The sequence below is a fragment of the Macaca fascicularis genome, chromosome 11, assembly GCF_037993035.2.
Source record: "Macaca fascicularis isolate 582-1 chromosome 11, T2T-MFA8v1.1".
NCBI lineage: Eukaryota > Metazoa > Chordata > Mammalia > Primates > Cercopithecidae > Macaca > Macaca fascicularis.
In genome coordinates, this window is record NC_088385.1 from 14260845 (window position 1) to 14379556 (window position 118712).

The window sequence follows — 118712 nt, forward strand, 5'->3', positions numbered from 1 at the left end:
CAGTCCTTCCCCAAAAAACACACTGTCATGACTCCTCTAACATCAGAGTAGAACTTAAAATTGTGTAGCACAACTCCTCCTACTGAATTCATCTCTTTATTTTTACCTTTGCATATAAATTTAGGAATCAGTTTGTCTATATAGACAGAATATCCTGTGCTGAGATTTTGGTGGATTTGCTTTAAAGGAATAGATCAATTTTGGAAGAATTAAAATTTTTACTACATTGAGTCTTCCCATCCATGAATATATCTCTTCATTTGTTTGGGCTTTCTTTGATTTTGTTTATTGCATTTTTGGTTTTCAGAATACAGATTCTTATATACCTAAAAATTTCATTTTTCAGAGGTATTATAAATGGAATTTTTGCAAAATTTTAAATTTCCAGTTATTTATCACTAGCATATAAATATTGAATTTAGTTTCATATGTTGACTTTGTATTATTTCTGGGTTTTCTTCCCCCCAAGGAAGTCACTTTTCTACACAAGGAAGTCACTCTGGCTCTCTCTCTCCATGGTTGTCTACACAGTGCCTGCCCTTCCAGTAGCAGGAAATTCCCTCATCTAGAACTCAACCTTGGGCCTTAAGAGTGTGTGGTGGGGGGTGTGCAAGCATCCGCCCAACAATGTGGAGATGTGGCAGAAACCCATTTACCTGTTACGTTGATATCTGGCTTCACAAAGAAATGTTTCATTGCTTTGTCATAAAAATAAATTAATGAATTACGTTAAAACTAAAAGTGGCTTCACAAAGAAGCTGTGTAAGCATCTGCCCATTGGACTTCCTTCAGTGCACCATCCCTCTCACCAGGCTGTGGGGAGGAAAGGGAGCTGGGGCTGGGGAGGCAGCAGGAAGAGGAAGATGTGCTTAGGGACAGAGAAAGGTGCCCCATCCCTGACAGTTGTAGGACACTTCTTTCCCTCATATCTTTCCCTACAAATTCCTAAAATTGTGGCTGCTGAAGAACCTGGACTTGGGTGACTGAGGGCTGCCCTGTGAGTGAGGTTAGGGCTTTCCCATCTGCCTTTGCACAGGAGCCTGTGTCACATGGCACCTGGGCAGCACAAGGGGAGGAACATCAGTAGACGGGGGACAGGGTGGCACACACACTCACATCCCGCGAGGTAGGCTGATACGGCTGGAAAAACACCAACAGATGAAAAGCGCCCTTTTCTCATTTTCCCACAGTAAATCCTTGAGACGTCAGCTGCTCCACACACTGGTCACTGTGGGTAGTGAGCTGAACACATTCTTCCATGAAATAGGAAAATACACAGAGGGAGTCATAATATGCCCCTTGTTTGCCTGCCTTCACCCTCCCCAGTCCTCTCTGTGCTGGTATTTACCCCAGAGCCTGGTCTTCTTTAAAAAACAAAATTAGCCCAGCCTCTGTGAGCAACTATTGGACTCCCCTGGGGCTTTAAAGAGGTCTTCTCAGGCCCCTGATTTCTGTGTTCCCTGACACCTGCCTCATCAGCAGGAGCGCATAAGCAACTGCCTACAAGCATCCTATAATCACTCAGTAGGTGAACAGCAGGGCTAAAAGGGACCCCAGTGGGCATCTACTCTATGGTTTCTAGGCCTTGACTCAATAAGACATAGATCTGACACATCCTCATCATGTACAGACGCACCTAATGAAATGAAACTTCATGCCCTTTATTTACCTTAGGTGCATGTATTGCACCCTGGTGAGTCCTACTCTACTTTAGTCTCTTCTATTTTTTTAAAAAAATCAATTCACAATTCACAATCCCTACTGGTTCAGCCTGCAGTCCAAGAAGCACTATTGCACTCCAACCCCATTTTCCAGACAAGACCATGGTCTCGCTGATCCATGGTGCCACCCCACACCTGTGAGGGTGACTTCACACCTGTTCCTGGCACAGTACAGAGACTGGGAATATTTACAGGTGTGCAGGAAGGCTGTTTGTGCAAAGACCACACGTGTTTATGCCTGCAAGCCTTATTCTCATTCTCAGCCAGGTAAGGCCTCCCTATTATATTTTTTTCTTTTGCATATCACCCCCACTCTTGCAGAGCACACTTCTGTTTGTTTGATCTTGTGCGTGGTACCCATTAAGGTCACCCTGTTCTCAACCTTCTCTGAAGCCTGTACCCCTCAGGGTTGTACCATTCTGGGGGAGATTAGTGAGAAACTGTCTGTATTATCTTCCTCTTCTGAGACCCTTCTGGTTTCCTAGTTTGTGGGATCTCCCTGAGGATAGAAAGCAGGTTCTTCATGACACAGCAGAGTCCCTGAGAGTACCAAGAACTCCAGAAGGATGAAAATATGTTAAATATAGGCTTTTCTGATTTCTAAGGTAGGTGGTCATGTATTAATTTGTACTCTCTAATAATCAATGTAGAGAACAGCATCTCATAAGGAATATCAGATTATTTATCTTGGTTTTATGGTGGCTATGTTTCATTGAGTTAGAAAAGTAGTTCTGTCACCCCCACCGCCCCATTTTCTGGCGGGGACACAAAGGCACAGGAAGGTTGAGTGATCTGTCAAGAGTCACTGGTTGGGATATTTCCATGTTTTTCCTTACTCGCTAGATTCTTCTCTCTATGCCAGAGGAAAAGGAGGCATCTCTGCTAATCCTCCCACCAGTTCCCAAGAAGAAAGCACTGGGACCCCTGGAAGCCACATGCTGTGCTGGCCTGGTTGCTGTTCCCCACACTCCCCAGGGAGAGGGGCCTGGTGCCCCCTCTCACCACCTCCAGCCACACCTCTCCTGTCTTCAAAAGCCTACAAGGCTAGTCCTTTCTCACTCTAAAGTCCTTTCAGAAAAGCTTCTGAAACTGTGTGTCTCAAACTGCTGTGAATGCCACCCACAGTCATAAAGATGTTTCACAAAGAGATCCCCTAGATACATAGAGATATTGGCAATTAAGCAAGTCTTGCACAACACAGTACTTACCTTTGTAAAATTTGATGCACTCTGATGGTTTCTATTTTGATACGCTATGCTATGCTATCCTATGCTATGCTATTCTTTTAAGGGCCCATTATAACTGACCAAGTGGATGTCACAACTTTCTAATGAATCTAGATCTGTAGCTAAAATACTTCAAAAAATTCCAGCAAGGACAAAAACTCAGGCCTAGATTTGCCACCAGTGCCCTCTTCTGGGCAGTTTTATTATAAGTACTGTCTTGAAACATTGTTTAACTGTCAACATCTGTATGTGTGCACTGAGTCTCACCAGAAAATAGATTTATGTCTGTTGGTTACAGCCTAAAAGATTTAAGAGGCAATGTTTAGAAGTGCTCCTGGTGAAAAGGCCAAACAAAAAAGGGCTCTGTGTGTGTGTGTGTGTGTGTGTGTGTGTGTGTGTGTGTATAAGAGAGACACACACAGAGAGAGAGAGAAAGAGAGAGAGAGAGAGAGAGAGAGAGAGAGATGGGCTGTACAGATTTTTCTCTGTGATCTCCTCTCCTCCTGCAAATCAGCCGGAGGTGGGATCTCAGAGACCTGGCCCTGCCTCCCCAAACCCATTCCCACACTGAGGCCAACCTGGGAAGAGGGCAACAGAGCTCATATCTCTGTGGGGAGGAGGCTGGGCTCAATGCAGGCCTGTGTCATTGTTCATCTTCACTTCATAGGTTTTGTCCTGAGACCCCTCCTGCTGACACACCATGGTTGTCTGGATCTCCCAGGAAAAGCACCACAATGTTCAAGATGGAGAAAATCATCAGGAACTGCCAACCCTCCCCCGCTTTGCTCAGCACACATGCACACATTACTCATGCACACACACACGTACATGCATGCACAAATATGTACACATACACACATGTGAACATGCATGCAATTTCTGTGGCTTCATCCTCCTGTGATGGCCGATTAAACCATGGAGCCATGGAAGTGTTAAGATTAGGGAAAGAGTTCCATGTGGGAGAAGACATCTGCTGTTGGATCCAAGGAGATCTGAGTCCTGACCCCAAGGCACTTATCCTCTGGCCCAAGTCACTTAGCCCACCCCATTCCTCAGTTTCCCTTTCTATGAAATTTGTATTACATATGCCCTGCCTAACTCAGAGGCAACAGAAGAGACATTGCTATGAGGGTGGAAACAGCCAGCTTTGACCGAAGAGTCCTAGGCTGTGCCAGATAGGGCAGGGTGGACCCATGAGAAGACTGTCCCCCATCTGCCCCCAGCTGTGACAGCTAGGCCTTTGAAAATTTGGCACATCTCAGATGTTCCTGTCATCCTATCTTGATGGTGTCCTTGATTCTGACACCTGCTCCCTGGATTAAAGACACAGAGGGGAAACCTCACCTAGAGGATTTTGCTCTCCTGAGAAGAGGGCAATGAGCCTGAATCCTTGCTGAGTCTAAATCCCTACTGAGCTCCACACCCTTCCACACTAAGATGTGCCTTTCCCACTGGGACAGGGTCTTCTGGTCACTGGGTCATGTCTTCTTTAGCTCTGGGCCATGAGCTCTTCCTTTTCCTATCTGTGCTCAGCTCAGTGCCTCCCTCTGTCTTGCTTCCTATAGACCCTGCATGCCTGACACACTTTATCCTCAGACCCCTGAGGGCATCAGGGAAAGATCCTAGTCCATCCTGTCAGTGCCAAGAGCTGGATCAGTGCCCCTGGCTTTGAGGATCTCAGGCAGGGTAAGGGCAGTTCTCTCTCGGGGATGCCTGCAGATCGCCACCTGCCCCGCAGTGGGAAGGAAAGATGAGAGGTGGGAGCTCCAGGTGGATTGGGAGGGGAGGGAAGTAGAGTGGGCTTTGGAGAGGCACGGGGAGATGAACTGGAGATGCAGAGTGTCACCAGGCAATAGCATTTCTGGGGACCACTGGGCACAGGATGTGCTGGCCTATCCATAGCACAAGCAATGCCGGTACCTGAGCTGTCCTTAACTTTGAGCTGCAACACGGAGGACAAGGCCCAAGAGCAGCAATGTGGGCTACGCTTTTCTTCATCAAGCTGAATCCTGGCACCCTGTGTGCTGTTTGTTCCAACTGCAGTGGGCAGAGAGGGAACCAACACTTCATGAGCACTGACTGCATGCTGGGCACTGCCGGGTGCTTTGCGTGTGTTTTGCTTCACAAAGAGATGCATCTGTGGGGACAAGGAAATCCCCTGGGGTCTCCTCCCCCAGCTCCTCTAAACATCCCTCTCCTCTTATGTCATAGAGAACAAAGCTTCACAGGAAAATGCCCTTAGAGACTGGGGAATAAATTCGCCCTGAGCTGCTAAAGATGGATATGGAGCCCTCCTCGAGCAGAGGCTTTGATGAGGCCAGCAGGGAAGAAGGCGGTGCGGGGATGGAGTCAAGACCTCTCTGGAATGAGGGTCTCCCGACCTACTTTCAGGCAAGGCAAGTCAGAGAATTCCTTTCTGACCATGCTTCAGGGGAGAAAGGGTCAGAGAGTGACCTTCCTGCTCCTGTTGTTTTCTGATTTCCTCTCGTGTAAAATATTCAGCAGGCCAAGCGGCCACACGTTGGGGTAATGTGTTCTGGACCCCGACACTATCCTCCTACCTCTCTGACCATTTCCTCTCTCTTCCTTTGTGGACTTCTCTCCCAGGCATCCATTCCCGTCCATCATGGCGACCCTGCCAGGGAGGGTCGGAGGAGGAAGCCAGGGATCTGGGGTGATCTGAGGGTGGCCTGAGAGGACAGAATGAGACGGAGGGGGCAGGGTTAAAGGGCCAACTACATTAGGTTGATTCACATGAAATTGCTGATATTTGGTCATTTCTTACCTACAAAAATCATAAGTTCATCTGGTTCAAACTACAACTTCAAAACTTGCTTCAGTAGGGTTCATGTTTAACTGGACTTACAGCCAGGCACTTGGGAACTCAAGGCACTTACAGGAAGGTGACTGGAAACCTTGCAGCAAGGCTCCTCTGTGCACCTTGCAGCATCACAGTCACAGAAGGAAGCACTTGCTTCACTTAGGAATCAGGGAACTCATGTGAAATCCCATCTAGCCACAAAGTCACTCTTTTCCAGTTGAAAAGTATGTAGCTGGCTTATCATAAAACTCCTCACTACTTCAGGAAGACAGAGAAAGTACAGCACATTTCTGCATCTCTGAGACTGGGAAGCCTGCTCTGGGTGATCTTGCAGAGCAGGCCCTGCAGTTACATTGTTGTGTGGATCTGCACAGCAGGCTGTAAGGCAGAGTCACAGCTAGAGCTTTAGAAATAGAGTTAGTAAAGACATGGTTCTTCAAAGATATGCCCAGAAAATTCTCTGCAAAAACAAAAGGCTTGTTATAAGGAAGCCTCCACTGCAGGGCAGCGGATGAGCGGCTTACCATCTGTGGATCTTAGTCAAGTCAATCTCTCTGAGCCTCAGTTTCCTCATCTATAAATGGAGATGATAATACCTACCTCTTACGGTCGTGCATTAGCTTGCCTGGGCTTCCATACCGAATACCACAGACTGGGTGGCTTAAACAATGGAAATGCATTTTCTCGTAGTTCTGGAGGCTGGAAGTCTGAGATTGAAGTGCCGTCAGCGTTGGTTTCCGGGGAGGGCTCTCTTCCTGGCTTGTTGATGGCTGCCTTCTTGCTCAGGTGGCCTCTTCTTTGTACACATGCAGAGAAAGAGATCTCTTGTGTCTCTTCCCCTTCTTATAAAGACTCCAGTCCGATCAGATTAAGGTCCCACGCTTACAACCTTATTTAACCTTTATACCTCCTTATGGGCCCTATCTTCAAATAGTCATATTAGGAATTAGGGCTTCCATACATGAATTTTGGGGGGACACAATTCAACTCATAACAGACTTTTTTGAGGCTCACGGGGCATAGATTGTACTCTGAAAATGGTAGCTTTTTGGATGTGGGTCATCCAGAAGGTCTAGCAGGTTGCAGCAAATCAGGCTGATGAAGAAAGATGTGACCATACCAAGACCAAGATATCCCCAGATCCTTGGAGAAGAACGGAACGTGAACACCAGACCCCACTCAACAGCATCAATATTTTGCTGCACCTCTACTTATCCTATAATTCACTGGTTATATAAATATAATTTATATATATAAATGCACTGGTTGTATAAACATAACTATATTTAAATTATATTTATATGTAAATTATATATCAACACATGTTTATGTAATTATATATAAATACATATATTTATATATATATTCACTGGTTATATAAATATAATTAACTGTTTGTTATAAAAAGCATGTGGCTTTCTTTCCTCGATGCCACCTTTTCTCTCACTTCCTGGGCTCAGTAACCCCCCAGCTGTGCCTTATCTCCTTCCCTGTTATCCAATGAGCTCAGGCCTCTGTCCTTGATGGCTTGGCTGTGAACAGTCACTTCCTGTCTGAACTTTTGCCTTCATGCAGTCCAATGCACTCACACCACAGACAGGCTGTTCGTGTACAGTGCAGACCAGATCCTGTCACTTCCCTACTTGAAATGTTTCAGTGACTTCCTACTATTTTAAGATAAGCCCAAGATGTTAACAGCTTCACAGGGCTGGCCTCATCTGCTCTGGCTCCTGCGTGTGCCTCAACCTGGGTGGCTGCACCCCCAAATTTAGTCCTCTGACTCAGATGCCTCTGGTCTCTGCCATCTGCTCTGCCCTCTCCTGCCTGCTCCCACAACCTTGTCCAAACTGACTTTTCAGAGCCCAGATACCAAGTCACACAACTTTTCTGGGGCCTTTTATTTTTTGGGAGGTGGGCAGGCTCCAGCCCATGTGCTCGTGGAGACCCTGTTTCTCCAGTCCTGACAGTTACCTCACCATATTGAGTCTCTCTTCCTTTTAAGCTCTGAGCTCCAGGAGGCAGCTGCCTGTGTCTGCAGTCTTGTTTATTGTGGCTACTGGCAATGTGTCTGCCCCACAGCAAAGCTCAGGAAGTATTGGTTGAATCAATTATCTTTTATGAATCATTTTTAATATTTCTGCATACATGTTCACAGAAGACTTATTCACAATAGACCAAAGGTGGGAACAACCCAAGTGTTCGCTGAGGAATGAATGGATATGCAATGTGGTCTATCCATACAATGGCATATTATCCAGGCTTAAAAGGGAATGACGTTGTGACACACACTGCTACATGGATGAACCTTGAGGACATCATGCAAAGTGAAATAAGCCAGACACGAAAGGACACATATTGCATGATCCCACTTCTAAGCATTACCTAGAGTCATCCATTTCGTAGGGATACAGAATGCAACAATGTTTGCCAGGGCTGGAGGAGGAAGGAATGACGAGTTCATGTTTAATGGGTACAGAATTTCAGGTTGGGAAGATGAGAAGGATCTGTGAAAGAATGGTGGTGACAGTTGCCCAACAATGTGACTGTGCTCGATGCCACCAAACTGTATGCTGAAGATGACTAAGACGGTAAATTTTATGTTTTGCATTCTTTCCACACTTAAAAAAAGAAACTTCAAATACTTCAGGGGGAGGAGCAGAGAGAGAAGTATGTCAAATTTTTCTTTCCCTGGAAGAAGCCATTTAAATATAAGTTAATAAACAGCTTATTTAAAGACCAAAAACATGTGAACTGAAGCAATCAGACTACTATCCTTCTAACTGGTAGATATGATGATGTGGAAATGTTAAGTTTATTTATGAAAAATGAATCATATCATTTTGAAAGCTTAGGAGAGAGTAGGTCAAGGCTGACTGGCAGGCAAGACAATGTCATGTGTGGGGAAGTGGACCGCAGGCAGCCAGAGCAGATGTGCTTACCAGGAAATGAGAAATTGAACATGGAAAAGAGGGCAGGATAAGGGGAAACATCTATTTAAAACTTTGGTTTATCATCTATGAAGGACAGACAGAATAAATGATTCTAGGCAAGATTCAGTGGCTCACGCCTGTAATCCCAGCACTTTGGGAGGCCAAGGCAGGCAGATCACCTGAGGTCAGGAGTTCAAGACCAGCCTGGCCAACATGGCGAAACCCCATCTCTACTGAAAATACAAAAATTAGCTGGGCGTGGTGGCGGAAGCCCATAATCCCAGCTGCTCAGGAGGCCGAAACGGAGAATCGCTTGAACCTGGGAGGTGGAGGTTGCAGTGAGCTGAGATTGTGCCATTACACTTCAGCCTGAGTGACAAGAGTGAAACTCCATCTCAAAAAAATAAAATAATTAAAATAAAATAAAATAAAAAATAAATGATTCTCCTCTGCTTTCCAGGACATCCTCTGTTCCAAATTTAAGAGTTTAAACAACAAGGTGGGAACATCACTGTGGCCATTCCAGGCCACTTGAGGACAGGTTCTGAAGGAAGGCAGAAGGCTTGTATCTGGCCAGCTGTGGGTGATCCCTGCATGTCCTGGTGTTGGATGAGGCAGACAGACTTCTGGACATGAGATTTGAGGCAAGCGTAAATACCATCCTGGAGTTTTTGCCAAAGCAGAGGAGAACAGGCCTTTTCTCTGCCACTCAGAAGCCGGAATTGGAGAACTTGGGGAGAGTGGGCCTCCGGAACCCTGTCCAGTCTCAGTGAAGGAGAAGGGTGTGGCAACCAGCAGTGACCAGACCACTCTCGCCTGGATAACTACTACATAGTATGCAAGGCACATGAGAAATTTAACCAGCTGCTACATTTTCTTCACAGTCATAAGCAAGAGCAACACCTGGTCTTCTTCAGCACCTGCACCTGTGTGGAATACTACAGGAAGGCTCTGGAGGTGCTGATGAAGAGTGTGAAGATTGTGTGCATTCATGGGAAGATGAAATACGATCTTCATGGGGTTCCGCAAATTGCAAAGTGGGATTTTAGTGTGCACTGATGTGGTGGCCCAGGAATCAATATTCCTGAAGTAAATTGGGTTTTGCAGTACAATCGCCCCAACAATGCAAGTGCCTTTGTGCAGGGCTGTGGCCACACAGCCCGCATTAGCTACAGAGGCAGAGCTCTGGTGTTCCTCCTGCCCATGGAAGAGTCATACATCAATTTCCTTGCAATTAACCAGAAACGCCCCCTGGCGGAGATGAACTCTAGAAAAACACAGCTGACCTTCTGCCAAAATTCAAGTCCATGATCCTGGCAGAAAGAGCTATGTTTGAAAAGGGCATGAAAGCTTTTATGTCCTATGTCCCGGTTTATGCAAAGCAGGAGTGCAACCTGATTTTCAGATTAAATAATCTTGATTTTGCAAGTCTTGCTCGAGGTTTTTCCCTGCTGAAAATGCCCAAGATGTCAGAATTGAGAGGAAAGCAGTTTCCAGATTTTGTGCCTGTGGACATTAATACAGACGCTATCTCACTTAAAGATAAAATTAGAGAAAAGCAGAGGCAGAAATTACTGGAGCAACAAAGAAAAGAGAAAAACAGAAAATGAAGGGAGAAGAAAATTCATTTAAAAAATAAAGCTTGGTCAAAGCAGAAGGCCAAAAAAGAAAAAGAAAAACATGAATGAGATAACGAAAAGGGAAGCGTGTTCTGATACAAAGATGAGGACATGGAAGAACTTCTCAATGATTCCGGGCTCTTGAAAAATATTTTTAAAGGCAAAATTACTGAAGAATTTGAGAAGGACTTATTGACAAGTGGCAAAAGAACAATCAAGACAGCTGATTTAGTGTCTCAGATTTGGAAGATGACTGCTGATACCAGGGTCACAGATAAATCCATAAGCACATAGCTGTTTCCTAACTTGGTGGATGGTTCCTGTTTGCTTTTACTGCAAATCAAAACTTCAGGAGACATCCAAAAAGAATCACATCTCTGAAAGCTCTCCTTTCAGACTAGGGAGAAATGAAGGATTTCACACTCGTGAATATTTGACTAAAAACATTCCAGTCTTAAAGTAGTCTAACAGAAGAAAACATAAAATTGAGTGTAAATAATAGATTTCAATATTTATTTATTATGATGGGTTATATATGTGTGTGTGTGTGAGAGCTCATTTTTTCTAATGCTATTTTGTAGTTATTTGCAAACATTAAGATACTGAAGTATACTTGGTTTTAGATTTTTAAAAGCCCCTTAGTACTTTTAGGCACCTGACCTCCCTGAGTGTTCCTGGCCCTGGACTTCAGTTATCCTTCAATGCCCTGTGGAGATGGCTAATGTGCTAGAGTTATTCTACGTTAAGAATAGTCCTGGCCGGACGCAGTGGCTTATGCCTGTAATCCCAGCATTTGAGAGGCTAAGGCAGGCAAATCACAAGGTCAAGAGATAGAGATTATCCTGACCAACGTGGTGAAACCGCATCCCTACTAAAAATACAAAAATCAGCTGGGCATGGTGGCACGAGTCTGTAGTCCCAGCTACTCGGGAGGCTGAGGCAGGAGAATTGCTTGAACCTGGGAGGTGGACATTGCAGTGAGCCGAGATTGTGCCACTGCACTCAGCCTGGTGACAAAGCGAGACTCCGTCTCACACACAAAAAAAGAATAGCTCCAGTATTGTTTTATTGGTGAACAGCTGAAAAACAGAGGAATTAAGTCATATTCTGGGAGACAGAATTCTAATTTTTATGCCTTCTGTTGAATAAACTGTATCCTTCTAAAAAACAGAAACAATAAGCATTTGGATAGTTAATATAATTGAACAAATAAATACATATGTGCATATATATTTATAATATACTTTTGAAGACAATATTTTTAAAATACAGTTACCCTGTTTTTTTAATAAGACAGTTTGGTTTGGTAAAAATGGATAATTTTAAAATGTGTCCAAGTATTAAGGGCTCATTTACTCATCTTTCTCTATTTTTTACTAAGAAATTTTTATAAAAACAGGGGAACACATTTGAAGTATTTTCTCTTCTTTGTGACCCTGCCTTTAGAAATAGATGTTAATGAACTGTGAAATGGACACAAGTGGGCAAAAGAATGAGTTGAAATGGACATGTGAGTGTAAACTGGGCATAAATGGAAAAAGGGATGAGTCTAATGGTTTCATTTCCAAATTCATTACCTGGGAACTATTGGATTGATGGATTTGTCTTTAGAATGAAGTAAATAAAAACCCAAATTGTTGGATTGTTTAAAAATAGCATTCAGTCATTAATAAAAGAATTTTAAAGTTGAGGAATGGTGAAATATAATTCTAAATTATACGAAGTAAAATGTCTTTCTAACATGTTCGACAATTCCTTTAATAATATCAGTTTTTGAGCACAAGTGGTATTTGAGCAATAAAAAATGCACAGTATAAAGCACAGGTCACATAGAGTGTGACATTCCAGCTGAACAGCTGAATAACCTATTTAACTTAACTTAAAAATGTCTAATTTTCATAAATAAGCCAACTTATGCTGAATGGTTTGGTAATCCTTTTAATTGGGCTTTTTAATGATTTAGGAATATAAAAATGTTTAATTCATGCCATCTTAGTTGTCACATTAAATTTATGTAATTGGTAGAAAATGTAAAAATATGTTTTTAAAATGCCTTTTAAATGCTTGTTGTTGGCAATAATTTTTTTTTAACTGGAGTCTCACTCTGTTGCCTAGGCTGGAGTGCAATGGTCTTGGTTCACTGCAACCTCTGCCTCCCGGTTTCAAGTGAGTCTCCTGCCTCAGCCTCCCAAGTAGCTGGGATTACAGGCGCGCGCCACCACGCCTGGCTAATTTTTGTATTTTTAGTACAGAAGGGTTTTCACCATGTTAGTCAGGCTGGTCTCAAACTCCTGACCTCAGGTGATCCACCTGCCTCGACCTTCCAAAGGCAATAAATTTTAATCAACTATTTTTCTACTTTATTTCTGCAGTGAGGCAACAATATTTGAAAGTGGTTATACTTCTAATCTCAAATATATCTTTGTGAAGAGCCACATGGAGGAAAGGAATTAATAGTCAAAATATAACACAAGACTCCAACCTTGAGAAGGTGATCCTGGCATAGTGCATGGTACTGTCAAAATCATAACTTTCTTCCAGAGAGTTTACTTCTCCAGGATCCCTCTTCATAAAATTGTACTCTTCACCTAAGATTGAGAGATAAATAGAATCTTGGAAGCCTTTTCACTGACAGAAAAGAGAACAGAAAAGTCCTTTCTACACCTGTATCTGTTGTGAAATGACTGATTTTCTTGCTGGTTGTATTTACAAACTTAACACCCAGGCACATGCAAAAAGCATATGTCTTAACTCTACTATCATATTGAAATGCAATATTGAATAGGACCAATGCATTAATTTATTCAAAAAAATAGACTACCAAAAGCATAATTTGAGCCTTTTTTTATATGTATACTCTTTTACAACCTCATAATATTTATTTCTTTAAAATTTTACTGCTTTTTTTGGTACTGTATAAATGATTATAAAAAGTTATGTTTTTATCTAATGAATTTCCCACTTTTATGACTAGACTTGCCAGGTGTCACAAAAATTATCTTCCTACTTGGTTTAAATCCTTTCTATAAGCAATATGAAAAGATATAAAAACAATATTAGTATAAACACAACTCTGCAGGCTTTGGCTATGTGACTTCATCACTCAAGATTAAACAACAGGCCGGGCGCGGTGGCTCAAGCCTGTAATCCCAGCACTTTGGGAGGCCGAGACGGGCGGATCACGAGGTCAGGAGATCGAGACCATCCTGGCTAACACAGTGAAACCCCGTCTCTACTAAAAATACAAAAAATTAGCCGGGCGTGGTGGCGGCGCCTGTAGTCCCAGCTACACGGGAGGCTGAGGCAGGAGAATGGCGAGAACCCGGGAGGCGGAGCTTGCAGTGAGCTGAGATCCGGCCACTGCACTCCAGCCTGGGCGATAGAGCGAGACTCCGCCTCAAAAAAAAAAAAAAAAAGAAAAGAAAAAAAAAAAGAAAAAGATTAAACAACAGCAGCAAAGTCTCTCTTTTTTTTTTTTTTTTTTTTTTTTTTAAGACAAAGTCTCCTCTCTGTAACCCAAGCTGAAGTGCGGTGGAATGATCTTGGTTCACTGCAGTCTCCCAACCTCCAGGGCTCAAGGGATCCTTCCACCTCAGCCTTCTAAGTAACTGGGACTACAAGCCAGCGTCACCAGGCCCAGTTCATTTTTGGTTTTGTTTTGTTTTGTTTGTAGAGACGGGGTTTCATCTCTACTTTCATTTAAAAATGAAACTAGGTTCTCCTTGATGAAAAAGAGCTTCTACTTTGAGATGAAGAACATACTTCAGAACTTTTTTTTTTATGTCCACATCTGTTATTTTAACTTCTGAACATCTTTTTTTTTTTTTTTTTTTTTTTTTTTTTTTGAGACAGAATCTCGCTCTGTGCCCAGGCTGGAGTGCAGCGGCACGATCTCGGCTCACTGCAACCTCCACCTCCCGGGTTCACGCCATTCTCCTGCCTCAGCCTCCCGAGTAGCTGGGACTATAGGAGCCCACCACCACGCCCGGCTTTTTTTTTTTTTTTTTTTTTTTTTTTTTTTTTTTGTATTTTTAGTAAAGACGGGGTTTCACCGCGTTAGCCAGGATGGTCTCCATCTCCTGACCTCGTGATCCACCTGCCTCGGCCTCTCAAAGTGCTGGGATTACAGGCGTGAGCCACCGTTCTCGGCCACATCTTCATTTTTAATAGATGTTTCCAACTATTTCTTTGTATCTATATTATAGCATTCTTTCTTGAAATCTGAAAAGAACACAGACTTAAATATGTAGGTCTACATCAATGGTTTCAGAAACAAAGATTTTCTTCACATAGAGTTTAAGTGTCAGTGACTCATTTTTACAATTTAAACAGCCAAAGATAGTGCACGTCATAAGATTTGTGTAACTTAAAAAGCTTTGAAACATCAAAATATAAAGATGTGCTATTGGAATTCCAATGTTATGTTTGGAGCTTAAAATGGAACTACTATGCCATACATCTATCTAGGTTTTTATTCCAAGTGCCATATTTTAATAATACATAAAAAGAACAATAAAGAAACTGAGAGATGCCACAGATTATAATGTCTCTGCTTACATGTGATATTCATTTGAACATTAAGGAGGAGAAATCAATCAGGAGTTACAAACTAAAGTGTTTTAGTCCCTCTTTGAATGAATTCACATAAATAATTTTAAATTAACTAACCAGACCTTATGGTAAAATACGTACTCCACCATTTCTGACGTGTCTGTGTCATAACTGCTTTTCAGAAAGACCTTGCCTTCCCTTCAACCCCTCATAGAGGCAACTGGTAAAGCTCCTGTCCTGATAAGGAATATTAAGTACAATACAGCATATCCAATTCTAAGGACAGATTTTCAAAAAGATACAGACCTATTTTCACAGGTGGTAACCCATAAGGTTTCAATTTACAGCATAATATAAGAATAGATTCTCTAACTAAAGCAACATACTCCATAAAAATTTCTGAAACTAAAACATCAAGCAACAGCAATAGATTCCATTGCATATAACTGAGAACACATACACGACATGCTATTTTTTGTTTGTTAAAAAAACATGGCCACATGTAGTCCAAATAAAAGAAAATTAGACTTATTTCATGAAAGAAGCAAAGAGAAACAGAGATGCATAGCACCAAGGGAAACCATATTTACCCATTTAAAAATGGCAGACTCTTTCTTGAAAGCATATTCTAATGTGGATTACAGTAATCCAATCTTTACACTGATCAGGTTCCTATCATAATCACCTATTTTGCCTATAAACATAAAGCTAAGGTTTGTGCTTGTTAGGCATCACCCTTGAATAACACTTGATCTTGTTTCTTAGTGAGGGCAAATCACACTCTTGTTGAAGATGCATCTCCAACATGAACACTTCCACACTGGAATTGCTCTGCTATAGTACTTCCAATTACTCAAGAAACCTTACTCACTAAATTGTTTTCTCTATTGGCCTGAATGTTTAATCAAAAAATATTAAAAGCCATAGTTTACTTAGCACTGTTTTATGATTATGTATTTATTTATATGATTTTTACACTTTTTCCTTGTTTTAGGTACATATTTATGTTGAACCAGAATTATCTTTCTAAGAGTAAGAACCATTTTTGAAAGTTACATCCGGCCGGGCGCGGTGGCTCAAGCCTGTAATCCCAGCACTTTGGGAGGCCGAGACGGGTGGATCACGAGGTCAGGATATCGAGACCATCCTGGCTAACACGGTGAAACCCCGTCTCTACTAAAATATGCAAAAAATTAGCCGGGTGAGGTGGCGGGCGCCTGTAGTCCCAGCTACTCGGGAGGCTGAGGCAGGAGAATGGCGTAAACCCGGGAGGCGGAGCTTGCAGTGAGCTGAGATCCGGCCACTGCACTCCAGCCCAGGCGACAGAGCGAGACTCCCTTTCAAAAAAAAAAAAGAAAGAAAGAAAGTTACATCCTTTTTAATTTTTTTTGTCCTCATAATAAAATGTTTAGCAAATAGAGGAAACTAAAAAAACTGTGGTTAACAGCAAGCTTCTTCTCATTTATGTGGTAGTTGAATTAATTTTGAGAATTATTTCTCTTTATTTCCCTCCCAATGATGTAAAATATAAGATGAACCTTGACAGTTGGCTCAGGCATTGGAGTCTTCTCCATAGAGGTGTATAAATTTTCTTCACTTGTTTTTGATATCTAATTCTACAGATTACCTCACCATTCTTGATACGATTTCTTGAAATGAAATTATTCCACTGATTTTTCCCTTACCTCACAATACCTTCTTAGTCTTTTGGGGGATACTTTATCAAATGTTGCTTAAATACTGTTTTTATCCATTTTCTGGACTTTTTTCCTTCTCCCTCCAGTTTTCCCCTAGATGGTGAAAACCACACCAAATATTTGTCTTTAGATACATCCTAAAGACCAGATTCCCTTTTTTTTTTTTTTTTTTTTGGTCTACAGAAAGAGGATCATACAAAGCCTTCCCAAACTCAAGGATATGCTTAATGAAACCATTATTTGTCTTTCTCTTCCTCAAAGCACACTGTTTTATCACCATTTCAATATATCAAATATCTGCTGTTATGGTATCAATGTGCATCTTGTTTCCTAAAATAAAACTTTGGAAGATTTCCCCTCCCATGTGATGTTCCTCTAAACATTTTTGAGAGACTTTGCCTTCTTCTTCCCCTTGACCTGTACTGCCCTAACTGAGAAGCTAGTCACCTCTCCTAACTACTTAGCCTTCTAATAGGTTACTTCGACTTCAGGCACATCCCAGGCACACCCCACCCCCCACCACCGCTAATGATTCCTACAGCTGACTGCAAAAATGAGTTCTCTCATTTTACAATCTGAACTTTCCTTGCTTATAATCCTTCCATTATTTCTCAGTAGCTAAAGAATAAAATCTCAATTTCCCATACTTAGAGAAAACTTTCTGTGATCTAGTCTCCCCAGGTAATTACCAACTAATCTCCTACTTGTAACTTACCCACAGCCACCATGGACTGACAAAAATGATTCCATTTCTGTAATTGTAGCTTTGCTTGTGATGTTTTTGTAGCCTAGAAATTTCACCACTCTTCTGTCCGGCATTTCTCCTTTACTTCTAAACTTCAGTTCCTTTGTAACATCTCCCTTGACTCACCAAGGCACATTTTATCATGCCTTGCTTGGACCCTATGGTATTCTCATCACACAACCATTGTCACTTTTTTCACTCACTTGCAGTCATTTGTATACATGCATACATACCACACTAAGCTATGTGTTTTTACGATAGTATCTTCAACACCTAATATCACCTCAATTAATAATTGGCACTAAGTGAGTGGTGAGCAAGTACAGAGGTCAGTGTTGTTGATTACAGAAGAGTCTAAGGAATTCAATGTTTGTAAAACTGGCCATTAATAAGAATAAAAACACATTTTTACTTTGTTTATGCTTAAAGCACATGCTTAAAACACCTTACAAGAAAATTCCAAAAAAACAAGATTTTTTGGCAATTGAAATGTACAGATCTTTATGAGTATAAAAGTTCATTGGATAAAAATCTTTACAAGGAGGCTGTTATCAAACATCAACTACCAAAGAAAATTAGATTTTAATTAAAATTACTTTTAAATTACCGACAGCATTCTTAATAAATTATCTTTATTGCAGTCAATTTTAAGAGGACAATCTCAAAAAAAATCGAGGCTATCCCAGAAATAACTAATTTCACTGGAATTTTTTCCAGAAACTGTATTGGGTATAACACAGATTTCCATAGAAGCAGCATGTTTCATGGCAAACCCTGGGCCCTGTCTTAAGCTGAATAACATAAATTATAGAACTAAGTACAAAAATGCTTAAGTAAAAAGGAACATTTAATAACATTAATTTATGGTTTGGTAGCCCCATTCTTGGAAAGCACAGAAGTTTAGAAATGAAACAGCTTAATCTTTAAAAAGAAAGCAAGCCTAAAATGTGAATGAAATCATTCAGCCTCTAGGAAAAAAATTAAAGTATAAAATCATCATGAGGAATTTTTAATTCCACAAAATGTTGATTCTACCATATCAAAAATATGTTTACATACTCTACCGTATGTTCATTCTACCATATCAAAAATTGTTTACATTTTTCTGTAAACAATGTAAGAAGTTATATAGTAAGGCATGTAAATGCAATTCAAAAAGATCCAGTCAGCCTTAATCCCAACACATCCTATACCTGTCACCTGGCCGGGTGTTTTCTCTTATGCTGGTTACATGGCTATCTCGATCTGGTCATGTGCGTTCATGCCAAATGCCTATCTCATGGCCCAGTGCCTGAGCAACATTTCCAGATTATCACAGTTCCTGCCACCAGAGGCTGCCTGATGTTCCTTTCCCCACCCACCTACATAGGAGCAGCCTCAGGAATTAAATAGAAAGTGGAGATGGTGGTGGAAAGGTGAAGCTGGATGACTTACAATATGGCGAAATGTTTGTACAGAATTGTGATGAACCATAAAGTCCAACACAGTCAGAGGCAGAACAGCTTTTTATTAACATGTGTGGCTAATTTCTAGTATCCTTTCAAACTTATGTATAACAAAATTTCCAAATAATGAGTTCAAATGCTTTTGTAATTAACTATACTTTAGAAAATTTGCCTTAAATCATTTTAGAAGTATTTAGAAGACACATCAGAAAATAAAATACTTATCATGACGATGATTTTTCTTTTTTTTTTTTTTTTTTTTGAAATGGAGTCTCACACTGTCTCTCAGGCTGGCCTACAGTGGCGCCATCTCGGCTCACTGCAAACTCCACCTCCCGGGTTCAAGCGATTCTCCTGCCTCAGTCTCCTGAGTAGCTGGGACTACAGGCACCAGCCACCACGTCTGGCTAATTTTTGTATTTTTAGTAGAGACGGGGTTTCACCGTGTTGTCCAGAATGGTCTCGATCTCCTGACCTCGTGATCCACCCACCTTGGCCTCCCAAAGTGCTGGGATTACAGGCATAAGCCACTGCGCCCGGCCCGTGAAGATGATTAATGTTCTATTATACATATAGTTAAGTTGAAGACATCAATACACATTTATTTCTAATATAATTTTATCCTCACGATTCATGTTAATAACTTAGGTAGCTACTTTGTAAGTGTGGTTATCTGGCAGTAATTCAGTATTATTTCAGTATTAAATACAAAAATAAAGTAAGTTTATTTTTCCTCTTTGAGAAAAACAGAATTAAACTTATATATGAAAGGTGTTAGTTAATCAATAAAGGATTTTCCTACTCATGGAAGAGTTGTCTTTTATAAAAGAAGAAAACTTTTAAAAGAAATTAATTGAAAAAATATTTTTGACCAAGTGCAGTGGCTCATGCCTGCAATCCCATGCAGCTGTTTGGGAAGCTGAGGCAGGAGGGTTGCTCAAGATCAGGAGTTTGAGACCAGCCCGGGCAACATAGCAAGACCCACCTCTACGAATTTTTTTTTTTTAATTAGCTGGGCATGGTGACGCACGCTTGTACTCTTAGCTACTTGGAAGATTGAGGTGGAAGGATCACTTGAGTCTAGGAAATTGGGGCTTTAGTGACGTAGGATCATGCCAGTGCCCTCCAGCCTGGGCAGCAGATCTAGATGCTGTCTCTAAAAAGGACCAAAAAAAGAAAATTATTTTCAAAAGGCAAATTATCTAAGGTTAATGGTTTACTGGTGCTAGACACTGAACGTTTATATCCCCACAAAATTTGTATGTTGAAATTCAACCCCCAAGGTAATGGTATTTGAAGGTGGAGCCTTTAAAAGTGATTAAGTCAAGAGGGTTCTGCCTTTACACAGGGACCAGTGCCTTTATAATAGAGACCCCAGAGAATGCCCTTGACCCCTTCTAACACGTGAGAATATAGCAAGAACACACCTCACATCTGTGTGTGCACCAGAGTGGGCCCTCACCAGACACCAAATCTGCAGCACCCCCAGCCTCCGGAACTGTGAGAAACAAATGTTTGTTGTTTAAAAGCCACCTAGTCTATGATATTCTGTTATCACTACTTGAACAGGCTAAGACAACTGGTAAAGAAAAATAGACAACAGTAGTAGTGCAAGGAATGAAGAGATTGATGTGGCTTGTGTCCAAGAGTCAGTCTAATAATTACGTTTTTTTATTTCACCTCCTGAGAGAGTCTTCTGGCCTGTCAAACAGAATGTGAAATATCCAGGGAATATCTTTCTGCAAATTTTCATCAATTGATTGATATTTCTACATATCCGATGATGTTTTTCTATACAAAATATAGAAGTTCCATCTCGTCACTGTATGTGTGTGCACATATGCGTGTGTGTGACAGTTCAGAATATTCTTGGACACACCTGGAAAAGGCTAAGCACACATGGCACCCACTTTAAATAAACTTTAAGTGGCAACACATTATGGTAGCTACAATTATAAATAAAATTATACTTAAACCTTTAATAATTAGGGCTTAAATTAAAATAGCTGATCAATAGGACAGCAATAGAGGGCACTAAATAATTGGTCTTGAAAAGCTGGGAATCATCTTATACCAAACATTGCCAAACATCTTTTCTGACTTATTAAATTGAAACAGAAAATTGTCTTAAATTAATTGCCCAAATGATTAAAAGGAATTTCACTATTTCAATTTCTGGGGTAAGTGTAACAGCCCTTTTGATTTTCCACAAATATAAATCCTTTTCTCCCACCCTTTTTTCATTTTCAAATTGTTTCTATAGGCTGTAATTGTAACCCATACTATACCAGTTAAATGAATTAATTTGTTCTCATTATTTATAAATCAATCAATAGATTTATAGATTTATAGATCTATTTATTTGTAAATCAATAGATTTATAAACTATAAATTAATAGATTTACAAATTATAAATCTATTGAGAGCAATTAATTCAGTTTAATAAATCAGTAATGGAAAGATTAAAGAGGTAACTGCTTTGGAGAGATAAGCCAGTAAACTGTGTTTTTGCCCCCAGGTAGTTTTTCTTTTCCAAATAACATGTTTTAATACATATATAGATACTTATTACATACTCAGTTATTGCATACACAAAAAAGTATTAGATGCCAGAAAAACACAAAAGTGGCCAATTTTGGAGAGATTTAACCTGACATACTTGCTACCTTAAAGCAATAGTGATGAAATGGAAATACCCGATGATTGTATAATTACCCACATTGAGTCATTCTTGCTGTTTTATTCACAGAACAAAATACTTTACAAGTCAAAATGTAGGAGACAGCAAAGCAATGTGGTCAATTTATTTCATCTAAATCAGTCTTTTTGGCATAATTGCACCAATATGGGGTTTGGTGCAATAGGATGGGGTTTCACAATGGAAAGGAAAAATAGACTTCTCATTGCCTTATTCATGGAGCTATTATTATTATTTGTTTGCCCTGTGAAGGAACAAAAAATGTAGTGTTTTGATCCCTGACTAATTAAAGGTCTTGGAGACGGATTAACTCTAAACTCTCAAACAAAACACTAAATATATGCTTAGACAAATATTAGTCATGGAACAACAGGATAATGTTTAATTTATAAAAATGTGACTTAAACATGTCCAAATATTATCTTAGTTTCTATTGTCATCTAGGTTTGATGCCATTCTTTTATATATGGCTCTTGGATTTTTGTGTCTAATTTGTGTGCCACTTTTAAAGTTTGGCCATCATAAGGTCAACCTGAACTCCCAAGAAAAACTTTCCCCATGTGTAGAAAAGCCTCGAATCTCTTTAAGTCATGGAGGGTAATCGGATAAATCTGAATCTGCCGTTCCCTACTTTTGCCTTGGGCTGGTAGAGCAAAAGCCTCGAATCTCTTTAAGTCATGGAGGGTAATCGGATAAATCCGAATCTGCCGTTCCCTACTTTTGCCTTGGGCTGGTAGAGCAAAACACCTTTTTAAATAAGTTTAGAAAACATATTCCTTTCGATTAATAATGTTTATGGCTTGGCATGGTAGTTCAAGTCCCTCTAACAATCCTGTTGACATTTTGGCTGTGATTGGTTATATCGAATCTAAGATCAATGTGGGGATAGTTAACATCTTTACTAAACTAAATTTTCTAATCTGACAACATGATACATCTTGTTCATTTAGGCATTGTGGTTTTCGTGCAGACCTCCAGCACACATTTTGTTAGATTTATTCCTTGGTATTTGATTTCTGTTTTCGATGGTTTTGCATATGGTATCATTTTAAATTTTTAAATGTATGTTTGTTCCAACTGTACAACAATGCAATTGTTATTTCTATATTGGCCTTATATCCAACTTTGCTAAAATTATTTATTAATTCTAAAAACTTATCCTTTGGGTTTTCTATATATACCGTCAGCATCTACAAATAATGACAGTTTTAGTTCTTTGTCTTTGTATTTTAACTTGCTGGTTAAAAAGACTGAATTAATGAACATTAGAAAGTTTTCTCTCAATGAATACAATGACCTCAGATCAATCCCCCACATGCCTTATTACTGTTATTCTCATGTAATGTTTTATTTCCACTTGTATTATAGAGCCAGAGGTTTTTAATTATAAAGAAGTTCGACTTACCAATTTTTCCCTTTATGGATTGTACTTTTCTGTTAGGTCTAACTAAAAACTCGTTACCCCGCCCTAGACCCCAGATATTCTTTTCTGGGTTTTTTTTCTAAAATTTTTACAGTTTTACATTTTACATTTGAGTCTATGACCCATCTCAAGTTAATAAGGCACGAGATTTAGGTGAAGATTTATTTTTTTTCCTATGGATATCAAATTGCTCTTACCATTATTGAAATGGCTTCCATCAAATTGCATTTGTACCTTTGTCAAAAAATAAGTTGAGCATATTTATATCAGTCTATTTCTGGGTTCTCTATCCTGTTCCATTGATCTACACGTCTGCCTCTCCATCAATACCACACAGCTTTGATTACTGTAGCGATTTTTTTTTTTTTTTTTTTTTTTTTTTTTTTTTTTTTTTTTGAGACGGAGTCTCGCTCTATCGCCCAGGCTGGAGTGCAATGGCTGGATCTTAGCTCACTGCAAGCTCCACCTCCCGGGTTTACGCCATTCTCCTGCCTCAGCCTCCGGAGTAGCTGGGACTACAGGCGCCCGCCACATCGCCCGGCTAGTTTTTTGTATTTTTTTTAGTAGAGACGGGGTTTCAACGTGTTAGCCAGGATGGTCTCGATCTCCTGACCTCGTGATCTGCCCATCTCGGCCTCCCAAAGTGCTGGGATTACAGGCTTGAGCCACCGCGCCCGGCATGTAGCGATTTATTAAGCCATCATATTGGATAGAGTATTGCTTCTTACTTTATTTTTGTTTGTTAAATTATTTCAGTTATTCTAGGGCCTGTGACTTTCACATAAATTTTACAATAAGCTTGCTTTTGTCTATAAAAAATCTATAAATCAATTTGGAGAGAACGGATATCTTCACTACGGAAGTTTTCCCATTCATGAACACAGCACATTTGTTTTCATCTTTGATTTCTTCATAAGCATTTGTAATTTTCAGCATACCGGTCCTGTACACATTTTAAGTCTATATTATTTCATTTTCTTTGGTGAGATTGTAAATGGTATAGAATTTTAACTTTTGGTTTCCACTTGTTCATTGTTAGTATATAAATTATGTGACTGATTTTTTCTGTGTGTTGATCTACGTCCTGAGACATTGTTGAACTCACTTCTTGGTTCTGGATTTTCTTTTTTTTCTTTTTGGAGATTCTTTAGAATTTTCTAGGTAGATAATCATATTATCTTCACGCAGGGATTGGCTATTTCTTCCTTTTCAATTGAATTTTTTTTCTTTTCTTATCACAGTGGCTAGAACGTCCAGTGCTATGTAAATAAGGTTGCTAAGAGTGGACATCTCTACCTTGTTCCTAATATTAGAGGGAAAATGGTCTTTCACTCTGAAGTATGATCTTAGCTGTGTGCCTTTAAGATGCTCTTTACGAAGTTGATGCAGTTCCCTTGTATTTCTAACATTCTTAGAGTTAAAAAATTATTGAGAATGGTATTGGATTTTGTCAAATTTTTTTCCTGCATCAATTGATGGGATCATGTGAGTTTTCTTCTTTAGATTGTTGGTATGCTTGATTATGTTACATATCCGGAATAAATCCCACTGGGTAATGTTGTTGGAAGTGATTTGCTAATAATCAGTAGAGGATATTCATGTCAAAGTTTATAAGAGATATTCACCTGTGGTTTCCTTTTAGTATAGTGGCTATGTTTGACTTTATATACTAATACTGTCCCTCATAAAATGAGATGGGAAGTGTTTCCTCTTCTATTTTTTGGAAGAGATTGTTTAAAATTGGAGTTATTCCTTCTTTAACTGCTTAGAAGAATTTCCCCGTGAGACTAACTGGGCATGAGGATTCTTGTTCAAGAGATTTTACATTACAAATTTCAATTTCAGTTTTGTTAAGGGTTGTAGGATTTTGTTAATAGTTGTAATTTACCAACATCTAAAGAAGAAAACTCACATGATCACATCGATTTATGCAGTAAAAGCATTTGACAAAATCCAAATCCTTGTCAAATCTTTGGTTGTATTTGCTTTTCATGGGATCCGTCCTCATTGGGGACATGATTCCCCATTTCTGAGGGGTGCATTCAGCTCTGTGCATGTCCCTTTCAGCACTGCTTCCGGTGCATCCCACATATTTTGATAAGTTGTATGTTCACTTTCATTCTGTTCTATGCATTCTTAAACTTTATTTTGAGATTGTCCTTGGTTCATTTATTCCAAATTGTTGAGTTTATGAGCAGAAAGTTGGACATAGTACTCTTTTAGTATCTTTTTCAATAGCTGCCGGATTTTTTGTAATTTTACTGTTTCATTCCTTTTATTGGTGATGTGTGTTTGTCTTTTTATCCATAGAAGTCTTGCTGGAAGATTATCAATTTTACTGAAGTTTTTTGAAGAACCAGATTTTAAATTTATTAGTGTCCTCTATTGCTTTCATTTTCAATTTCATTGATTGCCGCTCTTATCTTTATTTCTTTCCTTCTCTTTGATTTGGGTTTATTTTGTTGTTGGTTTTTTTTTTTCTAGTTTCTTATATTACTGATTTGAGACTTTTCCTCATTTCTAATGTAAGCATTTAGTGTCATAAGTTTCCTTTTCAGCATCGCTTTAGCTGCATCTCACATATTATGGTAAGTTATGTTTCCACTTTCATTAAGTTCTATGTATGTTCTAATTTTACTTTGAGACTTCTTTGACCCATGGGTTATTTATAATTGGGTTGGTTGATTTGCACACATTTAGAGATTTCCCTGTTGTCTTTATGTTATTGATGTCAGGTTTGATTACCTTCTGGTTAGAGAAGACAATCTACATGATATCTATTACTTCATTTAGTTGTGGTTTGTTTTATGACCCTGGAGATTTTATATTTTGTTGACCTGTTTCATGGACACTTGTAAACCATGTGTATGCTGCTGTTGGGTGGAACATTCTGCAGAGATCAGCCAGGTCTTGTTGATTGCCAGCGCTGTTCAGGTCTACTATATCCTTGTTAACATTCTGTCTAGTATTTCTAACAGTTGCTGAGAGGGAGGTGTTGGAGTCTCCAACCATAATTGTGGATGTATCTATGTCTTCTTTCACCCCTATCAGTTTTTGCTTCATATTTTTTGGAGCACTGTTTTTGATGCACACACATTTAGAATTGTTATGACTTTCTGGTGGATTGAGTCTTTCATCACTACGTAATGTTGGTTTTTGTCTCTACTAAGTCTCTTTGCTCTGAAGTCTATTTTATTGGAAAATGTAGCCACTCCTAACTACTTTCTTTAAATTAATTTTTCATGGTAATTTTTTTCATCCTTTTACTTTCAACCTACCTAGGTTACTGAATCTGAAATGAGCTTCTTGTACTCAATATATAGTTGAGGTGTGAGTGTGTGTGTCTCTGTGTGTGCTTTAATCTACTCCTCCTATCTCTCTCTTTGTGTTTGTTTATTTAGAATATTTACATTTAAGGTAATCATCAACATGTTCGAGCTTAAGCCTCCCATTTTGTCATTTGTTTTCTGCTTGTTTCCTTGTGTTTTCATTCTGGTTTCTCTGTTCTTGTCTTGCTTTGTGTTACTTGAGTAAACTTCAGCACTTAATTTTGCTTTATTGATAATCTTTTTGAGTGTGTTTCTTTACACAGTTTTTATTTTGATTGCACTGGATATTTCAAGCGTACATATTTAACTTATTGCAGTCTGGTGGTATCAATGTTTTGCTATTTTAAGTGAAATGTAGAAATCTTTCTTCCATTTAGTTCTCTTTATCTTCCATGATTTTATATATTATTGTCTTGAGCATCAGATAATGTTATAATTTTGGCTTTGACCTCCAAATATTTTTATAAACTTCGTGAGAAAAAGGATGTCCTACCCTTTGTAGCCATATACCTACTTTCTTTGTGGTTCTTTCTTTCTTTCTCTCTCTCTCGTTCTTTTCTTTCTTTCTTTCTGATGCTCCATGATTCCTTCTTTTATAATTTCCTGCTTTCTAAACATCCTCCTTTAGACCATTTTTAAGGACAAGTCTGGAGCTGACAGATTCTTTTAACTTTCCTTCATCTAGCAATGTCTTTATTTCCCCTCCATTTTGAAGGATAGTTTCACCAGACTTAGAATTAGAGTTGATAGTTCTTCCTCTTAGTGCCTGAAAAATGTCATATCAATTCCTTCTGAACTTATCATAATGATAAGATAAATAAATATTTTATAAGAGATCATATCACCCACAGTTTCAAATAAGAAATCCACCATCATTTAAATAACATTTATAGGTAAGGTGTCATTTCTTTCTGGCTGTTTTCTTTGTCTTTAGCTTTAGCAAGTTTAATTATGATCTGTCTTGATTATTTTATATGTACACATATATGTGACCTGTTGGTTCTGTTTCTCCAGAGAACCCTGTCTAATACATACACTATGAGCCTAGAATATTTTGTTTTGCCAGAAACCGCAGAAATGCCTGAAAACTGATCAGGGTGAAAGAAAACACCCAGAATCCAGCTTGAAGAGGCCCCCACTGGCTAAATCCCATATAATCTAGGCATGAAAATGTGCAATGATAGGATTACAACACAGCGGATACAATAGAACACATGCTGTCACAGAGTTAGTATAAGTAACAAAATGAATGAATGAACATTTTTCCTTACAAGTAGTGGTGTAGACTTAGAAAACCACATTTTATAGCCACCATTGTAACAAGTGATTCAGGCAAAAACATCAATGGACGAACAAACCATTAGATGGAAGCTAACTGAGGAATAGGTTCTTTATATGAATTGCTTTTTAATTTTAAAAAGGAAAAACATACCTTTATAATGGAAAAATCTTAGATACACTCCCTTGAAACTGGCTCAAGGTTGATTACAAGAGTAACAAGACAAGCCAGCACCGTGATGATGCCCTGCGGAGGATACACCACCGTTCCTGCCAGAAATGCCCAACCCAAATCTGGTCATGAAGGAACAGCAAACTCAAATAACACACATTTTACAAAACCGTAGCTTGCTTCAACGATGTCAAAAAATCAATGTTAAATTAGAAAATTATATTATGGTTATATAAGAGAGTGTCTTTGTTTTAGGAGACAGGCTAAAATGTTGGCAAATGGTTGTGAAATCTGCAAAATATTCTCAAATGGCTGAGGGTGAGACAGAGAGGGCAAGCAGGACAAACTGTTACCTGGTGAGGTCTGAAGCCAAGTGTGTCCTGCCAACTCAGGGGTTCCAGGCTGCTTGGTGTTTGAAGCAAGTGTTTACACTCCTCAGAGGGCTGTAAACAGTGTAGGTGATGCCTGAGCACAGCTCCCCGCTATCTTGGTTAAAAAATGCAAACTCTTGGCCAGGCGTGGTGGCTCAAGCCTGTAATCCCAGCACTTTGGGAGGCCCAGGCAGGCAGATCACTTGAGGTCAGAAATTCGAGACGAGGCTGGCCAACATAGTGAAACCCCATCTCTACTAAAAATACAAAAATTAGCAGGGAGTGGTAGCTCATGCTTGTAATCCCAGCTACTGGGGAGGCTGAGGCAGGAGAATTGCTCGAACCCAGGGGACAGAGGTTGCAGTAAGCCGAGATCCCATCATTGAACTCCAGCTTGGGTGACAGAGTGAGACTCTGTGTCAAAAAAAAAAAAAAAAAAAAAAAGGAGAATCTGGGGCTAGGTGGTTGAATCCCTATTACACTCTCGTGTAGTCTTGGTAAAGTTCGCTAAGTGTTGTAGGCTTCAGTTGCCCCATGTGTAAAATAGTTATAAGAATAGTCATGTTCCAGGATTGTTTTGAAAATTAATATGAATCAATAATATCTATAATGCTTATAAGAGTGCTTGGCACACAGTGAGCACACATAAATGCTAACTGTTATATTTATAATTATTATTAATTGCACAGGCACAAAAAAGATTCTACAACTGTCTTTGCCTCTTAGTGATCTAAACCTTTCACCTGATATTATTTAAAATAATTCGGGTAAATCCTAGTCCAGAAAGTAAGTCTTTCATAATATTGGAAAGATTCTAAAATACTGGGTTGTACTACCATAAGGATCTTCCATCTCCTTCCTTGAGAGGAACTGAGCCACGCAGGGGGCAGTGCAGAGAGAGAAGGAGACAGCAGGGAGCTGATCCTACTGCCAAAGGAAAGAGAACAAGGAGACCCCAGGAGGATGCAGAACCCAGCACCATTTTTCCCCAGCTGATAGTAAGGTAGCCAGACTGCATGATACAATTTCATGGATAACTTTTGCATCAAAGAGTAACTTAGGAGTAAAATAACAGGTGATAAAAACAAAACATTTTAGTACCAAAGAAGAATACCAATGTACTACTACCCAGTACAACATTCATAGTTTTAAATGGCCTTAAAATTTAAAAGGAAAATTTTCATTAACCCTGACCTTCCTGTTAGAACAAAACGGGAAATTTGACCAAAGTTTTCAAGGAGTACTCTTAAGGAATCACACATAGAAGATACTCAATAAATATTAAAGCCTGAATAAATAAAATAATGCCACTGAGGACATCAAGGGTCTGGAGTACTCTCAGATAACTGGTGTATTAGTTAGATATTGTTCTGTAGCAAACCACTTCAGAACTTAGGGGCTTAAAAACAGTAACCTTTTTATTATTTCTCAGTAGTCTGCAGGGAGGTGGGGCAGTTCTGCTGCTCTGGACTGGATGTGGCCAATCATGACTGGCTCATGGGTGATCAGCAGATGGGTTGGCTGAGCCTGGCTCATCTTGAATGGCTTCAGCTCTCCTCCACATGTCCCTCACATCCCTCCAGCTGGCTAAGTTGGGCCTGTTCTCATGGTAGTGATGGAGGTCCAGGAAACAAGTAAAAATGAACTTGGGCTTTTCCCAGCCTCTGCTCCTGTCCCATTGGCCAAAGCAAGTCATGGCACCAAGCACAGCATCGTTTTGGGAGGGCCCTACCTAAGTGAGTGTTGACAAGGATGCATTAAAAATGGGGCTCATTTCTGCAATTAATCTGCCATAATTGGCAACCATGCAGATACGTATCTTGGGACAATTCAACCAAATGACAGACATAAGATAATTAAATTTCTAGATGTCTCCTCACTACAGTTGATTTTTTTAGCCAGTTTTTGGATTATTTGCCTTATCTCACCCAATTTGGCATGGCTATCGATATATGGGATAAAATGCATTCTTCTATGTCTCTGAAGATATATAGGAGATCTAAGCTTTCAAGAAGAAAAGAAAAGAAATTGGACCACTATATCACCATCCACAAAAATCAGTTTCAGGTGTATTAGAGACCTAAATATAAAAGACAAAATTCCAAAGCTTTCATAATTAAATATACTAGGATATCTTAATATCCTTAGGGTAGAAAAAAATCCTTTAAGAAGACACGAAACATACTAACCATATAGAAAAACAATTTAAAAATATAACCATATCAAAGTGTAGAATTTCTGCTAATCAGAAGTCACCTCAAAGGAACATTTTTATAAGCTACCATATGGGATAAAATGTTTGCAGCACATGTAATTAACAAGTGACTAGAACTTGGATACATAAGGAACTTCTATAAATAGCAATGGGCTGGAAAATGTTTAATAATGGCTCTCAAAACCCAAAAAAAGTCCTAATTTTTAGCATTTGCTTATTTCCAAGATATAAGTACTTTCATGTGGCCAATCTCAAGCCACCAACGTGAGGTCACCAAGTAGGGACTTGGGAACAGATGGTTGCGGTTGGGTCTCATAAAGTCGGCTCTCCTGCCCCTGGTATGATGACTCCAACACAAAGTCAACAAGAAAAGAAAAACAACCTGGTGGGGAAATGTGAGAAAGACTCTGGACGACTTCTGAGAGCTGTCTTAGTCTGTCTATGCTGCTATAAAGGAGCACCTGAGGCTGGGTGATTTATAAGGAAAGGTTTGGGCTCATGTTTCTGCAGGCTGCACAAAAAGCACGGCACCCGCATCTGCTTGTGGTGAGGACTCAGGCTGCTTCCACTCATGGCAGAAGGTGAGAGGGGGGCCGGTGTGTGCAGGTAACATGATGAGAGAGGAAGCAAGAGAAAAGGAATGAGTGCCAGGCTCTTCTTAACAACCAGCTCTTGGGGGACCTTATAGAGTGAGAACTCATTCACTCCCCTCCTTCACAGGGAGGGCATTCATCTGTTCACAAGGGACCCACCCCTATTACCCAAACATCTCTCACTAGGCCCCACTTGTGACACTGGGGATCAAATTCCAACATGAGCTTTGGGGGACATTCAAACTATAGCAGTCGACTTGAGGCTCTTTGGAACAGATGGTACAAACTTTTCATCAAAGAGTTGGTTAATCTCCAAAAAGGTTAAAACAAGTGTCTTACAGAATCCTTGAATATGCAAAGATAGATAATTTTACATTTAAAAACTTTTTATTTTAAAATGATTTCAGACTTACAGAAAAGTTGCAAAAGCAATGCAGAAGGTTGGGTTCACACATATCTTTCACTCAACTTTTCCTAATATGAGCAACACAGAGAATAATAACATAATCATCAAAATCAAGAGGATAACATTGGCATATTGCACAATAGTTATACTTCATAATAAACTACTGACCTTATTTGCATTTCACTAACTTTGTCCCTAGTGTTCATTTTCTGTTCCAGGATCCAATTCAAGATCCCACATTGCATATAGTTATTGTATCTCTTTAATCTCTTCAAATATGTGGCATTTCCCCATTTTAAAGAAAAAGATACAATCTATTGGAACTGATGATGTTAAAATGCAAGATAACTCTAGTGAGCCAGAAATGATCTGCCTCATTCTCTTCCTTCTTGTCTTTTCACTCATTTTATTTTCCAAGCCAAACTTAAGATTAGCTTTATTTTTGTTTGCTATCACTGAAGTAAGAAATAAGTCACAATTTTTTTTTTTTTTTTTTTTTTTTTTGAGATGGAGTCTAGCTCTGTTGCCCAGGCTGGAGTGCAGTGGCCGGATCTCAGCTCACTGCAAGCCCCGCCTCCCGGGTTCACGCCATTCTCCTGCCTCAGCCTCCCGAGTAGCTGGGAGTACAGGCGCCCGCCACCTCGCCCGGCTAATTTTTTTTTGTATTTTAGTAGAGACGGGGTTTCACCGTGTTAGCCAGGATGGTCTCGATCTCCTGAACTCGTGATCCGCCCGTCTCGGCCTCCCAAAGTGCTGGGATTACAGGCTTGAGCCACCGCGCCCGGCCCACAATTTTTTATAAGATGTATTTTTTAAATTATACTTTATATTCTAGGGTACATGTGCACAACATGCAGGTTTGTTACATATGTATACATGTGCCATGTTGGTGTGCTGCACCCATTAACTCGTCATTTACATTAGGTATATCTCCTAATGCTATCCCTCCCCACTCTCCCCACCCCACAACAGGCCCCGCTGTGTGATGTTCCCCTTCCTGTGTCCAAGTGTTCTCATTGTTCAATTCCCACCTATAAGTGAGAACATGCAGTGTTTGGTTTTCTGTTCTTGCAATAGTTTGCTGAGATTGATGGTTTCCAGCTGCATCTATGTCCCTACAAAGGACATGAACCCATCCTTTTTTATGGTTGCATAGTATTCCATGGTGTATATGTGCCACATTTTCTTAATCCAGTCTGTCATTGATGGAAAGTCACAACTTTTATTTCAAAATATGCGAAACATATAGTTGTTAGTTTTAGAGGCTTGAAAGGCCTCAACCATATTTCACAAGAGCCAAGCACAGTCCTTGAAATATAAAGCACACAACTGTAACAATCACACAAACAATTCTATTACTGTGTAGTAAAGAATTGAACTTTGTCCTAAGCAGCTCTGATTTGTCTCAGCTTCTGGGAGATGATCTCCTGTCACACCTGTTAGGATTGTCTTCATTTACCTGGGGTCCTGGGCTCACAATGGGTGGTCTAAATGTGGTTTAGGATGAGGCTGCCACACTGGATAGTCTTAGAGTGAGACCTGGTCTCCCCAGGTGGCAACGATGTGACATGGAGTGGGGGCTTTGGACCATGTGGTATTGGTCAACTTTGGGAGGGCAGGAGTCTGTAAGCTGAGATCAGCCAGGCTGACCATCAGTCACACCTGTGCGGTGGAGCCCCAGTACACACCCTGGACTCAACGTTCCAGTGACTTCCCAGGTTGGCACTACTCCACGTGTACTGTCACACATTGATGCTGGGAAAGTAATGTCACCCTCATTCCTTGGGGAGGGGACATTGGGAACTGCATTTAGTACTCTTCCCGGCCTCTGCCTTGTGCTCTTCTTCCCTTGGCTGATTTTAATCTAGCCATTCACTGTAATAAACCATAGCCACAACTACAACAGCTTTCAGTGAGTTCTGTGTCTTTCTAGCAAATTATTGAACCTGAAGATGGTTTTGGGAACCCCCCAAATATGCAGTTTGTGTTAGAAGTGAAGGCAGTCTTGTGGCCTGTTCCCCTAACTTTGCTGTTGGCCTTCATTTTTGCAATGACTTTAAAAGTTGAATTTGAGATGATGAGTCTTTGCACTTGGAGATAAAAATGACTCTTCTTCCAAGAAAAACAAGAGAATTGTTACTCGTAAAGTGTCATTTTCTATTTAGCAAGTGCATTTTGATGAGTTTCTTTCTTTGTATTTCAACATGTTTCATTCATAAGAACACAGTAGAACAGAACTGGTCAGTTTAAGACCTGAAGTTATCCCACTTGTAATGAGGGTTTACAACAGCATTAGACTTCTTCCAAATACAGTGAAGATTAAACCCAGTACAGAACCACTGTGTGGAAAGACCCTTACTGTGACCCGTCATGCATGTGCATGTCTAGAAGCCAGAGCTTTATAAAATGTCTTGAATGTTTTGCCAATATCTAAGTTCTTCAGGACTAAAGAACAGCTTGGTTGACTTGTTTCTTTTAGAACATTCTATCTTAGTACTAAATCCATTTATGTAATTTCAGCAGAGGGGATGGTAGTGTATTTTGGCAACAGGGGTATCTTTCCAAAGACTCAGCTCTGGCAGATTTGTTATGAACTGATGGATCTTTTCATTATGAGAACCAAACACATCAAGTGCAGAGTATTTTCCAGGCAATTGAATATGACTTGTGCTTATTAGGCTTCTGAAAACAGAAGTTTCAATACTTTTTACTTAAAAAGAGAAAAGATAAACTACAGGACAAAGGCTAAATTGATGCTTTCCCTTATCAAAGACCACTATTTGCAGAGCACTACAAAACCTGACTTTGTGAAAATGGTTTATGATGTGGCATTTTTGAAACATAATTCTTCAATTTAAAAGTTTAAATATATGACAAATATACACATGTGAACACATTAATTTTTGTGTTTTGTCCTCCTTGTTTCTGAAACCATTCCTCCTTGTTTCTGAAACTGTCACACATTAATATCCAGAATCTACAAGGAACTTAAATTTGCAGGAAAAAACAAACAACCCCATCAAAAAGTAGGTGAAGGATATTAACAGAGACTTCTCAAAAGAAAACATTTATGCAGCCAATAAACGTATGAAAAAAACTCATTATCACTGGTCATTAGAGAAATGCAAATCAAAACCACAATGAGATACCATCTCACGCCAGTTAGAATGGCGATCATTAAAAAGTCTGGAAACAACAGATGCTGGCAAGGATGCAGAGAAATCGGAACTCTTTTACACTGTCGTTGGGAGTGTAAATTAGTTCAATAATTGTGGAAGACAGTGTGGCAATTACTCAAGGATCTAGAACCAGTAATACCATTTGACCCAGCAATCCCATTACTAGGTATACACCCAAAGGATTATAAATCATTCTACTATAAAGACACATGCGCACGTATGTTTATTGCAGCACTATCCACAATAGCAAAGACTTGGAACCAACCCAAATGCCCATCAATGATAGACTGGATAAAGAAAATGTGGCACATATACACCATGAAATACTGTGCAGCCATAAAAAAAAAAATGAGTTCATGTCCTTTGCAGGGACATGGATGAAGCTGGAAGCCATCATCCTCAGCAAACTAACACAGGAACGGAAAACTAAACACCGCATGTTCTCACTCATAAGTGGGAGCTGAACAGTGAGAACACATGGACACAGGGAGGGGAGGTTCACACACCGGGGCCTGTCGGGGGGTTGGGGGAAAGGGAAGGGAAAGCTTTAAGGCAAATCCCTAATGCATGCGGAGCTTAAAACCTAGATGACAGGTTGATGGGTGCAGCAAACCATCATGGCACATTGGTTACCTATGTAACCAACCTGCACATTCTGCACATGTATCCCAGAACTTAAAGTAAAATAAAAACTTTTTAAAAAGAAGCACATAACCTCCAGAAAAAAATTTTTTTCAGCAATTAAAAAGTACCATAGCCTATTAGCATTTCAAATGTTGGTAAACTTTTATTTAGGTCTTTCTTGGTATTTGATTCTGAACTTGCCAGTTTATTAACTAGAATCATTTTAAAGTAAGATGTATTGCACTAGGAGTTGACATGAGTTGCTCTGAACTCATAAAGTGAGCTGCCAAAAAGTATTTTCCTACATTTTTCTTAGTAATATTTTCAGAAATGCCCACAATGATACAATTTAAAGTATTTAATTGGAAAACATTTTATGTTTAAAATTACTTCTAATAAAACCAGAGAAACAAAATATTTTTTGGTAATCTTTCTACAACCAAAGAAATTGCTATTCCAGTGCTGGGACCCTGCTGTTGGTGTCCTTGTGGCCTCCAGTGTGTGACGTCGTGAAGAGGCTCCACGAGGCAGCCATTCTCAGACACATTCACTTGGCAGAGCCCCAGATGCTCCTTGCCAGACTTTATAAAACACAGCGTGCACCACACGCTGGTGATGCTCCTGTCACACGCCCAGAGCTCACCTTGAGCTTTAGTGGACAATGTCCCCGTATGTTGAGGGTTCATATTTTATATGAGTTCATATTTTATAGTCATTAAAATTAATGCTGGAGAATATACAATGGTTTGTGTTTGTGATACAGCATGGAGAAAAATCAGTATACAAAACCTGCGGTGTTTAAAAGTGTTTGGCCACGTGTGCATGTGTATCATTGTTTTAGGAAAAGACTCCAGAATGTTAGCTCTGCTTCCATCCAAATAGTAGAATGGGGGATTTATCTACCTTTTTGCCAATCTTTTTTTTTTTTTCCTAAGCATTAACACGTAGTATTATTGTAATTCAGAACAAAACTTTTTGGAAAATGCACGGGGTCCCAGTGGATTAATAGTCTCTCCCATTTCAGCTGTACACTGTTCTCCTCCCCACAGAGCTGACCCCCATGTGGATCGGTGTGGGGAGACCCCACAGAGCTGGAGTAAAGGAGAATCACTGGCTCTCCCTCCCGTGAGCCTTACTAAAGCAGAACTTGAGGCCTGTTCACAGGTCAGCCTCTCCCATCAGGGTGAGGCAGGGATGGGAGGAGACCTGCTCCATCACTCCATGGTCAGGCTTGGCCCTTAGCGGAAGGCCAATAAGAGCTCCCCTGCTAAAGAGGGGAGGAAGGAGTCACAGGAGCAGCCACTTTACCTATAAAATTCACTGCAGCTGGCCGGGCGCGGTGGCTCACGCCTGTAATCCCAGCACTTTGGGAGGCCTAGATGGGCGGATCACCAGGTCAGGAGATCGAGACCATCCTGACTAACACGGTGAAACCCTGTCTCTACTAAAAATACAAAAAAATACAAAACATTAGCCGGGCATGGTGGCGGGCACCTGTAGTCCCAGCTACTCGGGAGGCGGAGCTTGCAGTGAGCCGAGATCGCTGCCACTGCACTCCAGCCTGGGCGACAGAGCGAGACTCCGTCTCAAAAAAAAAAAAAAAAAAAAAGAAAGAAAGAAAAAAAGAATTCACTGCAGCTGCCCCCAGGGAGATCTGTGGGCTGTTGAGGAAGCCAAAGCTCTGTGAGGTAACTGCCCTACAAGCTAAGTTTGGCCTGTGTGGACCTGTGGAGCCAAAGAGGGGCGGTGCTGACCAGGAGAGGAGCCATTGGAGCCCTGCTGAAGATCTCTTGGCAGCCACGGCCTCTCCGCCGTCCCCAGCAGCAGCAGTGCACCTTCAGGCAGCTCCGACTGCTGGACCCTGCAGACTCAGGCCCCGCGCCTCTGCAGCAGGAAGTTTATTGCTCCTGGGAACCCACAGGATGTGAGAGGAAACAACTCCGTGGGGCTGAGAGCCTTGGGTTTGAATGTCGGACCTGGCGCCTGCTGGCTTCACTTTCTCCTGCCTAGAGTGGAAGGCAAACCCGCCCGACCTCCCTTACAGGATGGCTTGGCGCGTGTGGGTAATGAACAGAAAACTGCTTTGTAAAGTGATCCACCTATGGGAGGGATTCATGGTACTAGAATGACTCATGTGAACCCTTAACCTACTTGCTTAGCCCTTAAATGTTTGCTTTTCAACTGGGATTCCTGAGCCCTGGACTATTGTTAAATTTGCAGGAGCCACAGGCCCTTCGCCCCGTGTCTACTGACCAGAGGCCTGATGCTCCTGCCCCCATCTCTCCCTGCCCCTCCAACCAGAGGGACTCTGGCCAGTCGCCATCCAGTGACCTGGCATGACCTCCCCTGCCTTTGAGGCAGTGATCAGGATGCCCGGAGAGTCAAATACAGAGATCCAGGGACTGGCACCCCAGCTGTGGGTTCTCAGAGTGGGCGCATATGAAGGAGTGAGGAACAAGGAGCCCAGGAACCTGTCTCCGCCAGCCCACCCCTCTGTACCCACAGAGCCCGCTGCTGAGAGCCCAGCCTGATCCCAGCCCAGCCCTCTGTGTCCACAGAGCCCGCTGCTGAGGCCCCAGCATGATCCCAGCCCAGCCCTCTGTGTCCACGGAGCCCGCTGCTGAGAGCCCAGCATGATCCCAGCCCACCCTCTGTGTCCACGGAGCCCGCTGCTGAGAGCCCAGCATGATCCCAGCCCACCGCTCTGTGTCCACGGAGCCCGCTGCTGAGGCCCCAGCATGATCCCAGCCCACCCCTCTGTGTCCACGGAGCCCGCTGCTGAGGCCCCAGCATGATCCCAGCCCACCCCTCTGTGCCCACGGAGCCCGCTGCTGAGGGCCCAGCGTGATCCCAGCCCACCGCTCTGTGTCCATGGAGCCCGCTGCTGAGGGCCCAGCGTGAGGACTGTGCCCAGCCTCCCCCGAGACCGTCACTCACCAGGTACTTGCGGATTTCCTCCAGGACTTGCATGTGGTTACTGAGCCCATGTGGTGTGCAGCAGTGGCTGGATGAGTGAGGACCAGATGATCACATCAGCCCATGCTGCCGGGGCCCTTCCACAGGCATGTGGGATGGAGAAGGGGAGGCCCCAAACCCGTTCCTGTGATGCTCCAGCCAGGGGGCTCAGTGGAAGCCCCTCCATCATGAAGAGCACAAATGTGCTCAGAGCCACCCAGAGGACAATGCCAAAGAGGCGGACGCACAGCATACGGCCAAGTCTGGGCTCATGGAAAGAAGCCATAGGGAAGGGACTCTGCTACCACAAAAGGGGATATGAACTGGCCCTAGGGGCAGCCAGAGAGACAGCCAGCATGCCTGGAGCACTTTGGTCTTATTGTCCGGCAGGCTCAGTAGCATCAGGACCAGATATGTGAAAATTTGTTTCTGGGTAGTGGTTCCAGGCTTATGTATTTTTCATTGCTGCAGCATGTCGCCCACAGCAGAGGTGGCTGAGATCCTCACCTTCTCCCGCTCCTGCCAGGAAGCACAAAGTTGAGATGACAGACAGTGGCTTCCCTGGTCCGGTCTGGCCTGGCTTTCCTCCTTCCACATCTTGGTCTGTGTGCAAGGGGTCTCGGCTGCACTGTGCTTAGCTGATAAACAGATAACACGATGTGTGTGTGTGAGGGGTTCTCTCTGGAGACCTAGAGCTACGAAGCCGGTTGATGAAGGCACAGTGCTAGGAACAGGGTCATTGTTTCAGTTCTACCATGGACTATATCTGCAGCTTGTGACTTTGGTGCCTTCTGTGGATTAGCTCAAGAATGCCAAATTTTTTAAAAATACTTGTAGTTATCCTCGTTATGCTGTGAATAACAGGGTTTAAATCTATATTACCTTGTGTGAATTCATAATGACCACAATCAGCTAAGCCTGTACATTTTCATTCAATAAATATGTACTGAGCACCTACCATGAGCCAGGCCCAGTACAAACCACAGAGACACGGTGGGAAAAGACAGAGAACCCCTAACACGGGAGCAAACACTTTCACAAGTGGGAGGCCCACGTTGTAGCACAATGGCTAAACAGGGCGATGACTCAGGGTCGGCACTGTGAAGACCGGGAAAAGAACCCCATGCAGACGAGCTCAGGATGGCTGAGTGAACATTCATTCGGTCACCCCTTCCTGCCCCACAGCCCTGGGAAACATAGTTGAGAGATATTCTTAAAATTCATAATGAACCTGAAATATTAGCTGCTCCCCGTGCCCCACCCTCTGAGGACTGGAGTATCCCTGAAAGATGAACAGCAGGCAGATTTGGAACTGAAGCAGAAAGCGTAGCCCACAGTGAGGGCAGGAAGAACCTGCTACTGGAGGTGGAAGGGGCTCTGGAATGCACTAAGCTCAGGGGTTGTGAACACAGGCAGCAGAAGACGACTCTAGGCAACCCTGGATGGTTGTGCGGGGCGGCAGTTCAGCCGCACAGTTTCATTTGCCTCCATCCCACCCTCCCAATAGCCCCCTTAGCAAGTGGCAAGCAGCAGGGGCAGGTAGCACCCCACTGAAGCAGGGAGCATGGCGTCAAGACCAAAGACACGGGGCGGTTCCCTGGGTGTCTGACAACACCCTGGAGGAGCAGGAGCCCCAGGGTGAGAACACTGGATAGAATCACATTCAGCTGTCCACAGATCTCTGGATGCTTCCCAGCCGTTACTGAAACAGGCTGCAGTCATGGGTGTTGCTTTCACACAGGGCCAGCCAAGAAACTCTAGCATAGAAATGCCAGAAATCACTACCAAGGATCGGTATACATTCAGGAAAACCAGCACTACAGATGAAAGGAAACATTCAAGAAACAAAACACCCAGCATCCAGCCGGGCACAGTGGCTCACGCCTATTATCCCAGCACTTTTGGAGGCAGAGGCATAAGATTGCTTGAGCCCAGGAGTTCAAGACCAGACTGGGCAACATGGTGAGTCCCCATCTCTACAAAAAAATTCAAAATTAGCCAGGCATGGTGGCATGTGCCTGTAGTACCAGCAACTTGGGAGGCTGAAGTGGGAGGATCACGAGTCCGGAAGGTCAAGGCCACTGTGAGTCCTGATCCTGCCACTGCAGTCCAGCGTGGGTGACAGAGCCAGACCCTATCTCAAGACAAAAAAAAAAAAAAAAGCATCCAACAATGGAGTTAGTAACATACTCTGAACAAAACTTTAGAAAAAGCATAGTTGAATCTCCAGAAACTTTTTTTAAAGATATTGAGTTCAGTTTCTAAAGTGCTTAGAAATTCAAACTTTAAAGTTATATATATATACACACACACATATATATATGTGTATATATATACATATATATGTAAAGCAATACAGGCAGTGATCAGGCAGTATCCACAGAATAATGAAATAACTATCAAGATACCACACAGTCAACCAGAAGAGAAAAATATAGAGCACCTGCTTCATTAGAAAAACAAAAAGTTAAATGAAAATTCAATAGGTGGGTTGAATAGCAGACTAACCACAGCTAAAGGGTGAATTCGTTAAAAGTGAATCAGTCCAGGAATTCTTCCAAGTAGACAAAGAAATGGGAAATATGAAAGAGAAATTAAGAAACATAGAGAATAAATCCAAACAAGTTCCAAAAATGGAACAGACAGAAGAGAAAAGAGGACATGTGAACCAAAATAGTAGAAGAACGTTTCACAGATGATGAGACCAGTAAGCGTTGCCTGGTGCCCTGCCTCCCTCCACATGACTGGGTGAATGGCAAAGTAGCACCCAGCACCCGGATCTGAGGGCCCCTGTGGGGCAGCTCTTTCCATTTCCCCAGGTGATCTCTGTGTAGGTGATGCCCACTTAGTACTTCTCACTCGGACTATAGCTCCTAACTTCCAAATCCAGCAATACGGAAGATAACAGCCTTCCTACTCTAAACACCTTCATATACTAGATAAAATATTATATATATGCATAGCTGAGCTTACAGGAGAGTAAGAGAAATCTCTAGAGACCAAAACCAGAAAGTTTGCTGACACTCCACCTACTCTAGGGGTTGGAGGACATTACTGGTCCCAATAACTCCTAGGGGCATGGGTTGTAATATCTCCTGGGATCCACAGCCTGCAGCCACACAACCAGAAACTGAGGTGTGTGCACCAGGATACAGAGAGAGCTCTGAGAGAAACCCTCCAGGTAACACCCAAGGAGCCAGGAAACACTTCACAATGCTCGAAGGAAGTGAAGAAATCCCTCATTTCTTTTTCTCTTGGTCTCTCAGGCCTTATCCCCCAGGCAGGCCCCATGGGAGCCTGTAGAAGCCAAAACTCTGAAGGAGGGAAGCCTTCCTCTCCATTTGCAGGCACTGTGGCCCCAAGAGGATGAGGAAAACTCCCATTGCTTTATTTCTTCTCTGCCGCCTGCCACTTAGCACCAGATGTGGGAACAGTCACAGAAGTGCCCGGCACTATGGGATAACAAAAGCTCCAGCTTTTTGGCCACAGGACTGAAGAAGGGGAGCCCCAGGGAACTGTAAAGTACCAGGGATGCTGCAGAGAGGAGGCAGCTGAGGAAAGTGATCTTATAAAGATGTTTATGAACTCCCGAACTCATTACATACCCAGGTCTGACCCTGACCAGCACGCCATAGACAATGAGAACTGAACTACAGGATGGACTACCAACCAGGATTGGCAGCCTGAAGGTAAATAGATCAATTACCTGCTAAAATTACCAGGACACCCTTGGAAGACTCAGAGTCACATAATATCATATTCATAATGTCTATGACTCAGTCCAGAATCACTCAGCATGCAAAGGACCAGGAACATTTCAACTCACATGGGAAGACAATGAACATGCTGAAGTCAAGGGGAAAGAGATTGGAATTATGTAATAAAAACGTTAAAGCGGTTACTGTGCAAAGTGTTCCAAAAAGTCATGGTGAACACTCTTGAAATAACAGAAATAGTCTCAGCAAAGAAATAGAAGACATACAGAAAAACTGTGGAAAGCTTTAGAACTGAACAATATAAGCTTGGGTAGGCTCCATAGTAAAATGGAGATGGCAGAGGAAAGAATCAGTGAACTTGAAGACAGATCAATAAAAATGATCCAATCTGAACAGAGAGAAAAATGATTCAAAAACGAAAAGTATCTTGTGACGTGAGACCATAACAAAAAGTGTAACATTTGTGTCTTGAGAGTCCTAGAAGAAGAGAAAGAGCATTGTGGGTCTGAACAAAATGATTTAAAAAATAATAGTAAAAACTTTCCAGTTATTGAAAGGTATAAATTTAGAGATTGAAGAACCTCAAACAAACTAAAACCAAAGAAATGTATGCCTAGAAGCATCATAAACTGCTGAAAACAGTGACAAACATAAGGCTAAATAAAGTCATTTTCAGAGACTAAAAATGTTTACTACTAACAGACCCTCACTGAAGGAACCACAAAGGAAGGAAAAACAAAATAAATCTAGAAGCAACGAAAGAGTTGGAAGGAAGAAAAATAAGCCAAGAAATCTGTAAGCGTATGGGTAAATCTACACCAGTATTAACTGTATAAAATCATGACAATCATGAAGATGATGACATAAAGACCAAATTTAGGGATTTAATAAGAAGGTGTAGCTAAAATACTGGACAACATTAATATATAATGTGGGAGGCTGTGATCAGAATTCAAACATTCTAAGGTCCATGGATTATATCGTTTGGAGGGAGGAAAAAGATATTATCTTCAGATTTAGTGAAGTCAAGTACAGTATACATGGTAACTTTTAAACATAACAGAAAGATAGTTGAGTCTGACATTGGCCTTGCCACCAGCCGGTGTCCAGAGTCATAGAGGAGATGAGACCAATACAAAAACAATTGAAATCCAAGGCTCACAAGTTGAGACAGTTACAGACACCAGAGCTGGAGTCCCATAAACCTGTGTCTCAGGGATGTCAGGTCCTTCCCAGCTCTAAACTTGTGTCACCTGCAAGGAAGATGAGATGTGGGGAGGAGTGGGACAGGTCTGGTCAGTTCAAATTTCTGAGTGTCACGTTTCTTTTGCCATGAGGACCCAGGTTTCTGTATGATTTGGGAGCAGGTAGAGCCACTTGTTCTCTCCCACTCTTCGCTCCATGAGTGGAGTCTGCAGAAGAAGATCCTTGGAGTCAGAACCAACTTCATATCAGTAGGTTGGTTTCTTATGTTGGGGCCAGTGACTCCTCCAGGAACTTCTGGTGAATGAGTGAGTACAGCAGTGTGTGCCTCATCTATATGGAGTAGGGAATGCATTTGGGACATGTCCGCTGCACAGCTTCAAGTACACAAGTCCCCTTTCTTCTGCCCCTTGGTGACCTCAGCCTGGCACCACAGTGCCTTGTCCTAGCCCAGTATCCTCAGCTAAGTTCCTGGGGTCCATTCTCACCCCAGGCCATATTGTGTCCAATTGACCCTAGGGACCCAGGCACATACATCATTAATCAGTGGACACAGCTGCCTGGCAATGCCACAGAAGGGCAACTTGATGTCCCCGCCCTGCACGTGGCAGAGGATGTTGCGCAGGCTCTTCACCACCTGCACTGTCACCCACATCTCCATGAGGGCAGGAGACTATGGCTACAGGGCCCCCAGCCCTCCCTCAGGCCCCATGGTCAGGTAAAGACTGCATCTTGCTGAGAGCACGGCAGATCTGCTCCCATGGGGTGGAGACAAAGTTGAGGAAGTTGGAGGCTGATGCTAATATGGCTTGAATTCGAGCCAGATGCTGGGACCCATGGGTTGTTCTGGGAGGCCTGGAGCTGCTGACCCCTCCCCAGGCCTTCCTGGCCTCCCTTATCCATGCCCCTGAAGTGCCAGGGAAGCGAACCCTGTTTGAGATGCCTTGGTTCTCTTCTTCTTTTCTTTCAGGAGCAAGTCAGTTAAGGTTCTGTGAAATGCTTAGTTGCGCAGCTACAGAAAATGCATAGCTGGAGCTGTTGAACTCTCCCTGCTCTCTCCTGTATATAGAAGGCCCTGGTCAGACCTTCCTCTGCTCATCTGAGCTGTACAGCAGGCTCTGCACCTGGTTCACGAGTTGAAGAAGGATGGAGGACTCACAGTTCTGCACCATGCCACTGGGATGGGTCACAGGAAAGCACGAGTTGCAGGAGGGTGAGGAGTGCCCAGGGACCAGTGTGTGAAGAACGGGGAGAATGTGAGGGCTGAGGAATCAGGACACCAGAGGCCTGGGAGATGGGGAGGGAGGGTTGAAGCCTGAGACCTGGGAGACTAGGATCAGGGGCCAGAGTGGTGCCAGGGGTCCTGGGGAAGTGGTCCCACCTTGTGAGCTCCACGATCCCTGTGTAATAAGCTCTGGCACTGGACAGCAGTTCCCAACAGCCATGCTCGCTTCCATAGGCCACCACTTTGTCATATGAACCTGCCAGGAGCACCAACCTCACGACCTCCAGGGCACAACAGAAGGCCACCACCATCGGGTTTGTGAAAAGAAAGGGATAAAAAGATGGACAAGATGTTATGCCCTGGTTGGCAACCCCTGATGGCTGGATTCTGCTTTCCTGCTGACAAAAAGGCACAGCTCTTTGGAACCCATCTCCAATCGCCCACCCACTCAGCCTTGCACCCCTGTCCCTCACTGAGCCACAGTGCCCCATGAAAGAGGCCACAAAGGCATCGGAGTGTTGTGGTTTTCAAATTCTGTTCCCTGGGGCACAGAAGGAGAGTTAGAATCTCTCCTTCACTTTCTCACCCACCTAACCTGAATGTCTCTGCTCTATTGGTTTCTTCTTTTTTTTTTTTTTCATTTTCATACAAAGTTTCATTGGAATAATATGTGCTGAGTTTTAAAAAGAAATATGAGCCAGGCACAGTGGCTCATGCCTGTAATCCCAGCACTTTGGGAGCCGAAGGCAGGCAGATCACGAGGTCAGGAGTTCGAGACCAACCTGGCCAATATGGTGAAACCCCATCTCTACTAAAAATACAAAAATTAGCCGGGAGTGATGGCACGCGCCTGTAGTTCCAGCTACTCAGGAGGCTGAGGCAGAGAATCGCTTGAATCCAGGAGGCAGAGGTTGCAGTGAGCCAAGATTGTGCCACTGTACTCCAGCCTGGGTGACAGAGCAAAACTCCATCTAAAAAAAAAAAAAAAGAAGAAGAAGAAGAAGAATTATGACAACCACTCATTTAGGAGTCTCCTTTTACAGATGAGGAAACTGAGTTCTAATAGGCCCTTGCACAGGAGGATGCAGCTTGTGACAAAGCCAAGCCAGAGGCCAACCAGGCCAATGGACATGGCCAGAACTGCGTGGGGAGGGTGAGCCAGCCTGGCCCTGTCTGGCTGATCTCTTCAAGTGCAGAGTAATGAGTGTAGATGCAAACCATCGTGTGGGTCAGTGGGAGAGTGCACGCAGTTAAAGGAGTCAGGACTGTTGGAGCATCCAGGAGAATGTTCCTATGCATGAAGCTACAGTCCCCACGCCACCTGTGAGGCCCTGCCCCAGGGCGAATTCTGTCTGACATCCCTGTCCCTGACTTGGGCAGCATTGGTCCCTTGTTGTCATTCTGGCCATGACATAAATGCCATCTCAGTGACGCATTTGGATTCTCCCCACACAGTGACTCCCCAGCCTTCCCTCCCATCATCCTACCACATTTTTATCACAGAACCTGCTCTTGTCTTTCATGTGGACTTGCTCTAGTGGTTTTGTGCAGGTCTCCTAAGACTGTGGGCTCCTGGGGTGGAGAGGGGCTCCTTTGTCATTTTCAGCACCAATGCTGAGCCCACCAGGCCACCTGGCACAAGATAAGTGCTCAGGACAGAGTCACTGAATGAATAAGTCGGGGAGTGGTTAAACCCCTCTTCCTGCCTCTGCTGGCCTCATAATGTGGAGATCATTGATAGCAACAGGAAGCACCTGTCTCAGGAGATGCTCCCTAGGCTCCAGCTGCTCCAGTAAAGCTCAGTGGGCACCAGGGACACAGGAGGCTGCTGCCCCCTGGGGGTCAGCTCTAGCACTGCAGCCCCAGGGAGGAGCATCACAGAACAGAACAGGACAGGACAGGAGGGAATAGGCACGTGCATTTGGAGGTCCTTAGGACGTGACTCCCAGGGTCCCAGCAGGCCCTAGAGCCGAATCTGCAGGGTCAATGTCAGCAAAGAAGACCTCGAAAGCCTCCGTTGCCCTCATTCCTGCACTTGTTGGGGTGTACAGTTCACTCTTGAGGACCCTCATCTCATCTAGGGCAGTGACTTCTACCACTTCACCGTGAGGACCTCAGGAACCCAACTGGGCCTGATCTTGTTCCCAGACCTCAGACCTGGGGTCCAGTGCTCTGAAACATTCTGCTCTATCCAAGTCTTCATCTGCCCAAGCCTCCAATCTTCTTTCTGAAGGACCTCCAGGGAGTAAAGCATTTTCCCAGAGTCTCCGAGCACAGTCACAAGTGGAGAACCAAGGCCAATAGGCATTTATGACTACGGAAGCCTTGAGATCATGTCAAACACCCCAATTCACACAGGAAAAGATGGACACTTTCTGGTCTGCAGCCCCTTCTCTACACCAGGGCCGGTGGGCTCATCTTCGCTCCAGGTGTCCACAGATGTGGCTTGTAGGACCCCAGTCCTGTCCGCTCGAGATTGTGCTGGGTATGGCCCCAGCACTGGTTGAACCCTGGGAACCCTGTGGATCCTCCTGCCTATGCTTTGGGTTCCTGAGCCTGTGGCTAGGAGACGAGTGGATGCCACTGCCCATGACAGAGCTGCCCCCACCCTCTTTCCTCTTCTTCTCCTGTCACTTTGCTGATGTCCACTCTTTCTGTGACTGCTGCCTCCGTGGTCTCCACCCGAGAGGTCACTATGCATGTGTGTGTCATGTGTGTCTGGGCTTACTTGGGATGTGGAAAGGAAAATGGCTCCACCCTGGGTGGAGAAGTGGGCAGGGTCCCCTGGGATCTTAGAGGCTTCCATTTTCAAAGCAAATGGAATGGGAGAAGGTGGAGCCAAGACCGTGGAAGCCGGAGCACTTCGTAACACTGTGGCCCTGTCCACCTCTTGTGGTCTGGGCCACTCTCTTTCTTTCTAGGCCTCAGTTTCCCAATTGTACACTAAAGAGTTGAATACGTGCGTGCTCACTGAGGACATAGGCTCAGGCTTCATTCGTACCACACAGGGTGTCGGTATGGCCGGGCTCAGTCACACATGGATGTGCAGGCCTCCTGACACGGCCTGGGCTGCAGACATGGAGCACAGGAAGCCCGGGACCCTGTGAGAGGTGAAGTGAACATGTGCAGGGCACCAATAGCACTGCTGTCAAGGTCAGTCCCACGGGAGCCTTCGCCTCCAGCCTCTGACAGCTCTTTGTATCCCACACCCTCAGGGCCCAGGGGCACCAGCAGTGCATTCAGGCGGGGCCGCAGGGTGCTAGGCCCGGTGGGCCTGGACAGGAGGGAGCCATTTTCCTGTTGCTCCACAGCTTCAGAGTGTGTGGTCAAACTGTGAATCTGACAACGCCGTTATATTATTACTGAGCCGGAGCACATGCTCCTGAACTTACAGCCACTGGGGTCGCTTTTTCTGTGATCTAGGGGTTACTGCCTTTTGTCCAATTTTCTCCTGGGCAGTTGTTTCTTTTCTACCAATTTCTAGGAGTTCTTTCTATAATGGGAATGTGAACCCCTTTGTGAAATGAGTTGCAAATATTTATTCCTAGTTTATTATTTCTTTTTATTAAATTGTGGTGTTTAGTTCTGGTTTAAATGAATTTTCTTGGTGTTTTGTTTGTTTTGTTTCATTTTCGATGTATTATTAAGATGCCACTTCTCTCCAAATTGATCTACAAGTTCATACAACCACAGTAAAGTATCTCAGCAGATATGTCTTGAAAACCGATTAGCCAATTTCAAAATTTACATAGAAATAAGAGTCAAGAACCGTCAAGACTTTCATAGCAAAGTTAGAGGACTTACACTGCCAGATATTAAGACTTAGCTCAAAGCTACAGTAATCAAGGTCCTATGGTTTAGTTGTGCAGGAGTAGGCGCAAGGAGAAGGAGGAAGAATGGAGGATCCAACTCAGACCCACAGATCCAGACATTCTGCATATGACAGAGAGCACCGCAGAGCAACAAAGGCTTCTCAGTGAATGGCCCGGGGCAACTGGTTATCTACATGGGAATTCAGTGAAACTTGATTCCTACCTCACACTGTGCACAAAAGTTAATCTCAGGTGAATTTTAAATCTAAATGTGGAAGTTTAAAAAATATATCTCTAGTCAATAACAGGAGAATCTTTTCATGATCTTGAAACAGGTAGAGATTTCTTAGAACACAAAGTGCACTAATAGCAAAAGTAAACTTTGATAAATTGGACTTGATTAAAATTAAGAACTTCTCTTCATTAAAAGATGCCTTCAAGAAAATAAAAAGGCAAGAACAGAGTGTGAAGAAACATTTACCACTTGTGTGACAAAAGCCTGGCATGTAGGAGGCGGGACTAACTCCATCAATTAAGAAGAAAGACGCTGGGGAGAATGGGTAAACAATCCGGACATTTCCCCAAGAGTGGCCCGGCGGCCAGCAGGTGTAGAGAAAGGTGCTGCACGTTCTCGGTCATCTGGGAGATGCAGATTAAACCCACAATGTGGTACCGCTATGCAATGGATAACGTTTTATTTAAAAAGCGACATCGAGTGTTGGTGAGGGGGCTGAGTGAGTGGGACTCTCATATGCCGCTGTGTGTGTAAACTGCTACAAACACCCTCAAAAGCCCTTTGATAATATCTTCTAAAGACGGACATACACACTCTATGGCCCCACAATCTGACTGAGGTGTAGATCCGTTAGAAATGCCTGCGTCTGTTCACCACGCAAAAGAACATCCGCAAAGGACCAGAACTATGACAGTTAAGGGAGGTAAGTTCTCAGTAGTGGAGCTGTGGGTTAATTTAGTTTCCCCTTTGATTTTTTTCTCTTTCCTAAAAAGCATCCTCATTTAGCACTTTTCCAAATTGGAAACAACCCACATGTGCATCAATAATAAAAGGAATAAATAAAATATAATATATATGTACGTACGAAAGTCATAAAATATGACATTGCATATATATACACATATAATGAAAGCTATATAAAAATAAAAGTGAACTATAGCTGCATTCGGAAATACACACGAGACTTTCAAATGTAATAAATTATCTTGACATAGAAGAGTTCATGCTGAACAATTTCATTTAACTAAAATTTTAAACTAATATTAAAATCCTAGCTTCAGAAGTGAAAATATTCGTTACTACTGGAGAAGAGAGTGCAGTGGCCTGGGATGACAACGTGAGGGGACTCCTAGAGGGTTGGTGGGTACTGGTTATGGGTGCACTTGCTTTGGATACTGGTTACTTATGGGTACTGGTTACTGGGTGCACTTGCTTTGGATAACTCATTGAGCTATCTACTTCTTATTTCTATATTTTTAGGCATTCATGCTATGCTTCAACACACAAATTCATGGAATCAACCTAAATGCCATCAATGGAAGACTGGATAAAGAAAATGATGTGCGTATACACAAAGGAATACTAGCAGCCAGAAAAAAAGAATGAAAGAATGAGATCATGTTCTTTGCAGGAACATGGATAGAGCTGGAGGTCATTATCCTTAGCAAACTAACACACGAACAGAAAAGGAAATCCTGTATCTTTTCACTTATAAGTGGGAGCCAAATGATGAGAACACATGGATACAAAGAGGGGAAAAACATACAATAAGGCCTAACAGAGGGTGGAGGGTGGAAGGAGGGAGGGGAGCAGAAAATATTACTACTGGGTACTAGGCTTAGTGCCTGGGTAATGAAATACTTTGTACATCAAACCCCTATAACATGAGTTTACCGACACATACACCGCTGAACTTTAAAAGTTAAAAAAAAAATTCAATCAATTGGACCCAGACTTTTATTTTTCTGGTTAACCCCAATGCCAGTAGGCGTAGGGATTGGTTCAAGACTCTGGCATCACAGCATCTAGATTCCAGTCCTGGGTATCACCACTTCCTATCTCAGAGATCTTGGCCAAAGTATTAACTATCCAAGCTCTGGTTTTATTATCTGTAAAATGAGTTAATTATGCTTTCCTTATCATAGCTATTCAGAGGATTATATCCTTACAAGAAATGCTAGCTCTTATGGGACTTTGTGTTGTTTTTTGTTCTATGAACTATGGAGAAGACAGTTGATGACCTGTGGTAAAGGAAGGAGAAGCATGAGGTTCAACCCAAAGACGTTTTTAAGGTGAAATGTTGACAAGGCCTCTTGGCTTGAACCTATATATAATTGTAAATCCTGAGTCCATCCATCAATAAATCCTCTATTCCTCTCACCTTCATCTACAATTTTGTTAACAACTCTTTAGGACATCATCAAGCAGAAGATAGCCCAGGGCAGGGTCACCCCTGAAATTCTCCCTCCAGGTGACAGTGATCCATTAAGCAGCCTGCTCTGTGGCAAGAAGGAAAATGGGTTTGGATGTGTGTCGCTGCCACAGTGATGTCCAAGCAGCAGCTAAGAGCCCCAGGGACTTGGCTGTTGGCAGCATCTTCTACCAGAGTTTTCCTTCAACAGTGAGAAGACTCCCAGAGCCCCTAGGAACCAGGATCTGGCTGTTGGGAGACAGCATTCATTCATGCATTCATTCACTCATTCATGCATTCATTCACTCATTCATCATTCACCTGTAAAAACATATTTCGAAGTGTTCTTCAAGCTAAATGTGCTATGTCCTGAGAATAAAGGTCAGTAAGACACAATGCCTGTCCTCGAGGAGCTTGCTGTCTAATAGAGAGTAGTATCACAGCCAGAAGAACTCTATGAAAGACTCCAGCCAGGTCATGTCACTCTTCTGCTCAATACTCTGCAATGACTCCCATGCTCCTCAGAGTAAAGTTCAAGGTCCTTCCCACAGCCCCATAGAACCTGGCCACCCCATAGTTCTTATCCATCCCCTTCCTCCCCTCCCCTGCAGCCACATCGCCCTCATTTTCAAACACAGCAGCCGAGTGCGCTCCTGCCTTCAGAACCTTGCACTGTATTTGTCTTTCCTTTGTCTAGATGCTCTTCCCCCAAACACCTACATGACTCACTCCCTCTCTTCCCACAAGCCCTTCCTCAGAAGACACCTTCTCAGGGAGGCTTTGTCAAGCCCCACCGCATCTAAAATGTCAACACTCCCCAGCACTTCATATCCTCTTCCTAATTTATTTCTTCTTCTCAGGACATCTTCCTCTCTAATACTCTCTACCCGACTTTCTAATCTTGTTTAATTGCCATCTCTCCTGCCAGCAGGTAGGCCTCTGAGAGCAGGAGGGAGCTTTGGATTATTTTAATGTTGTTCTGTTTGTTGTGCCTAGAACACGTAGATTAGTGACTAATACAGTATATAGGAAGTAGGAAGAGAAAGGAAGAGAGGATGGAATAAAGGAAGGAAGGAAGGAAGGAAGGAAGGAAGGAAGGAAGGAAGGAAGGAAGGAAGGAAGGAAGGGAGGGAGGGAGGGAGGGAGGGAGGGAGGGAGGGAGGGAAGGAAGTTTTTAATGTAACCCGATACGTCCTGTAATGAAAGAAGAATCTAGAGCCATGGAAGCACATAGAAAAGCCTCCTAGCCCAGGCCTGGAAAGTCAAGAGGCTTTCCTGAGAACTGTAGAATGGGTCAGAGGTCAGGTAAGGAGCGGAGAGCAAGGTAATTCCAGGAAGAAGAAGCAGCACACACAAATGCCTATCCCAGCAGGGAGACACAGGTGCCCTGGGAACTCACTGCACTTGGCAGCTGCATGAAGTTAAACATGGCACGGTGGCATAAGGAGCACTGGAGCCAAGTGGAGGAAGCCTGCAAACCATGAGAAGGTGCTCAGAATCCATCAAAGCCAGAGGCCAGGTACCATACTCAGATTTTTCCTTTACAAAGGCTAGAGTGTGGGAAATGGATTGGAGGAGAACAAGCTGGAGCCAGGGACATCAGTAGGAAGATGCTCATCAGGGCAGGAGTAGACAAATGTTTTCTGTAAAGAGCCACATAGTAAATATCTGGGGCATATTCAGCTCTGCCTTTATAGAAAGAAAGCAGCCATTCCTGGTATAGAAATGAATGGGTGTGACTGAGTTCCAAGTTTATTTTCAAAACAGTCAGCAGCCAGATCAGGCCTAAGAGCTACAGTTTAATGCCTCCTGGATTGGGGGGTGATAGAGAGAAACGGATGTGTTGAATGTTTAAGAGGTACCACCAGCAGGACGTGGTGATTAATTGGAATTGAGAAGGGGTCAAGGAGCACTGTCATTGGGTGCTAAGACACCAGGGGGCTGAAACCGTCAGCACCCATGCCCATGAGTGGAGGCTGACCGAGAGTCACTAGGACAATCTCTGTGTCCACCTGTTTCCAGGTTAGAAATACCCGCAAGAAGTCAGTGAAAAATTGTGCTTTTTGAGTTTAATTTTTTAAATTGTTCTGTATATGAGATAAAAATTTCACAATGCCTCACAGAGTGCACAGTGAAACCCCAATGTTCTTCTCCCTTTCCCCCAGCTTCACTGTCTCCCTGTTTCTACTGTGCCACATTCAAGTTCACACACTTCTCCAAGTGCACTAGGTTCCCATGGCACCCGCGTCTCCCTCCAGGTGCCGCGGTTTGCAGGTGCTGCTTCCTCTTCCTAGAATTACCCTTCGCTCTGCTTCTCACCTGGCCTACTCTGACTCAGGTGTGTTCTGTGGAAGAACAGCCTAAATTGCAATGAGGGAGAGAAAAGGGTTCCCCTGAGAACCTTCTGCCCAGGCCTAGAGCCTGCCTTGAATTATAAGGATCACGCCTCTCTAGGACTGAGAGCTGCTGGGAGGCACGACTGGTGTTTTCCTGCCCAGAAATGTCTCCCTCCTCCACCGTCCTCTGCCAGGTCCTCTGCACAGTGCCCTGCATCTTTCCTTTCACCTGAATCCTCTTCAAGTCAGATACAGCTGGGAGAAGGAGGCTCCTGAAGCCCCGCTGAGAATCAAAATATCAGGGGACACGTGCGTGCTGTGGGCGGCATGGCCAAACGACACCTGGAGGCCAGAGCAGTGAGGCCAGAACCCAGGGGGCCAATCTCGGGCCTCCACAGGGAGGGAGAGAGCCAAATTCTCTAACAGCGTGCGTCAGGCCACTGAGGTTCAAAATAACAATAAAATAAACAGAACAATGTGGTGGCTCACACCTGTAACCCCAGCACTTTGGGAGGCTGAGGCAAGAGGATTGCTTAAGACCACAAGTTCAAGACCAGCCTAGGCAACACAGCAAGACCTCATCTCTATGAAAAATAAAATAAATTTTAAAAATTATCTGGGTATGGTGGCAAGGGCCTGAATGTTTCAGCTACTCAGGAGACTGAAGCAGGAGGATCGCTTGAGCCCAGGAGTTCGAGGCTGCAGTGAGGTAAGACTGTATCACTGCACTCCAGCCTGGGTGACAGAGCAAGACCCTATCTCTAAAATTGAATTGAATTAAATTAATAAAGTAAAATAACATAAATTCAAAAAATTAAAAATTAAATAAAATACATTAATTAAATTTTTTAAAATGCCAAGTAGCTAGTGGTGGGCCCCCTCAGCACGTGAGGCAGGTGGACACTTCCCCAGGCAGCGGGGAGGGCGGGAACAGAGGGGCTGCTCCTCCCGATCACATTGCCTAGAAGTGGCCCCTTTTCACCAACTGTGAAGGTCACAGCCGACATGACAGCTACCGAGACTGTGATACAAACCACGCAGGAAGCACCGGGCAAGCCAGTGCTGGAGACCTGCAGGCTCCTGGACACAGGGCTGCCTCCTGTGTGGGCTTGCCCTGGCCAGGCCAGACCTGGCCCTCACCCCCACCGCCAGAGCCTTCCCCAGCCCCATGGCCCTTGGCTCAGAGCCTGGCCAGATGACAGACAGCCTGGGGTGCGGGCGAGACCCACTGGACTGGCAGCCGAGGACATGTTCAGGCATGCTGGGGGACTTCTCGGAGCAGGTACCACAACAGCTACACAAGGGTTCAAGTCTTTTCTCCCACAGTCCATCTTCGGGATTGCACAAATGGGCCCCGCCTCGGATGACCTCTCACTGTGATGAGGCACTAGGAGAGCACAGAGCTCCGCACGCAAACAGTAAGTCAGCATGTGGTTAAAAATGTCAATGTGCTCTAGAGTTTAAAATATATCAACTGAGGGAGTAAATCCAGACCGTCTGCTTACCTTGGATCCATTTTGTGGTGTACAAGACTCAAAAGGAACTCAGATTCTGGCTGAAGATTCTGGCTTTTGTCGGACGCCCTGCCCTCACAGTGACAGGTGGAGACCTATTGCAAGCCAGTCTGCACGTGGTGGCCTCACCCGCCAACGCCCTCTGTGGCTTCTTCCCCTTCCCTGAGGCTGGCCAGTGAGCAGGCCCAGGGCTATTCCATGTGTGCGCTAGCTCCGGGCCTGACAGCCAGATGTCTCCTGACCCACCCGCCGCTTCCGCAGGCTGCATCCCAGGAGCCCATCCAGGCAGGCAGGGCTGCTTCCCACCACCTTGGGAAATGTTGGAACTTACACAGACTCCCCCTGCTCAACATCTAGAACACTTCTAGCTCGAATCCTGTGCCCATCTCTGACTGTATCTTTGTTGGTTTGGATTGATTGATAAGGCCCCAAATGCATTGCCACCAAGAGCTCACCAAATGCATTGCCACTAGACCGGCCATGTCACGCCATTACAGGGGCACCATGAACATTTTGGAACATGGCATCCTAGAGGGGCAGTGCCCTAGCTCAGTGTTTGTTTCTTTGTTTGTTTAAACTCCATGGGCTTCCTAGTGGTTTTCAGGCACTCACAAGAGCTTAGGTAGCAGAAGAGACCTGTACCCAGATGATGAACCTGGATGCCCTCTCTCATCTTCCCCTCCTCCACCGCAGGCGATGTGCTTCCCATTCGCATAGGGATGCTTCTGGAAAGGGCAGTGTGTGTTCCTGGTTCCACAGTTCCTTAAAGCCGTGGCCTCTAAGCAGCTGGAGCAGTGTTGAGTGGGGACAGGTTCAGGGTCACCAGGCCCAGCTAGAACTCCAGGCTGACCTCAGACCAAAGCCCAGCATCAGAATGAGCTCTTGGGCCACAAGGCCATGTGAGGCTTGAAACTCCACAGTTGGAGGATGCTGGGCCACCTCGCAGGTTTCTCTTAGTGGGACAGCAAAGCAGGCCGAGGCCAGACCCAGGCTGCTGTCTGAAGATGGGAGAGTCAGGGCGCGGGCCTGGCTTCAGCATATAGTATGCAGCAAACTCAGCCACTTAGATGCAGGTGGAGTTGGAGCCAAGCACACCTCGATGCCTCCGAGGCATAACCCCTCACTAGAGGTTAAACACACCTCATCGATAGAGCCAGAGCAGCCCTACTTGAATGGGCTATGTGACCACATGCGTGTCGTTTGGGCTGTCTGCTCCCCTGGTTCCGTAATGTAAAACAGGGAGGTAAAGCCCTAGCTTTGGCGTTGGCTATAAAGCCCGGGAGATAGCGGCTGCCTGCAGGAGAACCTGGCCAACATTAACCATGGCTATGGAGAGTCTCTTGGCCTTAAGTGAGAAAAGAGTTCATGCGCCCAAATCCGGAGCCTTCTTTCCCATTCTCCTTTGAAGAGAACACTCTTCACATAAAAAGAGAGAAGAAACTCAAGATTTTTTCTTCTTTCCTTCTAGAACCACTTCTAGAAGATCAGTTAGGGTCTCAAACTTGGAAGTAATGTATCTATAATTTGTCTAAACTGACGCTTCTATCAAGGCAATGGAAGGTAAGACGGAAGATGCTTCTATTAAGGTAAATGGAAGAGAAATTATCCGTGGTCTGCATTCCAGCTTGCCACTGCAAGGTGATTCCCTCACACACACTCACACTCACACACATGCACACACAATCACACACACAATCACATTCACACTCATACAATCACACACAATCACATACACTCACACAATCACACTCACACACTCACACTCACATGTACACTTACACCTCTGGTTGAAGGGGAAGGGCAGCATTGCTGCTGAACTGAGACACCATTATGTAACACCTGCTTTTTAATTATGTGTAATAAGCCAACAATTAATCTATCCCACAAACCAAAGGGTAAGTGTGGTTGAAAGTATTAATGCCACAAAAGACCAGGCTGTGGACTGACTGGGGGCTTCTTTCAACTTGCAGTTCTCTTGCCTCACTCCCAGGGCAACTAGAAGTCCTAAAAAATGTCAAATCATCATCCACTCATTAACACTGAGTGAGCAGCCAAATACACTGCCATCCTGTGTGAGACTCAAAAACCCACAAGGATGTCCTCGCCCTCAGAGCATTAACATACAAGCGAATAAGGAAGAACACCTTAAAAAGGAAGGAAATTTTGACACCCACTACAACATGGATGGACCTTGAGAACATGATGCTCTGTGAGATAAGCCAGACGCAAAAGGACAAATACTGAATTATTCTGCTAATGTGAGCTGCCTAGAGTAGTCGAAGTCATAGAGGCAAAGCAGAATGGTGGCTGCCTGGGGCTGGGAAGAGAAGGGAGTGAGGAGTTGGTATTTAATTGGTACAAAGTTTCAGTTTTGCAACAAGTTTTCTGCAGATGAATGGTGGTGATGTTAACACAAGAATGTGAACGTGCTTATACTACAGAACCGCCAGTGTGGGGGGCATGCCTGCAGTCCCAGCAACTCACCAGGCTGAGGTGGGAGGATGGCTTGAGCTCAGGAGGCTAAGGCTATAGTGAGCGATGCTCATGCCAGGACACTGCAGCCTGGCCCACAGAGTGAGACCCCGTCTCTAAAGAGAAAACTACACAACTGTACACTGAAAAATGGCTAAGATGGGCCAGGTGGCTCATGCCTGTAATCCCAACACTTTGGGAGGCTGAGATGGGCAGATCATGAGGTCAGCAGTTTGAGACCAGCCTGACCAACATGGTGAAAGTCCGTCTCTACTAAAAATACAAAGATTAGCCGGGCGTGATGGCGGGCGCCTGTAGTCCCAGCTACTTGGGAGGCTGAGGCAGGAGAATGGTGTGAACCTGGGAGGCGGAGCTTGCAGTGAGCCGAGATCACACCACCACACTCCAGCCTGGGAGACAGAGCGAGACTCCGTCTCAAAAAAAAAAAAAAAGGGCTAAGATGGTTCACTTTATGTCATATGCATGTTACCACAGTTTTTAAAAAACAAAACAGAAAGAAAAAATTCCACAAAGTTAAGAGGTAAGCAACGCAGCAGGGACCATGAGATCTGGCAGTCGTGGAAGTCAGGGAAGTCTTCCTGGAAGAGGACAAGTTTATGTGGCTGTCACACCCCTTTTAATACAGCAGGAAGTCCTGTCCACCTATAGAATGAAGTCCAGCAAAGTGTGAAGGCTGTCCTTAAACCTAATGCCATCTATGAGAATCAAGGGCCAGGCCTCAACTATCTAGGCAGCCCCGTCACGAAGGCATAGCATGGTACGGCTATTGTGACTATGTGACCCATATTCTGAGATCCAGTTCCTTTGAGCATGAAGGGGCACTGTTGATAATCACAGTGGACAACAGCATATGGTCTCCTGGGATACAGCAGAAAGAGCCCAGACTTAGGAACGGGCAGACCTGGTTCCAAATCCTAGCTTAGGACACACTTGGGCAAATGCCTTTCTGCCTCTGAGCTTCCGTTTCCCCTCTGTAAAATTTCAATCTCATAAGGTTATTATGAGTATCAAAAATAAGATGAGAAAAACTCCCAGTCCAAGGCCTGACAAGTCCTAAATATTATTAATAAAAGCCTATAATCTTACCTGCAATTCTGAAATCCAAAAACCTCTAAAAACTGAAAGCTTTCTAAACTCGTTTGGTGGCTAAACCAGACTGCAACGAATGTATGGCTCTACATCCCACTTAGTGCAATTCACTCTTATTTTTCTCCACAGAAATCTTTATGTGTTTGATGACAGGCTGCTGCTCCAGTCCCTGCTGGGAGTGGTGTGAATATACTGTGTGTGTGTGTGTGTGTATATATACACACACAGTATATTCACACAGTGTGTGTATATATATACACACAGTATATTCATACAATGTGTGTGTGTATATATATACACACGTGTATGTGTATATATGTATATATGTATATATATGTATTATCTTTCTGAAGTCCAAGGTTTCCATATTAGGCTGGAAGGATGAGATCTCTTAATTATGGCTATCAGTATCCTATGGAGATTTAAATATCTTGTTATCTCTAGATACAGTTACGGAGAATGATATTTAGTGAAAAATTGCATGTTTCATTTTTTAAAAAGCAATGCATAAAATAATGTTCCTGTTTGTTTTTTAAAATATGTATACACATATATAAGCTCATCTAGGCATGGACCATCTCAGGAAGCAGCTCTGAGGGTGGTGACTGGTTGCTGGGAAACTGAGGTCAAGAGACAGAAATATTCAGATTTTATTGTGTACCTTCTTATGCAATGTGAAATTTGTATCCCATATATAGAATAATTTTTTAAACATTAAACTAAAAAGTTAAAAGATACTTTATACCCATTAGGGTAGCTAATAGTTTTTCCTAGAAGAAGAGAAAATAACAAGTGTTGGTGAGAATGTGGAGACACTGGAACCCTCGTGCACTGTGGGTGGGAGGGTAAAATTGTACAGCTGCTGTGGAAAACGGTGCACAGGCTCCTCAGAAAGTACAACCTAGAATTACCGTCGGATCCAGCAAGTCCACTTCTGAAAATACACCTAAAAGAATTGAAAGCAGGAACTCTAAGAGACACCTGCACACCCATGTTCATAGCAACATTCTTCACAAGAGCCCCCAAAATAGAAGCAACCCCAATGTCCATCGGTGGATGGAGAGATAATGAAATGTAGGCTACACACCACAGAACACTATTCAGACTGAAAAAGGAAGGAAATTCTGACACATGCTGTAACATGGATGAAACTTGAGGACATTTGCTCAGTGAACTAAGTCAGACACAGGACAAATACTGTCTGATTCCACTTATATGAGGTACTTATAGGAGTCAGATTCAGAGACAGGAAGTCAAATGGTGGTTGTCAGGGGCTGGAGGGAGGGGGCAATGGGAGTGAGTGTTTAATGGACACGGTTGCAGTTTGGAAAGATGAAAGAGTTCTGGAGATGGATGGTGGTGGTGATGCTCGCACAACCATGTGAATGGACTAAATGCCACTGAACTGTACATTTTAAATGGTTAAAATGAGCTGTAAACCCAGCACTTTGGGAGGCCGAGGCAAGAAGATCACGAGGTCAAGAGATCGAGATCATCCTGGCCAACATGATGAAGCCCCATCTCTACTAAAAATGCAAAAATTAGCTGGGCATGGTGGCGGGCACCTGTAGTCCCAGCTACTCGGGAGACTGAGGCAAGAGAATTGTTTGAACCCAGGAGATGGAGGTTGCAGTGAGCCAAGACCATGTCACTGCACTACAGCCTGACAACAGAGCCAGACTCCGTCTCAAATAAAATAAAATAAAATGGCAAACGTTATGTGATGTGTGTTTTATGACAATAATAAAGTTAAAGGAACAATTTCCTGCATGAAATATTCCTTAGGAATGCCCATGTCTCTGGAGCTGAATCTTCCTCTGAGCTGCGCAGGGTGGCAGTTGGCACAGGCTCAGGGGCCTATGAATAATGCATGATGACTCAGGGCCCATTGTCAGGGATTGCCCTCCAGGGCTCTGCAGGCCCTGCTGACCTCAGTGTGCCCTTTGAGCAGGCTGGTTGGAGCCATGGAGGAGCAGAAGCGGGGCTTGAGTCTCACATGGACAGGCTGGTGGTGGTGTGGCATAAACGCACATTACCAGGAGCTGGAGCCTGGTTATGGTGAGCAACAGACTCCTAGACATGCCCCAGGGAGTCATGATCACAAGATGCTTGGGTTGAGCCACTGGTGTCTCCATCAGGGTCCAGTCCTTCTGGGTAAGGGATGAGGGGTCCCTGCTTCTCTTTGAAAGAAGTCACTTCCCAGCCAGGGCTTCTCCTGCAGGTCTAAAGAGGCAAAGATGATAAAGTAGAAATGACAGCTCCCTGTTCCCTTAATATCTTGACACCTGAGGTTCTCTTTTTGTCTTTTATTCCATTTCTTTCTTTTTTAAAAAAAAAGATTTTAATTTCTTTGATTTTCATCAAAGAAGGGGCTTTCTGGCGGAGTTAGAGGATTTGAACCATTTCTCTGCACCAACTGGCAATTTCAGCTTATTTTCTGGGGTTCTCCTTACCATTAAAATGTGGCCCACTGCGACCCTCAGATTTCAAGTGCCCCTGCCCAACAAGGAAGGACAGCCACTGAGTCTTTCGATTACTCTGGGGGAGCTGGTCCCCGTCCCACCTCTAACGCAGCTCACACGGGCAGGTCCACGGGCTCCTCGCTTGTATCACAGACCCTCAGCGATTCCACGCACAGATCAGACAGGAAAACTGTGCCCAGCCTAGGACTTCAACAGAGGGGACTATAATGTGGGGAACTGGCCACAAAGATGTTGAAGGAGCTGAAAAGTCAAATAGGATTAGTGAGGCAAACCAGAGAGACGTAACAGGAAGAAGTTTCTACCCACCCTGGGCTTGGAAAGAGAATGTTACCCAAACCCGAATCCCAGGCTGCCTGGTGGGAATTGGAAGTATGGAGGGAGGGGCCATCCACCCACAAAGGTTCAGTGTTAGGGGCCCTGACCAGGCCAGAGTGAGATGGAGAGACTCCCTGGCATCTCCCTTCCCCTAGCCGTGCGGTTGATTCTTACTGACTCCCTTGGGCTGAGCCCAGCCAGGAGCAGGAGTCCAGGGATCCTGGGAATGACGTTTGCAGAAGACAGAGCACTGCAGTCCAAAGCAGAGCAGGGAATCCAGGAAAACAACTGCAGTCCACCAGTCCGGTGGCCAGGGTCATCCCCAACTCAGAAGGAATTTTTCCACTTTTTTTGTTCTGTCCTGGCATTTCTGTTTTAGATGCCTCATATGCAAACAAATTGAATTCAAAGTTTCACAGAATAGGAACATTTAAATTTGTCTGGAAAGCTCAGCTTGGAGCCTGTCAATCACTTCCAAATCTCCCAAGTAGATTTGTGTCCTCTGACTCTCCCCCGGCCAGACTGAGTGTCTCCACAGCCAACACCTGCTCTGCAAGGAGCAGGCTATCCTGGGCAGGCGTGAGATGCTGAGAAGCATAAGAAAGCTGGATTCCACCGGGTTTCTGCGGGAGGAGGCAGCTGCATAAGAGGTTTCCACGCCACCCAGAGAGAAGATGCATTATTTCCTCCACCTGGGCTGGGCCTCCAGGTACTACTGAGACCAGAGGTCACTGTGGTTCCGTGGGCTGAGCCATAGATTAGGATCTCAATGGTTCTTTGTTTAAATCCAGCTGAGGCATCCAACCTTGCATGACCTTGAGCCATACACAACTCTTAGGATGCAACCTGCTTTATGAGATGAGAAAGACACGAGGAAGACATCAGTGAGGGACCCTGGAAGGTAAATGAACAATCATGACAATGTCCGGCACTCACACCGTGCCCTTCCTCTGAGGCGTGCCCTGAAGGACAATCTTGCTTGTCCTTGAAATTATCCTTGTGAGGCTGAGGTCAAGGATTCCCATTGCAGCTTGAGGGGTGAGGTTAAAAGTCTGCTATCCAGCTCCTAGGAAATACGTAAAATTAGATCTGGGATGAGCCTGTCAGTAGTAGATAGAGAACTTTTATGAAGTTAAGGGTAAACTGGCTGGTCTGGGTCTAGAACTGGGAATGGTGCCTAGCAGCACATTTTGGAGAACATGCAGCCAGGTTTGGTGTGTCATGGAGTGTGTGTGTGCACGCATGTGTGTGTGTGAGCATGTGTATGTGGGTGTGTGTGACTGTGTGTGAGAGTGTGAGTGTGTGAGCATGTGCATGAGAGAGCATGTGTGTGTGAGTGCATGTATGTGTGTGCATGAGTGTGTGAGTGGGTGTGTGAGAGTGTGTGTGTGTGTGTGTGTGTGAGAGAAAGCATTGTGTGAGTGTGTGGGTGTGTGTGGGTGAGGGTGTGAATGTGTGAGTGTGAGAAAGCATTGTGTGAGTGTGTGGGTGTGTGAGTGTGTGTGGGTGTGAGTGTGTGGGTGTGAGAGTGTGAGTGTGTGAGTGTGTGTGTATGAGTGAATGTATGAATGTGTGTGTGAATGTGAATGTGCAAATGTGTGTGAGAGTGTGAGTGTGTGACTGTGTGTGTCTGTGAGAATGTGAGTGTGTGTGTGAGAGACAGTGTGAGTGTGTGAGTGACTGTGTGTGTATGTGTGTCTTTGGATACACAGACATCCTGGAGCATATGCACATTTCCTTCCTTGTTCAAATAAACCCTACGGTTAAAGTGCTTTGACATCTGGTCTCTGCAGCCCTCCACAGGAGGCAGGGCAAGCACTACTAAGCCCACTACAAACAGGTCAGCTAAGGCTCCCCTCAGTGACTTGCCCAGGGTCAAGGAAGAATGAGCGTCAGAGCCCTGAGCCCGTGTGCTCCCTTCTGTGCCGGGCTGCTTCTCCTGGGCATGGCTGTGCCTTGTGAATGGGACATTTCTCCTTTGATGTGCCCTAGGTTCCTTAAGTAACTTAGATATTGCTCAGGTGGGGTGAGGGGAAAATGTATTTTCAGGTCATATTACTCGAAACAAAATAATGTAGACTAACTGACATTGAAAACACATATTTATTTTGTACAATACTGGAGGTTTGGAGTCCAAGTTCAAAGTGTCAGCTAGATTGGTTCCTGGTGAGGGCTCTCCTCCTGGTTTGCAGGCAGCCACTTTCTCTTTGCATCCTCACCTGGTGGGAAGAGAGAGACCGCGTGCTCTCCTTACCAGATCCATCATGAGGGCCCCGCCCCGTGACTTAATGTAACCCTAATTACCTACCAAAGGCCCATCTCCAAATACCATCACATTGGTGGTTAAGCTTCAACATAGGAATTTCGGGAGGACACAAACATTCCATCTACAGCATGGGTGGAAACCCATATCTTCATCACCACCTGTGGTGGCCACACATTGCAGCCATCGAGACAGTGGGCATGTTCTCCTTACAACTCGATCCAAGGAGCAGGGAAGGAGGGCAACGCTGGGAGAGATTAAGAATATTAAGAAGAGAATAGGGTAGCCAGATTTAGTAAATAAAAATACAAAATGCCTAATTCTGAATTTCAGATAAAGAACAAATACTTTTTAGCATAAGTATGCCCCAAACTAAGCATGGCAAAGGACATATTTATGCTAAAAAATTACGTATTATCTAATAATAAATTATTATTATTTTCTGCAATTCACATTAACTGGGCATCCTGTATTTTCATCTGGCAACCCTAAAAGAGAAGGGCCAAAATCTGCTGAGTCAAGCCGGTGGATTCCAGGAGGGACTATTGCTGGATTTCTGGACTGATGCTTGCTTTATAATACTTAACTGTTTTTAGCCCCTTCCCTCCTTCCCTCCCTCCCTCCCTCCCTCTCTTCTTTTCTTTTCTTTTCTTTTTTTTTTCTTTTTTTCCTTTTCTTTTCTTTTCTTTTTTTCTTCTTTATTTCTGACCAGGTTCTCACTCTCTACTGAGGTTGGAATGCAATGGCACAATCTCAGCTCACTGTGGCCTCAACCCTCAGGATCATGTGATCCTCCCACCTTAGCCTCCTGAGTAGCTGGGATTACAGGTGCGCACTACCATGCTCAGCTAATTTGTGTATTTTTTGTAGAGATGGGGTCTCACTATGTTGTCCAGGCTGATCTTGAGCTCCTGGGGTCAAGCAATCTGCCTGCCTCAGCTCCCTAAAGTATTGAGAGTACAGGCATTAGCCACCACACCCAGAAACGTCTGTTTTTAGCCATGGTCTCTTTAGGCGTTCTCTATCACTCTAAGTCAAAACTATTCCTTAAACATGCAGGGCTCGAAGTGTTGATCTCCTGGAGAGCCTAGTCACCTCCAAGCCAGAGGGCTTACAGTAGGCTGCCCTCAGACAAGCAAGGAAATGACAGACTTTCTACCCCAACTCAGATCTAGGTTTCAGGACTCATTCTAGGAACAGCTGCAACTGCCACGTAGACTGTGAGGAGACTTTCTCAGAGTTCTAGAAAAAACAATGGAGGAGAAGGTGGGGAGGGGAAGGAGAAAGAGAGTTAAAACAAAGAGAGAGACAGAGAAAATTAAAGATTGTATCAAGCCTCTCCCAACTCCCTCCTCTCTCCCTGGAACACAGGAGTAAATGTTAAGAAGAGAAGGATGAGATTTCTACCCTATCTGAAGAAAACTACAAAACATGAGAGTTTGAAAAGACAATAAGGAAGATAGAGGCCAATCCTGTAATTTTTCAGATGAAGAAAGTAAGGCCCAAGAAGAAGAAATTACTGTATTCAGATCACACAGTTTTAAGGATTCGAGCCAATACTGGATCCTGACCCAGTGTTTACTATTCTCTGCAGTGTTCCATTATTCGTGGATTGCAACGATGAAAGAATGCTTAGAAGTGATCTAGTTCAACCTCCTGACTTTAAAATAAGAAAAGATGTATTGAGAGAGGTCAAATAATTTGCTCAAAGTCACAGTTGGCTTTTTGCTACCAATCTAAGCTTCTTTTCCCTAGTCTTTGCATATACACATAACAATGTGTTGAATAATTTCAAAATTATTTCAAAAATTCACCCAGAGTAAATGTACTTATTCAGGAGAGCAGTGGAAATAGGAAATATAGCAAACATAAAAACACCTCATCCCTATGACTCAATTTATACCGGTCCATGAACAGTTAACAGTTTTCAACACCTAACACCTCTCTTCCTGTGATAACTGGCAGCCAGAGTTATTTTGCAAAACTGTGTTTCCAAGTCCTCAGGAGGAATACACGTGTAAGTATGCTTTAAATTTGCAAATGTTTTATCTTTGAGCTCCTTAAACGGTTAACACTATTAATCTTCATCTTTAAGCTGCTGTTAAGTTTGTTATGTTTGCCGGGCGCGGTGGCTCAAGCCTGTAATCCCAGCACTTTGGGAGGCTGAGGCGGGTGGATCACAAGGTCAGGAGATCGAGACCACAGTGAAACCCCGTCTCCACTAAAAATACAAAAAATTAGCCGGGCGCGGTGGCGGGCGCCTGTAGTCCTAGCTACTCAGGAGGCTGAGGCAGGAGAATGGCGTGAACCCAGGAGGCGGAGCCTGCAGTGAGCCGAGATCGCGCCACTGCACTCCAGCCTGGGCAACAGCGTGAGACTCCGTCTCAAAAAAAAAAAAAAAAAAAAAAAAAAAAAAAAAAAAAAAAAAAAAAAAAAAAAAAGTTTGTTATGTTTATACATATGTGTGTGTATCTACACAGAACTTTTTTCACTGGTCCTGTGACTCCTAGAACTGTATCCTTCTACCCGCTATACATTTCCCTATGTAAATAATATGGCTTTCACTCATGATGGAAACAAGACAGAAGGAATGAGGTCAAGGAGGAAATAAATTTGGATAGAAAGAAGCCATCAAAACCCTGTGAATAAAATTCACATGCAAGTTTCGGTGACTCGTAAGAGCACAGAGAGAAAAAAACAGGGATTATTCAGGAGCAGGCTCCTGTAGGGTAGAAGGCGCTGCACAGCGGGAGTGCGGGGCGGGCACAGGTCAGCACCAGGATGCATCAAGGGCATTGGGAAGTGCTGAGGGCCAGGCCACACTTAACTCAGGTCTGTGCCCTTTAGTGGAAAGAAGCCTCAGAGTGTTTTCACCCTGCGAATCTCCTCTGTGCAAGAAAAGACCAGTTGATGTCCTTGAAAACTTTCCTATTTGGCCAGTTCATTCTTATTTCAAAATTTTATATTATTATATTTTTTAGAGACAGGGTCTCACTATGTTGCCCAGGCTAGACTCGAACTCCTGGGCTAAGTGAGCCTCCCACCTCAGCCTCCTGAGTTGCTACCATGCCCAGCTTGCCCAGTTCATTCTTAATGAGGCCAAACACATTGGCCATGCAGTTCACAAACAAAAGGGAATGTCTGTAGTGCTGGTCAGACACAAACTCATTGTACTTTACAGAGGAAGCTCCATGCAGAATGTTCAAATATCATCCTCTAAAGGTTGACTCTAAGTACACAGAAGCAGTGTAGGGGCGCAGACAGCTCAGCTGAGCACTCAGCACATCAAACAAGAAAGCATACGGTGGTTTCCCTCTACCCAGAGCAGGGTCTGATACAGAGGAGCAAGCCTGGACTTTGTCCTTGGGCAAATTGCCCCATTAGGGGAGGGAGGAACCTACTCTCCAGACTTTCTGGTTTGAAGCAGTGCCTGGGTCTGAGCAGAGCAAGGAACGCTTCCCGCTACAGCCAAACTAGACTAGCCTAGGCCCTGAGAGCCATGACCTCACATGTGTCTTTTTCTCCAGGCACACTGGAAAGCTTAGTCCTCCCACCGTGACTGTCTGTTCCCAAGATAGTCCCTTTACATGGAGAACCCTTGCCCATCCCACCCACCCCCACACCATAAAAAATCCATGTGAGAAGGTTTGAACGGATTTAGTGATCCTGCACTCCAACCCTGCCTATCTATTCATCAAAGTTCACTTCAAATACCACTTTATAAAGACATTGTGGTTCTTCTGTCTCCCAATTCTTTGGTACTTTGGTGCTCTTACGGTATACATCACATTCAGTCTTGTATTAGAGTTGTTTGTGTACATATTTTCTGCCCTCACTCTAGGGCCAGATTAAAACCTATAAATCTTAAAATATTTTGGTCTCCTGAAAATTAAACAGTATCATTCATAGTTTCCACTATTAAAGATTTTATGCTTTTGGAATAAAATATGTCATTCTTCACCCCCCTCTCCCAAAAACCCCAAAACTTTGTTCCTCTGCTTTTCTGGTTTCCCATGTGCTGCTTAGAGTGCTTAGTGGGTTTTCCAGCAGCCCTGATCCCAAGCCCATGTGAGACCATGAGCATTTTCAAGACAAAAGTGTCCTTACTCCTCTTTATGAGACTGCCAAGATTAAACACGGAGCTCAGAACACAGTATGAACACAATAAATGTAGGATGAAATGAACAAAGCTAGCATTCACTAACGAGAGCTCCTCAAATGATGAGCAAGAAGAAGTTGAAATGGTGCCATCCAAGGCTTCCCAGTGCCCCTGGAGACCACACAGCCCCCTTACACAGGAAATGACATGATTCCTGATAAGCAAGCAGTACACACTGCACAGCTTCCTTCCCTTCCTCCCCCTGCCACTCAACACCTTTGGCAAACAGCCGCCTGCCTTCATCCTTCATTAGGAAAGCATTCATGAGACAACAGCATTAACAGTGCACGAACTAATGCTTCTTCGAATTTTTCTGGGGTCTGCTGCTGCTACTGCTAAAATCCACTCGCCTTCAGATGCAGTTTCTCAAATGGCTTAAAAGCTTCTCTGCTTTTGATCCCTGCAGCATCACTTTCTACTCCCCCAGTCAGAAACCAGAAGCCACCCACCGCCGTTTCCTGCGTCCATGATAGTAGAAAGCTGCAGAGAACAGCTGGCCGCTGGGTTGCCAGGTTGTGGGCTGGGTAGGGAGGATCCATTGCAGGAGCATTGGAAAGCCTTGAGCACCGCGCCCTGCCTGTCCACACAGCAGTACCTTCACAGCCTTTTAGCAGTTCCGATCAGGTTTCTGCCTCTTAAAGCGGCCCCACAGACTAAAAGCCATCATCTGGAATTGGGAGTAAAAGTGCCCACAGGATATGAAGCGCTCTAAGAAAATTCAGCTGGGCAGGTATTTTAAGGTCACTGACTGACTCCAAATTGAAGGTAGAACCCATACTGACCGCAATTCATCACACTTCTGTAACTTCAGAACTCACTGCTGGCTCGTGGGGAAGGTTGCGATTGTATTCAGTCCGGATATCTGAACATATTATTTAGAAATATTAGCTTATCCAGCTGCCTACGGAGCTTCCCATCTGGGCTTTCAGTTGCTACATTCTCTAAAGCCGTATCTGACCCACACCTTCCTAACACTATGTGCTTCTTCAGCATCCACCCAGTGTTACAACTTTTAGAATTGGTCTAGCTGTTTTTCCAGTCTTCACTGGAAAGCCCTTGCCCCCAAATATAAAAAATTATAAACCATTCACCCCTAAACTTCAGGAGGGCTTCCAATCGTCTTTAAGCACTCATTTAAAAGAAAAGTCTTTTATTCTCTTATAATAGTATTAAATCATTAGCAAATGATTCTCAAAACTATTTTTCTGAGTGCTCTCTTCTGTGTGAGAATGTAGGAAATGATGACCAAGTATATGAAGTTTTTGGTGAGCAGGGCAGGCCTGGTAGGTGATGTGAAAGCTTGTAACTATTTGTCTGTTACCTACCTAAGACTTGGAAGCCTCCTCCTCACTTTGAGTGGTCCCTCCTTTCTGGACCGAACCAATGTTCATCTTACATATGTTGATTGATGTCTCATGTTTTTCTAAAATACATAAAACCAGGCTGTGATCTGACCACCCTGGGCACATGTCGTCAAGACCTCCTGAGGCTGTGTCATGGGCGCACACCCTCAACCTTGGCAAAATACACTTTCTAAATTAACAGAGACCTGTCTCCCTCAACCTTCACAAAATAAACTTTCTAAATTAACAGAGACCTGTCTCAGATATTCAGAGTTCGCAGTGGGGTGAAAGTGGGAGCCACCCTGAGCAAACCAATCGTCCTCACTATCCATAGTCACAAGCACATGTATTGGGTTGAATAATGTCTCCCCAAATCCATGTCCACTTGGAACCTGTGAATGGGATTTTTTTGGAAATACAGTCTTTGCTGACACAATGGAGTTAAGATGAGGTCGTCCTGGACTACAGTGGGCTCTAAATCTAATAGGAACAGTATTTATGAAGCGGCGTCGTTGTCTAGGGTAATACCTGAGCTTTGTTTCCTTCTGCCAAGAAAATTAAGGACGCAGACACACACAAGAAGTGAATTTAAGAGCAGAGGTTTAATAGGCAAAAGAAAGAGAAAGGAGAACAACTCTTTCTCCCTTGCCAGAGAGAAAGGGGCACCTGAATGGGAGTCCTGGCCCACGGGAGTGCCCTTGATTTCATAGACAGCCTTGAGGAGGTGGTGTTTGATTTATGTAGGGCCCAAAGATTGGTTGGACCAGGTGTGACATTTACATAGCGCGGGGAATCTGGTGGCCTCACCATAATCTTATTATGGAAATAAGATCTTTGCCTGGCAGGGGCCATATTGTCTTCTCCTTACTGTACACATGGCTGACAAAGAGAAGGGAAGATGCGGGGCCGTGTTGGACATGCCTAGTCCCAGGTGGCCTTCTCCTATTGGCACAGCTGCCAGCATTCACCCATGCAAGCTTCTAGCTTGCTTGTCTATGTCTGCAGCTTGATTTTACAGGCTGCTCATTATTAGAAAAGAAAATGATCTGAGAGCTGCTTTTCATTAAAAGGAATCCTTACTGAGGACTTCTTTATCCTCACTACCTGCCTAAATAATTTCTTCTTAACCCCTATATATAAGAGGAGAAGGCAGACACACAGAGGGAACACAGTGTGACAGCACACGCAGAGTCTGGAGGGAGGCCTCTACAGGCCCAGGAATGCCAAAGGGAGACGCACAGACTGGTTTCTCTCACAGCCCCCAGAAAAACCCAACCCTGCCAGCACCTGGATCTCAGACCTCTGGCCTCCGGAACTGTGAGAGAATAACTTGCTGCTGTTTTAAGATTCCCAGCTTGTGGTCATTTATTACAGCAGCCCTAGCAAACGAACCCAGTGTGGTTTGAAACTTCAGTTATTGCATCTACCATCATCAGCCCAATTCAAAAGACCATTTATTTAATCAGCAACATTTCCCCAGTCACTCCTTATGGGGCAGCATCCATTGCAGGCTACTAATTCTACTTAGTGCTTTAAGTCAGTATTGCCAGAATCATATGAAACACATACCTGGGGCTTCTAGGGCGTCTCCTAGTCAGCCTTGTCAACAGTTTTGAAAATACGCTCTATGGCAGTCCTGAATTCCACAGAAGTGTCTGAGAGCTGTCAGTGAGAGGCGCAGCAGTAGACAGCAGTGAAAGACAATGGCCTGGGGAAAGGGCCAAACCTCTACTCAGAGCCACTCTCCTGTTTGTCGTATTTTATAAAATGAATATTTAATTATATTTCACTATTTGCTTTCATTACTAAAATTTCCCAAGATGCATGAAAAGAGAGGGTACCCCCAAAACCCAACTTTAAATAAAATAACCATGAGTATTCTGCCCTACTTGTTTCTGTGTTAATGTAAGAATTTATTTGAAAAGTGCTGCAAAAAAAATTTTTTTTTTTTTTTTTTTTGACAGAGTCTCGCTCTGTCGCCCAGGCCGGAGTGCAGTGGCGCAATCTCGGCTCACTGCGAGCTCCGCCTCCCGGGTTCACGCCATTCTCCTGCCTCAGCCTCCCGAGTAGCTGGGACTACAGGCGCCCGCCACCACGCCCAGCTAGTTTTTTTGTATTTTTAGTAGAGACGGTTTTCACCATGTTAACCAGGATGGTCTCGATCTCCTGACCTTGTGATCCGCCTGCCTCAGCCTCCCAATATAATTTTTTTAAGTACTTGTTTCAGTAACTCTCTGCCAATATAGATTACACTTCGTTAGCTCCAATAATTGCTGCATGGTGAATTTAGTCTATTGAAAAGGAAATGTCAGGTCTGAGTGCCAATCGTTGTACTTGACCCAAGGTAACTCTCTTTTCAAGGCACTGCGTTGGGTTCCCACTGAATTATTTTACCACATTCGAAATCCCTCGTCAGAAATTCAATGTTTTTTATTACGATACATGAAATCATCTAATAAATCTCACTGCACACTGTTACTTTGATTTCTCCAATGAACTACACCTCTCAGAATGCGCACCCTTGCATAGTCCCTTCTCATGGTGACAGCAGGGTTAGCCTTGTGACTGGCTTTGACAATGGGGATATTAGCAAGCACGATGCAAGTGGATTCTGATAAGCTTAATACTGTATTTATTTGCTGTGGCTGCCATAATATATGATCACAAACCGGGGATCTTAAAACAGCTCCTTTGTCAGATGCTTCTCCACAGTCTTCCAAGGCAAAAAGAAAAGAAAAAGAAAAAGAAATACACAGACACATACATATATGTTTCAGTTCAATAAGTTTTTGTTGTTTTTTGTTTTGTTTTGTTTTGTTTCAGACAGGGTCTTGCTCTGTCGCCCACGCTGGAGTGCTGTGGTGCGATCTCAGCTCACTGCACCTCCGCCTCCCAGGTTCAAGTGATTCTCCTGCCTCAGCCTCCTGAGTAGCCGGGATTACAAGCGCGTGCCACCATGCCCAGCTAATTTTTGTATTTTTCTTAGTAAAGACAGGGTTTCACCATGTTGATCAGGCTGGTCTCGAACTCCTTACCTCGTGATCCACCCACCTCGGCCTCCTAAAGTGAGCCGGGATTAGAGACGTGAGCCACCGTGCCCGGCCTCAGTAAGTATTTATTAAGTATATAACACATGGCAGAAACTGTGCTAGATACTAAAACTATAATGGCAAATAAGTCAATTCCTGTCCTCTGAATTGGTTACCTAGTAGAGGAGACAGACATTTAAACAAATACAGTGGAGAGTGACATAGGCAATAATAAAACTATGTACAAGAAATCAAATTAGTATGGATAATTAACAACTAATGGTTGAGAAGAGGTGTCAAGAAAAGCTTCTTAGATACAGTGACAGCTGAGCAGGGTTTCTAAGGGTGCACTGGGGAAAGAGGTTCACAAATCAAGGGAGCATCATGCTGAAATGGTGGTGATGGAACATGGTATATGCAGGCAACTACAAAAATTCGCTTCTACTGATGGTTCAAGGAAGGAAGGCATGAATATGAGAATGGAGGTATGGACAGAGGCCAGGTCATGGTAAGTCAGAGAGTTTACTTAACCTTGTAGAAAATGAGGAGCCACTGGAGACTTTAAGGACAAATAACGTAGTCATATTCTTGTTATGAATGATCATCTGGGTTGCTATGTGCAGGACAGATTACCAGGAACAAAACCAGAAGCAACAACACCTGTTCAAGCCTGAATTCTAGTCACAGAAGTAAAGCCGGAGAGGAGAAAATGGATGTGAGCAATATCCAAAAGGAAAAATAATAGTATACACATAAGGAATGGGGAAAGAGAAGAGCAAAAATAATTTCCTATTTCGCCTTCCCTTCTTCTGGAGTTGGAACACTCAAAAGGTGTGATGGGTGGCATTGGGGCTAAGGGGACCAGGCTGGCCCAGATGGGAGATTCCTTACATGCAGGAGAATCAAGTGAATGAGTCAACATATCAAGGAGAGTGGGAATGCAACTTCTCACTGTTGAAGAAAGGAGTTATAAATATGCAAAGGGGAAATTGTGATATTGGATTGGAATTGAAGGCATAGGTCTCAAATTATGGATTTTAAAGATAGGAGTGTGAGAGACGACAGATAGAAAGGGATAGATAGGTAAATTGAGAAGCAGAAATGTATGAATGTGTTATATTTCCTAGTCCAGGAGCAATGACACCCCAGTTGCAATGAGCATCCTAGCATTTAGATCTCAGTTTCTAAATACCTTTTTCCACTAAAAAGAACCAGGGCTCCTTGGAGAAATGTCTGCTTCCAGGGCTGGGGCAGGGAAAGAACAAGATGAGCCTGGAACTCTATTGTACTGAAAGTAAGGAAGCACTCAGATAATTATGAGGACATGTCTAAAGGACACACGAGCCAGCTTAATGGAGTTCCAATTGTCTACATCTGGGACATTTTGTGCATCAAAATAAAAAATGATAGTAACTGATTAGAGTCCATTGAAAAGTCAAATCTCATGAATCCATACTTACATAATACATGAATAAATAAATATGAGAGAGAAGGGAGAGCTGTAACTTATAGTAGAATGCCAACTAATTAATGTAAATGTAATGATGGAATTAGAAAATTGTTATTATTACTATTCTGAGACAGGTCTTGCTCTGTCACCCAGGTTGCAGTGCAGTGGCCCAATCACAGTTCATTGCAGCCTCAACCTGCCGTGCTCAATCATTTCTCCCACCTCAGCCTCCCGAGTAGCTGGGACTTCAGGCACGTGCCACCACATGGCTATTTTTGTATTTTTTGTAGAAACGAGGTTTCATCATGTTGCCCAGGCTGGTCTCAACTCCTGGGCTCATACAATCCACCTCAGCCTCCCAAAGTGCTGGGATAACAGGCATGAGCCACCACACCCAGCCAGAAAATTATTATTTTGCAACCATCATAGTTATAATTAATTTAGATAGAATCATCATTGGATGGAAAAACTAGTAGGTAAAAATTTGATGAGGAAATGGATACAGTCTCAAAGTATCTCCCCAAAAATATTGATTAAGTGCTTATTAGTAGTTTAGAAATACAAATTACTTACTAGTTAGCTCTATAGTACAGAAACCTAGCCAATATCATCTTAGTTGAGTGATAAAATATAATGTTATCTATAAACAGGATAAATCCATATTAAGTTACTCCTAACAAACTGAGAAAACACAACATCATTTCCATGAAAGTCCTGCCAAAAATGCACTACCCAAATCTGACAATGAGGAGACATCAGACAAACCCAAACTGAGGGACATTCTACAAAGTAATTAGTCCATTCTCTTTAAAAACATCCAGGTTGTGAAAAACAAGGAAAGAATGAGAAAATGTTCCTGATTAAGGGAGACTAACAGAGATATAATGACTAAATACAACACATGATCCTGAGTTGGATTCTGGCATTATAAAGAACGTATTGGAAAATTGATGAAATCTGAATGGAGTCTATGGATTGTGGCTGTATTACATCAGTGTTAAGTTCCTGATCTTTTTCATTGCTTTTTCCTTTTTTTTTTTTTTTTTTTTTTTTTTTAAACAGAGTCTCTGTCATCCAGGCTGGAGTGCAGCGGTACAATCCCGGCTCACTGCAACCTGCACCTCCTGGGTTCAAGTGATTCTCCTCTCAGCCTCTCAAGTAGCTGGAATTACAGGCATGAGCCACCACATCCCGCAGAATGTCCCGATCTTGATGGATGCACTCTGGTTATATAAATGTCCTCATTTTAGGGAAATACATGCCGAAGTAGTAAAAGCTCATGGGGCATCATATTTGCAACTGCTCTCAGTTGGTTCAGAAAAAAATAAGAGCAATAATATGTATAAATGTGTAGATAGAATAAGACAAACGTGATAAAATGTTAAGAATTGGGGAATCCAGATAAAAGGTGTATGGAAGCTCTTCTGCTACTCCTGCAACTTTTTCGTACGTTTGAAATTGTTTCAAAATGAAAAAAAAAGTATAAATATCCTGGAAAATGCAAACGCATCAGCAGAGATGGAAAGCAGGTCACTGGTTGTCTGAGTGTGGACGGGCCAGAGGGGAGAGGAGTCAGGATTACAAAGGAGACACAACAAGGGAACTTGGCGGAGAGGATATGAATATCTTTTTTTTTTCTTTTTTAGAGACAGGGTTATGCTATGTCACTCAGCTCATAAGCTCACTGCAGCCTCAAACTCCAGGGCCCACGGGATATTCCTGCTGAGCAACTGGGAGGGACTGCAGGCTCAGGCCACCATGCCTGGCTTTTTTTTTTTTTTTTTTTTTTCCTTTTGGTGGAGACAAGGTCTCACTACGCTGCTTGGGGCTGGTCGTGAGCTCCTGGTCTCAAGGAAATCCTCCCATTTATGACTCCCAAAGCACTGGGATTACAGGCGTGAGCCACCATGCCCAGCCATGTTCATTATCTTGATTGTGTCAGTGGCCTCTTTGGTTTAAAAGTAGGTCAAAATTTACTATGTGGTACACTTTAAAAATCTATTCATAGGTTAAATAACATGAAAGAATTGTTTTTTAATTCCTAATATTTGCCTAGGGAATACAACCAACCTCTTTATCACATGAAGACTTTTTTTTCATGCTTTTCCACATTCCTTAAATGACCTATCCCAGGAACTTCCTCCAACTTATCTACTCCTTCATATTCAAGAAGATAATGGAGTTCCATCTTCCTCCATTAACTCCCCCTATACTGAAATCTGCTGTATCTTTCATTCATTTGTATCTTATTGTTACAATACATACAATGGAAATCTACAACATTTTTATTGCTATAGTTATTTCAATTGTTATGTTTTCTGCTTATTTTCATATCAGAGTTGAATCAAGATGTTTAAGTCCCTGGAGAGTTAAGTATTTTGTAGGAGGAAGAATATCAAGGTTGTGAAAAAAACCTTGTTGTGGCTGAGAAACTGGGCTGGAGTCAGGAGGCTGATCATGGGCCCAGTTCTACCACTAACTAGCCATGTGCCTACGATGCTTCATTTCACCTCTTTAGATCTAAGCTTCCCCATATGTCAAAGCAAAGGTGAGGTCAATGTCATCTGTAAAATGTTCTTGACTTTTGAATTATTTGAGTAGTGGCCGCTAGATGGAACCCGTGAACCCATGTCCACACATGGCATTTCAGGGAGAGATGGTGCTGAAGCAGGAAGCCAAAAAGCCCGAGTGAGAGATTATCCCGTGCTTTGTGCAACAAGGATAGTCTGTAGGAACAACAAGAGAAGTTGTCTCTCTCAGACAATGGTGCCCTAGCCTGGACACGTGGGCTAGGAAATTAGTGATCAGAGGAAGTAAGACCAAAGCTAAAGTCAGAGGCATTTTCTGTTCTCCTCTTCACTAAATCCCAAGGCTCTTTAGCATGAAGTATGCAGACCCTGTGTGATTTTCTGTGTTATCTGAAGTAAAACTTATTTAAAAAGTTCCACATATTTTTAACCAAATATATTTAATGAACATTGTTCTGAGAGAAAGGGGATCCCAGTCACTTCTGTCAAAGGCATTCAAGGATATGGAGAGAAATAGCTTTTTAGAATTTGAGAATAAAATTTCTATGAAATTGATCAAAGTGGATGAGAAGGAAAAAAACTTCTCAAGCGGTATGTAGGTAGAAAAACTATCACTTTGCGCCATTTTAATATGTTAACAAATTATGTTAACATTTATGGAACACATCAAACACTGCAGTGTAACTGATTCTTTAATAAGTATATACAAGTCACACATAGAATGAGTGGCTTGCTGGGTGCTCCTTGAATAGTCCTTTTCTTTTACCAGTTAAGTTTCCTGCTGAATATTTGGAAACTCTTTGCAAACTGACTTCAGCACCTCTGTGGGATATTCCCTTCCACTGCCAACCCTAAGTTGTCAGAAACTCTGTCCTTGGGAAGCACACTACATTTTCTAGAACAAATCTAGATACTTAAGAAATGATGAAGGATGATGATGATGATGAATGATAACACTCTGATGCAATTCATATATCACAATATTATCCAGATCCAACAAACACTGAGAAAATGGTGTTTTGGCAGGAATTTTAATTCCTTTATTTCTCAAACATCTTTGTCAATAGTCATTTTTAATGTCATTTTATAGATGATGAAACAATCTTAGAGATGTTAAGTAACTGATGCTAATAATACAGGTGGCAAAGACAGAATTCAAAATCTGGATCTGTTGATTTATTTTGCTTTATTTTATTTTTTAGAGACAGATCTCGCGTTGTCGCCTGTCAAAGACTAGAGTGCAGTAGCGTGATCATAGCTTACTGCAGCCTCGAACTCCTGGGCCCGAGCAGCCTTCCCTCCTCAGCCTTCCAAGGTCTCCTGATTTCAAGTGCAGTTCTTGCCAACACACAGTGGTAAAGGGTACGATTACCTAAGCCTTAGCACAGAAGGTAGCACCCCCTCACAGGTGAGCTATCATGAAGCTATGCGACAATTTTTCTCCATCTTTTTAAGAGTTGTTTTCCTTGTCTTCCTCCTCCTCATGATTATTATTCCTTTTTCATTCAGCAACAAAGAATCTGGTAGGAGACTGCACAGAAGCAGAATCACTTGCTATCAATAGTGCAACCCTACGTAACTTCCCTAATCCCTAGCAAATGAGGGAAAAATCATATACAAGCACTGACAAATAACAACACAAGAAAGGGCAAAAGAAATTACCAAGGAGTAACGCCATCTTCCCCAACTCAAACCAGGGAAAGGAAGCTTGTTTAGGAACTTAGGCTGAAGCTCACCACAGTGCCAAACACCTGCTTTCTTAAAAAGAGGTAGTGCAGATAGTGACGCCACTGAGCCACGCAGGGTGGGGGTTTTCTTTCAGTGCTTTTCTTCTTGCCCACAAACTAGTGTAGGATGTGACTGGCTCCAGCCGATCCTTATCAAGGCAGCTAGTCCTGATGGCTTGGTTTGGAAGCTCTTTGTTTACTGAAGAGGGCAAAGAGAAGAGGCATGAATTGGAAAAGGATATCTAAAATGTCCCCCAAGGCGTCATAAAGTTGACATCTTTCATCGTGACTTCTGCAGCCCAGGAAACCAGGTAGCAGTCAACAGTGATGAGCTCTACTCACCAGCCCTGTCACGTTCACATCACACTGAGGGTATTGTCCTTTGAACAGAAGACTCTCATGAGGAAAGCGCAGATTCCTTCTAGGTGGGAAGAAAGCTCTGTCCCTGCTGCATGTCTGCTGATCTGCAGGTAGCGGAGAGTGCAGGGCTGTTCAACTCCGTGTCCCTAACGACGCCCCAGCCTCTTTCAGTTCTGTGAACAAAACCAAGGCTGGGTTTGTTAGCACAGCCTGTGACAAAGCCTGGGCAGGTCCTTGTATTCTGGCAAAGGCTGAACCAAAGAGCAGTCTCATTGCACTATTTACTTTTATTCTGATATACTGTCTCTGGCTCAGCACAATCGGCACAGTCCAATGCTGCAGAAGACACTGTTCCCTCCTCCCACAGTGTTTCTCGTCTACCTTTTGCCCTTACTGGGTGGGAAGAAATTTCTTCTTGACCTCAGCAATCCTTTCTGACAATTACCATATGCCTCAAGAGACCTGGGAAGCTTCGCCCTGTCTCGCAGTGTCACAGGGAGGCCATTCTTATCCAGAATAAAACTGAAAGCTTTTTTTAAAAAAAAAAAAAAAAAAAAAAAAAAAAAAAAAAAGCTCTAATAAGTTACCTTGTCTCTGGGAGATTCTGTAACAATGAATTGCACACACTAATTATCTCCTCTATGAAAAAGTTTTTAAAAGGTTCCTCTTCATCATTTAGAGCATGTTGCCTTGGCGCTGGCCTGGAGAGGCTCAGCACAGGTAGCCAGGCTGAGTTTAATTAAAGAGTTTCCGTGTGTCAACAGCAGAGAATAACAGTTCTCACTTCTCCAACTCAGCAGGAGACTTTGATTAAAGTGAGAAGCAGCCGTGATTCTGGAGAGCGCGTCTTCCTCCCGTCTCCTCTCCCAGATGTGCAGGTGTCCTTCCCCCAGCACCATGGAAGAAGGGGTCCAGGAAGGAGATGTCACACTTGCCTGTGACCCCCACCTGGTCTGCAGAAAGGCAGAGAAGACTCGCTTATGGAGGAAAAAGACGGCTCTGTCTGGAGCTTCTATGAATTATATAATGTATAAGTGATTTCACTACAAAGCAGTGAAATTTTTAAAAGTTAACCAGGTAGCCCTTTTTTATTCTCATTCGTAGAAAATACTTTTATTTCTTGAGTTAACTACACGGTTTTACTTGCTTAATTGTTGTAAAGTTGTTTATTTTGTGAATAAGAAACCTATGGTCCAAGCATATATAGTGAAAAGTAAATCTTCCTCCCATCTCATTGCCCTGGCCACCCAACTACAATTTTCTTGTATACCCTTGCAAATATATTTCACTCCTTTATAGGCTTAAGTGTCTGTGTGTGTATGTGTCTGTGTGTGTGTGTGTGTGTGTGTTTACTTATTGTTTATCTGAAATTCAAATTTACTTATGCATCCTATGTTTGATCTGGCAGCCCTATACTAGCTATAACCCTGTACTAGGCCCTCTCAGAGGGCACAGATAGGAGCCATGTATATTAACCCATGTATGTACATATATCTATTATGATTTTTATATATGTGGTTAAATATGAGTTCATACTAATATCTCTGAATCTAACCCAGTATCACAGGGTTCCTTCTAGCCTTCTGCCTGTGCGTAGCTATAACTTCTCTCTCCAACAGTGAAAAACCGGACCCCCACTATCCACTTTTATTTACTTATTTGCCCATTATTGCTTACCGTGCATGTAAAACTGTTCCAGCATTGGTAACATCCCCCTCCCCTCGCCGCCCCAACCCGATGAGAAACTAACTTGCCAGTTGGAACACGGTGCTTATGTCCAGTTCCTTTGGCCTTTAGCCTTACAATTGTAAGTCAGAGCAGCACCTGCAAGGTTACTTTGGTTGCTCCTTTTCCCAACCCCTTCAGGGATGTTATGTGCACGGTTACATTCATTCATGAAAGTCTTCAGTCCCCACCATCCTGGTTGATATTTTTTTAATTGTATACATTAGAGTTCCATCTTTGTGATGTACAGTTCTATGGATTTTTGACAAATGCAGAGCCATTTATCCACAATTCAGTATCATACAGAATTGTTCCTACCCCACCCCCCAACTACCCCCCTCATTCCCCCCCTTCTGGAGACAGAATATCTCTCTGCCACCCAGGTCGGAATGCAGTGCTGCGATCATAGCTCACTGCAGTCTCAAACTCCTGGGCTCAAGCAATCCTTTTACATCAGCCTCCTGAGTAACTGGGACGACAGGTGTGTGCACACATGCCCAGCTAATTTTTTTACTTTTTGCAAACGTGGGATCTTGCTATGTTTCCCAGGCTGGTCTTGAACTCCTGGCTCAAGCGATCTTCCCACCTCAGCCTCCCAAAGTGCTGGGATTATAGGTGTGTGCCACCACACCCAGCCCTAAAAATTCCACCCATGAATTATCTCTGCAGTTAATGTACAGTTAATCTACCCTCTTCCTACTACCACCAACCCCTGGCATCTGTTTTCCATCCCCATAGTGTAGCTGCTTCTCAAATGTCATATGAATGGATTTATACAATGTGTGCACCCTTTGGAGTCCGGCTCCTTTCAATTAGCAGAATTCATTTAAGACTCACCCACATAATTGTGTGAATCAATAGTTTCTTCTTCTTCTTCTTCTTTTTCTTTTTTTTCTTTTTTTTTTTTGTTTTTGTTTGTTTGTTTGTTTGTTTTTACAGCAGAATAGTACTCCATTATATGAATGTACCATGGCTAGGAATTGTGGCTCATGCCTGTAATTCCAGCTCTTTAGGAGGCCAGGTGGGAGGATCGCTTGAGCCCAGGAGCTTGAGACCAGCCTGGGCAACATAGAAGACCCCATCTCCATTAAAAAAAAATATTTTTTAAACATTAGCCAAGCATGGTGGTGCACACCTGTAGTCCCAGCTACTCTGAAGGCTGAGATGAAAGGATTGCTTGAGCCCAGGAGTTTGAAGCTGCAGTGAGCTATGATCCTGCCACTACACTCCAGCCTGGGCAACAAAGTGAGACCCTATCTCAAAACAAAGCAAAACAAAAATTACCACAATTATTTTATCCACTCATCTGTGGAAAGACATTTTGGTTGCTTCTAGGTTTTGGAGATTATGAGTAAAATTACTATAAACATTTGCATACAGGTTGTTTTGTGAATGTGAGATTTCAGTTTACTTAGGTAAAGATCTAGGAATATGATTGTTGGGAAGTTGTGTGTTTTTGTCTTTCCTACAGAGGCAGAAGCGTCAGGACAGTCTGCACAGGCAAAAATGACATCTAAATCACTACGCAGGCACAGGAGAGAGCAGGACTGGCATGTCTGGAAGGTCTGGGTCTCCATGAACTCTATTAAACAGGAAGGGGCAATAAGCAACCTTCTGGTTTAAGAGTCACAAAGTGAATCTTCCAGGTGAGGGTCGGCTTGCTAAAGATAATCCATAAACAAAGTCACATGTCTTGAATCACAGTTGCCACTCCAGAGGAAACATGGTAATTTAATGTAAAGTTGCCTCTTCTGCTTCCCTTTCTAGGCACATTGGAGGTGGCAGAGCAGGAATCTGATTCAGAGTTTAGTTTGCTCTAATAATTTAAACAATCTTTTAGAAATTTCCCAGTCATAATGTAGCTTTGGAAAAAGGAGTGAGAAGCCTCTAGTCTTATGATGGTTCTTGACCTATGCTGGTTGGCATCAGCTTCTCTCTAGAGTGATGACCCTTGCTCACCTGGTCACCGGTCCCCTGTAAGGATCTGATGCTGAGCTCTGTGGCTGGTGAGCTTGTGATCTATTCTTTCACAGATGAGGAAACTGTAGCCTAGAGAGTTTGAGTGACTTGCTTAACATTTCTCTGAGGAGATTTCACAGTACTCAAGGTCTCTCCTAAGGAAAACAGTAGTTGAGTGTGGGAGAAGGTGGGAATAACATGTTTCCATGAGATAAGCGAGAAGAGCAAAGACGAGTTGGAGAAGACAGATAATTGATTGAATATCATAGAAAGTCCTGGAAAGAATGGTAAATGTCAACCAATTCAAATAGTTTTAACAGATGAAGAAACAAGACCAGAGAGGTTACGTGCCTTATCCAGGGTCACACAGATAGTCAGTGTCAGAGAGAGGACTTAGACTCCTGGTTTCTCACTCGTAGTGCTTAACTTTTTTCATTTCTCTCTGTAAAATCATCTCAAATAGTCTGCCCTTTATTTAAAAAGAGATGAAGTGAACATCCGTAGAAGCCCAGAAGGTTGTAGAACATAAAGCAGATAGAAGATCAGTTTCCTCTGACAATGATTTCCTGCAAAGAGTTGAGATTATTTTGGTTCAATTAAAATTACTATGCTCCTTTTATGAGAAATATATTGAGATAGGAGATAAATTGGTACCACATAAGTAAAAAAATTGGTGCTTTTCCTCCATCTGTTCATTCTTTTGTGGGAAGACACAAACACCCTGTCTTCTACTGACTGATAATCATGAAAAGTGCTAAATAAGAAGTATAAAAGGGACTGAGAATTTAAGGAAAAGAGAATTTAAGAATATTTAGCAGGCATTAGATCCTTGTTAAAAATCTATATTTTTGACTTTAAAAGGACTTTACTACTTGGAAATGATGAAAATCATTGAAAATGATTCTAATTAAAGATACATCTGTCTTACAGAAGATTTTAAAATAGATTAGCTTATGGCCAAATGTATTTATTTCTACCATTAATATTGATACTGTGGTTTTTGTTTAATGCCTGTACACAGCTTTTACATTGTATAGTCTGTTTACACCCTATAGATCTATCTCTATGGTTTCCTTTTTGGGGGGGGAGGGCGTTCTGCTTTGTCACCCAAGCTGGAATGCAGTGGCTCAATCATTACCCACTGGAACCTCAAACTCCTGGGCTCAAGTGATCCTCCCACCTCAGCCTCCTGAGTAGTGTGACTACAGGTGTGCACCACTACACCCAGTTAGGTTTTTCAATGTTTCATAGAGACGGAGTCTGGCTATGTTGCCCAGCCTGGTCTCAAACTGCTGGCCTCAAGCAATCCTTCCACCTTGGCCTCCCAAAGTGCCAGGATTACTGCACTGTGTGAGTCACAGTGCCCAGCCTACATCTGTGGTTTTCTTGAGGATGATTTTATCTTCCCATTGAAATCTTTCTTATGTTTTGCTTCACCTAATTTAGTGACTTTATGTAATCATTAGGTTAATCATCATCTCATCTAAAGTGAACAGCAAGCCCTGAAGGTGAAAATGAAAGAACATGGTCTCAATGTTTAAAAACCTAACACATTTAATGTATTCATTAAACTGTGTTGGTGCATTCCCTCAGCCAACACATATTCATTGAGAAAATATTAGGGACTAAATATTATGCTAGAAAGTAAAAATATCATAATAGTAGAGCTTTAAAATCTCCTAAGAAAGACTTACCAAGAAACCAAAATAAGAGGGCGGATCACGAGGTCAGGAGATCGAGACCATCCTGGCTAACACGGTGAAACCCCGCCTATACTAAAAATACAAAAAAATAGCCGGGCGAGGTGGCCGGCGCCTGTAGTCCCAGCTACTCGGGAGGCTGAGGCAGGAGAATGGCATGAACCCAGGAGGTGGAGCTTGCAGTGACCCGAGATTGCGCCACTGCACTCCAGCCTGGGCGACAGAGCGAGACTCTGTCTCAAAAAAAAAAGAAAGAAATGTGGTCAAGGAATGTAAAACATGGTTGGGAGTCAAGGAATGCTTCTTAAAATAAAGGGAAAAAGTCTTCAATTTTGAGTTATATTCTTCATCTTCAATGTGGCTTCCATGATTCACTGGTTTCTTTTTTCTTCTTTTTTGAGACGGAGTCTTGCTCTGTCGCCCAGGTTGGAGTGCAGTGGTGCAAACTCAGCTCACTGCAACCTCAGTCTCCTGGCTTCATGCCATTCTCCTGCCTCAGCCTCCCCAGTAGCTGGAACTACAGGCGCCCCCCACCACGCCCAGCTAATTTTTTTTTTTTTTGTATTTTTAGTAGAGATGGGGTTTCACCGTGTTAGCCAGGATGGTCTCCATCTCCTGACCTTGTGATCCACCCGCCTCGGCCTCCCAAAGTGCTGGGATTACAGGCGTGAGCCACCGCGCCCAGCCCATTGGTTTGTTTTCACTAAGAAAATAGTTTACTTAGTAACTATAGACACTATTTGGGCCATTAAGAAAAGTAAACACTAGATTGCATATTTTGGTTTTAGATGATGAAGCATGTCTCAGAATGTAAACCTATTTTCTTCTCTTTTCATTGCTCTATGGGATGACAAACTTTAATGAATGGATGAGACTCATTGGAAACTAGTTACTGTCTATGGCCATACCACCCTGAATGTGCTGGATCTTGTCTGAAAACTAATAATTAATGAATATAGAAACAGGGGTGCTGTTAAAGTGTTTTAAAATCCTTAAAAGCCCTCACATAAGTCAAACATGCCCCTAGTCGTTTTGTTTATGCTATGAATTCACCTGGCAAATTGTTTCACACATAATTAAGGGTAAGTTTCAGATCAGCTTATGTAGAAACAATTGCAAATGAATGGAACTGAATTTCTGAGGTTTTTATTTTATTTTATTTTATTTTATTTTATTTTATTTTATGAGACCAACTCTCGCTATTGCCCAGGCTGGAGTGCAGTGGCACGACCTGGGCTCACTGCAACCTCTGCCTCCTGGGTTGAAGCGATTCTCCTGCCTCAACCTCCCAAGTAGCTGGGATTACAGGCGCGTGCCACCACACCCAGCTAATTTTTGTGCTTTATTAGTAGAGACGGAGTTTCACCACATTGACCAGGCTGGTCTCGTACTCCTGACCTCAAGTGATCTGCCTGCCTCGGCCTCCCAGCATGCTCAGATTACAGGCATGAGCCACCACGCCCAGCCTGAAATTTTATTTTAAATAGAAAGACATTAACAGCATTTGGTATCCCATCTTTGTTCATATTCGGTCTCACATGCTGTACATCACCCAAAATATATTGTGTAATTAGTTCATTTTTATTTCTGATCACATACACTCTCTAACTTTTGATGATACAAATAACAAGATTTTTTCTTCTTCAAATTAGAGAGAAAAAGAAAAAAATTATCACAGATAACAGGGCCCCAGGAAAAACACCAAAATATTAATAATGGTTACCTTCGAACTGTGAGACTGTGGGCGATTTTACTGTTTTGTATATTTTTTTGTAATTCCCAAGTGCTCTATAGTTAGCATACCTTGTTTAAGAATTGAAATAAGGCCGGGCGCAGTGGCTCAAGCCTGTAATCCCAGCACTTTGGGAGGCCGAGGCGGGCGGATCACAAGGTCAGGAGATTGAGACCACAGTGAAACCCCGTCTCTACTAAAAATACAAAAAGTTAGCCGGGCGCGGTGGCGGGCGCCTGTAGTCCTAGCTACTCAGGAGGCTGAGGCAGGAGAATGGCGTGAACCCAGGAGGCGGAGCTTGCAGTGAGCCGAGATCGCGCCACTGCACTCCAGCCTGGGCAACAGCGTGAGACTCCGTCTCAAAAAAAAAAAAAAAGAATTGAAATAAAATTATAAAATTCATGCATCATTCTAGTAGATTTGACCTAAAATATTAATTTCAAGAGCATAATACTTAAGGAGTATGGAGGCTGTGGTTCCTGGTGCTTGTAATCCCAGCCAGCACTTTGGGAGCGTGAGGTGGGAGGATTGCTTGAGGCCAGGAGCTTGAGACTAGCCTGGGCAACATAGCAAAACCCCGTCTCTACACAATTTTACAAAATTAGCCAGGCATAGTGTTGCACACTTGTACTCCCAACTACTCAGGAGATTGAGGCGAGAGGATAGCTGGAGCCCAGGAGTTTGAGGCTGCAATGAGCTATGATCATGCCACTGAACTCTCACCTGGGCGACAGAATGAGACCCTGTCTAAAAACAAAACAAAACAAAAACTTAAGGAATAAACACTTTTGTGAGCAGTTCTGTGTGGTCCACATTTAATTTCAATCTCAATATAATGTTGGCTTCCCAAAGCCCCTGAATCAGAGTGCCTAAGGATCAGAGACATATCAGCAGGCTCAGTGACAGTGAGCTGAGACCAGTGTCTAGTAATTGATCTAGCAACTCTGAGCTAGAAACTTTGTGGAAAGAGAAGTGGAAGTAGAGGAAACAGAAGCAAAGAGACGCTGAGTCATAATGGCAGACCACTGTGTCAAGAGCCACAAATGTCCACTCTTAAAGAACAAGATAATGGACTGATAGAGCTGCTTCTTCTCAGAATAGCTGGGCTCAGGGAGACCTGTGTGTCCCATTCCTCGGCTTGTGACTGATGACACTATTTTATTCTGTTCCTGCTTTCATATGTTCTTACAACATAAACCATAAACTGAGGCAACCTCAAGATGTATCTGTTCCTTGCAACCTAAGAGAAGCTGCCTGGTATAAACAAATGTATAGGTTACATAATAAAGTTAAAACAAACAACAACAAAACACTGTGATAAATAGTCTAGAAGGTACATTTTGTCTGTGTTTTAAATTATTTTCTGAGGATTGGGTCCTGGACTTAAAATGGACAAGCCAAAGAGGTAAGAACTTGTCTAATCCTGCCAAAGAGTTTTTCATAAATTGCTTTGATTACTATTTGGTGGTTTGTTATTTTGGTATGATTTTTTATTTTTTATTTTTTAATTTCTTATTTTGTGAATTTTCTATTTCGGTTCTCTATGTAGAAGGCACTGTACTTTGGCCAAATCAATCTCCATTTGCAACATGTTTCTCCCTTACTTGACTCCACCATAGAGACAGTGAACTCTAAATTTTAATGTTCCACCCCCACCCCCTTATTGATACGAGAAATAAGTCTTCTGGTGCATTCCTCTCCAATTTCCATCTTCTTTCCACTTGAGCTGCCAGGAGATGCAACAGTCATTTTGAAACCAAAAAGATAAAAACTACATACTAAGAATGCATGAACCTAAAGATTTACAGAGCCTGGGACACTGGTGATATTTGGAGTCAATGTATCAGCTTTGGATTGATCCCCATGGGACTTCTTGTTACCCAAGTGAAACAGTCCTTCCTTTCATCTGTTAAGCCACTATGTTTGTTTTGATGGTTCTTGTAGCTAAATACAGTTTTGACTGCTATACCCATTTTTTTCTTATGGATGTTCATGACTTCTTTTATATTGTGGATTGTATTGTGAATATATATCATGTTTGTTGCAAATATTTTCTCAGTCTTTTTGTCCTTTAAGATATTATTCAATGTGCATAAGGTTTTTGTGTTTCTCCTATTATATATATCCATTTTTTCTGATTTATTCAATTGAAAAACTGAGAATGTAGCTGATAATTTTGAACATTATTGAAGAAGACATCAATAAAACAAAACATAGTCTAGCAATTACAAAACAGAAAAACAACAGTGAAGTTTTGTTTGGTTTGGTTTGATTAGTTTTTTTGAGACAGGGTCTTACTCTGTTGCCTAGGCTGGAGAGCAGTGGCATGAACACAGCTCACTGCAATCTTGACCTCCTGGGATCAAGCTATCCTCCCGCTTCAGCCTCCCATGTAGTCGGGACTACAGGCGTAAGCCACAACACCTGGTTAATTTTTAAACTTTTTGTAGAGACGGAAATCTCATGCTGCCAAAGCTGATCTCGAAATCCTGGGCTCAAGTAATCCTCCCCGCCTCAGCCTCCCAAAGTGCTAGGGCTTCAGGCGTGAGCCACCATACCCAGACACAATGAAATATAAAAATACGTATTACATATAATATATTCCAGTGAAATACATAACAATAATAATAATGAAAATGAGTTGAACTTCTTAAACTTCGCTATTAAAAGACAGTGGTTCTCAAGCTGGTTAAATACACACCTTGCACTCACAACCATATACACACACAGTCTATGTAGGTTGTAAAACATACTCAAACCAAAATAAGCAAAAACATTGACAGCAAAAAGATAAGCAAAGATATACCAAGAAATTAAAATAAAAAGAAAGCAGGAATTAATATCTGACAAAGTGTAACTTAAGGTAGAAAACAAAAAGTAGGGCAAAAATCTCCACTTTATTGATAAAGCTGTGCTGTAGTCTGAGTTGTGTAATTTTATTCATAAACACTAGATAAATACAGAGAGAGCAAAACACAACAGAAAGACAAGAAGAAAATTACAGAACCTAATTGTAGTGGGAAGTTTTAACACAGTTTACTCTTTGGAAGGCAAAATAAGTAATACATAAATGAGTAACATAATTCGGGGGTCCCCAATCCCCAGGCCACAGACTAGTACCTGTTCATGATCTGTTAGGAACTGGGCCACACAGCAGGGGGTGGCGGGGGTGGTGAGTGAGCATTACCGTCTGAGCTCCGCCTCCTGTCAGATCAGCAGCGGCATTAGATTCTCATAGGAGCAAACCATGTGAACTGCGCATGCAAGGGATCTAGGCTGTGAGATCCTTATGAGAATCTAATGCCTGATGATCTGAGGTAGAACAGTTTCATCCTGAAACCATCCCCTAACCCCCATCCATGGAAAAATTGCCTTTTATGAAACCTGTCCGTGGTGCCAAAAAGGTTGGGGATGGTTGATGTAACATATTTTATTTAATAAATACTTATAAAATTATGTATACTTCAAAACCACCTGCCCTCTTTTAATAAATATAATGTGCCTGAAATATTTATTATAATTTAATAGTTTGTCAAAAAATAATTTTAAGAAATCACAAATTCAACAGGCCTTAGTCTCTTAGCATAATGCAAAGGAAATTAATTTTAAAATTTAAGTTTAATAATATCCTGAAATATCTTTTGAGTGAAAGGGGAAATCCACTGTATGCATATACCACCTTTTGTTTATTCATTCGCTAGTAGATGGAAATTTTGGTTGTTTCCACTTTTGGGCTATTATGAATAATGCTGCTATGAACATTCATGTACAAGTTTTTGTGGGAACACATGTTTTCAATTCTCTTGGATATATATCCAACATTGACATTGCTAGGTCACATGTAACTCTATTTGTAATGTTTTGAGGAATAGTCAAAGAGTTTTCCAAAGTGGCTGCATTTTTCCATTTCAACCAGCAATGTATAAGGGTTCCAATTTCTTTGCATTCTCTCCCACAATTGTTATTGGCCATCTTTTTTATTATACAGTCATCACAGTGGGTGTGAAGCAGTATCATGTGTTTTTTATTTTTTATTTTCATTTCCTTAATGACTAATGATGCCAAGCTTTTTTATGTACTTATTGATCATTTATATATATGTATCTTCTTTGAAGAAATGTTTATTCAAATACTTGGCCCATTTTTACTTGGGTTATCTTATATTATTTAGTTTTGATGTTTTTTATATTCTGGATACAAGTCCCTTATTGGTTATATGATTTGCAAATACTTTCTCTTATACTGTGGGTTGTCTTTTCATTTTCTTGATAGTGTCTTCTGAAGCAGAAAAAATTTTCTTTTTAAGGAAATCTAATTTATTATTATTACTTTTTTGGGCCACTTTTTTATTTGGTGTTATAGCTTAGAAGACTTTGCCTAACCACTGTTCAGGAATATTTACTACAACACTCTCTCCCAAGAGTTTTATAGTTTTGAATTTTTTTTTTTTTTTTAACAGTCTTGCTCTGTCACCCAGGCTGCTGGAGTGCAATGGTGCAATCTCGGCTCACTGCAACCTCCACCTCCTGGGTTCAAGCAATTCTTCTGCCTCAGCCTCCCGAGTAGCTGGGACTACAGGCACGTGCCACAATGCCGCTAATTTTTGTATTTTTAGTAGAGATAGGATTTCACCACATTGGCCAGGCTGGTGTCGAACTCCTGACCTCATGATTCGCCTGCCTTGGTCTCCCAAAGTGCTGGGATTACAGGTGTGAGCCACCGCGCCCAACCTAGTTTTAATTTTTATATTTATGTTTACATTTCATTTTGAGTTGACTTTTAAAATCTAAACGTAGGAGGTACAAGTGCAGTTGTGTTATATGGACATACTGCATGGTGGCAAAGTCTGGGCTTTTACTGTAACCATTGCCGGAATGATGTACATTATATCCATTAAGTCATTTCTCATCTCTTAACCTCCCTTCCTCCTCACCCTTCTGAGTCTCCAGTATCTATTATTCCACACTCTATGTCCATATATACACATTTTTTAGCTCCCACTTATAAGTGAAAACGTGCAGTACTTGACTTTCTGTTTCTGAGTTACTTCACCTAAGATAGACTTCTAGTTCTGTGCATGTTGCTGCAAAAGTCATGAGTTCTTTTTTTTTTTTTTTTGAGACAGTCTCACTCTGTCGCCCAGGCTGGAGTGCAGTGGTGTGATCTTGGCTCACTGCAAGCTCCACCACCCAGGTTCACACCATTCTCCTGCCTCAGTCTCCCAAGTAGCTGGGACTACAGGCATCCGCCACCACGCCTGGCTAATTTTTTTGTATTTTTAGTATAGACGGGGTTTCACCATGTTAGCCAGGATGGTCTCGATCTCCTGACCTCGTGATCTGCCCACCTCAGCCTCCCAAAGTGCTGGGATTACAGGCGTGAGCTACCGCACCCAGTCGAGTTCATTGTTTTTAAGGCTGAATAGTATTCCACTATTTAGTATACCACTGAATAGTATACCACATCTAGTATACTATGTGGAAGCATTTCTTCATTCAATCATCCATTGATGGACACTTAGGTGGATTCTGTGTCTTTGCTCTTGTGAATAGTGCTGTGACAAACATACAAATGAAAGGTGTCTTTTTGATAAAATGATTTCTTTTCCTTTGGGTAGATACCCAGTAGTGTGCTTGCTGGATCAAATGGTAGTTCTAATTTTAATTCTTTGAGAAATATCCATACTATTTTCCATAGAGGCTGAACTCATTTACATTCCCACCAACAGTGCCTAAGGCTTCCCTTTCCTCTGCATCCTTGCCAACATCTGTTATTTTTTTACTTTTTAATCATAGCCATTCTGACTGGTGTGAGATATTTCATTGTGATTTCAATTTGCATTTCTCTGATGATTAGTGATGAGCATTTTTTTTTTCATGTGCTTGTTGGTTATTTGTATGTCTTCTTTTGAAAAATGTCTGTTCATGCCCTTTGCCTACTTTTTTTTAAAATTTCACATTCTATTTTCATGAAATTGGGTTTGGAGAAGGAAAGGAATCATGAGTATATGCAACTGTGATACTTCCCTGTCTCTGAAGTGTAATACGGATCCAAGTTCAAATTGTCATTTAAATGCAGGACCTGGTTCAGAGTCAGCAGAGGTCGCACACTGCTGCTGGGAAGTGGGGTATGAGGAGACATGATCGTCCCAGTGCAGGCCCAGGGTCCGCTGCAGGACCTCTCCCTCAGGACAGGGATAGGGTTTGGGCCTCTCGGTGGCCTGGTGAACAGTTCTGTTAAGTCCTACAAGCTCAGCAGCATCTGGGGACACTGTTGCCAGCATTTTTTCTTCCTGTAATTGTGATAGTGTATCTCAAGCAGATCCTGGATCTGTGACTTGTGCTTGAAATTTGATATTTCACACACCAGCATGGGGCCTGGAGCTTCTCACAACCAGCTCAGGGTTGCCATGGTTATACTTGCCCCCTTGGTCCACTTTGTAATGAGGTTATTTGTGGAAGGTTTTGTTGTTGTTGTTATTGAGTTGTTTCAGTTCCTAGTAGATTCTGGATTTTAGTCCCTTGTCAGATGTGTGGTTTGCAAATATTTTTTCACATTCTGCAGCTTGTCTGTTCATTCTGTTGATTTTTTTTTTTTTTTTCTCAGACAGAGTCTTTGTCTCCCAGGCTGGAGTGCAATGGTGTGATCTTAGCTCACTGAGACCTCCACCTCCCAGGCTCAAGTGATTCTCATGTCTCAGCCTCCCAAGCTGGAATTACAGGCTCCCGCCATCATGCAAAGCTAATTTTTGCATTTTTAGTAGTAGAGATGGGGTTCTGCCACGTTGTCCAGGCTGGTCTCGAACTCCTGACCTCAAGTGATCCGCCCACCTCGGCCTCCCAAAGTGCGGGGATTATAGGTGTGAGCCACTGCCCCGGCCAATTATTTCTTTTGCTATGCAGAAGCTTTTTAGTTCAATTAAGTCACATTTGTCTATTTTTGGTTTTGTTGCTTACATTTCTGATGTACTAGTCATGAATTCTTTGCATAAGTCAATTTTTTTTAGTTAATTTTTGTATACGCTGTGAAGAGTCCAGCTTTGCACTTTTGCAGGTGAATATCCAGTTGTCCCAGCACCATTTATTGAAAATGCTATTCTTTCCCTATTGAATTATTTGGACACTCTTGTGAAAAGTCAATTGATCAAATATGTAAGAGTCTATTTCTAGATTATCACTTCTGGTCTATATGTCTATCCTTATACTAGCAACATACTATCTTGATTATTGTTGCCCTGTAGTAAGTTTCGAAATTAGTGTGTATGAGTCCTCCAAATTTATTCCCCCTCTTCAAGTTTGTTTTAGCTATTCTGGGTCTCTTGAATTTCCATATGAATTTTAAGATCAGCTTGCCAATTTCTGCAAAAAAGGCTGCTGGAATTTTTATAGAGACTATTTTGAAACTGTATGTCTGTGGAATGTTGACATCTTAACAATACTAAGCCTTCCAATCCATGCGCACAAGATGTCTTCATTTATTTAGATCTTTAATTTCTTTCAATGATGTTTTGTCATTTTTCATTGTCCAAAATTTATACTACCTTTGTTAAATTTCTTCCTAGTTAGGTTTTCTACTTGGTGTTACTACAAGTGATTATTTTCTTATTTTTATTTTTAGATATTGCTAGGGTATAGAAATAAACCTTTTTTATATATTGATCTTATATCTACATCCTTGCTGAATTCATTTACTAGTTTAATAGTTTGCTTCTGTGTGTGGCAGGGGTGGGAGAGGATACCTTAGGATTTTCTGTATATAAGATTATGTCACTGTGAATAGAGATATTTTCACTTCTTTCTTTCTAATCTGGATGCCTTTTTCTCCTTTTTGTTGCTTAATTTCCCTAACTAGAACCTCCAGTACAATATTGAATAAAAGTGGCAAGAGCAGACATCCTTGTCTTGTTCCTGATCTTAAGGATAACTATTTCAATGTTTCACCAGTAAATATGTTGTTAGCTATGAGTTTTTTGTAGATGCCCTTTACTAAATTATAGATGTCCCCATCTTTTCTTAGTCTATGGAGTATTTTTAATTATGAGAGGGTGCTGAATTTGGTCCAATGCTTTTTTGACATCTGTTAAGAGGATCATATGTTTTTTGGTACTTACTGTATCAATGTGATATATTGTATCTATTGATGTTCATATGTTGAACCAACCTTGCATGGCTCAGGTAAATATCACTTGGTCATAAAGTATAATCCTTTTTATATGTTGCTAGATTCAGTTTGTTGTCATTTTGTTGAAAACATTTACATGTGTATACATAAGGAATATTGGTCTGTAGTTTTTTTTTTTTAAGTTTTTCTCTGGTTTTGATATGAAGGTAATGCTGGCTTCACAGAATAATTAAGAAGCACTTCTTTCTCTTCTACTTTTTGGAAGAGTTTGATTGCTTTGCTGCATTCCATAAATTTTGGTATGTTGCATTTTTGTGTTCATTCATCTCAAAGTATTTTCTAGTTTTCCTTGAGATTCATTTGACTCACTCATGATTTAGGAGTATGTTGTTTAATTTCCACATATCTGTGAATTTTCCAAATTTCCTTCTGTTATCGATTTCTAATTTTATTATATTGTGGCCAGAGACTATACTTCAAAGGATGTTAAGCCTTTTAAATGTATTTTGGCTTGTTTTATGGCCTAGTGTATGTCTTGTGCTAGAGAATGATCCAGATGTGCTTGAGAAGGATGTGTATTGTGTTGTTGAGTAAAGTGTTCTACAGGTGTCTGTTAGGTCCAGTTTTCACAAACTATACAACACTACACAAATAGTATTACTCAAGTCTTCTATTCCCTTGTTAATCTTCTATCTGGTTGTGCTACCCATTATTGAAATTGGCGCATTAAAATCTCTGACTACAGTTATTCAATTTTCTGTATCTTTTCTCAATTTGACTGTTTTTGCTTCATATATTTTGGATATCTGCTGTGAGTTGGATATGTGCATTTTCTGTTTGCTGAATCATTTGGAATTAAGTTTCAGACATAGTGACACTTTACCTCCAAGTATTTTAGCATGCATGTCCTAAGAACAAGGGCTTATCCATCAAAACCACAGTACTATTACCACATCTAAGAAACATAAACAATAATCTACAAAAGTGAGATAACTACTTCATATTCAAATATCCCCAAAGTTGCTTTTATAGGTGTAATTACTTTTTTATTTACCCAACTGAGGGTTCAGTGAAGGTTTGTTTTATAATTTATTTTTAGTGTTTCCTGATGAGCACTTTCCACAAAAAAAAAGAAAAAAACAAAAAAGCTTATGTTCTTCATCTGATTCAGCAAATGCTGTCTCAAACCAATAAACCAACATTATAGAGATGGGTTAAGGATTAAATAATAAATAACACATTTACAAATACTGGAAGAACTATAGATGAATATGTATATAAAACCATATATCCTTTCTGGGGAAGGGTTTTCTGATATGGCAACTAGGAAAAATATGGAAATATTTGTCTATTATACAATTGTATACTATTAAAGTAAAAATATCTGTGGGGCTAAAAAGGCCATGAATAATGATAAGAGACAAATGGCCACCCTGGATCAATATTAATCATGGCCAGGGAAACAGAGTCACATAATACAACCTCGAACTATGGCGACCAGATTGCCTGTATGAAAGGGGTAAGGGCCCAGAAAAGAGAGAATCTGAAGACCAGCACCTGTCCCAAGAACAATCTACTGCAAACTCCACAGTAATTGTAAAGAGTGAACATTTATTTCAGATTCTGGCAATATCTTGAGTATCATTCTTAATTTTAATATTGATGCAAGTTTTCATATTTTCTCTTCATTAGGGTATATATTGCAAGAAATTGAGAAAATACACTTTTGGCATCTGGCTATAACTCATTTTTTGAAAAACAGAAAGGCATCATTTATTTTTTTTTAATTGAGATAGGGTCTCATTCTGTCACCCAGGCTGGAGTGCAGTCACAGCTCACTGCAGCCTTGATCTCCTGGGTTCAAGCTATCCTCCTGCCTCAGCCTCCAGAGTAGCTGAGACTACAGGGGCACATCACCATGCCAGGCTAATTTATTTTTTATTTTTTTATTAGAGATGACATTTTGCTGTGTTTCGCAAGCTAGTCTCAAACTCCTGGGCTCAGGTGACCCTCCTGCTTTGGCTTCCCAAGGTGCTGGGATTACAGGTGTGAGCCACTGTGCCTGGCCTATTATTTATTTTTACCAAAGTTATATACATAAGCACATATAATCAAAAACATTATTGCTATTATTATTTTGAACAAATGATTATCCGTTAGATCAATTAAGTCTAAGAAAAATAAAAGATTTTATTTTGCCTTAATTTACTCATTCTCTGGTGCATTTCCTTTCTTTGTGTAGATCCAGGTTTCTGACCTCGATTATTCTCTTTCTTGCTAAAGAACTTCTTTTAATGTTTCTTTCAAGGCAGGCCTACCAGCAACAATTTTCCTCATTTTTTTGTTTGTATGAGAAAGCCTTTATTTCTCCCTCATTTTTGAAGGATAATTTTACAGGGCATAGAATTTAAAGTTGGTAGGTTTTTCTTCCTCTCACCATGTTTAGTATTTGATTCCACTGTCTTCTTATTTACTTGGTTTCCATGGAGAAGTCAGCTGTAATTTTTAACTTTCCTCCTCTATAGGTAAGGTATTTCTTTCCTCTGTCTTCTTTCAGGATTTTTTCTTTATCTTTAGTTTTCTGAAGCTTGAAAATGATATACCCTAAGTGTCTTTTTTTTTTTTTTTTTTTTTTTTTTTTTTTTTGGCTTTTTTCCTGCTTTATGTTCTCTGAGCTTCCTGGGTCTGCAGTTTGGTGTCTGACAAGTGTTTGGGAAAATTCTCAGTCATTATTGCTTCAAATGTTTCTTCTGTTATTTTCTCTCTTATCCTGATATGTTACACATTTTGTAGTTATCCCACAGTTATTAGATATTCTATTCTGGGTTCTTTTCAAGGTTTTTTCTTTTTGGTTTTCAGTCTTGGAAGTTTCTACTGACATATCTTCAAGTTCTAAGATTCTTTCTTCAGCCATATGCAGTCTCTGATGAGCCTATTGAAGGCATTCTTCATTTCAGTTACAGTGTTTTTGAGCTCTAGTATTTTTTAAATTCTTTCTTAGAATTTCCATCTCTGTGCTTATATGATCCATCTGTTATTTTAATCAAAATTATACATGCACAGAGGTGCCTGGTGACACCAATTATTTTGCCATAATCTCTCTTTCACACTGTGTAACCTGGTCCTGAATTAGAGATTTCTCTCTCTTTCACAAGCACAATGTCAGATTCTACAGTTTTCAAGAAACTTCAGAATGTCTTTGTGAGAACAGTGAGAATTTGTTCTCATTCTAGCCAAGAAAGAAATGATACTAAATATCACCACTAAAACTGAATACAGAGCACCAAGCAATTTAGAGAATTTGATTAATTTTATACATTAAAATGTGCTACTCTATTAGTTCTTCCTTACCACTCTTTTCACGAATTATACTGGAATCCTATATTCTATTATTGGCCATGTGGATAAAATTATAAATTATAATAAAAAGAATCCTTGATGAAGGGTCATGCGCAATTTTATTTCTGTATCTACTTTTAAATGTATTCATATTATAGAGTTGCAGAAATTTGAAGTAATTTTAAATTACTCTTACGGACAAAACCCTAAGCCTCTATTACTTTGCCATGATGGAAAAGGCCACAGAGCACTTTGAAAAACATACTTTTCTCCCCATTACCTGAGCCAAATGTGAACTGGGCAAACATCCTCTACCTGCCAGCTTCTCTCCACCTATAAGGCCCCTGTCTTCTTCTCATGCCACCCTTTCTACTTGGGTGTGAACGTCAATAGCCTGGAGTCATGACTTCTGGGAGCAGGTCTCCTTTTGGATCAACTCTACCTCTCACAAGATTTTATGTGCTTGGTTCTCTTCAACTATACAAATAATACATCAACTAACAACTGTTCCAGCCATAAAGATGAAATCCTCTTCATTCTTACATTCTCTTTTTTTTTTTTTTTTTTTTTTTTGAGACAGTGTCTCGCTCTGTGCAGTGGCCGGATCTCAGCTCACTGCAAGCTCCACCTCCCAGGTTTACGCCATTCTCCTGCCTCAGCCTCCCAAGTAGCTGGAACTACAGGCGCCTGCCACCTCACCCAGCTAGTTTTTTTTTTTTTTTTTTTTAATTGGATTTTTTTAGTAGAGACGGGGTTTCACCGTGCTAGCCAGGATGGTCTCGATCTCCTGACCTCGTGATCCGTCCATCTCGGCCTCCCAAAGTGCTGGGGTTACAGGCTTGAGCCACCACGCCCGGCCGATTTCTTACATTCTCTTATTATCTACAAAGTATTGAAATGCTTACTGATGCTCTACTGCTACTGGAATAGCTAGATAGATCTTTTGTTCCATCATTAGTTAATTCCCTTCCATTCTGGGCCTGTTTTCATTAAGTTTTCCTTATATAATATGAGGAAACTGTCAAGCATGATTTCTCAATCTCATTATCAGCACTCTTGACATCTGGAGCTGTAAAATTCTTTGTTATGTAGGGCTGCCCTGTGCATCATAGCATCTCTGATCTCTACCCACTAGATGCCAGTACCACTCCCCCAACTTCTAGTGTGACAACCAAAAATGTCTCCAGACATTGCCAAATGTCCCCAGGGAGTGGGGGGTAAAATTACTTCCAAACTCCAAATAAAAACCACTCTTGTAAAGAAAATTTAAATGTTATAATGTATATAAAGGGGACTTATAAACTATGCAGCTTAGGATTTATTATATTTTTAATGTGTTTTTGCCAATGTGTTGTAGAAGAATATGAGATGAAATATAGGCAAAGAGTGAAGGGTGGTCCTTAGAGTGTATTCCAGTTTACTGTCTGTATGGAAGTTGCCTTATGAGAAAAGGCAGAGAATCTCTAAGGATGTCTCAAAAAGAGGTTTCCGTAGCTAGTCATGTAACAATTAAGTTGGCCACGACACCCACATCATGATTACCTTACAGCTCATTCTTGGGCAAGGGACTAGCCCCTTGGCTGCTTGCTGTAACAGGTGCTGAGCCTTTAACCCTAGGTTCCCCACACGTGGCACAACTCACTGCATGAGTAGTTGACCATTACCACCCGATGGGACTTCGGGACAGGAGAACCAGAATTACCATGCAGATGTTCCCACTGTGTGCTGTGCTGTCTTGTTGTGATTCATGGAGTCTGTCTATTTTCATACCTCCAAAGTGGCGGCAAGTCAACCTGGTTGCTGGCTTAGTCATCTCCTTGGCCTTCTTGTTACTCTTCACCATTCTCTATGCGGGAGGAGTTTCCCCTGATACTTGGTTAAGTTACTTAACTTCTCTTTGACTTTGTTTCTCCATTTTAAAATGGGGATAATAATGATAGTACTTAAATCTTAGTGTTGTGAGGATCATTCAAGCTAATATAACAGCCTGACAGGTAATTATGTCCAAACTAATGCCATGTTGCTTAGTTTTATTTTCTCCTATATGTCCCTGTGTTAGTCTGTTCTCACACATTACTATAAAGAAATACCTGAGACAGGGCAACTTATAAAAGAAAGAAGTTTAATTGGCTTATGGTTTTGCAGACTGTACAGGAAGCATAGCAGCTTCTGCTTCTGGGGAGGCCTCAGGAAGCTTCCAATCATGGTGGAAGGGAAAAGGGGGTAGGAGTCTCACATGGCGGAAGCAGGAGCGAAAGAGAGCGAGAGGGGAGGTGCTGCACACTTTAAATGATCTGATCTCATGAAAACTCACTCACTCACTATTGTGAGGGCAGTACTAAGAGGGATGGTGCTAAACCATTCATGAGAAATCCACCTCCATGATCCTATCACTTCCCACCAGGCCCACTTCCAACATTAGGGATTACAATTCAATGGGAGATTTGGGTGGAGACAAACATCCAAACTATATCAGCTCCTAACTACTTAGGTTGCCTACTAAATTCCAAATCCTACCTTTCTTTCACAGTGAAATTTACTTTTCTTTGTCATAGAAAACATTTCCATTTCACAGTGCACATCATCTCACCATCTTTCTTGCCTTCTCTCTCCCTCAATATCCTCTACTCATTAACCTCCATCCTCCTTTGCAGGACAAATTCCTCCCTTTGTCTTTAGTGCAGTTGTTCGGAGACCAAATTTGTTGTAACATGCCCCTAGTATTTCAGTTTTTACTTCAAGGTGATTAAAAGTTTTTCATCTAGTCAAGTCCCTCCTACCAGTGAAATTCTTGTTAATAAAAGTTTCTTTATCATCTCACATAATTCATTGTTCAATGAATATTTTTGTTCCTATAGTGGGTTAATATTTTGATATTCAACTATGTGGTTTTTCTTATTTCCTCTTACTTGTCCTTTCCCCACCATTCAAGGAGCATTAGGGTTTTAGAAATACAGATACAAAAATGATACAGAAAGAACAATTAAATCTTTAACTTGAAGTTCTTGAGAATAATTCTGTAAAGTCCATAGCAGAGGAAAAGGTCTTAAAAGTCATTGCTTTCAATAATTAGAGCCAGGGACTTAGAGAAACATGTTATTTAAATCCCCAAAGTCGGACTTTAAATATCCAAAGCCAATTCCCAGAGGGCCAAGTACATAATATTTATACTACAACCACGAAAGAAATGTGTGATGTCCTAAAAGCCATGTCCTGCTCAGAAGAAGATCAAAGCTTGACCAGCAGGCAGGAAGGTGGGGATTAAGGAAGGATGTGCTAAGGGTTCCATCGCTAGTGGGACCCAGTGTTATCACTTCCTCCCCCAAGGCCAACCCTTTGCAGAGAGGCACAATAAGCTCAGATGCATGCGTGTGAGGTATTCTAGAGCAAAAAGAACTATTGCCTGCCTTTCCTGACAACCCGAGCAACTGTAACCCTCACAGAGGACCCCTGAGTCCACCTGGGCAGTCGAACAGTGATGATGAGGGCTGGGACTGTTAACACCAGTTCTTTGGTATGTGGTATTGGAAGGAGGTGGAGCAATGACGAATTTTTTGTTTGTATGCTCCAAGACTGTTTTGCTTGAAAAAGGGGCATGATCTAGTCATGTAATATTTTTTAAAAATAAAATAAAAATTTGAAAAGAAAAAAATGGATATAAGGAGGAAAAAAAAATCCCCTAAGCTTAGCAGTAAGTTTCAAATGATACTCTCTGAAACTTTTACTTAAAAATGAACATTGGCTAAGTGCAGGGCTCACACCTGTAATTCCAACACTTTGGGAGGCTGAGGTAGGAGGATTGCTTGAGACCAGGAGTTTGGGACCAGCCTGGGCAACATAGAAAGACCCTTGTCTCTACAAAAAATTAAAAATTAGGTAGGCATGGTGGTGCACATCTGTAGTCCCAGCTACTCAAGAGGCTGAGTAGGATGACTTGAGCCAGGAAGTTGAGGTTGCAGTGAGCCATGATTGAACCACTGCACTCCAGACTCGGTGACAGAGCGAGACCCTGTCTCTAAAAAATAAACAAATAAAAATGAATTTCATTTTGAATAATCAGACTTTCACTTCTCTCTTGTCTATCATCTCTTAACTCTGCACTTCTGATTCAAGTGAGGAAATTGAGTAAAATGCGAAGAAAAGGGGGGCTTCTTAAAATAAGCCACACTTTGGGATAAACTCAAGAATTAAGATTTGATCCTGCTAGGTTTTGAGTCTTAATTTTCAAGGATCACTTTCAGTTGCGGTTGTGGGAGTTGATCCCCTTTTCTCAACTAATGCCCGTTAACCTGCAAATTTCTCTATTCTTTCATTCTGTTCTGTCCCCACCCCGAACCCATGCCCCACATCTCTTCCTATTCCCCATACCATCCACATTCACATGCCCAGATCTTCTTGTCTTCTTGTCTTTACCCTAATTTCTTTTTCTTTCTTTCTTTCTTTTTTTTTTTTTAATTAGAAACAGTCTCACTCTGTTGCCCAGGCTGGAGTCAGGCTGGAGTGTGCAGTGGCTGATCTCAGCTCACTGCAACCTCCACCTCCCAGGTTCAAGCGATTCTCCCACCTCAGCCTCCTGAGTAGCTGGGACTACAGGCACATGCTACCACACCCGGCTACTTTTTGTATTTTTAGTAGAAACTGAGTTTCACCATGTTGGCCAGGCTGGTCTGAAACTCCTGACCTCAAGTAATCTGCCTGCCTCGGGCTCCAAAAGTGCTGGGATTACAGGCGTGAGCCACCGCGCCCAGCCTTTCCCCTAATTTCTTATTATCCCCTACCTCTAGGCTTCCCCATTCCCCTTTCTCAGGATCTTCTTTTATCCTCAAGACCACACGAGACATAACTTCATTGTGAGAAGCATTAATCTACTGGATGGAGCACATGTGGGGAGTATCTGGGGTCTATACCAATTTCCACACTAACCTTTTTCATAAAAATCACTTCATCCTTTAAAAAACGGGATAAAGGGAAAAAACAAGGCTAATCGCCCTGGGCTACATCCAAGAGCAGTGTAGGTATGGAAGGTTCCAGGCTGTGTGAAAGGCAGATCATAACTGCTACTAATTCTAGCTAGGAAAGAGAGGAAAGGAGAACACAAATTAGAGCCTGAGAATGGAAAGAGAGCTGAGGAGTTGATGGCATGGTTTGTCAAGCTAAAGGAAGAAAGAAAATGAATCAAGAAATAGAAGGTCACAGAAGAAATTCAGCAATTAATTTGTTTAATACTGTGCCATTCCACCCTTCTTTCTCTTGGTTCAGGGCACAATCCCTGAGCTCAGGATATGCCCTTGAAGTTTCAGAGCCAGGAAGGATAAGCTGGGGTTTCTGAAGAGGAGAGTTTTGGGGGAGGGGGCAGACTAGATATGAAGAAATATGTGTGCCTACTTTAGTACATTTTCCATTACATGATTTGAGTGAGGGTAAAAAGCATAAAATGAAGCATTACATCTTTAAAATGTGTATTCGATATTCCAAGAGTTATTCTTATCAACTTAAATCCAGAATAATTTTTCATGTGATGACAAGCAATGGGACATGGTGGTGTCTATGATTTTGTGTCCGAGCAAGTAATATACACTTGACTAATCTTTTCTGGATAAAACATTAGCAATTCTTGGGAAGTCAAGGCTTGCAGCAGAGCAGAATGAGGCGTGACACTGAGTAAGTGCTGAACTTGGTGTCACTGAGCTCCTTTTCAGGGATTAAACCATCCCAGAATGCATTTGACTCACTTCATGAACTAATGCTGCAAAGTAAATTACCTACTTCATACTTAATCCCCAATGCCCCAACTTTGTGCAGCATTTTGAAGAAGCCCAGAGTACCTGATCCTAGACCACCCATGAGGAAGTAGTAAACCCCCCACACCCACTACACTGCCCCCACATGCAGAAGTGAGAACAGGTTCAAAACTGGGTGGAAGTGCTTGCTGCGAGGATTTTGGCTTCTGCCTGCCCATGTTAAGCAACTTGGGCACACACCTCCAGTGTCTTGCCAAGAAATTCCAACTCCCACGAGAATGGGAAGAAGGCCAAAGAAGGCCAAAACTTTCTCCAAACAGAAGCTCAGTAACAAAACTGTGGGAGAGAGAGAAGTAAGGCAATTGCCCTAGGCATACTGGGCAGGTGAGTCAGCACCCGGCGAGAGAGGAGCCTGTAGTTCTGGAGAAGTTAGGGCTGGTGCCACCATGGAATTAGGTGGAGAGGAAGAGAGAATGTGTACTCATCAAGAAAAATGGATAGTCTAGCGTGCAGACATGGAAATGCCCTCTCCACCTTCCTTTCTTTCGTAAGAAATTCTGGGTTCTAGGCCAGGTGCAGTGGCTCACACCTGTAATCTCAGCACTCTGTGAGGCCGAGGCATGTGGAACACTTGAGGTCAGGAGTTCAAGACCAGCCTGGGCAACATGGCAAGACCCCCGTCTCTACAAAAAATTTAAAAATTTGCCAGTCGAGGTAGTGCACACCTGTAGCCCCAGCTTCTAGGAAGACTGAGGCAGGAAGATCAGTTGAACCCAGGAGTTTTAGGCTGCAGTGAGCTATGACCGTGCTATTGCACTCCAGCCTGGGCAGCAGTGATACCGTCTCTAAAAAAAAAATAAAATAAGATAAAATAAAGAAATTCTGTCCACACCTGTAGTTAAACTCATTGAGAAGGAAAATACCCAGCGTTGCGCCAAAGTCTAAGAAATCACCACTGAGGAACTTATCCCTGTTACCAAAAACCACACAGACCCCTAAAAACTACGGCTATAAGATTTTTAAAAAGAAAAGAAAAAGAAAATGCCCAGCAGGTGGCAGTACCAGACAACCGAAGTAAAACAAGGCTGCACGGCAACACTGAAGTTCATCTTGTAGACTTTGCGCCCTAACTTTCCTTGGTGGGATTTAATTTAGCTATCAGTGAATATCTCATAAGAAGGAATTTGTATCCCAGCACCTACTACAGTGCCTGGCACATGCTGGGTATATGTGTTGACTGAATGCAGGCAGGTAGGCAGGAAGGAAGGAAGGAAGGAATTTTGACAACTCACCTAAACCAGAAAAATGTCATCATTTGAAATGACCACATTCTCTTCTTATCCCATCATTACTATTGTCATTTTACTTAGCTTTAGTAATATTAATAAAGCATCCTAGTAGATTAATTTTCTCTACTAACCCTTTTGACAACCTACATCCTTATTCTCTACTGAATTAAATTTTTCTCATCGCTTTTGGAGACTTTCATTAAATCTCAGGGTTTAAAAAAAACTTGAGATTAGAAACACCACAGCTAAAATTCCAGGTTTAAAAGAAATTATTTGTGTTTGAATATTGGTGTTTATAAGGAAGGCATTTATGAGTAGACTATTGTTCTTTGATTAGTTGTATTTTTTTTAACCAATCACTTATTTGCAGACTGTGCTTAAGTTTTACTATTATTTAAAAAAAAAAAACAAAAAACTTTTTATTTCATTGACCATCTCTGAAATATGCTATTGTGCAGTGGCTTGTGCCTTTAGAATCCTACTTAATAATAATTTAAGGTAGTAAAAGTTAAAAGAAAGACTAAATAAATGAATAGCTGATAAGAAATCACTCTGCCCAGGCACTGTGCTATACTGGGTCAGAGTGATGACCTTCAAAGGTCAGAGTATCACCTTTGAGATAGAGGAAGAAAATCCTCACCCTTTGCTTCACCAGATACAGAAAATGGCTACATTGGACACCCAAATAAGAACTTCCAAATCTACCTATTAGAAGAAAGGGTAGCCAAACTTTCCCTAAAAGGCAGATGGCTCATGCCTGCAATCCCAGCACTTTGGGAGGTTGAGGCAGAAGAATAGCTGGAGGCCAGAATTCATGACCAGCCTGGGCAACACAGCAAAACCCCCCTCTCTAAAAGAAATTGTTTTTTAATTAGCCAGGCATGGTGATGAGCGCCTGTTGTCTTAGCTAGCTACTCGGGAGGCTGCAGTGAGAGGCTTGTGTGAGCACAGAAGTTCAAGGTTGTAGTGAGCTATGATTGCATCACTGCACTCCAGCCTAGGCAGCAGCCAGATCCTGTCTCAAAAAAAAAAAAAAAAAAAAAATGCTAATGGTAAAACTTTTGCTAATAAGAATAATGGCAGTTGATGACACTCAGTTGGAGCATGCAGTTGAGTTTTTTGAGGGCAGGTATGTTGTTTTATATACTTTCATATATCCCTAGCATCTCACCTTGTGTCTTGTATATTTTAAAACCTCTAGAGACTATCAAGACATATCTCACTGAACAGTGGTACTTGAATCAGAGCCACGTTCTCAGCAGAAGAAAAGAATAGGAAGGCAGATCATGGGAGTCAGCATTCAGCAGACTTATAAGAATGGGCCCAGAGCCAAAATAATTAGCATCATCTGGAATTGGTGACACCCTAGATTATCTCTTTCATCTTAGGAACTCCTATCCTCACCCTGTTCAACTTTGTTACATGTAGCCATCTTGCTACTGCTTTTACACCTTTACTGTGTATTAAATGCAATTTTCCTGAACTTGAAGAGCCTCTTTGAGGTCTTCTTATCAATAAGGGGAATGTTCTGAGTTATTATGTGTCTCCCTAATTCTGGAGGAATAGTGTATCTTAAAACAATCATCTTACTTGTTGATGTTCCCTGCATCAAGCGTAATTCCTATTCTCTTTGCATTCTGCATGCTCTCCCCAGGCAAGTGCATCCCCACCCATAATTTCTAAGCCGGGAACTGCAGATCTTTACTTGTGATTGCCATTGTTTCTTGAATTTCAAATCCATACATATAGCTAATTTCCCATAAGACAACTCTACCTGGGCATACCATATATTAATAGCTACCTTAAATATATCATATCAAAGATCAAATCCAGAGGCTCTTATTTAAGATGGCAGATTAAGCACATTTGTTTATCTTTTTCCCAAAAAACACATTAAAATCATAGTAGAAAAAAATAAAAAGAATGTCACGCACAGTGGCGTGCACCTGTAGTCCTAGCTACTCCAAAGGCCAAGGCAGGAGGATTGCTTGAGACCAGGAGTTCAAGTTCAGCCTGAGCAACATAGACCTCACAAAAAAAAAAAAAAAAAAAAAAAAGGAAAGGGAAAGGAAAAGAAAAGATATGAACACTCTCCCCGCCCAACCCAACCAAACAAAGAGAACGGAAGAGAAGCTAATGGAAGAATAGAGGTTACAGCAAAGTTCTAGACATCAGGAGTTGGATGAAGAGGGATGACTGCTGATCAGAGCTGATGGGGAAGCTGCAGCCTGGTAGCCCTGAGGAATGAGACTACAGCCAGAAAGGGAGCCAATCTGTCTAGAATTAACTCAGAAATTGTCTCAACTTGGAGACTACAGTTCTACAGAAGGCAAGAGTAAGAAACAGACAACCAGCAAAAGCACATTAGCATCTTCAGAGAAATTAAGAATGACATTGCATCCATAAAACAAGAGCAAGATAAAAGACATGAATGCCAAAACGTCATGCTTCTCCACAACCTGTGTCTGTTCCTGCGCCTCCTGTCTCAGTGAATGAATGCTTCCCTCATGCACCCAGTTTCCCAAGCCAGAGAGCTGAAAGTGATCCCTTTATTCTTCCCTTCTCTTTGTGCCTCATCAATAAACTAAAGGTTGATTCTATCTCCTAAATATCCTTCATATTTTCCCCTCACCTCTCTTCCCCACAGCCACTGCCTTTAATAGATCTTTCTTATGTCTTTCCTAAATTCCAGCTATCACTTTTATCCCTGTTCTATCTCTAGTTTGAAGCCTTCCCAGACCTTTCTCCAGGATCAGTAATTCCTAGTTTCAGTCAACCCAGCATCTGGCATACTGTCCTTCAACCAGTGAGTGTCTGATTGTCATTTAGATTGAGTAATACCTGACCATCTGTCCAGCCCCTAATTTTTACTGCTCCATACTTTCTTCTTTAAATCCCAGAAATACGGACTTACTTTTAGTTCTTTCTCAAAACATGTCTCCTTTTTAAAACATGTGCTGTTCTCCCAGCCCGAAACCCCCATTCTCGTTGTTGGCATAGAAACTCCTTCAAGGCTCAGCTCAAATGTTACTTCCCCTGAGGAAGTTCCCTAATTTCCCCTGGACTGACGTAGGTATTTATACTTTATATGCCCTGGACACATCTCATGTGCCTTCTCTACAGCACTTTTGTGTTGAATTGTAAGTTCCGGTTTCCCCAGACCAAGCTGTAGCCTCTTCGAGGGCAGGAACCAGTCCTCTGAGCTTGGCATCCCTTGCACATATGCGGCAAAAAGGAATGGTCATAATCACAGAATTCTATTTTTTAAGATAGAAGGAAGCTCAAGAAATTATCTGTATAGTTCCTGTCCTTGAGCCAATGAAATATTATTATTCTTATTTATTAATTGAGGCAACTGAAACATGCAGAGGAAGCAACTTATTTAAGGTTGCAAAGTGCAATGCACAGGCTTACGCGTGCAATGGGGACAGAGGCAGGAAGGGAAAAGGAGGTGATCAGAACTAACATCTCAATTTCCTTCTTACACAGTGCTCCTTCCACCTCGTGATGACACCTCTTACCAATCAATTGCCATTTACTGAAGAAATCCACCTTGAAAAAAGAAAAGTAAAGATAAGCAACAAAAATATATACATTGCCCAAACTGACAAGGAAATTACTTCCTTTAAAATAATGACAGGTCAGACACCGTGGCTTATGCCTGTAATCCTAGCACTTTGGGAGGCCGAGGTAGGCAGATCAGTTGAGGTCAGCAGTTTGAGACCAGCTTGACCAACATGGTGAAACCTCGTCTCTCTATCAAAAATACAAAAATTAGGCCGGGCGCAGTGGCTCAGGCCTGTAATCCCAGCACTTTGGGAGGCCGAGACGGGTGGATCACGCGGTCAGGAGATCCAGAGCATCCTGGCTAACACGGTAAAACCCCGTCTCTACTAAAAACACAAAAAATTAGCTGGGTGTGGTGACGGGCGCCTGTAGTCCCAACTACTCTGGAGGCTGAGGCAGGAGAATGACGTGAACCCGGGAGGTGGAGCGTCCTTGGACCTGGGAGGAGAAGGTTGCAGTGAGCTGAGATCTCACCACTGCACTCCACCCTGGGCGACAGAGGGAGACTCCAAAAAAAAAAAAAGAAAAAAAAAAAAATTAGCCAGGTGTGGTGGTGCACACCTATAATCCCAGCCTGAGCTCAGAAGTTGGAGACCACCCTGAGCAAGATGGTGAAACCCTGTCTCTACTAAAATACAAACACTTAGCTAGGTGTGCTGGTGGGTACCTGCAGTCCCAGCTGTGAGGCTGAGGCATGAGAATCACTCCAGTCTGGGTGACAGTGCAACACTCTGTCTCCAAAATAATTAATTAAAATAAAATAATGACAGTCGTTATCTGATATTTTTAACCTTAGTGTTGTTTCAAACCAGGAGGGTAATCATCCTCTGAGACTATAGAACCATTCATTCATTTGGAACTATGTCCCATACATAATTTCCTATTAAAACAAACTAACCACCAAATGCTCCCATAGGCTGCCACAGTCAGTTCTTCCCTGTGTTCATTCTCTCTCGCTCTCTCTTCCTCTCTCTCTCCCTCCTTATTTTCAGAGGGAGATGGGGTTTCACTATGTTGCCCAGGCTAGTCTCCAACTCTCAACTTCCCGAGTAGCTTGAACTACAGGTGCATGCACCTGGCTTCCTTGTATTGGCTTATTGCAACTTCTGATGCATACACCAATGGTGGCAAGTGAGCCAAATATTATCAGCATTCTGGTTGGCCAAAGCCATTTTCTTCCCTGCCTCAGCACAGTCTCCAGGATCTCCTCCACCATTGCCTCGCCTATTCTTGACAGTTTGCAAGATCTGTGTCTTCTGTTTCTTTTTTATTTCACTAGGTGCCTTATCTATAATTATAATAGATACTCAATAGATAACTTGTTAACTTGATAAAGAAAACAAGAAAAGAACTGCAGAACACTCGGTGACTTTTTACACTTTCTTACCCACTTCTCTCTTGGATATTGTTATTTGATAGCTCCTTCTCAATCTACTTATAGCCTGAATCTATATCAGAATTTATGCAGATGAGTTGCATTGAGAACACCCATTTTTAGACTACCTAATCCTGGTTTTTCAACCAGGTAGAGTCATTCATCCAGCCCCAGTTTTGCTAGGTTAGCACAGTTAATAAGAACAGAAGCAAAACTGATTAATTGGATTGTGAATCCTAACCCTGGTTGACCAAAGGCAATAGACAGATGTGACTTCATCCTTTTCAGAACCACCATGCGAATGATATAAATTTCCTTGATTCTGCCCTCTACTCTTTTCTATTTGAATATTTTCTCTCTGGGCAGTTTTATCCATTTAGCAGCATCATAAGTAATATGCTAATGACTCCCAAATCTACAGTTCTAAAACCAACCTCTCCTAAGAGCTGAAGACCCCGATTTCTTAGGGCCTCCTACACAACCCCACATGGATAGTCTGATGCCACCTTAAAAATAAGATGTCTAAAATAAATTTCAGCATTTTACTCGAATCTATTTCTCTCACTGTTAAAGATACCACTATCTTTCCAAACATAACGGCCTGGAACTCCAATCAGAATTTCAGCTCCTCTGTACTGTCCCCCGCCATTGGGATAGTTCAGGTGGCTCCTCAACTCACAAGAAGTTCCCGTGTAGCCGTGACTATAATGCCTTCCTTTACTCATAAATCATGATTTTTATGAGGTTTGCCAAAAACAGTACCTCATTGTCAGGTCCTTTGACTAGTGCAATCAGTGGATATTTGGCCCCAGCCCATCAATGCCTCTCTGGAAACCTTCAGACTGGCCCAGGAGAAGATCCCATTCTTCTTGAGTTCCTCAGCTAGAAGAACACACCTCCTGAACCAAATATGGCCATGACCCTCAAGCTCGGAGAGAGTCTCTACTGCAGAGAAGAAGAAAGCCACATTCAGAAAGGGGATATGAAGGAAGAATGACACCTGAGGCCCTGATTCATTGTCCCTACCTGACTGTATCTCTGTCTTTCCCAAAGTTAGGTTCAGCATCTGACTTTGCAAATACATTTTCTTTTTTTTCTTTATAACGAACCACGTTGGGTTTTCATCATTTACAATGTCCAAACTTAAAACTTTTCTTTTTTCACCCATGCTTCCCCTTCCCCTGACCAGATAGGAAAAGATTTAATCAGTTGCCCAATTCTGTGGCTTCTTCCTCATAGACATCCTCCATATGTATCCCATCCACTTCACCTAGCCCAGGCTCTGGGTTACAGTAATGGCTTCCTTACCATATTCCCAGACTCTAATCTTGCATTCTCTAAACATCCTCCAATTGCTGTCAGAAAGCTTCTAAAAAGGGTGTAGTGGCATGCAACTAGAGACCCAGCATCTCAGGAGGCTGATGTGGGAGGATCTCTTGAACCAGGGAGGATTGCTTCAACCCAGGGGGCAGAGGTTGCAGTAAGCCAAGATGGTGCCACAGCACTCCAGCCTGAGCAACAGAGCAAGACTCTGTCTCCAAAAAAAAAAAGCTTCTAAAAGACTGAATGTGGCTGGGCACAGTGGCTCACACCTGTAATCCCAGCATTTTGGGAGGCCAAGGTGGGGGGATCACTTGAGGTCAGGAGTTCAAAACCAGCCTGGCCAACATGGTGAAATCCCGTCTCTACTAAAAATACAAAAATTAGTTGGGCCCGGTGGCAGGTGCCCGTAATCCCAGCTACATGGGACCTGGGAGGCTGAGGCAGGGGATTCGCTTGAACCTGGGAGGAGGAGGTTGCAGTGAGTTGAAATCACGCCACTGCACTCCAGCCTGGGTGACAGAGTGAGACTCCGTCTCAAAAAAAAAAAAACTGAATGTGTCAGCCTTCTCTTCAGTAGTCTTCAATGGCTCCCTGGAACCCACAGAATAAAAATTAAACTCAAATGGCCTCAAACATCCTATGATTTTGGCACTTGCTTTTTTTTTCCACTTTGTTTCTCAGTATATCCTTCAGGCAAACATGACCACTCACTTATCACTAAATATTTCCTGAACTTCCCTGTCTCTATGCTTGCAATTTTCTCTCCATGTACCAGAAATACAAATCCTACCCATTCTTAAAATGCCACTTCTTTTTTTTTAAATGTTTGTTTGTTGTTTTTGAGACAGAGTCTCATTCTGTCACCCAGGCTCGAGTGCAGTGGCGCGATCTCAGCTCACTGCAACCTTCTCCTCCCAGGTCCAAGGAATCCTCCCGCCTCAGCCTCCTGAGTAGCTGGGGTCACAGGCATGCACCACCACACTCAGCTAATTTTTGTATTTTTAGTAGAGACAGGGTTTCGCCATGTTGCCCAGGCTGGTCTGAAACTCCTGGCCTCAAGTGATTAACCTGCCTTAGCCTCCCAAAGTGCTGGGATTACAGGCGTGAGCCACCATGCCTGGCCATGTGCCACCTTCTTTATGAAACCTAAAATCTCTTAAACATCAGCAAGCTACATTTTCTTTGCTTCTAGAGCACTTGATACCTCCACTTTGCTTTATGCTACAGTTATTTTAATATGTCTTATTTTCCGTTTAGGCTATAAAATTTCTTGAGGACAGAAACTCTTCCATGTTAACCATTAGTACCAAACATTGTCTAGTAAGTTTTCACCAAACATCTGTTAAATTGATTTGACATGTATATTTGGAAAGAGGGTTTGTTTCTCCTCTTATTCCTTCAACTTTAATTCAGTGTTGGAATTAAGGCTTCCAATGGAATCTGTGAGACATTTATTATGAAAATCTAGGTAATTGCATCATTTTCTATCCTACCATTCTTATGGATTTCCTCTGTAAGAGGAGTCCCAGTTCAAAATAAATTCTGGGAGAAAGCTGAATGCCTGATTATGTCCCATTAAGAAAAAACATCTTCCAGCCTCTCTCTCTTTCTTCTTTCCTTCTTCCTTCCTTCTTTCTTGTCTTTTTTTTTTCCTTTTTTCTTTCTTTCTTCTAAGAGATAATCAAAATGCAAGCTATGGCTTAGGTATAATTGTAGGTATCAAACCAAAGTCAACTTTTATTTGTGACTCTTTTGCCATTTTGCCAAGTTAGCAGTTCATCTGATCTATGAAGACTGCACCTGAACCAGTTTGAGTCATGTTATTTGTATGACATAAAAATGGGGCATCTGATAACATCTGCTCCCTTTCTCTGATCCAAGTCACAAATAGAGTTCCTCTCCCTTCCCTTAGTCACCAGCTTTTGAAGATTTACAATCTGTGATAGCAAAAAGAAATGGATTTTGAACTCTAAGCAGTCCAGTTAAAGTAAGGAAGCCAAAAGAGAAGGAAACACAGAGAGAACCCTTAATAATAATGACTTTTCTGCATGCAGGAATGAGCTATGGAAGATGGGAGAGAAGAATGAGGATGGATGACTAAGAGCAATGAAAGCTTACAAAGAAACCCAGGAAAGAGAAATATTTGCTTATGAATAAACAGGAAGGGAAGAAATAGCTTTGTGCCTTTCTTGTAGTAGATACCAATAGCTATTTATTTAAGAATTTGTACAGTCCTTAAAAGATAGGACTTGCATTCTTAGAATTGGGAATCAATAAGAAAAACTATTCCTTTGAGAGAACCACGGTAATTTTAAGGCTAAGGGATGACTTATATAAATGGTTTGACCAGAACTCAGTTAAGCCCCTATCCACATACAATTCTATATAAACTGAGTTTTAGAGAGTCTTTGGTTCCAGGCATTTATAGCCTGAAACTATATCAAAATTTTTGCAGATAAGTTGCATTGAAAACAGTTGCTTTTAGATAACTTTATCCTGGTTTTTCCACCAAGTAGAGCCATTCAGCCAGCCTAATTTTGCTAGATTCACACAGTTACTAGGATCTGAAACAAACCTGATCAACTGGATTCTGAGTCCTCAGCCTTGTTGGCCAAGGGCACTAGACAGATGTTACTGATACAAAGTCAAATAATATAGAGGAAACTGATCTGATACGGAACCAGAGAGTTGGGATACGGGAGTGAAAATTGCGTCAGATTTCTGCTCAGAACAACATGAGTTTGAATCTTGGCTCCCTCGTGTAGACTTTGAGCATACCATTCAGTTTCTCTGGTTCAGTTTCCTGTGGCTGTGAATGAAAAACTCCATTTCTCTCAGATTCAGCTTCCTGCGAAAAATTGGAATATAAAGTTGTGAGGATTAAATAAGACAATGTACATGAAGGTACTTTAGAGTCTGCAAAGTGTTATGTAAATGTAAGGTATTATGAATTTTTGGTTATGGACTTGTTCACAAAGTGACGTGTTAACATTATGCTTAAGCAAATTGTTTCCATTATTAGATTTGAGAGCAGGAGAATTATGTACAATATATATAGAGAGAGGATGAACCATCCACTAATTCAATACTAATTCAAATGTTTATTGGAAGCATAGCATACTATGTGCCAGGAATGTTTTCAGTGTTGGAGATACTGCAGATAAAACAAAAAGATTATAATACCTGTCCTCAGGGACAGTATATAGATAAACAATTAACTAGTAAAAACAAAGAGCGCTGACTGGGCACAGTGGTTCATGCCTGTAATCCCAACACTTTGGGAGGCTGAAGCAGATCACCTGAAGTCGGGAGTTTAAGACCAGCCTGACCATGGAGAAACCCCGTCTCTACTAATAATACAAAAATTAGCTGGGCATGGTGGCGCATGCCTGTAATCCCAGCTACTCAGGAGGCTGAGGCACAAGAATTGCTTGAACCCAGGAGGTGGAGGTTGCAGTGAGCTGAGGTTGCACCACTGCACTCGAGCCTGGGGGACAGAGTGAAACTCCTTCTAGAAATAAAAAAAAAAAAAAAAAGAAAGAAAGAAAAGAAAAAGAATATATCATCCTCACGGCAGGAAGAGTAAAGTTTATTTTTAGGTGACCTTCCATTTGGCTTACTCTCCATCCAATCTATTAAATTCTGTGGGTTCCACCTCCAAAGTATTTCGTGGATCTCACCTCCAAAGTATTTCTTGGATCTATCCACTTCTCTTGGTTTCCACTGCTAATACTCTGTTCTAAGTTACTAAGATCTCTTTTCTTTACTATTGCAACTGCTTCGTAAATGTCCCTCCACTTCCGCTCTTTTCTTCTTCTCATTTATTTCCCATATAGATATAAGAAAGAACATATTAAAATGTCTATCAAACATTTTCAGATACCTGGGATATTCTTTTTAAAGTTCAATGACTCTCCAGTTCACTTAGAATAAATTATAATGGTAACAGCACACTTGTGGCACATACTGTGTGTCAGGCACTATACTAACAGCATTATACAGATTAATGTATATCATATTTAATTCTATGAGGCAGGTGCTGTTATCATAATTTATATCTATCAGATGAGGAAACTGAGGCACTGGGAGGTGATTCATTCAGGAGGTCTACCTTAACCTGGATTTCCCAGAAAACAGAGCTCCACTAAATACATATGTGCCGCTCCCCTCTTGGAGATGACAACCTCAGAAAAGCAGGAGTGAGTCAAGCCAAGAAGGACCACGGTTTTCAAGAAAAGTCCACGGAATGGCATCAAGCACAACTGATTGCTTGGTCTTGCATCCCCGTTGCTCTCCTGGACACTCCATCTGGGTAGAGGAGGAGAAGAACTTATTCACTGGCATCTCTCACTCTTTGATCAGAGGTTTACCCCATGGGGCATTAGCTCCCTTGCACTTGTGCCCACAAGCAGATCTTTGCACCAACAGGAATGCAAAAGATGACTAGGCAAAAGATGACAAGTGTGACAGGGCACAAGGCAAGGGATTACCAGGTTGGTCCACATGAAGCCCATCAGAACCCAGGCAGAGCTGCCTGTCACACTGACCACTGGAGCACAGCAAGTAGCTAAAGACACTCAGGACTCATGAGGCCGGAGAACCTGAAGTAGTGCACAGCAAGAGGCTGACACACACAGGCAGTGAGGAATCGAGCTGGGGTACAAACTCTGGCAGCCTGGCCTCAAAGCCCATACATTTAAAATTTCACTGATATACTGCCTTGCAGAATAAGACCCAAACCCTTTACCATGCCCTACAATGTCCGCATGATCAGGCCCCTACCATCTGTCCAACTCCATCTTGCACCTTCTTTTTCTCTCTCACAAAGCTTCAGGAACTTGTTCTTTCGGTTCCTAAACTCCACTCCATCCTTTCCTTAATGCCAAGTACTACAGGACCTTAATGCATGAGTCCCTCTGTGTGGATGCTTTTTCCTCCTCTTGCATGGCAAACACTTTCTTATCTTTTAGTCACGGTTTAAGTGTTGCCTTCTCAGAGGACTTCCCCCTTGTAATTCTTCTCTTCCATTCCACGTGTGTTTCTTTCCCAATACTGATCACAGCTTGAAGTAATTTTATTAATTTATTTGATAACATCTTTTTTGTTTCTGTCTTCATGAGAATGTAAGCCTATGGAGGCAAAGACAATGTCTATCTTCCTCACCATTATAGCCTTAGCATGGAGCTCAGTGCCTGACCAAAGGAGATGCTCAATTAATAGCTGTAGGATGAATGAATAAAGTGCTCTTACATGAAAAATAGATTTTTTTTTGAGACGGAGTCTGGCTGTGTCACCCAGGCTGGAGTGCCATGGTGCATTCTCGGCTCACTGCAACCTCCATCTTCCAAGTTCAGGCAATTCTCCCACCTCAGCCTCCCGAGTAGCTGGAACTACAGGCACTCACCATCACGCCCAGCTAAGTTTTGTATTTTTAGTAGAGACGGGGTTTCACCGTGTTGGCCAGGCTGGTCTTGAACTCCTGACCTCAGTTGATCCACCCACCTCAGCCTCCCAAAGTGCAGGGATTACAGGCGTGGGCCACCGTGCAAATTTTAAAGTGGTATTGTCCACATCAGTGTTTGAGGTAAAAACACTGTGGAGTTACCGAATGGTCAAATGAATGGTGCTAACAGGTGAAGGAAGGTAACAGACTGGAAGGAAATTAGATGAATGGCCTGGCTCGCTCAAGTTTTCTTCTAGCTCTATGAGTCCTTGAACTATGGAGGATATCTTTAAGGAAGTGCAAAGGAAACAGGAAGGAAGCAAAAGTAGGAATTCCTTAGGAAGTTCAGAAGAGGAAAGCTGGAGAATCTGGCCCATTGTATGACAAACAGGAAGTTATTTAAAGCAGGGTTTTGGAACTGTGAACCTTTAAATGGCTTACAAAAATCCAAGAGCACTCATAAAATTGTATACAATACATGTCTCCATATCTGCATGTGCAATTTTCTAGGCAACAGTTTCTATCATATTTGAAAAGGAACTCATAACTTTTACATAGTTAGGAAACACTAAGTGATTGCAGAAACAGATGAGTCTACAGATAATCTAGACTTACTTCCTCAGTTTTCAAATGAAGACATCAAGGCCCAAAGATGTTATGGAACCTGCTAAAATGCAAACACAATAAATTAGGTGATAAGAGGACCCAAGACTCAGGTCTCTCAATTCCCCTTCTAGTGTTTTTTGCTGTGCCACAATGCCTTACTGAAATTGAGTTATAAAATACTACATGAAGAAAAAAGAAATGTTTAGTATCTTGGAAAATAGAAGAGAAAATCTAAATTGATAACAAAGGTAAATGCAATAGAATCTCAAGACTAAAGTAGCCTCAAAAGGTCCACTGAACAGTTCCCTCACTTCAGGCAAAAACCCAGTAAACATCCTGGAATGATTATTTTTCAAGATGGTTAAGGAATATGAAATAAAGAGTCAAAATAATTATTCAGCACTTAAGTTAGAAACAAAATACTCGATTATCTTTATTCATAAACATAAGCATGAATATAGTTGTCTCTTGGTATCCATGGGGGATTGGTTCCAGGGCCCCCACTGATACCAAAATCCACAGGTGCTCAAATCCCTTAAGTAAAATGGCATAGTACTTACATACAAGCTCCGCACATCCTCTCATTTACTTTAATCATCTCTAGATTCTTTATAATGCCTAATACAAAGTCTACACATCACTTCATTTGCATGCATTCAATGTAGTACTTAGCATACAGCAAATTCAAGTTTGCTTTTTGAAACTTTGTGGAATATATGTTTCCAAATATTTTCAACTTCTTGGTTGGTTGAATCCACAGAAGCAGAACCCACCCATATGGACGACCGACTGTATATATCAAAGTTGCCCACAAGAAATAATTTAAAATAAAGGCATAAACTGACAACCTATAAAAATCCAATGCTCATTTGTGATGCAAAACCAAAACAGAAACATGGTATATTTTTTTAATCACTGCTAAGATAACAAAGTATGGTGAACATTTGACTATCTCTCCCAATGTGAATTTAAGGACAAATTAAGTAAATTAATTGCACAATCTATAGTCCTTAACTTAGGCAATTAGTCAACTTTTGTTCAGAGAACATCAGACTGTTAGGATACCTGAGTTAAATTTCTTGCCACCACCACTAATTTCTGGGCTCGGACAAGTCACTTTCTCTAGTTCTCAGTTTCCTCCATCTTCACAGTGGAAAAAGGTTAATCCTGGACAATGGTTTTCAAACTTGTTTTGTCTTTTTCTGGTTTTTTAAAATTTAATTTGTTGTTGTTACCACCCACACAATAAGACATATATTTTCTATTATCTACATCCATAAACATATATGCCCATAACTGAAACAAGACAATATGGATGCTCAGTATATTCAGTGCACTCTGATATTTTCTTTTTTTTTCTTTTTTCTTTTCTTTTTTTTTTTTTTTTTTGAGACGGAGTCTTGCTCTGTTGCCCAGGCTAGAGTGCAGTGGCCAGATCTCAGCTCACTGCAAGCTCCGCCTCCCAGGTTTACGCCATTCTCCTGCCTCAGCCTCCCGAGTAGCTGGGACTACAGGCGGCCTCCACCGCGCCTGGCTAGTTTTTTGTATTTTTTAGTAGAGACGGGGTTTCACCATGTTAGCCAGGATGGTCTCGATCTCCTGACCTCGTGATCCGCCCGTCTCGGCCTCCCAAAGTGCAGGGATTACAGGCTTAAGCCACCGCGCCCGGCCATGATATTTTCTATTCTATTAGATTATGTCCTGTTTTTTAAAAAATATAGGTTATAATCCATTACATTGATTTAATGACCTATGCATGGATCACAATCTACAGGTTAAAAAACATGAAGATTACTTGTAGCTTTCATATTCTACCAATAAACTCTCTGCAAGAACCACAAGTCAATAGTACAATCAATTTACTTGAATTTCTATTTTCTCCCTTCCTATGCCAGAGGTGATAATGGGCAGTGATAAAGAATTACAAGTAGAGAAAGGGAAAATAAGTGCTTTGAGCATCCATGAAAGGAAATTCTGCCAGTAAGTAATTTAACATTAACCAGAGAGAAAGACAGGACATCCACAACTGGAAAGACAGGACATCCACAGTTGGAAAGTTTTCACTGACTTTCTTTTTAACCTGCCTATGAACTGTTCAAGTTTTAAGAGTTTCCCAAGAAAATGTTTGAGAGAAGGTGGGGATAGAAAGAAGTAGAGAAGGAGAGGGAAGGAGGAGAAAAGGAAAGAAGGAAAAAGAGGTGAATATTCAAGTGTTGGTGGGTAGTGCTGACCCCCTACACTAGCGCAAGCCTCAGTCCAGGCAGAAACCCCCTCTACACATGTAAGACAAGACCTTCTGGGCCGTGTCAACACCCTGCACTGCCAGAACACTTCCTATAAATCAAAACCTGACCGTTACATGTCTACTAAAGATTCTTCAGTGCCTTCTCAGCCTCTACAGGGTGAAGTGCAAACTCTTCAGCGTGGCACACCAACCATTCATGAGCTGGTTGCATTTTTCCCTTCTCCCCAAAAACATCCATAACCACAATGGTACACACACTGTCACTAGTTGCATAGAGTCCTTAAAGCTCTCCGAACACACCTTCCCTTGCTGCTTTGATTTTGTTTCCACTGTTCTGTCAACAATTTAATAGAAGCATATTCTTTACTTCCTAGCTGTCCGCTTGTATTTCCTGTAAAGACATCACATCTAAAATGACTTCAATTCCCAGAGACTCTGGAATCATGTTTTGTTTTTTCTCCTTATTTTGGGGCTTCACTGGGCTCCCCTCTGTTCGTTTACTTTTCTTTTTTTTTTTTTTTCAGACGGAGTCTCGCCCTGTCTCCCAGGCTAGAGTGCAGTGGTGCGATCTCAGCTCACTGCAATCTCCGCCTCACTGCAACTTCTTCCTCCCAGGTTCAAGAATACCCTCCGCTCTGCCTCCCTCTTCTAGTCCTTCAAGTCTCAGCATGTGCATCCCTTTTCTGTCATTCCCACCTGGCCCGTGCTCCTCCAATGCTGTGCTCACCCCAGTCACAGATGTTGATGCAGGGTATTGCAACACATCGTATCTGCTCATCTTCCCCACTTGAGCCTGAGTTCCTTGAGCATAGGGATGGTGTCCATCCCGTTCATGGTGAACCATGTCCAACACACAGTAGGAATCCCGTGGAATCCCAGTTAGCTGAGTATCAAAGGAGTCTCCTATGTTCTACCTGTCGTAGCTGCTGTCCTAGCTTCCTATGACTGGAAGCTCTGAACCTCAGCTATGATGGTTGGCAGTCAAGTGTGATCAGATTGAGTAGATAATCTCTAGTCTTCTGACAAAACTTTTGCAGAAACTTCACATAAAAAGTGAAGTATGATTCTTTACCCATTA

General features: G+C 42.2%; 2 long non-coding RNA genes, 1 other non-coding gene and 1 pseudogene across 4 annotated transcripts; 3 read left to right on the forward strand and 1 right to left on the reverse strand.

The window, feature by feature from the left end:
- The first annotated feature begins 5224 nt into the window (after positions 1 to 5224).
- On the forward strand, positions 5225 to 12067 carry LOC102143114 (ATP-dependent RNA helicase DDX55 pseudogene; annotated as a pseudogene).
- A 31001-nt stretch (positions 12068 to 43068) lies between these two features.
- LOC135966171 (uncharacterized) lies at positions 43069 to 50774 on the forward strand. Of its 2 annotated transcripts, none has more exons than XR_010579293.1 (2): positions 43069 to 44130; positions 49450 to 50774. It is a non-coding gene; the product is annotated as an uncharacterized lncRNA (long non-coding RNA). The 2 variants fall into 2 exon arrangements; XR_010579294.2 differs by lacking the exon at positions 43069 to 44130 and adding an exon at positions 44154 to 48892.
- Positions 50775 to 62565: 11791 nt separating this feature from the next.
- On the reverse strand, positions 62566 to 67644 carry LOC123567460 (uncharacterized). Its single transcript, XR_006690405.2, has 3 exons — positions 67482 to 67644; positions 62919 to 63120; positions 62566 to 62829 (listed from the first exon to the last, which is right to left on the reverse strand). It is a non-coding gene; the product is annotated as an uncharacterized lncRNA (long non-coding RNA).
- Positions 67645 to 68030: 386 nt separating this feature from the next.
- LOC123567769 (U7 small nuclear RNA) lies at positions 68031 to 68090 on the forward strand. The gene has a single exon (XR_006690872.1). It is a non-coding gene; the product is annotated as a U7 small nuclear RNA (small nuclear RNA).
- Positions 68091 to 118712: the final 50622 nt, after the last annotated feature.